The sequence below is a fragment of the Ostrea edulis genome, chromosome 7, assembly GCF_947568905.1.
Source record: "Ostrea edulis chromosome 7, xbOstEdul1.1, whole genome shotgun sequence".
Lineage (NCBI taxonomy): Eukaryota > Metazoa > Mollusca > Bivalvia > Ostreida > Ostreidae > Ostrea > Ostrea edulis.
The window spans coordinates 18,586,409-18,730,587 of record NC_079170.1 but is presented as its reverse complement, the minus strand read 5'-3'; the positions used below and the strand labels follow the sequence as shown (position 1 = coordinate 18,730,587).

General features: G+C 35.0%; 5 protein-coding genes, 3 long non-coding RNA genes and 2 pseudogenes across 12 annotated transcripts in view; 8 read left to right on the top strand and 2 right to left on the bottom strand.

Moving 5' to 3' along the window:
• The window catches only part of LOC125653823 (dystroglycan 1-like), a 47,899-nt gene extending 39,985 nt beyond the window's left edge, over positions 1–7,914 (bottom strand). Inside the window, exons 1-2 of one of the 2 annotated variants that reach the window (XM_048883468.2) lie at positions 7,718–7,914; positions 6,752–6,798 (exon numbers count right to left, since the gene is read on the bottom strand). The gene's annotated coding sequence lies outside the window, so the exon portion shown is untranslated. The remainder of the gene's footprint in view (positions 1–6,751; positions 6,799–7,717) is intronic. The other variant, XM_048883467.2, reaches the window with a different exon arrangement.
• Positions 7,915–9,759: 1,845 nt separating this feature from the next.
• On the top strand, positions 9,760–12,824 carry LOC125647726 (uncharacterized). The gene is made up of 5 exons (XR_008796705.1): positions 9,760–9,865; positions 10,424–10,521; positions 11,279–11,465; positions 11,726–11,915; positions 12,124–12,824. It is a non-coding gene; the product is annotated as an uncharacterized LOC125647726 (long non-coding RNA).
• A 1,060-nt stretch (positions 12,825–13,884) lies between these two features.
• LOC125653835 (uncharacterized) lies at positions 13,885–25,412 on the top strand. Of its 4 annotated transcripts, none has more exons than XM_056143579.1 (3): positions 13,885–13,980; positions 18,637–18,680; positions 23,354–25,412. In XM_056143579.1, exon 3 carries the CDS (start codon positions 23,367–23,369, stop codon positions 25,041–25,043), a length of 1,677 nt encoding a protein of 558 aa, XP_055999554.1. In that variant the 5' UTR covers positions 13,885–13,980; positions 18,637–18,680; positions 23,354–23,366; the 3' UTR covers positions 25,044–25,412. The 4 variants fall into 4 exon arrangements, with proteins under 4 accessions (XP_055999554.1, XP_055999556.1, XP_048739455.1 ...); XM_056143581.1 differs by having other exon boundaries at positions 13,931–13,987; positions 18,640–18,680; XM_056143580.1 differs by having other exon boundaries at positions 13,977–14,062; positions 18,570–18,680.
• A 14,420-nt stretch (positions 25,413–39,832) lies between these two features.
• On the top strand, positions 39,833–56,029 carry LOC125653837 (tripartite motif-containing protein 2-like). The gene is made up of 2 exons (XM_056143582.1): positions 39,833–39,934; positions 52,764–56,029. The coding sequence occupies exon 2, from the start codon at positions 52,780–52,782 to the stop codon at positions 54,442–54,444; it is 1,665 nt and encodes a 554-aa protein (XP_055999557.1). The 5' UTR covers positions 39,833–39,934; positions 52,764–52,779; the 3' UTR covers positions 54,445–56,029.
• A 15,385-nt stretch (positions 56,030–71,414) lies between these two features.
• LOC130046616 (uncharacterized) lies at positions 71,415–108,786 on the top strand (annotated as a pseudogene).
• LOC130047886 (uncharacterized) lies at positions 102,302–103,109 on the top strand. The gene is made up of 2 exons (XR_008796704.1): positions 102,302–102,372; positions 102,651–103,109. It is a non-coding gene; the product is annotated as an uncharacterized LOC130047886 (long non-coding RNA).
• Positions 108,787–112,623: 3,837 nt separating the features above from the next.
• LOC125654350 (uncharacterized) lies at positions 112,624–137,074 on the top strand. Its single transcript, XM_056145589.1, has 4 exons — positions 112,624–112,722; positions 120,497–122,205; positions 129,963–130,027; positions 134,818–137,074. Exons 2-4 carry the CDS (start codon positions 120,513–120,515, stop codon positions 136,489–136,491), a joined length of 3,432 nt encoding a protein of 1,143 aa, XP_056001564.1. The 5' UTR covers positions 112,624–112,722; positions 120,497–120,512; the 3' UTR covers positions 136,492–137,074.
• On the bottom strand, positions 126,899–128,853 carry LOC130047885 (uncharacterized). Its single transcript, XM_056143583.1, has 2 exons — positions 128,755–128,853; positions 126,899–127,808 (listed from the first exon to the last, which is right to left on the bottom strand). The coding sequence occupies exons 1-2, from the start codon at positions 128,837–128,839 to the stop codon at positions 127,414–127,416; spliced, it is 480 nt and encodes a 159-aa protein (XP_055999558.1). The 5' UTR covers positions 128,840–128,853; the 3' UTR covers positions 126,899–127,413.
• A 1,548-nt stretch (positions 137,075–138,622) lies between the features above and the next one.
• LOC125653887 (uncharacterized) lies at positions 138,623–139,296 on the top strand. The gene is made up of 2 exons (XR_007362091.2): positions 138,623–138,735; positions 138,991–139,296. It is a non-coding gene; the product is annotated as an uncharacterized LOC125653887 (long non-coding RNA).
• A 2,527-nt stretch (positions 139,297–141,823) lies between these two features.
• The window catches only part of LOC125653877 (uncharacterized), a 28,131-nt pseudogene continuing 25,775 nt past the window's right edge, over positions 141,824–144,179 (top strand).

Below are 144,179 nucleotides of genomic sequence, written 5' to 3'. Positions count from 1 at the left end.
ATCTAAAAAATATATTTCCATTTTTCCTTATGCTGTTTACAGTGAAAGCGAAATGTCGTCGGACCGACGGACATGTCCGGTAATTTGACTCTCGGTCCGGTAAACTTTGTTATATTTCCTGTCCGAATGTCCGGTGACTTTCTGGCAACGGTTTCAGAAACTACGTTTCGACTTCCAGTTCCGTTTACTAAAAAAAACCATACGGAAACGGCAACATGTTCCAATTAAAATGGAACAGTAATGCAGTCCCCAGTAAACCTTTAAAACGAAAATCCAATGACCAGGAGGCTCAAAGTCAAAGGGTTTTGCTTTCACGTTTTAATATAAAAATAATACTACTTTTTTCGGTCTGGTAAAATGTGATTCGGTCTGGTAATGTTCCTGTGTTTACCAGACCGAATGTCCTGTTAAACATTTCAACATTTCGCAATCACTGTACTTAATACAGTGTGATCTCAGATTTTAAAAGAACTTTTCTTAAATCATGATTATCCTACCATGGTGGAATTAATAAATTTATAGGTCTTTTTAAAAAAAGAGACGAAAAATTGAAAACCTTCTTTTATCATTGGTCAGATGCCACTTGAACAATAAAAATGCAATGTTGTTTGCATGCCTTTTGATGTAGACTTCATTCCTTTTCATCCCGAACATGTTCTGTTAGGTGATAAATCTGGTGACATCGCAAGCCACTGACCCATCTGGGTACCACCTTCACGTTAAGCTGCTGTAGATAGTCACTATTATAGCATAAATGTTTGGAAAAAGATTGTCAGAAATGTCATCACAGAACACAACCTGTACCTAGCTCAGAATGCTCGGTGGTACTTATACTCCTCTTCAAGGTGCGAACAATGTCTCCTTTTGTTCATTCAACTTCAGGCTTGTCTGCGATCTTGCAGCTCATCACAACAGTAAGGACACTGGCTCAACTGGGAGTTAGTCACAGGCTCAACTGGGAGTTAGTCACTGACTCAACTGGGAGTTAGTCACTGACTCAACTGGGAGTTAGTCACTGGCTGAGAGTTAGTCACTATCATACGGGGTCAGCTGCTTCAACACTGGCCAAACTGGGAGTTAGTCACAGGCTCAACTGGGAGTTAGTCACCGGCTCAACTGGGAGTTAGTCACTGGCTGGGAGTTAGTCACTATCATACAGGGTCAGCTACTTCAACACTGGCCAAACTGGGTGTTAGTCACTGGCTCAACTGGGAGTTAGTCACTGGCTGGGAGTTAGTCACTATCATACAGGGTCAGCTACTTCAACACTGGCCAAACTGGGAGTTAGTCACTGGCTCAACTGGGAGTTAGTCACAGGCTCAACTGGGAGTTAGACACTGGCTCAACTGGGAGTTAGTCACTGGCTCAACTGGGAGTTAGTCACTATCATAGGAGGGTCAGCTGCTTCAACACTGGCCAAACTGGGAGTTAGTCACAGGCTCAACTGGGAGTTAGTCACCGGCTCAACTGGGAGTTAGTCACTGGCTGGGAGTTAGTCACTATCATACAGGGTCAGCTACTTCAACACTGGCCAAACTGGGAGTTAGTCACTGGCTCAACTGGGAGTTAGTCACTGGCTGGGAGTTAGTCACTATCATACAGGGTCAGCTACTTCAACACTGGCCAAACTGGGAGTTAGTCACAGGCTCAACTGGGAGTTAGTCACAGGCTCAACTGGGAGTTAGTCACTGGCTCAACTGGGAGTTAGTCACAGGCTCAACTGGGAGTTAGACACTGGTTCAACTGGGAGTTAGTCACAGGCTCAACTGGGAGTTAGTCACAGGCTCAACTGGGAGTTAGTCACTGGCTGGGAGTTAGTCACTATCATACAGGGTCAGCTACTTCAACACTGGCCAAACTGGGAGTTAGTCACTGGCTCAACTGGGAGTTAGTCACAGGCTCAACTGGGAGTTAGTCACTGGCTCAACTGGGAGTTAGTCACAGGCTCAACTGGGAGTTAGACACTGGTTCAACTGGGAGTTAGTCACAGGCTCAACTGGGAGTTAGTCACAGGCTCAACTGGGAGTTAGTCACTGGCTGGGAGTTAGTCACTATCATACAGGGTCAGCTGCTTCAACACTGGCCAAACTGGGAGTTAGTCACAGGCTCAACTGGGAGTTAGTCACAGGCTCAACTGGGAGTTAGACACTGGCTCAACTGGGAGTTAGTCACAGGCTCAACTGGGAGTTAGACACTGGTTCAACTGGGAGTTAGTCACTGGCTGGGAGTTAGTCACTATCATACAGGGTCAGCTGCTTCAACACTGGCCAAACTGGGAGTTAGTCACAGGCTCAACTGGGAGTTAGTCACAGGCTCAACTGGGAGTTAGACACTGGCTCAACTGGGAGTTAGTCACAGGCTCAACTGGGAGTTAGTCACTATCATAGGAGGGTCGGCTGCTCCAATTACAATACATGTTCAACCTCCTTATTCATATTTTATTCTGTACATGCATAATTATTTGTTTTTCTTTGTAGTATTTGTTCTACACAACATGTAATTCACTTAATATTTGAGATATTTCATTATCGTTATGCATCTTGCAGAAGGAAATAAAATATTCATAATGAATAAAAAAAAGAAAGGGAGACAATTCATATTCAGATGGAAAAAAAATAACTTGCAGTCTTCAATTCCCCTCATTACACATGTGAATCTTCTACCAACCAAAGCAACAGGTCATTGTTACCCAGTTTGTTATTCCTTGTAAGGTTCAAATATCTCAACTTTCCAATAAAGACAAACTCTAAGACCTGGCATCATTCATCCAGTTAATGTTTATGACTCAATCCTTTAGATCTCCTCGCATTAGATATATCGAAGGGAAAGTTATATTGCAGGTAAAATTAAAGGTTATCACAGTGATACTGCTAAATTCACTGTTTGCATGTCAATCTTATAAACCACCTACCCCGATTTAATTAGATTTTGATCGTGGAGTTCAGTTATCTCCCCTTTCTACAGGCGTGAACATTACCTACAGATTGCTTTCTGAAGAAGTATCCAGATGACTGTATATCTGAGGAATGTTTTACATTATTGATTTTGAGGAGGAATTTCATACACAGCACTAGGACCCAGATATACATGTATTACATGCAGGTACCACTCAATGCCCTTAGTTTTACAACAGGCTGACTTAATTTGACTATAGGCCAGATAATACCGGTAGTCATATTTGACCTATAGAGATTCATGAACTTTTTAGAATTTCTCCTAAAATCAAACAATTTTGAAATAGAAACTGTCAAAAATTTAATACGTACCAAATAAAACTAATTGCTCTTCTGGAATAAGATATAAAAAAGCAAGTCATCTTTTGCATTTTCCTTGAAAATTGTCAACATTTTCATCAATCATTTAAACCGATATCATGGGTCACCCTGTGCTTCAATCAAAACTAGATTCAATTATTTGCAAAGATTTACACCTGTCAATCCTGATTAATTTATGTGGCCTATATTTTCTGAAGCTAAAATTGCAATTACAGACATTCAAAAGAGTTTGTTAGATTTGTCTGTGATGTCTAACATTGTCAATTCATAAAATTGTACTTAAATTACTTTTGTATATTTTGCCTATGTAACAACAAACTTATAAATGCGAGCAGTTTTGTGATCTGTATAGTATTAAATCACAGTTAGAATTACATGTAGAGCCAAAATCATCTTTTAATTATCCAAGAACCTTAGCAGAGAAATTAGCTTCCTCAAAACACCTGATACGAATACCAAGATCCGCCCTCTAGCAAATACGCGGCAAAAGACAGTAAATAAATCGGGGTGATTAAAAGTAAACTCACAGTCAAGCAAACTTCTGCCCGAGTTAATCTTAGCAGTGCCCTATGTGACAAAATAAATCCTTTAATTCCTGACTAAACATTGACTCTATAGCATCCAAAATTCTATCATCCAATTTCATTTGAAATTTCTTACAACAGGATTGTAGATGGTTTGTCTGGTACTTATTGGAACTGGTACCCAGCACTCATTGTACTAACACAATAAGGCATGTGATTGACTGGGGTAATTACATGTGTGATACGTACCCCTTTAATACTAACAAATGTCCAGGTCAGAAGTTTACAAAAAAAATAAGAGGCCCATGGGCCATAACAGTCACCTGTGTTTCACTCACAAAAACAAGAGGCCCATGGGCCACATCGCTCACCTGAGTCACCTTGGCCCATATCTGAAGACTTTCCATATATATTTGCATGTAAAACCTTGGTCCCTATTATGGCCCAAACTACCCTTTGCAAACTTGAATCTACACTATGTCAGAAAGCTTTCATGTAAATGTCAACTTCTTTTGCCCAATGGTTCTTGAGAAGAAGATTTTTAAAGATTTTTCCTATATTTGTATGTAAAACTTTGACACCCCCCCCCCCCCCACTTGTGGCCCCATCCTACCCCCCGGGGGCCATGATTTGAACAAACTTGAATCTGCACTATGTCAGAAAGTTTTCTTGTAAATATCAGCTTTTCTGACTCAGTGGTTATTGAGAAAAAGATTTTAACTATATATTTCTATGTAAAACTTTGATCCCCCTTGTGGACCCATCCTACCTCCGGAGCCCATGATTTGAACAAACTTGAATCTGCATTATGTCAGAAAGCTTTCATGTAAATCTCAGCTTTTCTGGCTCAGTGGTTCTTGAGTAGAAGATTTTTAAAGATTTTTCCTATATATTTGTATGTAAAACTTTGATCCCCTATTGTGGCCCCATCCAACCCCCGGCGCCCATGATTTGAACAAAATTGAATCTGCATTATGTCAGGAAGCTGTCATGTAAATCTCAGCTTTTCTGGCTCAGTGGTTCTTGAGAACAAGATTTTTAAAGTTTTTCCCTATATATTTGTGTGCAAAACTTTGATCCCCCCTTGGGGCCCCATCCTATCCCCGGGGGCCATGATTTGAACAAACTTGAATCTGCACTATGTCAGAAAGCTTTCATGTAAAAATCAGCTTTTCTGGCTCAGTGGTTCTTGAGAAGAAGATTTTTAAAGATTTTTCCTATATATTTGTATGTAAAACTTTGATCCCCTATTGTGGCCCCATCCAACCCCCGGGGTCCATGATTTGAACAAACTTGAATCTGCATTATGTCAGGAAGCTTTCATGTAAATCTCAGCTTTTCTGGCTCAGTGGTTCTTGAGAACAAGATTTTTAAAGTTTTCCCCTATATATTTGTATGTAAAACTTTGATCCCCCCTTGTGGCCCCATCCTACCACCGGGGGCCATGATTTGAACAAACTTGAATCTGCAATATGTCAGGAAGCTGTCAGGTAAATTTCAGCTCTTCTGGCCCAGTGGTTCTTGAGAAGAAGATTTTTAAATGACCCCACCCTATTTTTGCATTTTTGTGATTATCTCCCCTTTGAAAGGGACATGGCCCTTCATTTGAACACAGTCTATGCGAAAGTTTTTTGGACCACACAGGACATTCGGTCCTATGTAATCAATGAACACACCGGACCGAACCAAATTTTGTCAGACCAAAAAACCTAATGTAAAAAAGTGAAACACGTGAAAATGCAAAACCAAGGAAATCTTATTTATTATACTAGTAATACTATACCAGGGATCCCTCCCGCATAATACTTTAGACGGTCCATGCGGTTTAATCACATTCATTTACGTATTTGGATTTGTGTGATATTTTTTACTTATAACAAACATTTAAATGACTCCGCGTCAAAATAATAAAGCTTAAAACCGGACACTGAGACATCGGACATTCCGGTCCGATGTAAAAAATGACATATCGGACCTGAGGCACTGCACATCGGTCAGGTCCGACGGTCCGATGTCTTTCGCATTGACTGTGAACAAACTTGAAAGCCCTTCACCCAAGGATGCTTTTGGCTATGTTTGGTTGAAATTGGCTCAGTGGTTCATGAGAAGAAGATGAAAATGTGAAAAGTTTACAGACAGACGGACGCCGGACAAAATGTGATCAGAAAAGCTCACTTGAGCCTTTGGCTCAGGTGAGCTAAAAACTTGCATGTATAGTGGTCAAAGTGGGTTACGGTTGCCAGCGGCCAAATAGCACCTCAGTTAAGCTCAGTTGGTAAAGCACCTCAATAAAGGTTCAGGGGGCCCCAGGTTCAAATCCCAGTCTGGTCTGTTGCATTTTCGCCCTTCCTGTTACACATGAATCTGAATTCTTCAAAAATCTTTTACCAGGAGAAAAGTTTTGCAGGAACCATACATTTCTAGTAGCACCTCCCCCAAGAACCTACACAAATCATGAAGTATATCAAACAAATTGCTGAATTACATATCTTAACATCCTTATTGCTAAATTTAATATTTATATTCTCTTTTTAAAATGAGCCAAACCCAGCCTTTTCTCCACTACTTCTGGAAAGTACGCTTGGATCACATTTCTTGATATGTTCATCTCTTATTCGATTTCTTATTTCCATAATCAGAGTTTTCCCTTTTTAGCAGGGTTATAATGAACCACCCAGTGAGACATTGTTTTTGAAAACTAACAATGCATATGTATACTAAAAGTAGTCTTTAATAAACTAAAATGGATTTTCTGGAGTATATCCAGGAATGATTAAAAACTTTGGCAGACCCTAGGATACTTTGTGGATTATAAGGCATAAACTGACTCAAACCAGGTTATACTCATATAATATGCCCCTGAATTCAAGTCATTCCTTAAATATATACATTGAGAGAGAGAGAGAGAGAGAGAGAGAGAGAGAGAGAGAGAATGAATTTTTAAATACTCACTAGCCTGGTATCATTCTACTACACACTGGTGACGGCTGTTTCTAAAACTATAATGACAGGAAAACATGATGAGAGATGCAAATTATATACATACAGAGAATTCACAGGCCTATTGATTTCAGAATTTGATTAGTTGATTATTTCAATCAGAAAACAATTAAAATTTACATTATATTAGAAAATATATCACTGCAACAAACAATATTTAATTTGAAGTTTAAATATTTGTGACCTGTCCGAGTCATCTGTGTAAATATTTCCTTGGACAGAAGAAGGTAGACCAGAGATCAAAGAAGAGAATCAGGTAAAGTAGGTCAAAGGGGAATAATTTCACATAAAACTTAATTTTGAATTTATATGTTAAGAATGATTACAATTCCTTGTAATTGACATTGCTCAATAGAGGAATTTTGTGCCATCCTGCCATTGATATTAGGGGGGGGGGGGGGGGGGGGCAAAAATATGTGCTATGGATCACTGTGGCATAACAAGACTGCATTGCATGGATAACAGTTGAATTTTCTCATGATGATTTGAATTCATCTGAAGACTCTACGCAATTGTAGCGAATATGAACTCTTCATTAATAATTATATATTGCTGCTGATTAAATTATTATAGTAGATTTCTAACACAGTATGATTTAGTAATTTTTTTCAATAAGTATTGAAGAACTAACTCGTATAAAATTTGTCTAATTTGGACTCCGAATCAGAAATTCTGTAAAATGTTGAGTCAACTTTACATTCGTCATGTTTTGATATTACAACATAACTGTAGCTAGAATCTTTGCACTTTTTAGTGGAACTGTGGAAAGTCCTTTGGATGAAAACGTTGATTTAGACACTGTTAGAAATCAAAATTTTATACAATAAACTCAGTCTTTAATACGTGTTAAGTTTTATATGTAAACAATTTAAGATTATCATAAGACTGCCGAATTATTGATGTAAAATTCAAGGTTACCTTCTCGTGTTCACTGTATTAGAACACTGTTGATACATGTGCACGTGCTCTAATATTACTTTCACTTCCCATTTTGCGCACTAAGGGAAATAACTCAAAGTAGACTCTAAGCACCAACTCCGTAAAATCCAGGTTTAGGACGATCAGTATTTCATTTATCTAAAAAGGTTAAACTCTCATTGTATAACTCTTTTGTTGAAACCTGGAAAGATGAAATATATAAGTAAGTAAGTAAGTAAATTGTTTATTATAGTGACATGTGTAATGATACAGTTATGCAATTAATTTGACAATAAACGTAATTTTTTACACCCGGCCCAAAGGACCTATGTGTCACTGATTAATATTTTTACAATGTTTGTACAAACACATAAATGGAGATGGAATGATATTAGAATGTCTTTTTTTTGTGAAGTTCTGACGGATTTTAAAAGCATCAAGTATGAAGATAGCGGCTTGCCTAGGACATATACATATATAACTCACCCAAGTGTTCTAATAGGAACTTTTGGTTTGAATTTTTTTTAACTACACTACCACAAGATTTAATGTGTATTAAATAGATGCAGTAGGCATATATTGCCAATTGAATCTGTCACGTTTTAAGTAATGTTTACACAGATATCCTGTATATTTTGCAGATTAGTTAGTTTTACATATTAGCTTATCTCTGAATCAATTAGAAAAACTACTCTGCCAAATTATATTAAAGATAGGCCTAGGTCTATTTCAAAAAGAAATTTGACCCTTTTCTAACTCTGATTGAATTTAATCCAGGCGCGTAGCTGCCTATACGAAAGTACGCAACTGCGTACACATTATTTGCTAAAAAAAAAAAAAAAAAAAAAGAGAGAGAGAAATTATTTTTACATTTTTATGTCATTGCCTTAAGTGTAACTTTGCGCTATGTATTTCCGATTTATGATTAACTCCAATCATCATGTCTATTCTATTGTTTGAATTCGTTTGTTTGGAAAATTGACAGCCAAAATACCCGTTGTATACTAAAAAGAATTGGTGATTGTAATCAATAAAACCCAGGAGCTTCCGGGGGCTTCGCCCCCTGGGCCCCCACCAGGGCTTTGCCCTGGACCCACTGGGGGCCTCAAGGCGGCCCCCAGACCCCCTGCCCTACTTTGCGTACACTTCATTTTCTGTCTGGCTACGCGCCTGTAATCAATCTATATTTTGAGATAACAACGACTCTCATATGACCTCTCCATTTTCTCCCCATATTTTCTCATTTCGGCAGGATTTTCAAACACTTTCCAGCAAATAAATACAACTCTTTTTATATTTTCTAAATGGTCTTGCCCTATGCTTTATGAGAAATTTTACCGAATAAAAAAATATCAACTATAACAGGATTTATAATAAAATATTTGATACCCATTCTTCTATTACGGAACCAACTTTTTCCGATCACTGCTCATTCCGGCAGGGATTTCCAGGTCCGTAGGCAGGATTTTTCAAGGGGGGGGGGGGGTTGGTTACATAGACTCGCAACGCGAGTCTATCACCTCGCACCGCGAGGTGCCACTACGGCAGGGGGTCTGGGGTATTTGGTGCAAAATCCTGCAATCTAGCAATTTCCTGGCACTTAATTTGAATTTTGGAATCATGCCTTTTTTACTATGAATTTTCTAGATCAAAGAGCGGTTAGAAGACATTAAAATTATCAGAATTGTTCGATTGAAAAGACTTTGGGCAAAACATCGACTTTAATAGGATAGTTCTCGGAAAATGCCGACTTTAATAGTGCTTAGTAGTTTTCAAGGGGGGGGGGGGGGTACGAACCCCACCCCCCCCCCCCCCCCCCCGGCTACGGGTGTGATTTCTATTAGTTGTCATCTTAGATTTTAAAATTGTTATATATATTCTGCAAGGTGTTGCCTCGCAGATTATGTGATTTTTTACCGAATAAAAATATGATGAGTATTAGCAGAGATATCGGTACTTTTATTTAGTACCACTACCTGAATTCCGGCCTTTAGACCTGCCCCCATTTTACCAACATTCCTCTAAATCTGTCTAGCACAAAGTCTAGCCTGGTACCCGAGGCCTTCCGATGTTCAAAGAACGAAGGCCAGGCATCGGATGTCGAATGGATTCTTCCACTGATCAAAATCCAATATGGCGGACTCAATGGTAAGTAATGGGAATGTACGTAAATGAGCGTATCATGGCTTAATTAGCTGTGTCACTTTCGATTTTATGTCATTAGTTGCCAGATACAGACCTTAGGAAATGTATAATACTTGGTTTTCCATGTGACACGCTTGTTTGATATAGTCTTATCCCTTTGTATTCAAGTAAGTAGGTGATTCGCCAACTCGCATATTTTTCACGTGTGTTAAATTAAATCTAACCGTGTCACTTCGTTTTTTCTACTATTGATGGGTTACATTGGGTTGCTGGCGAAGATATATACTGAGTTTTATAGATGACACGCACCAGTTTTCCTATTTTGAACCGACAATTATTTCAGATCGAATTTCCTCGACTCATTCTTGGACAATTTTTTATTACATATAGATCTAATGACGTGCTTTACTTTGATAAAACTTTAGGCTATAGCTGAAGTTTATACGATGATTTTCTTGTGCGATGATAGGGGTGTTTTAAGCTTTTATTGGAGTTATAGTGTACAATTTTACAGATTCTCAATATTATATAATATATGTATATTAATCATTTTAATTTCAGATGAATTTCCATACATATGGAAAGAAGAAACACATGATAGTAGATGAAAAACACCCTCATATATAATGCTTCATGAATATGCAAAACCATGCCAACAGGTATAATATAAGATGTATATATTGCTTGTGTAGTAGATAATAAGGCTATTTATGCATTTTATAATTCAGTAACATGGTGTCTTGACAGTGTCAATTATTTTTATTATGTTGACCTGCCAACTTTATGCTTGATCCAATAGGCTTGATTTAAAGTTTCTGTTTTTACTTTGGTTTAATGTGAATTCCTCTCTGATTCACTTGTCCTGTTTGTCCAAAATTATATTTGTGGGTCAGTCCACAATTTTTATATATTGCCAAAAGTTATACATTGAGGTATTCTATTTTTGTGTTAGCATTATATTGCATTTATTTGTAACTCAAATTCTTTGTCTTCTTTATGAGAGAACTGAGTTCATACACTTCAATTTAAAAATCTTAGGCTGTAGTAGCCAGGAATTCTGTATCACAACAAAAACAAATTTTACATAATGTGAAGTACACAATATGGCACTATAGTAACATTTCATTGTTATGCTTTTGCACAAACTTGTTGGTACTGCTTGGATTTGATACTAAAATTCACACCTGCTAAAGTTTCAAAGAAAAAATGTAGAAGATCACAATCTGGAGAAACCCTCATTCATCCCCAAAACAAACTTTTGCATTTATATTTCTCTCACTGTATTGAAAATTTCAAGATAGTTTTCAATACATTAAAGTTGTGGTACTTGTGTACCAAATTAATGACTCTTAATATAATTTTGTGGAAAAAGGAAAGGAAAGATAACCAGATTGATCTCTTTATTTTACTATGTAGTCTACAGACTCCAGATGGAAAGATACAAAGAAAGAAATTCTAAAGGGGTATTCAAGGACTCATCCTCCTCCAAACCAATTCATATTGGAAGGAATTAACATCCAACTTGAATGAAGAATTACACACAGGCACTTAATTAGGCCCCAAGCGATATAAGTGCTTCTGGAATTACAAACTTCCATAACAGGTTAACAACTATATCAATTTGTTACAGTCTGTTATTGAAGTTTTCCACCTCTTACAGCGATAACAAAAACAATTATTTCTGGCATCTAAAGGTGTTAGAAGTTTATCATATTCTAAAATATGTTCTCTTTGTTAGTGGAAGAAATTCAATCCCAAATTGATTAAATTAGATACTGACAATTTCTGTATTGATAAAACACAATAGTGAAAAATGCTTGATTTTTTGTATGAAATGAACTGACCTACCTTGTTTTATTTCAGGTGCATCATGCAGACCCTTTTAAAAAGGAGAAGCCAGATCTTCAGAAGACTTCCTTAAAAATGAGAATTTTCTGAGTGGAAGTGAAGAATGAAAGGTGAAGATAACGAACAGTGATCAATCTCATAACTCTTATAAGAAGAATGTGGCATGCATACAAGCAGACAACAGCATTCCCTCCCTCTTGTTTGTGTAAGTAAAACCTACATGAATATAAAACTTTAGATGAAAAGGGAAATATAAATTACAGACTTGTTTCATTATTTATCTATGATAAAATAATGACATCATTAATATTTATGATGTATGTGCATTATGTATTTACTACTATTCCTGATCCATATCAATACACATCTTTACTGATTATACTGATGTTTGTGACAATGTTTTTAATTTTTAGATCAGAGGTGAGCTTTTTGAGAAAGACTCAAGGAGGGAGTTCGAGAGTGTCAGTTCTCAGATCAAGAAGTTAGCCAACAGTAGGAGGAGTAGCAATTCATTCCACATTATGACATGAGAAATACGTGACTAGAAAGACCTTAAAAAGGAGATTTGGCATTGTTTCATGTGAAAATGGAAGAATCTTTGAAATACATAACACATACATGTTTCAGTTACTTGGGGATAACACTTATGAGGAATTTTGCCATATATCAGATGGGAATGTGTTGCACAAGAAATGCTTGATCACAACCCTCTTTTATTAGAAACCTTTTCTATGCAAATAATTATTGTAAATGAAATTTAGCTATTTCATTAGACTAGTAAACATGTTTTCTGTGCAAGTGTGTGTCTTTGACATTAAATGCTATGATATTGAAGTATTCTTAAACAATAGAAGATCTCTACTAGTTCTTTCAAAGGAAGCCAACAACAGGAATCGAACCTGTTCCTCCATCGTACAGATACGAAAGTGTGCACCAGTACACCATGTTGGCATATATTAAGAACTGGTAGTCTTGGAGAGTAAATATTGTATTATTCTTGTACAGTTGATACTGGTTGGTGTGATATATATATGTATATATATATAATATACATACAAGTATATATAATGTATGCTTCATGTTTGCTAGTCGTTAATAAAGCATTTGAATTGAATATATTCCTTGTTCATGAAGAAAAGTCTAATATTCTGAAATTTAGATAAATCTAGCATTTCTGTATGTGAAATACCTTTAAATCTAGTTGAGAGAAATGTCTTTGTAACCCAGTGATTATCTGGGTCAGAATAGGTCCTCTGCACCTGATTGCATATTATGACAAAAGAGTTAACATAAGAATGATCATTGAATGAGATTATTAACTGAAATTGTGTGGCACAATTAAATAAGAACAGTCTGATCCTCACTGCTCAAAAGGCCAAAGTATCATGTATAGGTCTAAATACAGGCAATTGATGGTGACCCTTGAATATGAATGAATTTTAAACAATAGAGAATCAAATAATGACTGACATATATGATGTACATTAAAATATATTAAGAACTAAACTAGCATAAGATTGCAACATAGAAGGGCCTGAAAACCATTGGATCGAAGTTATTGGGTCCATATGAGTGAAATATTCTCGAGAGGGACGTTAAACAATATACAGTCAATCGATCTTGAGACCAAAACTTATTTCCACATTGTGTTTACATAATTAGTGCATGTAGCTTTAACTTGTATCTTTCTAGAATAAAATGTTATGCCTTGCTTAATATTGATTATTTACAAAATGCAAGGGTGGCTCATAAACAGCTAGCAGTTACAATAATATTTATACTGCTTAACAAGGATAACCAGTCAAAATGAGTCGAGGAAATTCGATCTGAAATAATTGTCGGTTCAAAATAGGAAAACTGGAGCGTGTCATCTATAAAACTCAGTATATATCTTCGCCAGCAACCCAATGCAACCCATCAATAGTAGAAAAAACGAAGTGACACGGTTAGATTTAATTTAACACACGTGAAAAATATGCGAGTTGGCGAATCACCTACTTACTTGAATACAAAGGGATAAGACTATATCAAACAAGCGTGTCACATGGAAAACCAAGTATTATACATTTCCTAAGGTCTGTATCTGGCAACTAATGACATAAAATCGAAAGTGACACAGCTAATTAAGCCATGATACGCTCATTTACGTACATTCCCATTACTTACCATTGAGTCCGCCATATTGGATTTTGATCAGTGGAAGAATCCATTCGACATCCGATGCCTGGCCTTCGTTCTTTGAACATCGGAAGGCCTCGGGTACCAGGCTAGCACAAAGTCCAACCTCCAAATCTCAAAGGCACGCCATAGAGGGAACTGTGTAATCTCAGATTAGGAACTGTGATGCTACAGGTAACGTTACCGGAAGAGTAGGCTTCAATAGCTCTTCATCAAAATGTTATTTTTATCTATGAATCTGATTATTTAGATGTAATAAGCAAACTAAGTTAAAACAAAAGTTGGAATCTGCCGACAAGCCCGATCTTGAGGGCTTGGCTAGAATAGAATAGAATAGAATATGATTTATTTCCAAATTAGGGCCCTCTCGGGCATACAGCATACATGATTGTTAACATTTCAATGTGCAATGACGATAAAAAGAAAAACAAAACAAGAGTAAAATCTGCACTATTAGTATGAGCAATGTTCATACATGAGATGTTTGAACATGATAATACTTATTTGCATTATATGTAAGTACCACCATGTAGCCTAATGTAAAACAGTCAGAAATACACATAGGGGAAAATATATATATATATATATATATATATATATATATATATAGATGTCTATATATATACATGTACATAACAACTCTACATGTAATACATGTAATAGTAAAGGTAGTAAAGTACATTATGATTAACTCCACTGTAATGCAAAAGATACCACGAGACGGTGCATTGGTACTAGATCAACATGTCATGTTTATAATGAGTGCATATGTGCAATATGGTTCACACATAATATACATTAATACTAGTAGTATATGAGCTTAGACAATGTACATAACACGAGACATTACTTGATGTAATATATGTAAGTACCACCGTGTATCATAATGCAAAACAGTCAGAAATACACACAGGAAGAAAATAATAACAATATATGCAATGACACATAATAATAGTAATAGGCACGTAGTACAAGTACATATGATTGAATGGAATGCAAAAGATACCACCAGAATAACCTAGCTGTGTCTCGGGACTTTAACTTAGCTCCTGAGCTTTTGGGTACAACCACAGGAGTTTGAAATTTTATCAATAAAGTCAATAAAATTCACTTGATTGACCAAGCCATGAGCTATGCGTTCGCTATGCTAACGCATAGCTCATGGCTTGGTCAATCAAGTGAATTTTATTGACTTTATTGATAAAATTTCAAACTCCTGTGGTACAACTGCGCAAGATGCTACAACTAAGTATTTACTGGTTCAATACTCATCCCATTGGTGCAAACATATTATGCATGTATTATTGAACAATATCCAGCTGAAAAATTTTGTGTCAATTCAAATTTTGAAAGGGTTTGACAGCGACTATATTTTGTGGCGGAAGGATTCACTAATCAAAAAGCTCTGCATGGTATTACAGTTTCTGTTTCATCCAATTTATCATCTATATTTATACCCCTATAGATCTATGTGTATTTCATTTTTTATAATTTATGATACATGGTAGTTGAGCCTTGGAACTAGTTTAAATGTTGTGATTTATTAATTTGGTTGATTTATTTTTTCAAACAACACCGATTCTTAAAAAGGTTAATTAATTTACACGAAATTTTGTATAAAAATTCAGTATTTTCGCCAATAATTCACAAATTTTTTATCTCCAACCCCCACTTTTTTAAGTTGCATTTTAAACTGGAAGACCAGACCTTGAAAATTATGTAAAATTTTAGAAATTGACATTACTCCTAATATGTTCTTTTAAACCCTCAATAATATGTTCTTTTAAACCCTCAATTTTTATATCATGAAGTTTTTCGTATATCAAGTGCAAAAAGGTCATTATTTATTTCCTTTAAATACTAGTATTAATTTTTTTTCATCTGTAGTGTTAGAGGACATGATTATATATCTATTTTATGTAATGATTGATTTGTGTTGCTTATGTTGTGTTGACACTATATATATACAGATGAAGTTTCCAATTTCAAGCTAAAACACGCTCTAAAACGGGAAGAATTTCCGGAAAAGGGCTTTTTTGGGGGGAGACCATACAATAAATGGGGCTTGGAATTTCTGGGGGGAGAATTTCAATGAATATTACATTTAATGAATGAATATAATGCCATAATTATTTGCACCCGTGCGAATAACAAGAGTATATATACAGACGAAGTTTCCATTTCCATAACGACACATTTACTTAAAACATACGTTTTTATTATGAAAGTGAAAAGGAAACAGTAGCATACAATCTGTATAATTATTCAGATTTACATTTATTTGAATAAATGTAGAGATGGCCCACATAATAAACGTTTTAAAACAAAATCTAGAAAAGTGCAAATAATTTAAACATTTACTCGGCCATCTCTACTAATTTTGCAAAGGTTTTAAATTAAATAATAAAAAATTAATGACTTTATTTCTTAAAATGTTTGATCCACGGGCCGCTCAAGGAAGATTTCCAATATACGGGACTTGAACTTTGCATGATTTTTCCCTTTCTCATGCAATCTGAAAACGCCTGTACCTCACTTGAATAGAAAGCAATTGTTGAATGCAAACAATAATGCATAGCTCTTATCCTTAGACGAATTTGACTCCACTTTTTGGCACTCTCTTTTCCCCTATAATAGCTCTAGCAAGTTTATCGTTATTTCGGATTTCAAACATTTCAGTTGAGCATCACTGAAGAGACATTATTTGTCGATATGCGCATCTGATGCATCAAAATTCGTACCGTATAAGTTTTACATTCAACACTACTCATGCAATTGTTTGTAAAGGAATAAATGTGTATTTCAATACAGTAATACAAGAAAAAGGATATTATTGAACTAAGAAAGTTTTTTTAACCCGTATTAACAAAACAAAGATGAAATTTAATGCAAGAGACGGGTACATAAGCATTCAAAATGAATGATTTTTAAAAAATGAAACAAATTATTATACGGTTTATTCCGTAACATTACTAAAGATAAATTTGGCTAGCTATCATTAATTTTGTATTCTGAATTTTTAGCTCACCTGAACCGAAGGTTCAAGTGAGCTTTTCTGATCACATTTTATCCATCGTCTGTCAGTCTGTCCGTCTGTAAACTTTTCACATTTTCGACTTCTTCTCCAGAACCACTGGGCCAATCTCAACCAAACTTGGCCAAAAGCATCCTTGGGTGAAGGGCTTTCAAGTTTGATCAAATGAAGGGCCATGTCCCTTTCAAAGGGGAGATAATCACCAAAATGCAAAAATAGGGTGGGGTCATTTAAAAATCTTCTCAAGAACCACTTGTCCAGAAGAGCTGAAAGTTTCCTGACATATTGCAGATTTAAGTTTGTTCAAATCATGGCCCCCGGGGGTAGAATGGGGCCACAACGGGGGATCAAAGTTTTACATACAAATATATAGGGAAACACTTTAAAAATCTTCTTCTCAAGAACCACTGAGCCAGAAAAGCTGAGATTTACATGAAAGCTTTCTGACATAATGGAGATTCAAGTTTGTTCAAATCATGGACCCCGGGGGTTGGATGGGGCCAGAATAGGGGATCAAAGTTTTACATACAAATGTATAGGAAAAATCTTCTTCTCAAGAACCATTGAGCCAGAAAAGCTGATTTTTACATGAAAACTTTCTGACATAGTGCAGATTCAAGTTTGTTCAAATCATGGCCCCCGGGTGTAGGATGGGGCCACAAGGGGGATCAAAGTTTTACATACAAATATATAGTTAAAATCTTCTCAATAACCACTGAGTCAGAAAAGCTGATATTTACAAAAAACTTTCTGACATAGTGCAGATTCAAGTTTGTTCAAATCATGGCCCCCGGGGGGTAGGATGGGACCACAAGGGGGGGGGGGTCAAAGTTTTACATACAAATATAGGGAAAATCTTTAAAAATCTTCTTCTCAAGAACCATTGGGCCAAAGGAGTTGACATTTACATGAAAGCTTTCTGACATAGTGTTGATTCAAGTTTGCAAAAATCGTGGCCTCCAAGGGTAGTTTGGGCCATAATAGGGACTAAGGTTTTACATGCAAAATTAATATATATGAAAAGTCTTCAAATGTGGGCCAAGGTGACTCAGGTGAGCGATGTGGCCCATGTGCCTCTTGTTTGTATATAACGGAATAAACGCTATACTCAAATTTCCAAATATTATAAAAATTGAAATACATTATGATAAGGTTTATTCAGTAATATTATTTTAGATATTTAGCAGTTTAGTTGGCCAGTTAGCATTAATTTTCTTTCGGGGGGGGGGGGGGGGGGGTAATCACGGAATAAACGCTATATGGTTTATTCCGTGACATTATTTGGAGATTAAATTGGGCAGATATAAATTTTCTATTTATTTTTTTGTAACTCACGGGGAAAAGTTATTGGGATTTAGAAGAAAAAAAACGAATTAAAGATCATTTCTTATGATAAAACTTTAATAATGCACCAATTTAGTAAGAAAACAAATTAAGAAATAACGTCAACAATAACAAGATAATGCCGACTTTATAACAATAAAACATTCTATCTCTAGGCTTTCGCGTGCATATCAATGATATATCACACAGTCAAAACATTTGTAAATGGTAACAATCAACTGATAATCAATCAAATAGTGAGTTTATAAGTAATCAAATAGTCTTGTTTTATGTTTAAATTATTTTTATCATTTTCGACATTAGTACAGAGGGGGGTGCAGTCTGTGCCAAACAAGACACGTCATTCAACATACACTGTATATCTACACGGAAGCGATACCTTGCTATGCCTCAGAGAAGTGTTTAATGCTACAGGTAATGTTTATGATAAATTCTTGGAAAAACAGCTCTTCATCAAAATGTCCTTTTTATCCATGAATCTGATTATTTAGAAATAATAAGGAAATTAAGTGAAAACAAAGGTTGGAATCTGCTGACAATCTTACCTACTCCATGGGCGTTGCCGTGCTGAAAGCTCAAGTGAGCTTTTCTCATCGCCTCTTGTCCGTCATCTGTCCCTGTGTCTGTAAACTTTTTACATTTTCGACTTCTCCAGAACCACTGGGCCAATTTCAATCAAACTTGGCACAAAGAATTCTTGGGTGAGGGGCTTTCCAGTTTGTTCAAATGAACGACCATGCTTCCTTCTAAGGGGAGATAATAACAAAAATGTAAAAATAGGGTGGGGTCATTTAAAGGGACTGGTTCATGATGTTTGATAAAAATATTTTTCATTTTAAAAATAGAGCTCATTTAATGTTGACAGTTTGACCTTCTGAATACAAGAATAAAAGCAATATTTTAGCCATAAATCTGTGTTATGTAAACAAAGACTCAAGTCTTTTATGTAAACAAACAAACAAGTGAAATGTTGATTTTGTAATGTAAAGCATCTTAAGTTTGCTTAGTCACAAATTTTAACTTTTAGATGACACATTTTACCCCCCAAAATGCTTGATATGTGAAAGATATAATAAACTTAGATCAATATCCATTTCTTTTTAATCCTCTCTACCCAAACATGCTTTGTGGCAAGTTTGATTGAAATTAATCCAGTGGTTCTGGAGAAGAAGACAAAAGTTTAAGGCCGGACCTACAGATGCCGGACAACAGGTGACCACTAAAGCTAACTTGAGCTCATAACTTAATTGAGCAAATGAGTAATAATGGTCTTGCTTTTCATGAAAAAAGTTTTTTCTCTATATATTTTGATTTAAAAAAAATGCTCTCCTACTTTGGTCAAACCCTACCCACACGGCCATGATTTGAGCAAACTTGAATCTGCATTACCTGAATATGCTGGTATATTGACATGCATAAATAAGGTTCCACTATTCTGAACGACCCAAAAATAATACCAAATGGTTTCTTCACGGATCACTGGATATGGGCCGAGCTCATAATTATATGGTCAATGTTATTTACTTGGCCAAGAGAACAGGGTGTTGTGTATACTTTTATCAAAACACCTAGCTCTCTTGGGTGGCTGCAGATGTCACTCCACCTTATCATTAATCATGATACAGGTAAAATTTGGGATATTAACTTAAAATCGGGTCTTTAATAATTTAAGAGGATTTTAAAGATTGTTTTCTACAGATATGTAGATATCCCCGTTTAAACTGTGATCCCTATTGTGACCATACCCTAGGCCTCCTCTGAGGATCATGATTGACATAATAATTTTGAATTACATTATTTAAGGAAGCTATCACATACATTTTGTCATTTCTAGTCATGTGGTTCTTCAAAAGATGCTGCCATGTTTACTATTTCTTAATTATTTCCAATTTGAACGGGGTGTTGCCCTTCATTTTAACAATTTTGATTCCCCTTTACCCAGTGATACTTCATGGCCAGTGTATTGTAATGATTGGTCCTGTGGTTCTGGAGAAGAAGTAAAAATTATGAAAAATTTACGGACAGACGGACGATGGATAACATAGAATCAGAAAAAATCTCTTGTGATTTTAGCTCAATGAGATATAAACCATGAAAAATCAATCCCAGCAGGTGAAAGGAGTTGTGCTTTTGCTGTGTTCCCGCCGGTTTCTGTATTCAAAAGTAAATATTCACATTTCCAATGTTTTAGCTCTTCATATCTTTACAAATTGTAGAGATAGTCATTTCCTCATTAATGTGTTGCATTATGAACAATATTAAACTTGACAGATGTAGTAAATCTATTATACGGCAGAGAATTGTGATAGAAGTGAAAGTAGAATGTAAATATTAAAAAATGAATTTCAGTTTTGAAAATACATGAAGGTATGCATTGCAACACTTTATGCCAGCAAACTTTTTTATGGAGGAGTGTTAATGTGATAATACACAAATTTGCACAGGAAGAATATAGAACATCCCTTAATTCCCATGACCAATTATTTTTATCCTCCAAATTTAATAACTCATATTTTATGTAGAGTAACATTCTTATAAGAAAACAGTAAGGAACAGACAATATAAATGATTATAAAAATGACGAACCAAGGAATAAAACATCTGTTTGTGAATCACTGATGGTCCCCATATGGCAGCAAAGTAATACTGGTACCAAACGACGTGTTTTGTCCAAGGGGATACACAATGGCATGTGAAACATGAAAGCAAATAATATTGCAAGTTTAAATTGTTTGAAAATTAAGTCAAATTAACCCCAAAATCAAGGTTATGAGGTAACAGATTTATTGATTGTAATATGTATAGAGTATAGCTAGAATAACTCACAGAAGTAACTTAAAATCCGGAACATTATTGCGCGGCTTCGCCCCTGCAGGCCCCTGGTTCCCCCCCCCCCCCCCCCCCCCCCCCGAGCTTTGCCCTGCGCCCACTGGGGTATTGAGGCGACTCTCAATTTGGGCCCTCGTTTAACAAATACTGGACTGCACCTGTACTCTTAAGTTTTGTTTGACAATGGTTTGTGTCTAGTAAGTAAGTTTTGTTTGACAATGGTTTGTGTCTAGTAAGTAAGTTTTGTTTGACAATGGTTTGTGTCTAGTAAGTAAGTTTTGTTTGACAATGGTTTGTGTCTAGTAAGTAAGTTTTGTTAGTTAAGAGACTCGGAATCGCAGCTACGTTACTTTCCTTTTTCTCTATCACAAAATCTAAAATACGGGAACATAAATAGATCTCAGCTAGCAGCGCGGGCAACATGTCAATCAAACTGTTAGTATATGTAGAGTTACCTCCCCGGACTATAACTATTCAGTATTCAAAGCTTGAAAGGAGAGGAAAAAAGATCTTGTGAAGGCTGTGTCTAAATAACAAACCTTGAGAAAGACTACCAAATAAACTTTACCCATTTCAAATTTAGGTTGAAATAGATCCTATCAGGGGGGGGGGGGGGGGTATTTGTCACAAATTTGCTGAAAGAAAAGGATAGAAACTACATGGGGTAACCCTTTTGTTACCTATACGCTGCAGAATAAAATTGATACAAAATCAAACGGAACCAAACAATAGGTGGCGTGGGTACCTATAATGACTATAGTACCAGGACTATCCTGAAAACCATTTTGGTTCTCTCATGAAATATCACTTCCAACATATAGTACGGCATTATTCGATGATAAAACAATGATTTTTTGGATCATGGCATTTCCCTGTTGAGCTATCCTCTTGTGTGCACACCAACTGCAATATCCAACACCTCTTTGATGTGACCCCATAATAATGTGATATTCTATATTCAATGTATTACTGTGAAATTTGTATTTAAAAAATCTGGTCAAACAAAGCAGAGTTTCCAAATGTTATCACACCTCTGGTGTGTCCAGGGGTCAGTGTTTGTCTGATCCCACCTCTGGTATATCCAGGGGTCCATGTTTGTCCAACTATTATACCCCCCGCAACAAGTTGGGGGGGGGTGTATACTGGAATCGGGTTGTCCGTCTGTCCGTCCGTCCGTCTGTAGACGCAATGGTTTCCGGGCTCTAAAGCATTATCCTTTCCACCTACCGTCACCATATCATATATATGGACTACCCATGGGATGAAGATGTTCCCTATCGATTTTGGGGTCAAAAGGTCAAAGGTCAAGTGCACTGGACATCGAAGTAGCAATATGGTTTCCGGGCTCTAAAGTGTTATCCTTTCCACCTACAGTCACCATATCATACATATGGACTACCCATGGGATGAAGATGTTCCCTATCGATTTTGGGGTCAAAAGGTCAAAGGTCACGTGCACTGGACATCGAAGTAGCAATGTGGTTTCCATTTAAATTCTTTAATGGCTTTTTTCATCGCATGGAGATGCTGTGTTCCTAGATACCTTTTGGATCATAATACTGAAGTTTTACCTATTACAAACACCCTTTGGGAGATTGGGGTGAGCGGGGGGTATTCTTAGTGAGCATTGCTCACAGTACCTCTTGTTTTGTATTGCTTATATGAGTTATGAGATTGATCACTGTTATCTTCACCTTTCATTGATATATTACTTAGTAATATATTGAGGTGTTTTATTCGTCTTCTTGGAAACGAAATTCCCACATTCTATATATTACTTAGTAATATATTGAGGTGTTTTATTCGTCTTCTTGGAAACGAAATTCCCACATTCTATAGTTAAATGAAGCTCGGAAGATTTGGTTCAGACAGTTAAGATTTTATTCTTTCATGATCTGAAAATACCTCTCAATCATAACATGCACTGGTTTCTATCTTACCCAATTTTAATTTTCAAAATCTGGCCAGGATTTCTCGAAAAGAACTTAAGTCGAAATTAGGACTTAAGTCTAAGATTTTACTCAAATCATGACTGCTCAAATAGAAGAAAACTCAAACTTAAGTTTGAGATTTGTTTTTGAGAAACCCAAGCCAGATCCTCGAGTCCCATTTTGTTAACCATACTCCTGCACAGGGTTTTGTTAATCCAAGTATTTTGATTTCCTCACCAGTCACCAAACCCTCAATAAGTAGGACTTTCTTTTATCCTTTATGAGAGATTTGCTTTACATCATTCATGTTTCTTTGAAATTTTTCAGGATTTGGAAAAGCATGATGAATCCCCGCTACTGCAGTCAAGACCTGATCCGGTGTGACCTCTGTGAGACTGCTATGGTACAAATGTATTGTGATTTCTGTAATGTCAAACTTTGCATTACATGTATCGGACAGCACATTTCTGATGCATATGACAAACATAAAGTCGTGCCATTCAAACAACGTATGTCAACCCTAATATATCCAAAGTGCGCAGTTCATGAAAATAAGAGAAACAAGTTTCAATGCTTAGAATGTGATATGTGGGTGTGCTCAATGTGCATTTCTTCTGAAACTCACAAATGGCATGCCTTTAAAGATCTCTCCGCAATCAACAAGTCTAAAAAGGAGTCAATTCGAAGAGAAGCAGATGAGTTAAATGATATTTTATCTCCAACGTATGAGGACATCGTCTCTGACATACAGTCACAAATAGCAAATTTAGATGTTGAATACGAAAATCTTTCAGTTTCAATAATGCAACGTGGAGAGGAGTGGCACAAGGAGGTCGATACTGTCATCAACGAAATGAAACACGAAATCGACGAGATGAAAGACAAACATCTCGATATTTTGAAGAAGCATTTAGAAGAAATAATTCAGATACAATCTTTGGTTCGAGAATCACTCCTTACTCTGAATAAGATTGAGAAATCGAATGATGTTTCTGTGACCTTGGCATACAATTCCAATAGTAAGGAACTCCGAAACCTTCCACCCAAAATTCAAATTTTACGTCCAAACTTCAATGCAAAAGCATTATTGAGAGAAGACATCCAAAGTCGTTTTGGATCTTTAACCCCGCTCTCCATTTCAACACAAGAAGATGGGTATTACGAAAGGAAGCAGCAACACTCTGAGAGACAATTTCTGAACGTACATGAACTGGTCAGCACAATAAATACCGGCTATCACAATCTTCAAAGCATTTGCCTTTCGGCTGAGGATGAACTTTGGACGAGCGGAAGAGTAAGTGATGTGAAATGCTTCAACACCCAAGGCTTTCTTTTGAAAACTGTTAGAACAATTTCAGGAGAGATGCCAAATGATATTGCACTCACAAGCCATGGAGATTTATTATACACTGATTGGAAATCAATGAGTGTGAATGAAGTAAAGAAGGGACAGATAGAGGAGGTGATCAGGATGCATGGATGGACACCTGTCAATCTCTGTGTCACCGCCTCTGGTGATCTCCTGGTGGCAGCATACAGTGACGATCAAACTCAGTCTAAGATTGTTCGTTATATCAACTCCACAGAGAAACAGACACTGCAATTTGATGATGACGGAAAACCATTATTTTCAGGAAACAATTTTATCAAATACATTGCTGAAAATGGAAATATGGATATTTGTGTGGCCGACAATGGCGCCCCTGCAGTAGTGGTGATCAATCAGGATGGAAAACTACGATTTCGATATGACGGGCATTGTACAACTACCAACGAAGGATTTCATCCATTCGGCATCACGACAGACAGTCGCAAACACATTCTGATTGCAGACAGTAATAATCACTGCATTCATATCCTAAATGAAGATGGCCAGTTCCAAGTTTTTATCAGTATTGATCTATGCGACCCTTGGGGATTATGTGTAGACAAAAATGACCATCTACATGTGGCTGAGTTAATCTCAGGGAATGTCAAAAAAATTAGATATTTGAAATCATCAAGTGGGTATCCATAATAGAATATCGAGTATGTTTTTCAAAATTGAATACCCATATTTCACTATTCTGTGATTTCGTCATCATTAATATCGGGCCTAAAACGTTACATCTGAATATAAGTAATGATAGATGCCTTACATGTCTCTTTGATAACAATCAATGACGTCAGAAAGAAGAATTTCTCAAAACGTGCAGCAATTTACCACGTCAACATAAATAAATTAGAAATCTATTGTTTTGTCTGTGTTTTTGGAAAAAGAATGTGTCTTTTGATTTCAAAATGTAATATCTTTTCTCATAAAATGGAATGGAGAACAACCTAGAATGCATTATACCTGTTTCTACTAAGCAAGATGTCTCTTTGCTAAATAAATAGTCCAACTTGGCTTCAGTATTTTTCTTATGCTGTATTGTAAAACTTATACGGTACCAATTTTGATGCACCAGATGCGCATTTCGACAAATCAAGTCTCTTCAGTTATGCTCAAGCCGAAATTTTGGAAATCCGAAATAACAATAAACTTGTAAGAGCTATTGAGTGCCAAAGACTGGAGTCAAATTCGTCTAAGGATCAGGACTATGCATAAGGGAGATAATCCTTAATTTTGAAATTAATTTCTTTATTTTATCACAGCAATTAAATATGCATCCGTATTTTCGGGCTAGTAATGAAGTACTAAGCTACTGGGCTGTAGGGACTAAAAGTCCACCAGCAGAGGCCTCGACCCAGGGGTCTATCCCATCACGATCCACATAGGATAGGTATAACTTTGACGTTAGATTTGCCTGTCTAATACATAGCTAGCATTGTCACGTTTTGAAGTTGAGAAAAGTGGACATCCATAAGTGTTAAGGAGGTATGCTACACCAGAAGTATTTGATGTGGATGAAAAGTGGAGGATATGTACAACAATATTTTGAAGTTGAAATATTTCAAATTTACTTCATTTTGTCAAAAAAGACAGTTTTAGTAGAAGGTAATCTGAAAAAAAAATTTAAAACCCCTGCTGAACTCGAACCTGCGACCTGCAGTTCAGCAGTCGGCATTCTAACCTACTGAGCTACTCGGCTATGTACTTAAATGGAAAAGGAAAAGTCAAATATTGCTGATATCGATTTTTTCATCCATGTTTTTAAAGGAAGTCAGCCATTATGACGATGTAGAGTACTACCTTAACGTTGTGACCACTGACCAGGCCCCAAGGCTATGAATTTAGAATACACTTAAGCCAAAATTTTGATTACTTATATCTTAAAATTTATCTAGCGCAGATGTTTAAAAAAAACTGCAGGTTTATAAAATATTCAAGTGCAAACATATATTTAAAATTTTATGTGTTTATGAAAATCATTTTAAAAGTTAGCTGGATTTGAAATTTAGAATTAATTTTATTCTCAGTTTATGGTCTTGAGGCCAGGCTTTTCTAACATTATTCAACTGACAACCATACATTCGGATTCAAAGTTTGAATCATTCATGATACTGAGATTTATGGTAGCCACAATTATGACCCCATGTAAGTCGTAAACAATATCATCCACTGCATGCCAATACAATTTCACTTAGAACAGTTGAAATGAATACAATATCACTTAACAACTTTTCGTCCCATGTAAGACATTTATGTAATGCGTATATCTGAAATATACGAAATATCAAAGCTCATACTACATGTACATGTAGTACATGATGGCCTTCATAGTTGTTGATCTTTCTTACAAGGTAGGACCAAGATGTAGGTGAAATAAGATGTTAAACAAATAAAAAACTTTTCAGTGAACATGCCGTTATGGACTACAATTGCTGATCTGCTAGCATATTCCATGAATCGCCCTATCCTAAAATACTTGAACGCATGAGGAGAAATACTGGTGTCATTTGTAATAAAAGTATGGATTACATACCTGGTCTGAAATGTTTTAAAATACTTGACTCATATAATTCGTTAAATTGGTCATGGCTTCGATGCTGTGTTGTGGCAGTGTCAAAATATTTTTAAGGTATTTCCACCCTCCTGTTACGTCATAAGATTTTGCAAAGTTCAATAAGTCATGATTTATGCATGACAGGAACATACATTTTGTTGGAATTTTTTTCAACAATTATTGTAAAAACAATCTTGTTAATCATAAAATATTTCAGAAGTATAAGTTATATATGAATAATCAATTATATGTTTTGAAATATTGAATCCAAGTGCAATAACTCTGTTTTCATTAAATCATTTATCAAGTACATTTATATGCGATATATTTCTTTTATTTTTCAGAAACATTTTGTATATTTCTTAAATAAACAGTTTCATGAAATTGTTATGAATATTATTATATCGTTACAAGCAGTTTTTGTGATATTTTGATAAAGCTGTTTAAGGAAAATTGCAATTTTCTGACGTTGATAACAGGTATATTGTGCTCATTGATAAAAAATTAATTACTACCGCAACATACTTATCATTTTTATTTGTTACTTAGGTATACTATTTGAAGAATCAACAATCAAATATAAGATTAAATCTATAATTCTAGAGGGGTGGGATTACCTTAATTAACCAGAGATAATATAGTCACGCTTTCATGAACAATTGAAATAATGAAGAGTTGTCAATCCTATAAAGTATACAAAATTGAGGGTGGAACAAACACGACACCTGGGCAAACCTAAGGTGGGATCAGTGCCTAGGAGGAGTAAACATCTATTGACCGGTCACACCCGCCGTATATGGTCTCATTTCAAATTTCCATTTTCTCTTCTCATGATGCATGAATATATTACCAAGGAAGTGGTGAGTACCTTTCTTAATTACATGCCTAAAAACATTCGCATATACCAGTAAAAGAAAACTGCGTCGTTTGTTTGAAAAGTAAATAGTAGCGGGTACGCATAAATTATACATTGTCTGTTAGGTGTCCATAAATAGCCCCACGCGGGGCAGGGGAATCCCAGCATGAAGTATATAAATCAAGCGCAATTCTAACTGACTAACTTTAAGGCTGGAAGAGCGTAAAACAACGAATTACTAAGAGATATTTGATATTTTTATTTTTCTCAAACTTATGACACGGTACATACACGGCTTCACACAGGTAAGATGACCGATGATCTAAAAGTCTGAACATGTGACTGTTACTTGAAATGGCCGAGTAACGGTTGTTTGCAAACACCGATTTAAAATCAAATAATTCTGGTTCAAACAGGTGAAATAATGTATGCCATATCTTACAGCCTCATGAATGGTGAAAATAACGAACCGTGATCAATATCATAACTCCTATAAGCAATACAAAATACAAAACCAGAGGTGAGATCAGGTGCCTAGGAGGATTAGGCATCCCCTGTCGTCAATACGTACGTGCGATGATTTAACAGCGTTTTTACAGGGTGCAAAAAATGTCAAAATTCGGACCCTAAAACTTAAATGTTATAGAGAGATGAAATAGAAAACGAATATGATCTGCATGTATGACATCACTGTCATGATTTCAATATATGTTTACTTTTCTGTTTGGATTAAGGATATATTATTTAACACTCCATAGCATAACCAAAGTACGGCTAGATATTCATTCCATATACATTGATTATTTATAAACGGGGAGTAAATCCCGAAAACGAAATTTTGGGGTATGCAGGAATTACTTTTTCCATCTTAATGTTGCAGGGGTGGTGGTTTGTAAATGTAGAAATAACCAACTCCTGCCCAGGGTTCACAATGCAGTCATTTATTGCATGGTAAAACGAATAAGGATGATAACGATGATTACAAATTGTCCATTACAAAAAGAAATGGCCCTAAAAGACAAAATAGTAACAATGAATATCACAGCGATTTACAATCAATAGAGAGTACATTTCAACCTTAAGAGTTATCTCCCTTAATTCAAATATTGTAAACTATACTTTACTCAAATATTTACAGTTGCATTACAAATAATGTAACACTATGAAATTACAGGTCTTAAATATAATAAAAGGTAATATCTTATAATTACCTATCTATGGGACAAGGCCCAATGCATGCAAACATCAAAATGCTGCCTGGATGCTTCTAATCTATTTATAACAAATATATCATTACAGTACTATATACACTATAATAACTATAGATATAATATAAGCATATACTGAGATGAAATAACTTTAAATTGATATTTACTGTTCTTCATAATATTTAAACTTTCACTCTTCTCTCAAACAGTGATATTAGTTATATATACAAATTATGAAGATAAATGTTAATAAAATTAGTACTTACTGTCAGGTCTGGATTTGAAGGTCTAATAATGTCTTTGTCAAAACCAAAATGTCAAATCAGCACAAAGATAACAAAACTGCTTAAAAGCAAGCCACGACCAACCTGACCAAAAACTCTCTAGATTCTAACTGAATAAAACTCAGTTCTACAGCCAATGAAATAGCAAGACCTGTGAACCTTTTCACTCACCTATTACACTAAGTAAATAAAGGGGTGGATCTGGGAATTTGACTTAAATCATAAAATGCGCTTTTAATTCCATATGCACTATTCATGTTTATTAAAATATGGTATCATATAATATATACAAGGTAAAACACACTGCTACATTAAATAGAAGTGGTCTGCAGACAGTATCAAGAGCATTTGACCGGTCGCGGTAGCTCAGTGGTATAGAACGGTCTCTTGGAAGGTCGTGATTTTGAGCCCCGTTTGTGCCACCTAAGACGTAAGCATAGGTAGTCAATGCTTCTTCGCCAAACGCTCGGTACTTAGAAGCCAGAATCACGCGTCTTTCTAATATATTAAACGGAGGCCCCGTGTCGTGGCAGACACATTAAAGAACCCTCATCGCTACGTCCCTGAGTGCTAAGCGTGGGTCTAACTTTGTTGTATTTCGCATACAGCTGGTGACGTCTCAATATCAGTGAAAAACTCTCTACAGGACGCTAAACAAACAACTAAACAAAAGTTTTTGTTTAAAATCAACAACAAATAGAAAAAGTTCCTTCTTTTCTTTAAAAAGGTATTTATTACTTAATGTTTAAAATGAAAATGTTATCTGTTACACGGTATCCTTATCCTTACGGTTCTAAATAATTATCGAGACGTGTTGTGGGTAAGCTACATGTATATTAAGGTCAATCATCTTTTTAATATGGAAGTAGACAGACACCATAACTTAACCAGATCTAACGGAATATGTACATGGTGTAACCTTCATGATATTAAGGATGATTTCCATTTTATATTTTAAAATATCCACTGTATAAGGCCTAAGGATCTGAGGGGGTGCATATTATTCTGGGCCGAGTGTGTTTAATTTTATTCAAATATTAAGTACTGATGATGTCAACGATCTTTTTAAAGTAGGAAAGAAAGTCTCTCTCTCTCTCTCGCTCTCTCTCTCTCTCTCTCTCTCTCTCTCTCTCTCTCTCTCTTGTGATACACACATCAACACTTCACGCAAATTTAGTCCCTTGTCCGCCATTTTGCGGTGAAAAAGTCTTATTTCTCTATGCTGGCCTTTGTCATTTTCTGATCTGTGACTTTGACCTTTGTCATTTTCTGATCTGTAACTTTGACCTTTGTCATTTTCTGATCTGTAACTTTGACCTTTGTCATTTTCTGATCTGTAACTTTGACCTTTGTCATTTTCTGATCTGTAACTTTCATCTTTGTCATTTTCTGATCTTTATCTTTGATATTTGTTAATTATTTTTTCATCAACTGAAGTCAACTACAATATGTATAATGTCCCAGGGTGGTGCAACTCATAAACTTCTATGAAAACTTAATATTAGCTATGATTCACATTGATAACCAGTCTGATTAAAACCACCCCTTTCTCCTCACACTGTCCTGAACAGTACAAGGAGAAAGGGAGGAGCGGTAATCAGAATGATAAGTTACGAAAGCCGGATAGTCTCATATTTGAAAAAGTAAAAAAAAAATTAACTCCCTATAACGAGTTAGTATCCCGTAATAACGATTTAATATCTCATTATAACGAGTTAATTATCTCGTTATCACGAGATATTAAATCGTTATTACGAGATACTAACTTGTTATAACGAGTTAAGTATCTCGTTATAACGAATTAGTATCTCGTTATAACGAATTTATTATCTCGTTATAACGAGTTAGTTATCTCGTTATAACGAGTTAGTTATCTCGTTATAACGAGTTAGTTATCTCGTTATAACGAGTTAAGTATCTCGTTTTAACGAATTAGTATTTATGGAGGGCCTGTACTTTCCAAAATTTCGACAAACTGATTAGAAATTATTTGAATTGTACGAAAGCCGGCTAGTACGAAAGCCTATTAGTATCATATAAAAAATAAATTTACATTCCCATATCTCGTAATTACGAGAAAAGATCTCGTTATTACGAGGTAGTTATCTCGTAATTACGAGAAAAGATCTCGTAATTACGAGATAATTATCTCGTTATTACGAGAAAAGATATCGTTATTACGAGAAAAGATCTCGAAATTACGAGAAAAAATCTCGAAATTACGATATAATTATCTCGAAATTACGAGAAAAGATCTCGTAATTACGAGATAATTATCTCGAAATTACGAGAAAAATATGTAAATATTGGTCACATGATATTTTTCTTTATATGAGCTCTCCTCTCGTCATTCCGTCAGTGTGTTTTGGATGCTGTTTTAAATATAAGAAATCACTTTCCATTCAAAGCATGCCAAGTTGACCGATAGAATTTTTAGGAAGTTAATTTACCGAACGAAAGTTTATTCATACATTTAAGGTACACTGGAAAGAAAACGACGATTTATTATTGTAGGTTTCTGCACTATCAATTAATTAAATCAATTAAATTTTACGATGATATAAGCTAATAATAAAGTTAAACTATCATAATGCTTAGTGTAACTGTGTATAAATTTGAAAGTTCAAAATTCTTGTAATTCCACCGTTAAGTACACACTATGATGGTACACATTGTCGTTTGAAACATATCATCCTCGTCGACGATATGCACGTACCCTCACGGTACATATTGTCCATTGGTACATATACTACATATTGTCACTGACGATAATATGCGCTGAGACAAGGCATATTTTTTGCATCACGGTACATACTGTCGTCGGAGACAATAAACATTGGAATATATTGTCGCCGGCCGCGATAGATGGGAAGGGGGGGGGGGGTAGTGGTAAGATAACTATAGGTATCTCTGTAGAGAATATTTAGCTGTGGTTAAAGGCTGAATTGTTTAATGCGAATGAATATTTGGAATTCTTGTACGATTCCAATACCATTTTCAATGGAGGCCGTGATCGCCTTTTTGTTAATCTCATTAAATGATTACATGTTTGACTTGTTTCATTTTATATATTGATAAATTTCAATTTAAAATATCTATAATATGAAAATATCATTATTTCAACAAACCACTATCTAGCGCTTTAAGTGTATGCATCTTTTGTTTTTACTTTCTTAGTAACATGCATGTACGGGGACTAGTGCCATCTCTCTCTCTCTCTCTCTCTCTCTCTCTCTCTCTCTCTCTCTCTCTCTCTCTCTCACGCGTACTCAATATCTTAAGTAACCAGTACGAAATTATTTGATCATTAAAGATATATGTTGGCATTGATCAATAAAAATGAAAAATATTGCATACATTTGAGTATATAATCTAGATTTGTAAAAATATAATAGATAAATAAAAATCCAAACTTAGTTCAAGAAATCTCAGTCCTACATGTAGATCAGTACCTGATGCTACATGTACATCTAATAATGGTGAGGGTTTGTGTCGGTACATATTGTAGAAGGAGTCATGTAACAACTTTATCTAAATATATACAGGTTTCACACCTCCAGTTTACAATCCTTTGAATTGGAGATCAAACCTCCGTAATAAAACAAAAATGAACACCTGTTGATCTGACAAATTTTGAAAACACAATAATAGGCGTACAAATATTCCGGTTCTAATGATATTAGTCTTTGATTATTGTATAACCCGATGAACGAAATAAAACCCACAAAAAATGTGCGTAAACATATGTATTTCGCGTTTCTAAAAGTGTGATTATGACCGCAACTAAACTTACGCGGACCGGAACATAAATGATAAGCCGGAACGAAAATTATAGGTAAATACCTATAAAATGTACCTAATAAAAAATAGCGTTGCTAAATCATGCGACACCGGACGACAATATGTACCGTCACACACACTTTGAATGAGATCATTTCGATTTCCTGACCAATCAACAAAGAGGGAAATAATATCAAACGTTTCCAAGATTATCCATAAGTTGTGCAACTCGGCTTTATATCAATATTTTCTCGTAATTACGAGATCTTGTAAAAAAATTTAATTCACATTCCATTATCTCGTAATTACGAGATCTTTTCTCGTAATTACGAGATTATTATCTCGTAATTACGAGATCTTTTCTCGTAATAACGAGATCTTTTCTCGTAATTACAAGATGATTATCTAGTAATTACGAGATCTTTTCTCGTAATTACGAGTCGATTATCTCGTAATTACGAGATGATTATCTCGTAATTACGAGATCTTTTCTCGTAATTACGATATCTTTTCTCGTAATAACGAGATCTTTTCTCGTAATAACGAGATCTTTTCTCGTAATTACGAGATGATTATCTCGTAATTACGAGATCTTTTCTCGTAATAACGAGATCTTTTCTCGTAATTACGAGATAATGGAATGTGAATTAATTTTTTTACATGATACTAATAGGCTTTCGTAGGCTAGGCTCATTTTGAAAGAGTAAAGAAATATTTTAACTCGTTATAACGAGTTAATTATCTCGTTATAACGAGTTAGTATCTCGTTATAACGAGTTAATTATCTCGTTATAACGAGTTAATTATCTCGTTATAACGAGTTAGTATCTCGTTATAACGAGTTAGTATCTCGTTATAACGAGTTAATATCTCGTTATAACGAGTTAATTATCTCGTTATAACGAGTTAGTATCTCGTTATAACGAGATAATTATCTCGTTATAACGAGTTAGTATCTCGTTATAACGAGTTAATTATTATAGGATTAAACATTCTTTTTGAAGAATTTATCGATGTGTAAACTCCGGACATTTTACTCACAAACTGAATAAAAGTGCAAAGCACTTTTATGTTAAGTTTGTGAGTAAAATGTCCGGAGTTTACACATCGATAAATTCTTCAAAAAGAATGTTTAATTCTTATAATTCCAATTCATTCACTTTATTTACAATTGCAAAAATTTGAATAGTTTCCCCGCACTATGTTATTTGTTTTCAGGCGTGTATGAATACATCGCGTTTTCGGATTTATTGATTATAAACTCTTGTTCAGTTTTATTTTTGTCCAATCAAAACAATTGTAATAAATAACATTGGAATTATCTCGTTATAACGAGTTAGTATCTCGTTATAACGAGATAATTATCTCGTTATAACGAGTTAGTATCTCGTTATAACGAGTTAGTATCTCGTAATAACGAGTTAATTATCTCGTTATAACGAGTTAATTATATCGTTATAACGAGTTAATTATCTCGTTATAACGAGTTAATTATCTCGTTATAACGAGTTAGTATCTCGTTATAACGAGTTAGTATCTCGTTATAACGAGTTAGTATCTCGTTATAACGAGTTAGTATCTCGTTATAATGAGATAATTATCTCGTTATAACGAGTTAGTATCTCGTTATAACGAGTTAATTATCTCGTTATAACGAGTTAGTACCTATGGAAATGTTATGGGCCTTTTCAAAATTTAATCATAACGATTATGAATTAACAAAATCCGCAAAATTGAATATATCATTGTATGATAACTACATGTATTACATAACAATTTTATTCGTCGTGAAGATGACAAGAAAATGTTTATTTCTAGTTGCAAACAAATGAATAGGTGACGATATATTTTCTATTCAACAAAAATACTTATTTTCCATTGTCATGAATAAATTTAGATTTTATTGTTTTAATATACCACAATGGTTTGACAACATGTTCGAGCTAACTCGATATTTGAGCAACAAATCAATCAGCCTAGATGTAGATTATTTTATTGAGAATATAGACAGGCCCCTTAAAGGGGGAGTAATCACGATAATAAAAATTTAATGAATCTAAAAACCTCTCAAGAACCAGTTGGCCTGAAACTTTGAATCTAAATGAAGCTTTCTGACATAGTACAGATTCACGTTTGCTTAAATTATGGCCCCCAGAAGTAAGGTGGGGGTCACAACAGGGAATCAAAGTTTTACATGCGAATATAAAGGGATAATCTTTTAAAATATTCTTTCCAAAGAACCACTGCGTCAGAAAAGTTGAAACTTGAAAGTTCCCTGATATAGCGTAGATTCTAATTTGTTCAAATCATGGTCCCCGGGGTTAGGGTGGGGCCACACTAAGGGATCAAAGTTTACATTTAGATGTATAGGGAAAATTTGGAATAATCTTCTCAAGAACCACTGGGTCAAAAAAGTGGTAATTTACATGAAAGCTTCCTTACATAGAATAGAGTCCAGATTGTTCAATCCATGGTCCCCGGGGTTTAGGATGGGGGTCACAATAGGGGGATCAAAGTTTTGTATGCTGATATATTTAGGAAAAATCATTACAACTCTCTTGAACTACATGTATTAATTTAAGCTAGGTCTTTTATATTTTGTATATACATTCTTTACAGAAAGACCTTTCATGTGATTTCATAGTGTGTGATCTTATGACATTGAAATGGAAGTCTGACTTACTTTTAATAAAATTCTGACCTATACAATATGTCCTGAACTATTCAAGATTGATCTTTCATATCTTATATACACATTTCTTATGGCAAGACCTTTCGTTTCATATCATGTCCTTTGATCCTGTGACATTGAACTCTTAGTTTGACCTACTTTTTAGAAAACATATTTTGTGTATATATTCTTTGACAAGATTTTGTGACACAATGGTGTTTGATCTTTTGACCTTGGAGTTTGACCTATGTTTGAAAAAACTATTTAATATCTCCTGAACTATTTAAGATAGGGCTTTCACATTTTGTATGTATACCTTGTTATACTTTGTTGTTTGACCTAATGACCTTGAACAACGGCAGGGCTAAGATGGCTTCTAGGTGAGCGATGTGGCCCATTGGCCTCGTGTTTGACAGCGTACATTTCCCGTTAATTTTTACACTAAAAAACTATCTTTACAATTCTAAGTAAAATATATTGGGTTATAATCCCCCTCTTTTCAAAGTAGTATCGACTGTTAAGGATGTAAGCTTGTGGCGTGCATTGACAGTCGCAACCCACGGTAAGCCCGTGTCTTGATCAGCCAATCGGAGTAATCCGTAGTCAAAAATAGTATATAAAGAACGTCCTTACAATTGGCATGCACTGTAACTCGTCAGATAGCATTTTACTCTATTACTTGAACCCGAGTAGAGGAGGACGAACACTTGCTACCCATCCCCGACCCTTTACGATTTAAGATTGTGAAGTATGAGTTTTGAGTAAAAATCGTTGTTTACTTGGTGTGTGCGTGCGGGCTTTTCCTTGCCCCTCCCTCCCCCCTCCAGGATTTTGAAGGTTGGGTTTATTTAGATTTTTAAATTTTTAAGGATTTTTATTTATTTATCTATTTTTTTTTTCTTTTTTGCTTGTAAAGAATTATAGACAATTGTGAAGTCAACTTCTCATAACACTGTCCTCTCCATTACTTTAAAAAACAGGGTTACGAGCCTGTAATGCCAATGCACCAATAAAGTAAACTATCACTGAAAAATATCATTCAGTGTACTTCATTTCTTTTATATAATAAATGTAAACACAGGCTGACCAAGCTAACAGCAGCTTGAATTTATTTCTGTTGTTAAATATCACGGAAAAATATTCAAATATTACCGGTAAGATATATAAACTTACAAACATCTGCAAATTTGATATACTTTGATGATTTAATTTATAAGATATGCATTTTTACAAACACTTACGAAGTTGACGTGGGTTTTTTTTTTAATCTTAGAAAATTCTAGATTAAGAAAACATTTTGTTTATTTGTTTAAGTACATGGAAATGTATCAATGCTACTACTTGAATTGTTTTCAAACTAATCTTAGATTTCGGGAATAAGAGAAGGTCTTACAACGTTTCCGTAAGATATATCATTTTAACGATTTAGCTATCTCGTTATAACGAGATAGCTAATTCATTATAACGAGATAATCAATTCGTTATAACGAGTTAATTATCTCGTTATAACGAAATGATTAACTCGTTATAACGAGATACTAATTCGTTATAACGAGATAATTAACTCGTTATAACGAGATACTAACTCGTTATAACGAGATAATTAAGTCGTTATAACGAGATACTAACTCGTTATAACGAGATACTAATTCGTTATAACGAGATAATTAACTCGTTATAACGAGATAATTAACTCGTTATAACGAGATAATTTAGTCGTTATAACGAGATACTAACTCGTTATAACGATATACTAATTCGTTATAACGAGATACTAATTCGTTATAACGAGATAATTAACTCGTTATAACGAGATACTAACTTGTTATAACGAGATAATTAAGTCGTTATAACGAGATACATGTAACTAACTCGTTATAACGAGATAATTAACCCGTTATAACGAGATAACTAACTCGTTATAACGAGATACTAACTCGTTATAACGAGTTAGATATTTTTTTCACTTTTCAAAAATAAGCCTATCCGGCTTTCGTAGAATTGCATATGATTATTTCATAATGACTATTGTGCAAGATTTTATTTGTCGTAAAGATGACAAGAAAATGTTAATTATTGCTTCAAACAAATTAACATGTGATGATTCATTTTTTTTCTATTCAACAAAAATACCTACTTTTTCAGTCAAGAATAAATGTAAATTCTGTTGTTTTGTAAGTCGAGTAAATACAACAATGCTTTGGCAAAATGTTTGAGCTAATTTCATATTTGAGCAAAAATCAGCCAGCCTAGATGCTGATGATTCTTTTGAGAATGTAGATATATTTATACATCTTATGCAAGCTTGTTAGTACAAGAACTAAAGTCCCCTTCCCCCTTTTAAAAGCGTTGATTTACCGTTATTTTCTACATTAAAAACTTTCTTTGCAATCCAAAGTAAGATAGGTAATGGTTATCTTCTAGCATCCGAGTAATATTCACATTATCAAATAGATGGGCGGTCTTCTGTCACGAGTGAGCGGAACGCACGAGTGAGAGAAGGACCGCCCATCTCTTTGGTAATGTGAATTTTACGAGGATGCTAGAAGATGACCGACTTGTCACATGTTTCAAAAGTTTCTCATTTTACATTTATTGAACCATACATTCAGTACAATGGTAGATTTCCATAGATGCATGTGTATATAAAATTTAATACGATTTACCCGTAAAACAGCAAACCTAACTTAACGAAAATTGATTATCCCTGTTAGTATCAATCACATATTGGTGGCTTCATAAATAATTTTTCAGGAATTTAATTCTATACATGTATTTTGTACAAATGTTTTAAGAAAACATGTATAACACAAATATTTAAGTAGGAAAAGGATTAAAGACTTGCATTAGCAAACTCTTTATAAAATGAGAGAGAGAGAGAGAGAGAGAGAGAGAGAGAGAGAGAGAGAGAGAACTATTTAACATCACTGACTGCAAAAACGGTCACAGGTCACAGGGGCTCGGTTGTCAGATATTGAAGTTTTGCATGATTTGTGTCCGAATAATAGATTATATAAATAAAATCCACCACCAAAATCCGCCTTTTTCGAGGTTTTAATGTGACCAGGGACAACCCAGCATGACTAGTAAGTGCCACATCCTGATAATGGCTGATGTAGTCCTGTTTGCTTATCTGCTTACAGCTAAGGGATTAATATATTTTCATTGACCTTTACTGTTGTTTTTTACAGCCAATATAATGCAGAATTTCTAAATATTTTTTCTTATGTAAATTTTCACCGTTAAATATTTTATTTTAGATATTTTTTAAGAAACTTTACCATATTTGGGGTTAACTTTTCAAAAATATCTTAAGAATATATATCTACATTATTGATCAAAGATGTTATCCTAATTAAGTATACAATATATAAAAATAATTGGTAAGAAATATATTGCAGAATATGTCATATGTGAGCATTTCAAAATGGTGTATTGTGTGTCTCATGCTTATTCCATCCTCTGTTTTAGGAGATCCAGCTCATCACTTCAAAGGGCCATAACTCTGCTGTTGAGAGTACCAATCCAATGAAACTTCATAGGGATGTTCAGTATGACTGCAGGAGTTTCTGTGCCGAGTTTCATGAAAATCAAAGAAGGTTTGTGTCTTTATTAGGTTACAGACTACTAACGCAAGTAGTGCCTGTTTATAAATAGAGGTTTTTTCTTAAAAATTCTTGGGGATGTATGTGGGGTGGATTTGTGTTATTATAGGGCATAGATGGAAAGAAGAGGGTCTGAAAAAAATTAAAAACTTATAATAATGGGAAATTCTGCTCTTAAGTGTGTAGTAGGAAGGGTGTAAATAGGCCATTGTTTACCTGCTTCTCAAAGGGAAAGGGAAATATGCAGGCTAGGGGTTACTTGCGATGTCATAACAGGACTTGTGTGCGGTGGATTTTCCTGAGATTCACAAATATTTTTGGACTTGAATTGCTCTAAGTCTGTACCAAGTTTCAGGTAAGTTGAGGCGGTGGAATTTTTTTAATTAATTTCTATGTTTTTAAGGAATGTACTGAGACAAGAGAGATAACTCTAAATTTCTTAATGATCTTGGGGGGGGGGGGGGGTCTTTCCGGTGGGCAAGCGCAGAGTAATGATACAAAAATACCACCGAGACGGCAGTCTGTTGAACACACAGAGAAATGTAATCACAGTAATACTACAGCATCTCTGGCTACAGGTAACGTTATGATAAATCATAGGAATAATACATCGTCCTCAAAATGTGGGTTTTATTTATGCATTGGATTACTTAGTAGAAGCAATATTTGAACAAAATTAAAACGAAAGTTGTAACCCAATCACAGGGGCTCGTCACGAATTTTTTTTCATTTAATGGAGGAAGGGAAATGTATACATTTGCTGACTAGGCTAGATGCCAATTCTCTTCAGTAGGCCTAGAAGGGGACATTTCCCCCTGAAATATATGGGTAGAAGGTATAGAAAAGTCAGATTGACAGATTTATCATTAATGAAAAATCATTCTTCCCTTTCATCTCATTACTTTGTAGATAATTCACGACTCTAGTTAACGTGTAATCCACTGGTGATAGTACTTCCGGTACCCTCCCTCTCTTGTCTTTGTGAATGTTAAATTCCTTGGCTATTTCGGGTGTATTTTAATAAAACATTTATTGCAGTAGATATACACCCGAAATACCCAAGGAAAATACAATGAAAGAGGAAATATTGTCTACAAGCACCTGTGACTGGTGATGGTGCACAAAACTGAGCAGGTGCCCCTTTCTCGCTTTGATTTAGCTGTGTGTCTGGTCAATGAACTGAGATTTGAAATCAGTGTGACACAGCTAGGTTACTGTTATACATCACAGGGTGTAGAATGAAGAAAATGAACAAGAGGAGAACCTTAACGTAGGTAGCGGGTTTGCTTACGTCATCGTTTTCGGGTACGCAAATCCTACGACTCAACGTCTTTTTTACGTGCACATTCAATTGTGACGTAACAGTTGTCTGAATAAAGTATACATGGGTCATTGACTGAATATAAAGAACGTAATATTTTACTGATATTATATAAATATTACCAACAGTTATTATCGAAGTAGAAACATGCTTCGTATAATTTTGTTAAGTCTTCCTTTCGTTTCAGGTGCAAAATTTCGGCTAGTAATGTTTTATCCTGTTACTGTATAAAGTTTTGCAACGGACAACTTGTAGGGGTAAGCGTTTTTTGAGCAACCCTGAAAAAATCAGACGGTGTTCCCCAGTTCATGAAAGTTTTATTCAGAGATTTGACACGTTTTTGACGAACATTTAAGAATGGGGAGTTCATAATTTTATTCCTACCCCATCATAGAAATTTCGTGAAGATCGGACAACATTAAATAATTAAAAGCGTTGGACAGGGATTTCCTATAAAAAAAAGTTTCGATATAGCCTGCTGGAAATGTATCTGAAAACATTTCCAGTACCTCGTGGAAAAAAATTGAGCAGGAATTGCCTATACTTTACACCCCCCCCCCCCCCCCCCCCCCCCCCCCTTTAAAGGGACGTGGACACAATTTGAGCTGGAAAATATTGAATTTTATTTTCTTTATTTTTAACGTCTAGAATGTTTAACTAAGGTATGACTAATAATCAGCAAAAATTTGAATGTCAGTAGTCAAGGTACATGGGAGAAATATAGGTGACAAGTCGTTGTTATGTAAACAAAGCTCGTGCCATGGTTTTGTTTACATAGGTTAAATAAACTAGTCAAAGTTTCATTTACAGCAGATTTTTTCAATATATAAGGAAATTCGTAACACAATTAAATATTTTCCGGTGTTTGGTACATCTCATTTTGTTTTAAACAGGCTATTTTCTATCAAACAATCTATTGTAAACAAAAACATGGCATGAGCCTTGCTTATATAACAAAGAATTGCGAGTGCTGTATCTCTAAATATCTGTATCTGTATATCTATTTGCTTGATTGACACCAAACATGGTACACTGGTACAGCATAAGGAGTAGATGACCCCTATTGATTTTTAGGTCACATGGTCAATTCACTCTTGACATAGGAAGATATTGTCTGCTCAATATTTTGAATTGATGATACTACTATCAATTAAATGCTGTGTGTGTATAACCCTTTTCAATTTTGCATCATGGGGGGCATATGTGTTTTACAAACATCTCTTGTTGTAACGTTATTTCTTCAAAACTGCTGCTTTGATGGTTTTATTCAAACTCTGACATCTTTTTCTTTAACAAAAACGAACTCGATTACCCCATAATTTTTTTCATAAGTATTTTTCAAATTATTTTTGTTTCGCTTTGATGTCAATATTATCAAGTTGAACAGCACCAAATTCTGTCTATTTTGATTTGAATCATTCAATGAATAAAGTAAATCACTATTATTTTCTATATAATTCAATGGCAAACATTGTCGATACCGTTCAAACAATTATATGTTGAAGACGTAATTACAAGAAAACTGCTGTTGTATTAAAAATAATTTTCACAGAGTAGTATATACTTTGTCAAGATACATTGGTGAAATTTTCAGGTGGGGTTTTCGAGTGAGAAAAAAGTCTGTAAACCTGTGACCTACGTTAAATTATGATGATACAATCATCTGACAAGTGATGGCAGAAATATATGCCAGGCCCCCCCCCCCCCCCCCCCTCCTTGATATTTTATTCTGATGGTCAATAAATGTAGTGCTCATATTTAAATGATATAAGTTAAAAAGGTTTTAGCTGTTTTTACAGAACAAGTCTTAGCTCTATATTGAGACTCAGTTTTTCCTTGTATCATAAAAACAATGGTATAGCATCCCTCTAAACATATACATGTTTAGCGAAATATACCAGCCCACCATACTACACTTTGCTGAACCGGTAGATTCTCTCCCTGACCATTAAGGTCATTCATGTTTAGAGGGATGCCATTATAGTATACCAATATTTCTTTAATGCAAGGTGAAGATAATGAACAGTGATCAATCTCATAACTCCTATAAGCAATACAAAATAGATAGTTGGGCAAACACGGACCCCTGGACACACCAGAGGTGGGATCAGGTGCCTAGGAGGAGTATGCATTTCCTGTTGATATAAATAAATAATTAGCCTTGGTTGCCTCAGTTTAGAATTAAGAAACAGTTAAACACTGATTTTCACATAACCGTGATATTCAATGACATCAGGTTTTAAGGTCTAACATGATCCGAATGGTGTTTTCCTTTTGCATTGAAATAGGTTATTTGTCTCTAATAGGCATGCAACAAATAAAAAATGACACGTATATTACAATTTTTTATCCGGTATATTACTAGAACTTGCGTATTTAACACCGAGTTTATTTAATTGTATTATGATAATTTCAATGAATAAGCTTACTTTTTAGCTCACCTGAGCCAAAAAAGCTTTTCTGATCAAAATTTGTCCGTTGTCTGTCGTCGTCGATATAAACTTTTCATATTTTCGACTTCTTCTCAAGAACCACTGGGCCAATTTCAACCAAACTTACCACTAGATATCGTTGGGTGAATGGTGTTCAGGTTTGTTCAAATGAAGGGCCATATCCCTTTCAAGGGGGAAATAATCACAAAAATGCAAAAATAGGATGGGGTCATTTAAAAATCTTCTTTTCAAGAACCACTGGGCCAGAAAAGCTGAGATTTACATGAAAGCTTCCAGACATAGTGCAGATTCAAGTTTGTTCAAATCATGGCCCCCGGGGGTTGAATGGGGCCACAATAGGGGATCAAAGTTTTACATACAAATATATAGGAAAAATATTTAAAAATCTTCCCAAGAACCACTTAGCCAGAGAAGCTGAGATTTACCTGAAACCTTCCTGACATATTTGTCGAAATGTGCATCTGGTGCATCAAAATTGGTACCGTATAACTTTTACATAATGCAAATTCAAGTTTGTTCAAATCATCACCCCCAGGGGTTGGATGGGGCCACAATAGGGGATCAAAGTTTTGCATACAAATACATAAAGAAAATCTTCTCAAGAACCACTGAGCCAGGAAAGCGGATATTTACATGAAAGCTTTCTGACAGGGATGGGGTCACAAGGGGGATCAAAGTTTTGCATACAAATAGATAGGGAAAATCTTTAAATATGAGCCAAGGTGACTCAGGTGAGGGATGTGGCCCTTGGGCCTCTCGTTTTAAAAAGATGTTTTAGTAGCTAATTCAATTGTATTATTGTTCCATATAGTTTTATACTTCATGTACATGTGTCACAGGCATTGGGTTTGAATTCAAAACAAGAGTATTTATAAAGCAATGCTGCAGAAAACTTGGGACTATATTCCTTAGATATGACTATATCCATCCAATGGATGATCAGTTATGTTTCTTTTCGTCTGACGGTTGTAGCCCATTTTTAATGAGGAAATCTCACGCTTATGTGAAAATCAGTGTAAACCTTTCAACTTAGAGATTATTATGAGCAACACATTTATTGACCATCAGAATAAATATGTATCATTATATATGACATGTACGTATGTAACATATAAATACATATACATACAACTTTTGACTGAAATGTAAACAGCTGACCATTTTTATCTGCAAATTCCTAGAAATGTTTGTATCTATATCATTGTCTGTGTATGGTAGTGAAATATGGGATTGAATCTGATAAAAAGCATGTGTTCCAGAGATAAACTTCATTTACCTGATCAAGACACAGGGCTCATGGAGGGTGTGACTGGTCGACAGAGGATGCTTACTCCTCCTAGACACCTGATCCCACCTCTGGTATATCCAGGGGTCCGTGTTTGCCCAACTCTCTATCTTGTATTGCTTGTGGGAGTTATGAGATTGATCATTGTTCGTTATCTTCGCCTTTCATACAAGTACATCATGAATCTTCAATGAGCTTACACTACTATCATTATCAAAACAAACAATATTTACATTTAGTTTGTTGGATCTCATAGTTAAGCATTGTCAGCAGTCATTATTCTAATATGAGGCCGTACTTTCGAGTTTTCTATTTCTCTCAGAGCCAAATTACATTTACTCATCATGTTCATATAAAGCTTATCTATAGAACATGACTAAACAATGTTTGACTCCCAATATTTTTAGTTTCTAAAGTTCAAATGAATTAGCTCATTGTGGCAAAATTGCAATATGTATTAATGTTGATGTTCTTCAATTAAAGGATAATTAATTGTAATACAGTGGAACCCTGTTATTACATTCCCCCTTTAATACGTTAGTCCGCATATTACGTTGGAATTTCAAAGCACAAAACCATTTCTTAACAAACCTATATAAAATAGGCCTCGTTATTACGTTGTCCTAAGATGCCAGGACTCAGTATTACGTTGTAAAAATTCCAACGAAAACGTAATAAACCCCTAATTATTCAATAGTGATTCTCAAAATGATAAGCCATTCACACCTTGACTGCCTGAGGCAGTCACCACATAAATTTCCTGGTCTGTTTGGGGATTAGAGACGCTTGACTGATCACGCTTCAATAGATCTAGTGACATCAATACAGGTGAATGCCCTGTATCGAAGCCAGTGATAAACAATTAAATAATGTTTATTTAGAAATTGTACTCTATGAAATTTACTTCATTTTTCATATTTTGATAATCAAAGAAATAATTCCTCAACCACCTGCGTGTTCAGCATAGTGTGATTACCTTCGCTATTAAAACGCTACTTACTGACAGCTTTAGTACCAAACATGAAAGACAAGATCTATCGTAGCAATGTTAAAACCGCTTGGGTAACTTCTTGGACATAGGTGACTAAAGGTGTTCAATTAAAAAAATGTCCGTTGTTTGGACATGCAGCTTGGGTTTTCGTAAATGTCGTCCATACATACAGCAATCAAACTGTCCCGTGTTATCGGCCGATTCGTGCACGGCATTTACCTCAGTGAATATTTATAAGTTATAGACTTTGTATGGGAAAATATGACGACCGAGTTTTTTGGCGCGTAGACGGACCGAGCTTGCGAGGTCCGTCCGCGACAAAAAACGAGGTCGTCATATTTCCCATACAAAGTCTATAACCTTTTTATTATATACTTTCAATTTCATTTAGAAACTAACAATAATTTTATTTTTAACAATAACTTTATCGGGTTAACTGAGTAAAAGATGAAAAACACGAAAAATTTGAAAATTAACGGCGTAGAAATTTGATTGTGACGTAATGTTTGCGGGCCGGAATGTTTCCGGGCATATATCGTGTGATATATGCCCGCAAACTTTTACAGAAAAAAGAAGAGATGAAATTGAAAGTATATAATAATCTAAAATCCATTGATGCGCACGTGATTTTAGTGCCATCATTTAGCGTTGTAAATGAAATCTTCGTGCATCATTATATTTTTTATGTGGATTGCACTTAAATTGTTCTCCGTGTTTATCGTTGGTGAGAAAAGTGTGCAAGTGTTGGGTATCGTGTGCGTTTTGTGTCTATAGTTTGTTGTTTTTTGGGTGGGATTTTTTTTTATTGCATTGTGTTTTGTGTAATTAGAGAACTTAATAAAAACGATGTTTTGTTATTTTTTTTTAATACGAATGTTGAATACGAACCGGAACGAGTTATTGAGAGAAATTTACATGAACGCATTGTTTTAAAGTTGAACAAAATGGCGGTCCAAACGAATGCCAAAAAAAAAATAAAACAACGTTTGTCAAAACATCCTGATGTATCCTATACCAGAAATAAAGAAAAGGGATAAGAACATGAAGAATTACGGACATTAAAGATAAGATGTAAATAAAACAAAGTATCATAGTCTTTTAAACAAAGAAATAGTAAAGATATATATTCATACACCCCTTCACGGAGTACCAACGGACGATATACAATTTCCAAATGATATTTTTAACGGGTTTCACTGGGAACGTTTATTACGTTGACCCCGGTATTACGTTATTTTGACAAAATGGAAAACGCACAGGGGCTAAGCCTGTTTTGGGCCCGAACTCTGTGATACCATAAATATAGAAAGGGGTCTAACTCTGACACAGATAAAAAAAACTAACCACTCGCTTCAAATGCCTAAAAATTCTTAAACTAGGTAAGCTATGCGTAATTTGTCGTTTTCCTTGCATAGGTTAATGTTTTAACTACTTGCATGCCAAATTTCAAGTCACTGGTTCTTAAAATAACAAAGATATACGTCATCGTTCTCTCGATTTCACTTGTTTATTTTTACTAGGACATTTACGGGTCCAGGTCACGGAGTCGTTTCTCGCCTATGACAGCAGAGAAATTCAGACTAGTATGGAAGATTTCGGACCTGTCAGTTAAAATTTCACATCAATTATACGCTACTTACTTCCTCATATTTTAAGAATGTTCTTCGTGTAGACGTTACACGACTTATTTTTCCTCAGCAGCATCAACTGTTGACAAGAGCTGCCGTTATAATGAACGCACTAAATACCCGATATACTTAAAATCTCAAAAACCTTAAAACTGATCAAAACTACGGAAACCCATTAGTGCAAACCAAAACTAAATAATAAACGAAATTATTATATAAAAAACGAAATTATTGAATAAAAAACGAAATTATTATATAAAAAACGAAAACTAAATAAAAAACGAAATTATTATATAAAAAACGAAAGTATTATATAAAAAACGAAATTATTAAATAAAAAACGAAATTATTATATAAAAAACAAAAACAAAATAAAAAACGAAATTATTATATAAAAAACGAAATTATTCTATAAAAAACGAAATTATTATACAAAAAACGAAATTATTAAATAAAGAACGAAATTAATAAATAAAAACGAAAATATTACATAAAAAACGAAATCAAGAACAGTTTTTGAGAATATAATGTGTGTGTGTCAGTGGAGCTTAACAAGGAAGGAAACATGGCTCCTAATTCTTTAATTTACTGCGATTTCATCATCGCCAATGGAGTTTTACAGAAATCTAATGACATTACAAATTACCCAACTTATCCATTTACTACACGTTTATCTACAATGTTCGCTGAAAGGTCCCAAACCTCGTGTATCGGATTACAGGATTTCTCCAAAATTACTTCAACACTAGCCCCCATAAATCTAAGAATATATATGGCTCCCATCAGCCACATACCTCAACAATCACTTTACTCTACACTAATTAAGTGTTTCGGCGGTGTGAAAATTGAGCAAATTGATTGGATTGATCGATAGATTGAAGTTTAGCTGCATGCAGATCCGCCTCATCAGAAGTCTATTTGCACTTCACAATTATCATGCACGTTGATTATTCTGAAATGAAGGTGTGAGCATACCCCTTAAATTTTTATTGCGTTGGTACATGCATGTATGAACCACACTATAGGTACAATGTAGAACAGAGAAAACGTCTTTGTCTCTCTGGAGGGTGTGCCGTTAATTTAAAAGCTTTTGCTTTTTGGTGGGTTTTATTTGGTGATAAAAACAAGGGGTATACCCGGTTTTTTGCTTTTATTTACACCCGATAACAGAGGTGGCTCGATCGTAGTTATCAAGTACCACTTGTACTTTTTTTATTGATTTAATTATCACTATAGCCCCTCTTTAGATGGTTTGTTTTGAAATCTTTAAAAATTTCTTCAATCATTTCAATTAATTTATTCACTCAAATCATTCATACAATGGTACACGAGGTACACAAATATATAAGTTAGTATTTAAACAACATTGGCAAGGGTACAAGTATATAATTAATACATACACATGTATGTGCATTAGCACAAAATAAAGGTGGAGGACATCATGCATATAATTTAATATATATACATCTTAGGAAGGACAGCAGACTAACTTATGGATATACATAGTTGTTTTTTTAAAAACTGTTTTAGGTTTCATGTTGTCTCTCTACATTTCAGTGTATTTGGTACATGACAATATCTAGGAACCCAAAATTCTTTCCGTAGAGTGGATAGTACTTTACATTCTAAGATAAAGTGGTATATTCGTCGGCTAATTTACCAGTAAATATGGCAAATAGTTTCACCTTTTATAAATCCCTTTTAAACTGAAGGATTATGTGCACTTTTTCGTTCCAATTTGTAGGTTTGATGTACGTTTTCAAATCTAGAATGCGAGTTGCCTCAAATCACTTTCCTTTATACATCGTACTGCCCAAGAAATGCATTTTATTTACAGATATTTCACACTTGAATTTAAGCAGTTGATGAGCAGAATTAACTATAGCGAATAAATCATGGCCGGATTTCTTTTTCTTCACCATGAACATAATAAAATAAAGCCATCGTCGTGATAACGCACTTGGTACGTTATGCGATGTTTACCTGGAAATCCTTGGTTATCTGATGTAGTCGGATATCGCATACAGATGGGGAGCATTTAGACCCTTATAACACATCCAAATATCTGTTTATAAACTTTTGAATTAAATTTGAAAGTATTATTTCCCAAAATTAATCTGAAGAGAAGGCTCAGATCGCCAGTGAATGATGTATTTATTGTATAGACAGATTTGTCCAATTTACTGTAGTATGTTTCTACTGCAGTCATTAATTCCTCAAATTGCATGTTTGTGTAGAGTGGTGTGATATCATAGGCTAGCTGAGCGTGTATAAGTAAGAAAATCTATGGCTCCCATCAGTCGGGTACCTCAACAATCACTTGATTTTACACTAATTAAGTTTCGATGGTGTGATACGGTGTGTACCAGTGTGGCTGCTAAAACTGGTGCCAGGTGGCCTTCGTTTATGCCAAGTACTGAATACTTTGCCGTGTCATGCAGAATTAATGACTTACATGTATCAGTTCACATCAGTACAGTACGTTCCTTTTCTTATTTAATAATTTCGTTTTTTATATGATAATTTCGTTTTTTATATAATAATTTCGTTTTTTATTTAGTTTTTGGTTTTTTATTTAATATTTTCGTTTTTTATATAATAACTTCGTTTTTTATTTAGCTTTCGTTTTTTATATAATAATTTCGTTTTTTATTTAATAATTTCGTTTTTTATATAATAATTTCGTTTTTTATTTAGTTTTCGTTTTTTATATAATAATTTCGTTTTGTATTTAGTTTTGGTTTGCACTAACGGGCTTCCGTACAAAACATTATTCTTGTGATATTGCACTTAGAGAAGGAAATTGAACATTATTTCTTGGCTTTTTTAATTTTTTGTTTATTCTATTTCATTTAGATTATTATTACCCATTTCCCCCTTCTTTAAAGTTTTAGGGATTTCGGGTATTTAGTGTATTCATTAAAATGGCAGCTCTTGTCAACAGCTGATGCTGCTGAGGAAAAATAAGTCGTATAACGTCTACACGAAGAACATTATTAAAATATGAGGAAGTAAGTAGCGTATAATTGATGTGAACTTTTAACTGACAGGTCCGAAATCTTCCATACTAGTCTGAATTTCTCTGCTGTCATAGGCGAGAAACGACTCCGTGACCTGGACCGGTAAATGTCCTAGTAAAAATAAACAAGTGAAATCGAGAGAACGATGACGTATATCTTTGTTATTTTAAGAACCAGTGACTTGAAATTTGGCATGCAAGTAGTTAAAACATTAATTTATGCAAGGAAAATGACAAATTACGCATAGCTTACCTAGTTTAAGAATTTTTAAGCATTTGAAGCGAGTGGTTAGTTTTTAGCTCTTCTGAGCCGAAGGCTCAAAGAGCTAATGCTATGGCCATTTGTGCGGTGTGCGTAAACTTTTTAGAAAAAGGGCTATAACTCAAGAACCCCTTGGCCAATTTTTTTCAAATTTGTTACAGGGTATCATTGACCCAAGGGCTTTCATACATACTAAATAGATGGATGTGACCCTTTAACAAGGGGAGATAATCAGGAAAATACAAACAAAAGTAGTGGTTGCTAACAAATCTTCTTCTCAAGAACCACTGGGCAGATTATCACCAAACTTACACATAAGGATGAGGATATGTTGTAAATTAAAAATTGTTCAAGGCATTACCCTGGGGCAAAGGGCGTGGTCTCAAGGTCACTTCAAAGTTGACCTAAATTTATATTTCCTTAAATCTTTGATATTTTAGTCATTATAAGGACTATGATCATCAAATTTTGACAGTTGATGCATCTTAGGACCTTGTGTCAAGTTGTCTCAAAAGTAGGTCACGGTGACCTACTTTTTGAATTTTGCAGGTATTTATTTTAAAATTAATTTTGATGCATATCTTGGACACTTTGAAGCCTATGATCATCAAAACTTGTCAGTTGGTGGATCATGGGACCTTGAAATGCGTCAACTGAAAAATAGGTCACCGTGACCTACTTTCTGAATTTTATGGCTTATCATTTATAGATATATTTTAAGTTGTTATTTCAAATACCGAGAGGTTTAGAATCATCAAATCTTGTAAGTTGATGCATCTTGAGGCCTTGAAACATATTTATAAAAAAGTAGGTCACAGTGACCTACTTTTTGAATTTTGCAGATATTCAAATTTCACATTTTCAATTTTAGATGCATATTTTGGGCACTGTAAAACCTAGGATCATCAAACTTTGTCAGTTGATGTGTCTTCAGTCTTCGGTTTGTGTCGACCAAAAAGTAGGTCACCGTGACCTACTTTTGGTATTTGACAGCTAAATTACTATATTTCAGACACTATTTGACCTACAATCATCAAACTTTGTCAGTTGATGCATCTTGAGTCTTCGGAGTGTATCGACCAAAAATTAGGTCACTGTGACCTACTTTTGGCATTTGACAGTTATATTTATATATTTCAGTCACTAATTGACCTACAATCATCAAACTTTGACAGTTGATGCATCTTGAGTCTACGGAGTGTGTCGACCAAAAAGTAGGTCACCTTGACCTACTTTTGGAATTTGACGGCTATATTTATATATTTCAGATACTATTTGACCTACAGTCATCAAATTTTGTCAGTTGTTGGGTCTTGCATGTTCGAAGGGTTTCGACCAAAAAGTAGGTCAACTTGACCTACTTTTGGAATTGGACGGCTATATTTATATATTTCAGATACTATTTGACCTACAGTCATCAAACTTTGTCAGTTGATGGGTCTTGCATGTTCGGAGTTCGCTGACCAAAAAGTAGGTCACCATGACCTACAATTGGAATTTGACAGCTATATTTCAATATTCAGATACTAATTGGCTTGAAATCATCAAACTTTGTCAGTTGATATTTCTTGGGTTCTCAAAATGTGTAAACCAAAAAGTAGACCTACTTTTTTGAATTCTTAGGATTTAACTAAAGATTTAGAATACTAAGAGGCTAAGAATAGAAATGGTGGGGTTGTACAATTTATCAGAAGAGCGATTCTAGGCCCTTGGGCCTCTTGTTTATCTGTGTCAGAGTTAGACCCCTTTCTATATTTATGGTATCACAGAGTTCAGGCCCAAAACGGGCTTAGCCCCTGTGGGAAAACGTAATAATGGGGTTCCACTGATGTAATGCATGTTAAACAGATAATTAATTGTAATACATGTTATGTAATTAATGTTAAACGGAAAATTAATTGTAATACTGGTTATGTAATGCATGTTAAACAGATAATTGATTGTAATACCTGTTATGATCATTAATTTTCTGCGATATAAAAATATTAACAAAGATAGTGTTACATCTTTTCAGTGAGTGAGATAAGAATACATATTGCTATGTATATTTCACAAAACTGCGCAAGAAGAAATCTCAGGCCGATACAACTTAATTCAGTGAGCTTTGGCTGTTGACACCTGTTCTATCAGATGAACTGTCAGAGTTTTTCCCAACCTTTTAAATCGATTTTAGTTGTTGCAAAGAATTGAAAAAGTCAGATCAAAGTCAATGATAGGGAATAAGAAATACAAATATCAATTATGAAATGTTTGTAACGTTTACCGAGTATGAAACATAGTGTGGGAGATGTTTGTTCTATATATACAATTTATCACGTCTTTGAATATTTTTTATTGTTACAGGGATGAATTTTCTCACTTTTAAATATAACACTCTAACTAGTATACGCTTATTTTATCTAAATTGTCATATTATGATTAATTAATTTCATATTCTTCAAATTGTAGCATATATAGAGTAGCCATGGACCCCCGCCACAGTGCCCAAGATGTCGTCCGATGTGACATTTGTGAGACAGCTATAGTACAGATGTACTGTGATTTCTGCCACATCAACCTGTGCGTCACCTGTATAGGAAAACACATTGCTGATGACTATCAAAAACACATAGTGGTACCATTCCAAAAGCGAAAATCTACCTTGATCTATCCAAAATGTAGTACACATCAAAAGAAAGTCTGTGAATTACTTTGTAAGGAATGTGACATGTCTGTCTGTTCCTTGTGTACTACTATATCTACAGATAAACATAACGGTCATACATTTTTAAGTCTTTCTGAAATCTACAATGAAAGAAAAGCAGACATTACAAAAGATTCAGAGGAGATAGAAAACGTTATTTCTCCAACATATGAAGAAATGTCCACGGATTTAGAAACTCAAATAACCAACTTGGATGGAGAATACGTGAAATTCACAACAGTAGTCACAAAACATGGAGAGGAATGGCACAAAGAAATTGACAATGTCATAAAAAAAATGAAAAATGAAATAGAAGAGATGAAAACCAAACACCTGGAAATTCTGAAGAAACATTTGGATGAAATTATGCAGATACAGTCCCTTATTGAGCAATCCCTGATTACTCTGAAGGAAATGGAGGAATCCAATGAAGTGTCTGTGACCATGGAATACCGATCCAAAAACAAAGAATTCAGAAAACTTCCTCCCAAAGTCCGAGTCTCACTGCCTACATTTAGTCCAAACACGATAGACAGTGAACAGCTTTACAAGTCACTGGGATCTTTGATACCATTATCATTCACGACAGATGAAAATGGCGGTACACTGAAGAAAACAGAAATCTTGCCCAAAAAACCGATGGACGATCCAGAGCTTGTCACTGCCATAAATACTGGGTATAAAAAACTTTACAATGTTGCCTGCCTTATTGAAGAAGAATTCTGGACAAGTACAGCAGTCAGTGATATGAAATGCTTTAATGTTCAAGGTACAGTTATCAATACACTCAAAACAAAATCAGGGGATTGTCCACGTGATATAGCAGTGACAAGTGATGGTGATCTAGTGTACACTGACTGGGCAACAAAGACTGTGAATAAAGTGAAGAGTGGACAGACAGAGGAGGTGATCAGACTACAGGGCTGGAAACCTGTTAATCTCTGTGTCACCTCCTCTAGTGATCTCCTGGTTGCCATGTACAGTGATGATAAAACACAATCCAAAGTTGTCCGTTACTCAGGTTCCACAGAGAAACAAACAATCCAGTATGATGATGAGGGTAAGCCTCTATATTCAGGAAATACTAAAATGAAATACGTCAGTGAGAACAGAAACCTGGATATCTGTGTGGCTGACTTAGAAGTTGGTGCAGTAGTGGTGGTCAGTCAGGCTGGAAAACTTCGATTTAGATACACTGGTCATTCTTCTACCAAAAACAAAGCATTTAGACCCTTTGGAATCACAACGGACAGTCAGAGTCAGATCCTGACAGCAGACTTTGATAACCACTGTATCCACATCCTGGACCAGAATGGACAGTTCCTCCGCTATATAGATAACTGTGATCTGAAGGGACCATACGGTTTATGTGTGGACAAAAGTGACAATTTGTTTGTTGCTGAGTTTCATAGTGGAAATGTGAAGAAAATCAAATATCTACAATGAATAATGTTGTATTTCCATGTACAGTGATGAAGAAAGGTGTATTCCAAACGCATCAGATCCAGGGAATCTTATATACCTTGGGATTGTTACAAGGACTTCGAACTGCACATAATCTCAAAAATTAACCAACATCATATGACATTGATAGACTGTCTGACTCATTGATTGATATTTTCCGCCACACTCAACAATTTTTCAGTTATATGGTGGCGCCCAGTTTTTATTGGTGGAAGAGAGAACCCACATACAATGTACCTGGGAAGAGACCACTGACCTTCCGAAAGTAAACTGGGAAACTTTCTCACTTACTGGCGCGAGCGGGATTCGAACCCGTGCCGACAGGGGTGAAAGGCCGTGTGATTTTGAGCGCTATGCTCTAACCACTTGGCCACGGAGGCCCCTTGACTCATTGAAGTAGGTACCTCGGCAGCTGAGTGAAAATCAACACTTGATTGAAAGACTCCAAACAAAAAGCGATTAGTCCAGGAATGATAATAAATGATGAACAGTTCAATGTGATTCTGTCACTCAAATCGCAACTCTCCAGTATGTTTCTTACCAAATCTACAAATTTTGAAATCTCCAATATTGATAAGGTAGTCTCCGAAGAAAAATTCAATGTGGTCAAGCAGAAACCAAAAGCTCTCCTAATTAAATCCCAACAACAAGTTGTGGGGGGGGGGGGGGGGGGGATACTGGAATCGGGTTGTCCGTCTGTCTGTCCGTCCGTCTGTAGATGCAATGGTTTCCGGGCTCTAAAGCATTATCCTTTCCACCTACCGTCACCATATCATATATATGGACTACCCATGGGATGAAGATGTTCCCTATCGATTTTGGGGTCCAAAGGTCAAGCGCACTGGACATCGAAGTAGCAATATGGTTTCCGGGCTCTAAAGCGTTATCCTTTCCACCTACAGTCACCATATCATATATATGGACTACCCATGGGATGAAGATGTTCCCTATCGATTTTGGGGTCAAAAGGTCAAAGGTCACGCGCACTGGACATCGAAGTAGCAATATGGTTTGGTTTGTCATGCCATTTGTTTTTTACACTCAGAAAAGAGGTAGTTTATAAACCTATTACCAACACCCTTTGGGAGATTGGGGTAAGCGGGGGGTATTCTTAGTGAGCATTGCTCACAGTACCTCTTGTTAGTACATGAAACATTGGTAAAATCAAGGTAAACAAACTTACCTCAGAAATGAATATCACGAAAACAATTGCTTTCCAAGATGTGGTTATTCTACATTCTCTTGACTAACGATATTAAAAACAACAGTCCAGTGAAGAGCGCAGAGAAGTTGCATCACTGAGAAATGGAAATGAACCAAAACCATTGTAGTCGGGTTGGGTATTCCGATTAGTCACAGTTCACTTCCGGTAACCTATGACGTGGATAACCATATATATATATGTGGGAATTCGGAACCATACCTTAGAACTATAAACACCTGCTTGTTGTCTTGTGTCATTGTGCCCATTGGTAACTATGTACATGTATTTGCTCTGTTGTATGCTTTAGATGTGATAAGTATGTTTTAATGCTATGCATTGAGTAATAAATATTGTAGGATAGGTTTTAGTATACCTGACTTGTGTTTACACTATTGTCAAACTAACACAGCCAGTTTGACAACACCATTATTTCCGTAACAACGCCTAGAGAAAAAAACTCTCTTCACAAAGTGAACAGCGTTATATTCCCCGCGTTAAATGACGAGGTGGACAAAATGTTTACAAGTCTTCGCTTTGCTTCGCTCCAAACTTCCGCCAGAGTTCGTTTGCTTACAAACCAATTCTATTAGTAGGTGACGTAATGAGGCCTCGACGGGGAGTTTGGGCTTCGCTCGTCTCAACGGTCACATGGTACAACATAACTGCAATAATGTAGCCCTATCCAATTTTTTTAAATTCTGACGTTTTCGGGATAGGGCTACAATTCCATAGGATCTCCGTAATGGTGCAAAATAATTTTATGAATAACCGATAATAAACTCTGTGTATTAGTCCCAAATGTTGTTTACACCAAAAGGAGTACCAACTTTGTGCTCGGGCATGTCTAATAAAGGTGTTTTTCATTAAATACAATGTACAGCATGCAAAATTCTTCGTCTGCTCCGCCATGCTTGTTATCGCGAGATCTCGTAGGTGGATCTAATGAAAAACCTAAGCATTGACAATCAGCGCGAAAATGTAATTACTCGAGCCACTTCGACAAAGAAAGGAAAATCATATTGTTGCAGAAAGAATTTACACTCTGCTGTTCGGTTTTTAACTTGATATTAAATTCAAACCTTTTCAATACCGACGAAATAGCTTTCGCCTCCATACGTTTCCATCGATGTAAATACTACCTTATATGGCATATGCAAATAACTTGACAATCGGAAGTTTATACTTCAGTACATCAAACATGGCGCACAAATATGAATCGAGAAATTGGAATTTATCGAAATTGTTGCAAACGGTAGAATAGAGCCTCACAAATCTTAAGTTGCAGGTTGTAAATTTATATATTGACTAAGAAACATAGAATATCATTTTATTTACGTAAAGAAAGTCAGGAAATGTTTAGAATGAGCGCAAATGTTGCGGGAGTGAATCACTCCCGCATTTGCACCATTACGGAGATCCTAAGGAGTTGTAGCCCTCTCTAAAAAAAAAAAAAAAAAAAAAAAAAAAAAATCAGAGAGGGCTACATTATTGCAGCTAGGTACAACATATTAGCAAGCGAAGCTCGCGTCGCGAGGGGACGCGACGAGTTCGCTCGAATTATTACGCAAGTGAGTCACGTGACTTGCTTGCTCTTCATCTCTGAATGAAAATCACAACATTGTAACAAACGATATGGATTTAATAGCGAGCGAAGCGACGCGACGAGTTCGCTCCAATGATTACGCAAGTGAGTCACGTGACTTGCTTGCTCTTCATCTCTGAATGAAAATCACAACATTGTAACAAACGATATGGATTTAATAGCGAGCGAAGCGACGCGACGAGTTCGCTCCAATGATTACGCAATTGAGTCACGTGGTTTGCTCTTCATCAGCTGAAAAATGATGGGGACTATCCATAATGCCTCCGGTTAAATGTCGCCGTCACTGCGGTATACCTCATTGACAACCCCGTAGATAAAACAAATACATTTGTAGTTTGGAAAGTGCCACAAATGATTTTAAATTCCAAACAAGCTTTCCCATACCTTCGTACGTTTTGTTGTGGATAATTGATTGGCTTGAAAGAAAAAAAATATCGCAGCTAATGATGACGTCACAATGCACTGTTTACATCAACCGCGTACGTTATATGCCCCGCCTTAAATGAAATGCCTGAAGTCGTGTTGTAAGATGCCATGGGTCTTCGCTCGATTCGTGTGCAATTTTGTACCCAGGTATAAAACATGTATTGAAACAAGGCATGAAAATTGTGACCGTCTCGGTCAATCAGAAATGGGATAGGCTGGTTACTAATTGACTCGCTCTCGTAAGTTGTACTCATCACAGTTGAGTTCATAACCCAGTAGCTAAATTGTCTTTAAATAGTATTTTATAGCACCTGAGATGAAAGCTCAAGGGAGCTATTCTGATCACCCTTTGTTTGTAAATTTTTCACCTCCAGGAACGCTGGACTAATTTGAAACAAACTTGCTAAAGATCATTCATGGGTGAAGGGGATTCAAGTTTGCTCAAATGAAGGGTCATACCCCCTTCCAAAATGCAAAAATAGGGTGGGATCATTTAAGAATGCTCTCCTCAAGAAACACTGGGGTAGAAAAATTGAAATTTACATGAAAGCTTCCTGAAATAGTGCAGCTTCAAGTTTATTCAAATCATGCCCCTGGGTTGAGCCATAACTGGGGACTAACGTTTTGCATGCAAAGATATAGGGAAAATCTTCTCAAGAACCAAGAAAAGTGGAAATTTACATGAAAGCTTCCTGACATAGTGTAGATTCGAGTTTCCTCAAATCATGGTTCCCGGAGGGTAAATAAACAATGTCTAACAATGAACAATCTAGGTCAATTTAGTGCAATTTTTTTTCTCGTTGATACCTGTGACCTAGATTGTTCTAAACCTCATGTCATTTTTAGTAGAAAGATGGTGTAATGGCTGCATCATTGTCGCTCAAGATTGTACTAGAAATTCCTATTATATATACACTGAAACTTTTATGATCAAAAAGCTCTGGTTAGACACTTTAATATGCGTTTGGATTTTATTATACTGGGAACTAGGATTTTGGAATTATTTTTGTGTGTAGATTCTGTTTGGATTTATTGTTCAAATACCGTAAGTTAGTATTTTGCCATTGTTACGATTTTCTTTCAATTATAAATTGTGAATAAATATCTATTGTTTAGTTGCCTTTTTAGCCGAGTTGCAACGAAGTTGAGCTCGGCTATTGGTTTGTTGATGCGGGCGGGCGGGCGGTTGGGCGTCAACAATTGGTTTCCGGATGATAACTCGAAAAGTTTGCAATCTAATCAAATGAAACTTTGATATATTGTTGGGTACCAGGTAAGGAAGACCCCTATTGATTTTGGACAAAAATGATCAAAGTTCAAGGTCACAGTGACCGAAAATAGAATGAAAATTTCAGGAAAATTTGGTTTCCGGATGACAACTCCGAAAATTTAAATCCAAATCAAATGAAACTTTGATATATTGTTGGGTACCAGGTAAGGAAGACCCCTATTGATTTTGGAGAAAAAAGGTCAAGGTCACAGTGACCGAATATAAAATGAAAATTTCAGAAATATTTGGTTTCCGGATGATAACTCAGAAAGTTTAAATCTGAATCAAATGATACTTGACGATATTGTTATGTACCAGGTAAGGAAGACCCCTATTGACTTTGGAGAAAATAGGTCAAAGGTCAAGGTCACAGTGACTGAAATTAGATTTAAAATTCCAAAAGGATTTTGGTTTCCGGAGGATAACTCGAAATTTTTTAATTTGAATCAAATGAAACTTGGATATATTGTTGGATACCAGCAAAGCAAGGCCCCTATTGATTTTGGAGAACAAAGGTCAAGGTCACAGTGATCGAATATAGATTGAAAACTTCAGACAAATATGGTTTCTGGACAGTAACTCGAAAAGTTTAAAACTGAAATTAGTTCTTCACAATTATAAATATACCACGTCACTCCTGGCTTTACAATGTATCCCATGCAACTCGGCTCATGCACCCCTGGGTGCATATACTGATTTTGTTTTTATTATTCTGGGAACTAGGATTTTGGAATTACTATTTTTGTGTGTGTGTGATTCTATGTAAAGGATGTAAGCCTCAAACTGTCCATTCTGTGAGAGAAAGAACTGATCGAGGCCCGTAGGGCCGAGATCAGTTCTTTCTCTCACAGAATAGACAGTTGAGGCTTATATCCTACTTAAAACATTACATCTTTTGTTCTAAGAATGGACAGTCTCGGGTAAATCCATTGAAAATGGTAATTATGAATAAAGCTATTTTGAATAGTATGACATAACCAGTCTTGCGTAGAAGTCTGTTTCTTTTGTTCACTTATTGGACAGTGTCAGGTAAGTAGTCTTCTACTGCAGGTTTTATATTCACTCTTTCTATAGTACTGAGCCATATCAACATGTCTTCCTCTGATGGGGAGAGCATTTTCATTGCACAGTCAAAATTTAAGGATTTTAGTGAAAGTATTGCAAATATTCTGGATATGGAGGGTGAAAAAGTTATGAAGCTAAAGTTTGATCTGAAAAGCATTGTGTTTTCGAATATTTGGATGAGGAAATAACTAACACCAGCCAAAAGAACCCAATACATCTACCTCCTGAAATGAAATTATTGATTGATTGATTTTTGATGTTTTCCGCCACACTCAATAATTTTTCAGTTATATGGTGGCGCCCAGTTTTAGTTGGTGGAAGAGAGAACCCAGATACAATGCACCTGGGAAGAGACCACCGACCTTCCGAAACTAAACTGGGAAACTTTCTCACTTACCAGCGCGAGCAGGATTCGAACCCGCGCCGACAGAGGTGAGAGGCCGTGTGATTTTGAGCGCGATGCTCTAACCGCTCGGCCACGGAGGCCCCTTGACTCAATGAAATTATTGATGAAAGCGAAAATAACAATTCAGAATTAGGATATGCTAATAAAGAAAGCATAAAAAAGCGTTGTGAAGAAGTTTCGGTATGTGCCTCTGAATCCAGCGAAATTCAAATACAGTATGGAAATATGTCTTTCAAATTTAAGTTTTGATGCGATATAGTAATGGCCAATGGGTCTAAAAAAAAATTGTGAATCTTACGAGTTGAAGCAGAGAATACTACTAAAGGGAAATATCATTTTTAACTGTTTCAGTGATTTTTCCGATATCTGTGTTGATTCTTACTTTGTAAAGAATTTAAAATTAAATTTGTATCTCTTTGACAAATGTATTGTATTTCTCTTATTTTCAGCCTACCTGTAGATGTCTAATGAGTTATTGGTCTTACCTGTAGGTGTCCAATAAGTTGACAATTACTGTCCATTATTTTTAAGAACGGACAGTATCTGTCCATTCTTAAAAATAATGTACAGCAATTGTCAACTTATTGGACACCTACAGGTAACCTTTTCACTACAAGTGGACTTTAGCCTAAAAAGACAAAGGATTGCGTAACAAAAATGTTTTAATTAGCTCTATCATTCAACTACCGTAAGTTAGTATTTTGCTGTTGTTACAATTTTCATTCAATTATTAATTATAAGGAAATATCATCAATTGTTTAATTGTCTTTTGTTAGTAAATTCTGCTGTGGTATTAAGGGTTTGTTCTGACCCATAACTGTACACACTTCGGATTAAATCTGCAATGCGTAAACAAGATAGCAAAGTTACGTCGCATGAAATAGAAAAAAAATTGTAGAAAAAAATTGAATTAGATATATATGATTTTCCAAAACAAACAGTTGAGCATGTGAAAATGACGTAATTTGAATTTCAATCAGAATTAGAAAAATTAAAATCTCAAAGAGGAAGTGACAAAATGCAGATTGAAAAAAATGAAACTAGAAAATGAAAGAAGAAAATGAAACAGCTGCTACAGAGAGAGAAAAAGAAATTGAAAGGGCGGAGAGACAAAAAGAAAAGGAAAGAGCTGAGAGAGAGAAAGAGAAAGACAATTTGAATTAGAAAAATTAAAATTAAGCACATATCGGAAACCTTACCTGTCAGAATTGAAATTGATGCAGCTAAAAATATCAGGTTCTGAAATTTCAAGAAACAAATCAGTTGATCAATATTTTCTTCAATTTGAAAAAGTTGCAAAAAAAATTGAAATGGCCACAGCAGGTTTGGTCCACTTTGTTACAAAGTGTTTTGATGGGTAAAGTGGCCGGTGTTTACTCTGCGCTGGTCATAGCTGAGAGTTCAGATTATGACAAGGTCACGGCTGCGATCGTAAAAGCTTATGAATTAGTACCTGAAGCGTACAGACAAAATTTCAGAAAATACAGAAAATTTGACAACCAAACATGTTGAATTTGCAAGAGAGAAAAAAAAAACCCGATTTACTTGATCAATGGTTGAGATCTAATAGAATTAATCACAATTTCAACCGCTTTCGTCAACTCGTCTTAGTAGAAGACTTTAAGGAGTGTGTTCATCAAAATTTGAGAACCCATTTAGAGGATAAGAATGTGAGAACTCTTGAGGAAGCTGCAGTTATTTCAGATACTTATACTGTCTCTCAATAAAAGAATTTTGTAGCAAAATATCCAGCTAATAGTTCATCCAAAAGTGTAGACTCAGATAAAAAAGATTGCTTCAGAGTATGATACTGAGATTTTTGGTAGTCACAATTATGATTCCATGCAAGTGGTAAGCAAGATCATTCACTGCATGCCAATACAACTTCGCTTTGAAAAGAATACAATACACTCAAAGTCAATAAAAGCGTGCAATCGATGTCGCCGGCACTTTATTAGAAAATAAGCTTTATCAAATCATATATTTTGTGTGCTATACATTCATGGACCCATAGCCTCCCTAGGCATGGTATATTTTTAATTTCCCCTTTACTTATAAACTTGGTAGGAAGCGTAGATACCCTAATTTTGTAACATACGTGACTGTCGCCGACTCAATTTTTAAAATTGAACAAGAAAATATAAAAATCTGAGAGCGTGTTTTTTTAATTTTCTTTGCGTTTATATCATTTGTATTTCCTAAATTTTCATTCAATAAAAGTTTAACACCTTTTGCGTATGATTTTAAGCAGTGGTGTATATATTACTCCATGTCGCCAGATTATATTATGTGATCATAGGGTCAATTAAACATCCAATGTGTGAACAAAGATTTCATATTATCTTTATGTTTTTGATCTATTTTGGCGCTAAAATATTCAAAAACTTTGGGAAAATATTCATCAAGCGATATTTGGATGTGGTATTGAGAAGAAGTCATCATTATTCTCAAAATTTTGCATTCTGATTTTAGAAATGTAACATACGATACAATAATTTTTTTTATGAAAACGTATTTGCAGAGCAAATGTTACCCCTTTTATGAAAATCTCGTGGTGTACAGAGAATGAAAATATAAACATTTCTTTTGCAGAAGTCATTGGTTGGTCTGAAATTTGACAAACGTGTCAAGATGTAACATTCGTTACCGAGAAATTAATTAAAAGGAATGATATCACAATTTCCCGCGTATTTTTGCTCTCTGTCTGCATGATGTGGTATACGACATGAATGTCTACTATGAACATTTGAGTTTGAAAGTCAATACGTGTTAAACTTTGAGAATTAGGATTAATTTCTCTTACGTTAAGTACTGTTACAACAACTGCAATGTTTGATATACAATATTGATTAAGCAGATGGAATGTTTTGGTCTGAATTTGTTCTTCTGATATCAAAGAATGTATATCGTATTCCAAATATCTCGAAATTCCTCTGGTGTAAGAATTACATTGAGTAGAACACTGGTAACATACGTTTTTCAAAGTAACGTATGCTACTTAATGAAATGCTTGATTAGACATCAAATATTGAACTACATATTGACAAAATATCATCATTAACGATATGTTTGTTGAATATCAACTATGTTATGAAGAAACAAATGTGTTATTGTTCCCGTATTCACCAGCATATACAGATATCCTCTGCAAGAAATACAGACAATGTTTTTCTCTGCTACTTTCCTATTTATGATACATGTAACTATGCAACTCTACATTTATCAATTTGCTAGAATTCAGCATCTTTTCTTTTCATAATATACCTTAGAAATGAAGGGATTAATCTCTGATGATTGTTCTATGCAATCTTATAGAGAAATCATTAAAAAATATTTTATCTGAGTGTAACGTATGTTACCAGGAATTCCGTTACGTAATATTATTCTACTTGTTCTTAATTTTTTATTTATTTTTTCAGAAATGGCGCTTGTGAGAGCAGAAGTACAGAATAACTACCATGGAAAAAAAATGCATTAAAACATAAGAACAACCATGAAAAAATGTTTTAGAAATAATATTATATGCTCCCCTTGTGGCAATACTGAAAAGGTAGAATGTCTGTATAGACAGTGAAAATAAAGGTTTAACTACTGGTCAAAGGCTACCATAATGATACATGTAAGTTTTGTCTCTCAAAATACTTATAAGCAACTGGTCATTTGAGTAATTTTGTATGACCTTTGACCTTGTGACTTGAAATCCAATGGGGGTCATCTATTCATAAGGGGGCACCAGTGTTTCAAGTTTGATGTCTATCAAGGAAAGACTTCTCAACGGACAATAGCGTATGTCCAGAGTAGTTTAACCGTTGTCCTTTTGACCTCAAAATCAATAGGGGACATCTATGTCTTAAGGTTCACGTTAAATATTCATTCATAACACCACGTGGTGGATTATACTGACAGTTTCTATGGAAAGGTATTCCAAAATAACCAACAAAAACATAAGATTCGGTATACATTTAATCAAAATGTTGGGAAATTAAATATTTTCTTTATATTATTATTGTAAACAGATTGTTAGAAATGGGTAAATATGTTTCTTTCCATTTTTTGAATTGAAATGATGTGTTTACAGTAATGAAAGGGAAAATAAGAAACATACGTTACTTTCATTGTTTATTATAACAAAGAGCAATCCAGGTTTCAAAACATGTGTCTGTTATTTCTATAAGAATCATGAGCATTTGAATAGCGAAACATCAATCTTTTACTTTTGTTTTAATAGCATATTTATTGCAAATTAACAAATTCAGAAGAAAAGACACATTTGGTAAATTTTTTTGCTTGTCTACGTTATATTACTATTAAAATTGGTATTTCCATTGAATTAAGTGATGTCGTTATGATTTTGCAACATCAATCGTAAAGAATAACTGATGATGACATCGTTTTGGCATAATATTTTCATGGATGTACTGTTGTGTAAGTGTTGAAACATACGTTACATAATTATAGGGCTACTTCATTTACATAAAAAAAGCTATCGTTCTATATTTATTGCTAGTCTTTTGTTTTCATGTTTCATACATATTGAACTGTTCGAGAATATTTGTTAATCAATTTTATTTTCTGCCATTTCAAAGATATTGAAAGTGATATCTAGTCGTTTATTTTGCGCTCTTAAAATCTTATTGCTGACTTTTACAGCAGATAATTTCTTGTTGTGTTGATTAAATATTTTTTTTTGAAAACCTGTATTTATTGTCTTTCGCAAATTAGAAAAATATATGCTCAGTCAATTCCAATACAAGTTATGGAATAATACATGGAAAATTAATGTTTATCTTACATATTATCATGTCAAGGACTCGGTAACGATGGTTACATGTGAGAAAAATCTCGAAAAATATACCATACTTTGACCTACTGTAAAAAAAAATCTGTAATACTTAACTTGAAACAATTTGAGGTGAGTGTTCAACAGATATTTACCATTAATAAAGGCATGTTACCATATATATTTTGAATGGTCGATAAACCATGATTTTGAAACCCTCAATTGCACGCTTTTATTGACTTTGGGTGAATATCACTTAACAATATTTCGTCTCATGTAAGACATGTATCTATGTTTAACGTAATATTTATCTGAAATATGCGAAATAGATCGCCTTACTGGTTGTTGTCTCTTTACAAGAAGGTAAGACCTACAGATAGATGATTGAGATGTTAGATACATGCATGTACAGATTAGAAAACGTGTTTTGTTTTCAGTGAACATGCCATTATGAACTGCAATTACTGATCTGTTAGCATATTCCATGAATAGCCCACTCATAAAATACTAGAATTCGTAAGAGAAAATATTGGTGCCATTTGTAATAAAAGTACCGATTGCATACCTGCAAGCATGTTCACGAAACTTTACTAGGATGTGTCGTAAGATATGTCCTAAAATATAACTTGGGGAAAAAAAGTTAGGAACATCCTAAGATGAACTTAGGACACGTCTTAGGATATGTATATCAGCGATATCTTGAGAACATCTTTAGCCAGGACGTCTTAACTACTTATAGGAACATTCTTGTTCCATTATATTTATTTATATACACGATATTCGTGATGTATTTCCGAGTAAACTATTACAATCTAAACACACACAGCTTGAGAAATGAAAAACATTAATTTATATAAATATTCTTTCTCTTTTTCATTTCATTGTACTTAGATATAAAATATCACAGAATGTCATGATTATAAATTTAAAATAACAAATTGAAACCTGGCATAATCTGTAGCACTATGTATAGTTATAATAGTTAAAGAATAAGTAACAGTATGAATAACATGACAGATGATGATATAATAACCTATGGATAACCCATGCCAAAAAAAAGAAGTTTAAATAAGCTTATTTCCAATGGGATTCTTATATTTATATAATAGATATGATCAACAGACAAAAAGAATAAAATAGATACCAAATATTGAATATCATTATGTTATAAACAAAAAGAAATCGTAAGATTATTTACTACTCTAAATAAAATAAATAAATAAACGTAATTTCAGGGACAGAAACAATCTATTAGACTATATGGAGGATGTGCATTGATTTATTGTATTGTTTAACATTCCGCTCAAAACTTAGGCTATGCTCGCCGCTTACGGCCTCTGAGCAGGGAGGGATTTTTATCGTGCCACACCTGCTGTGACACGGGGCCTCGGTTTTTGCAGAATCATCCGAAGGACCACCCCATTTAGTCGCCTCTTAAGACAAACAAAGGGTACTGAGGACCTATTTTAACCCGGACCCCCAGGGTGGGGTACTGAGGACCTATTCTGACCCGGATTCCCGGGGATGGGGTACTGAGGACCTATTCTAGCCCGGACCCCCACGAGACTGGGGGATGTGTATATCATTGATAAGCTTCGCATACCACGACATGTGATATCTTTATGGTGAAGTCTACCACGGTTGTTGCAAAGATCAAAGGAATGCAGTCAGTATTTTACGATATACCTTCATACGTGTTAACTGATTATAGAAATTTGATACACATCTCCCTTGCACTTCGAGTTTTGATCATGCAACAATATAGTTGATGACTGATAATTCAATTTTATGATCGTAAAAATCACTCAATATATGTTGTAAAAGAAATGTATAAATGGTTGTATAACATTTAATTGTCATTCAGTATAAATCAATCGTCTGCACTCCAAGAGCGATACATATGTATACATGACGATGCACAGACAAGTTTTTCTTGAACTGCATTCAACACAATTGGTTTAATCCGTTAACATCAAACTAAATACATAAAAAAATTCAAAGTTGATTTAGAATATCCCTGCCATTTCGAGAACCTTTTTCGTCAGCAAAAAAAAAAAAAAAAGTACGCCGTTTCGGAAACTGCCATGACGTCACAGTGACCTAATTCGTAGTTATACTTGGGGAAAACTGTAATCGAGTAGAAATAGAGTCCTTGTTTACGTGTATGTTGCAGGATAACCTCCTTGGCCTCGGCTTTAATATTTCAAAACAACATTTCTCAACTTCGGTGGTTCTCCTGCAACATACAAGAAAACGCGATCATTATTTCTTTTAAAGGCAGTGTTGGGTAAAACTATCCCCCCCCCCTTTTTTTTGGGGGGGGGGGGGTAGATTTCGTACTATTTCATTTCATTCAGTTATTGGCATTTTCACAAATGAAAGCTTTTGCTCTCAGTATACATGTATAGTCGAACACACGTGCGCGTTTTCTTCGTTATAAATTTGCTTTTAATTTAGCAGCCATAGATGGTCTCATTTCATTTCCATTTTCTCTTTTCATGCTGCATGAATATCATGCCAAGGAAGTGGAAAGTTTAATGTTTTAGCGAGATGCAGAAGAACAAGAATTACTTTTCCCATCTTTGTCACAAGGAAAAGAATTAATGGGGAAATAGTGCATTTTCACAATATGGATATTTCATAAAAAAGTGGAAATAACGAAGAGTAATCAATCCTACAAAGAGCAAAACAACCACGAGCCCCTGGACACACAAGAGGTGGGATCAGGTGTCTAGGGGGAGTAAGCATCCCCTGTTGGTTGGTCACACCCGCCGTGAGCCCTCCTTATTAACCAGGTAAACAGAGCAATGCGTAGTCAAAATCAGTATGTAAAGAACGGCCCAACAGTTTCAAATTTTTAACTACTATGTAATTGTAAAATATGGCAAGATATTTGTGCTTCTCAATGATATCTAAAATGGCATTGTTATAAATAAAATCCATATCTATTCTTCATCTTCTTTGTTGAACAAACCATAACTTGTTTTAATAAGTTTACATGCAACGTCCATTTCATGTAATATTTTGATAGAATGTACACAATTTTGGATGCATTCAGTAAATTCTGATAATAAAACAAGGTGATCAACTAAAAGAGATGATTACAAGCTTTAATTTTTCACCTAAAGAAACAGGATCAGTAATTACCTTCTCGAAGAGTTTGAAATTCATCAGCAAAAATGATAAATACAGGGGTGCTTAAAACCTGTCCTTGTAAAACTACTGAAGATGTATTTAAAAACTTACTATATACATATCGCTGTCTTATAGCGCATTTTGTGGTAGAATGCAATTCATATGTTATATGATATTGAAAAAGTAACACTGATTGAAAAAAAAAATCTTAAATAGAAGTGGTGGTCTGCAGACAGTATCAATAGCATTTGACCGGTCGCGGTAGCACAGTGGTATAGAGGGTTCTCTCTGTAATCGAGAGATCGTGAATTTGAGCCCGACATTTGGAAGCCAGAATCCCGCGTCTTTCGAATATATAAAACGGAGGCCCCGTATAGTGTCAGGCACGTTAAAGAACCCTCATCGCTACGCCCCTGAGCGCTAAGCATGGGTCTAACTTTGTTGTATTTCGCATACAGCTGGTGACGTCTCAATATCAGTGAAAAACTCTCTACAGGACGCTAAACAAACAACTAAACAAAAGCTTTTGTTTAAAATCAACAAAACATACAAAAAGTCCCTTCTTATCTTTAAAAAGATATTTATTACTCATAATGTTTTAAATGAAACTGTTATCTGTTACACGGTATCCTTATCCTTACGGTTCTAAATAATTATCAAGACGTGTTGTGAGTAAGCTAGATCTATATTAAGGTCAACCATCTTTTTAATATGGAAGTAGGCAGACACCATAACTTAACCAGATCTAACGGAATATGTACATGGTGTAACCTTCATGATATATGATTTTCATTTTATATTTTAAAATGTCCACTGTATAAGGCCTAAGGATCTGAGGGGGGTGCTTTTTATTCAGGACCGAGTGTTTTTAATTTTATTGAAATATTAAGTACTAATAATGTCAACGATCCTTTGAAAGTAGAAATCTCTCTCTCTCTCTCTCTCTCTCTCTCTCTCTCTCTCTCTCTCTCTCTCTCTCTCTCTGAATTTTCTGTAATAATTATTGTACTAGGCGTTACTACAGCTTCGTATGACACTTTAGTTGACACTAGTTATTGAGAGAAATCGTGCTGTCAATTGTCCATATACCAGTTGCATTGTTTACAAAAGAAGTACAATATCTGATCCAGGTGCTAGGTAATTAAAGTTTTATATTAACCGAAAACATGTCAATGATACACACATCAACACTTCACGCAAATTAAGTCCCTTGTCCGCCATTTTGCGGTAAAAAAAAAAGAAAAAAAAAAGTCTTATTTCCTTACACTGGCCTTTGTCATTTTCTTATCTGTAACTTCGACATTTGTCGTTTTCGGATCTGCAACTTTGACCTTTGTCATTTTCTGATCTGTAACTGTGACCTTTGTTCATTTTCTGATTTGTAACTGTGACCTTTGTCATTTTCTGATCTGTAACTGAGTTTTGTCATTTTCTGATCTGTAACTTTGACCTTCGGACTTTTCTGCTCCTTAGCTTTGATATATATATTTTTTTTATCAATTGAAGTCAACTACAATATGTATAATGTCCCAGGGTGGCTCAACTCACAAACTTCTAAGAAAACTTAATATTAGCTATGATTCACATTGATAACCAGTCTGATTAAAACCACCCCTTTCTCCTCACACTGTCCTGAACAGTACAAGGAGAAAGGGAGGAGCGGTAATCAGAATGATAAGTTACGAAAGCCGGATAGTCTCATATTTGAAAAAGTAAAAAAAAAATTAACTCCTTATAACGAGTTAGTATCCCGTAATAACGATTTAATATCTCATTATAACGAGTTAATTATCTCGTTATCACGAGATATTAAATCGTTATTACGAGATACTAACTTGTTATAACGAGTTAAGTATCTCGTTATAACGAGTTAGTATCTCGTTATAACGAATTTATTATCTCGTTATAACGAGTTAGTTATCTCGTTATAACGAGTTAGTTATCTCGTTATAACGAGTTAAGTATCTCGTTTTAACGAATTAGTATTTATGGAGTCTCTCTCTCTCTCTCTCTCTCTCTCTCTCTCTCTCTCTCTCTCTCTCTCTTGTGGTACACACATCAACACTTCACGCAAATTTAGTCCCTTGTCCGCCATTTTGCGGTGAAAAAGTCTTATTTCTCTACGCTAGCCTTTGTCATTTTCTGATCTGTGACTTTGACCTTTGTCATTTTCTGATCTGTAACTTTCATCTTTGTCATTTTCTGATCTTTATCTTTGATATTTGTTAATTATTTTTCATCAACTGAAGTCAACTACAATATGTATAATGTCCCAGGGTGGTGCAACTCATAAACTTCTATGAAAACTTGATATTAGCTATGATTCACATTGATAACCAGTCTGATTAAAACCACCCCTTTCTCCTCACACTGTCCTGAACAGTACAAGGAGAAAGGGAGGAGCGGTAATCAGAATGATAAGTTACGAAAGCCGGATAGTCTCATATTTGAAAAAGTAAAAAATGGAATGTTATGTCCTAGGATGGTACAACTCATAAACTTCTATGAAAACTTGATATTAGCTATGATTCACATTGATAACCAGTCTGATTAAAACCACCCCTTTCTCCTCACACTGTCCTGAACAGTACAAGGAGAAAGGGGGAGGGATAATCAGAATGGTAAATAACCTCTTAGATTTGATACAGTAAAGGGAAAAAACTTGCAATTGGTTTTCACCGCTTGACAATATGAAGGCAAAGCCCCAGGAAGCTCCTGGATTTTATAAGACTTGAAATATGTCACATATGCGTCGTTTGTACTATTTTCGTCATTTCTAATGAGGTAAAATTAATAGAGTAACACGAATTTTCAAGAATTCCCTAGAATGAAATATAATTTCTCCTAATAAAAGTAACAACAAATCAAAAGATTTCTGAGAGTGGAAAAAATTATTGCTTTTTTATCGTTTATTTTTTGTTTTTTGTTTTCCTAGACAAGATGAAATTAGAATATTTTAGGGGTGTGCCTCACCCCTTAAATCCGCCACCGACAACATTCTACTAGATTACTGCAGTATACTAAGACAAGAGAGATAACTCTAAATTTCTTAATGATCTTGGTGATCTTTCCGGTGGGCAAGCGCAGATACCAATGGAGACGGCAGTCCGGTCAACACACAGAGAAATGTAATCACAGTAATACTACAGCATCTCTGGCGACAGGTAACGTTATGATAAATCATGGGAACAATACATCGTCCTCAAAATGTCGGTTTTATTTATGCATCAGATTACTTAGTAGAAGCAATATTTAAATAAAATTAAAACGAAAGTTGTAGCCCAATCACAGGGGCTCGTCACGAAATTTTTGTCATTTAATGGAGGAAGGGAAATGTATCTATTTGCTGACTAGGTTAGATGCCAATTATCTTCAGTAGGCCTAGAACGGGGCATTTTCCCCCTTGATATATAGCCCTATGTGTAGAAGGTATATAAAAGTCAGATTATGTGACAGATTAATGAAAAATCATTCTCCCCTTTTATCTCAATACTTTGTAGAAAATTCATGACTCTAGTTAACGTGTAATCCACTGGTGACAGGCCATTCGCCCCCCCCCCCCCCCCCCCCCCCCCCCCCCCCCCCCCTCTTGGCTTTGTGAATGTTTAATTCCTTGGGTATCTCGGGTGTATTTTAATAAAACATTGAAGTAAAAATACACCCAAAATACCCAAGGAAAATACAATGAAAGAGGAAATCTTGTCTACAAGCACCTGTGACTGGTGATGGTGCACAAAACTGAGCAGGTGCCCCTTTCTCACTTTGTTTTAGCTGAGTGTCTGGTCATTGAACTGAGATTTGAAATCACTGTGACACAGCTAGGTTACCATTACAGGGATTTATCTAGGTTGTTTTTACTACCGGTAAAAGGTACCTTTCCCCTTTGACAGCAAATGAATATTTCCCCTTCCACAGATTATGAATACCCTTTATTTGTAGAAATTTTTCAAAATTGTATGAGAATTTTCAACAAAATCATTTTTTATATATTCAAAGTCATTTTTTTATAATTGTCAGACTTACAATATAGATAGAATGAGAAATCAATCAATTTTTATTCCATGGATGTCCCCCACCACCATCCCCTGGAAGGTCATGACCGCATTCTCAAAAATTCCCCTTAAATATAAAATGGGTAGTAACATCTAAATGCTGAATAAAACCCTGCGTTATACCATCACAGGGTGTAGAATTGAAGAAAATGAACAATGGGAGAACCTTAACATAGGTAGCAGGTTTGCTTACGTCATCGTTTTCGGGTATGCAAATCCTACGACTCAACGTCTATTTACTTGCACATTCAATTGTGACGTAACAGTTGTCTGAGTAAAGTATACATGGGTCATTGACTGGATATAAAGAACGTAATATTTTACTGATATCACATATATTATATATTACCAACAGTTATTATTGAAGTAGAACATGCTTCGTATAATTTTATTAAGTCTTCCTTTCGTTTCCAGTGCAAAATTTCGGCTAGTAATATGATTTTTCCTGTTATTGTATAAAGTTTAGCAGCGGACAACTTGGGGAGGTGAGACATCTGTTGATGTTGGGAATGCCTTTAAGTATAAGCGTTTTTAGAACAACCCTGAAAAAATCGGACTGTGTTCCCCCGTGATGAAAGATTTATTCAGAGATTTGACATGTTTTTGACGAACATTTGAGAATGGCGAGTTCATAATTTTATTCCTACCCCCATCATAGAAATTTCGCGCAGATCGGACAACATTAAATAATTAAAAGCATTGGACAGGGATTTCCTATAAAGAAAAGTTTTGATGTAGCCTGCTGGAAATGTCTCTGAAAACATTTCCAGAACCTCCTGGAAAAAAATTGAGCAGGAGTTGCCTATACTTTAAAGGGACAGAGACACGATTTCAGCTGAAAATTTTTTTAATTTAATTTTTTTAATTTTTAGTGTCTAGAATGCTTAACTAAGGTATTACTAATAATCAGAAAAAATTTGAATGTCAGTAGTCAAGGTACATGGGAGATACAGAGGTGACAAGTCTTTGTTATGTAAACAAAGCTCGTGCCATGTGTTTGTTTACATAGGTTAAATAAACTAGTCAAAGTTTCGTTTAAAGCAGATTTTTTTCAATACATAAGGGAATTCGTAACACAATTAAATATTTTCTGGTGTTTGGTACATCTCATTTTGTTTTAAACAGGCTATTTTCTATCAAATAGTCTAATGTAAACAAAAACATGGCGTGAACCTTGTTGACATAACAAAGAATTACGAGTGCTGTATCTCACTTGAAACTCAACAACTGATATTCTTTTTTGGTTGACCATTAGAAATAGTTTAATTAATCATTGAAAACAATAAAAATGGAAAAATAAGAGAGAGTATCATCTTTACAAATGAATGCTGGTATTGGGGAACAGCAAGTAAACAATACATGTATTCTAGTAAAGTTGAACCTTTCAACTGCCCACCTCAAGCAGTGTTTGAAACTCGCTGTAAAATTAGCTAGACATGCAGGGCACACTGCTTGTAAAAGTTGTTAGCCCTGCCAAAGACCTACTAGCCCTCAAAAAATAATTAACTTGATTTTTTAGAATTACTTTTACATATATTACTGCATGTATCTATCTTCTAATGAAGTACAACAGACCTAATTCGTTTCTAGTACATTATATTTTATTGAAATATCTATATACGGTAGAATACACAGTAAAATGTACACAATTGATGAGGTCTGTCCACTTTGTTACAGGTACATATATGAAGATGATTCATCCAAATTTTATTTAGCTGAAATATTATTATGTCTTGTGACTCTGGTCGGGCGTTCATACCAAGACATTTATTCGCATGTGGTAAAATTTATGCATCTCGGGCGGTCGGGTGCACGGTTATTTCAAATACGGCAACAGGCTTAAGATTTTAAATGTAAATAGTACAAGAGAGTGAAGCTGGTCGAAAATTAGAAAAAGTAGCAGATGTTTCAAGTGAATCTGCAATTCAAGTTAAAAGTGATTATAGTTTTAAATCGTGTTTATATTTTTGAGGGGTTGCTTGGCTTGGGAAAGTGAGCATTACTGTGTGTTTATGAGGGGTGTGTGTTAAATTAACATAAAAATATTGTAAAATAGAAACAACTTTATTTGTATTTCTGGTTACAACATTAAGGTAAATGAAATTAAACATTTAACGTTAAAGGGATTCAAAAATAAAATCATACTATTATATTAGTTTATTCATATTGTAACTGTGATTATGCGACCGCAAAAGAAGAAAATAATTTCAATTATTAGCCGCGCAAGGTGATTAAGATATGTAGTGCAATAAATGTACACATTATATATATATTAAGAAATTTTGCGATATATATTTTGTGAATAATTGATTATTTTGTCCAAACATATTTGATTTCCCTTCAAAACCAGGAATCAATAACAACGTGTTGAGTTCTCGATTATCCCATAATTTTTTTCATAAATATTTTTATGCCCCCCTTCAAAGAAGAGGGGCATATTGGTTTGCACCTGTCGGTCGGTCGGTAGACCACATGTTGTCCGCTCAATATCTTGAGAACCATTCACTTGATGATAATGATATTTCATATGTGGGTTGGTTATGAGTTGAAGAGGACCCCTATTGTTTTTTAGGTCAAAAGTTCAAATGTCAAGGGTCAATTTACTCTGGACATAGAAATATAATGCTCACTCAATCTCTTGAGAATCCTTTGCTTGACAGTCATCAAACTTGGTACACTGGTACATCCGAGAGAGTAGATGACCCCTATTGATTTTGAGGTCACATGATCAAATGTCAAGGGTCAAACTGGACATAGGAATATACTGACCACTCAATCTCTTGAGAATCCTTTGCTTGACAGTCATCAAACTTGGTACACTGGTACATCCGAAAGAGTAGATGACCCCTATTGATTTTGAGGTCACATGGTCAAAGGTCAAGGGTCAAACTGGACATAGGAATATACTGTCCGTTCAATATCTTGAGAACCCTTTGTTTGACAGACATCAAACTTGATACACTGGTACATCTTCATGAGCATATTACCCTTATTGATTTTGAGGTCACATCCTCAAATGTCAAGGGTCAAACTGGACATGGGAATATACTGTCTGTTCAATATCTGGAGAACCCTGTGCTTGACAAACATCAAACTTGGTATACTGGCACAGCTTTAGGAGGAGATGACCCCTATTGATTTTTAGGTCAAGGGTCAAACTGGACATAGGAATATACTGTAAATTCAATATCTTGAGAACCCTTTGCTTGACAGATATCAAACTTGATACACTGGTATATCTTCAGAAGAAGATTACCCTTATTGATTTCGATGTCACATGCTCAAATGTCAAGGGTCAAACTGGACGTTGGAATATACTATCAGCTCAATATCTTGAGAACCCTTTGTTTGACAGACATCAAACATAATACACTGGTACATCTTCAGGAGAAGATGACCCCTATTAATTTGAGGTCACATAGTCAAAGGTCAAGGGTCAAACTGGACATAGTAATATACTATCCACTCAATATCTTGTTAACCCTTTGCTCGACAGATTTTAAACTTAGTACACTGGTACATCTTCAGGAGAAGAGGACCCCTATTGATTTTGAGGTGTCAAAGGTCAATGGTTGAACTGGACATAGTAGTACATTGTCTCCTATATTTTAACAATTATTTGCTTGATAGACACCAAACCTGGTACACTGGTACAGCATAAGGAGTAGATGACCCCTATTGATTTTTTTGGTCACATGGTCAATCCAATCTTGACATAGGAAGATATTGTCTGCTCAGAATTTTGAATTGATGATACTACTCTCAATTAAATGATGTGTGTGTATAACTCTTTTCAATTTTGCACCATGGGGGGCATATGTGTTTTACAAACATCTCTTGTTCAAATTGTTTTTGTTTCGCTTTGATATCAATATTATCAAGTTGAACAGCACCAAATTCTGTCTATTTAGATTTGAATCATTCAATGAATAAAGTAAATCACTATTATTTTCGATATAATTCAATGGAAAACAGTGTTGATACTGTTCAAACAATTGTGTATTGAAGACGTAATTACTAAAAAAAAAAAAAAAAAACTGCTGTTGAATGAAAAATAATTTTCACAGAGTAGTATATACATTGTCAAGGTACATTGATCAAATTTTCAGGTGGGGTTTTCGAGTGAGAAAAAAAGTCTGTAAACCCGCGACCTACGTTAAATTATGATGATACAATCATCTGACAAGTGATGGCAGAAATATATGCCAGCAGCCCCCCCCCCCCCCCTTGATATTTTATTCTGATGGTCAATAAATGTAGTGCTCATAATGATATAAGTTTTAACTGTTTTTATAGAACAAATCTTAGCTCTATATTGAGACTCAGTTTTTCCTTGTATCATTAAAACGTTAGTATAGCATCCCTCTAAACATATACATGTTTAGAGAAATATGCCAGCCCACCATTACTACACATTGTTGAACCGGTAGATTCACCCCCTGACCATTAAGGTAATTCATGTTTAGAGGGATGCTTTTAAAGTATACCAATATTTCTTTAATATAAAGAAATAATTAGCCCTGGTTACCTCGGTTTAGAATTAAGAAACAGTTAAACACTGATTTTCACATAACCGTGATATTCAATGTCATCAAGTTTTAAGGTCTAACATGATCCGAATGGTGTTTTCCTTTTGCATTGAAATAGGTTATTTGTCTCTAATAGGCATGCAACAAATAAAAAATGACACATATATTACAATGTTTTATCCGGTAGATTACTAGAACTTACGTATTTAACACCAAGTTTATTTAATTGTACTATGATAAATTCAATGAATAAACTTACTTTTTAGCTCACCTGAGCCAAAAGAGCTTTTCTGATCAAAAATTGTCTGTTGTGTGTCGTCGTCGTAAACTTTTCACATTTTCGACTTCTTCTCAAGAACCACTGGGCCAATTTAAACTAAACTTGCCACAAAACATCCTTGGGTGAAGGGCTTTCAGGTTTGTTCAAATAAAGTGCCATGTTTCTTTCAAAGGGGAGATAATCACAAAAATGCAAAAATAGGATGGGGTCATTTAAAAATGTTCATGTCAAGAACCACTGGGCCAGAAAAGCTGAGATTTACATGAAAGCTTCCAGACATAGTGCAGATTCAAGTTTGATCAAATCATGGCCCCCGGGGGTTAGATGGGGTTACAATAGGGGATCAAAGTTTTACATACAAATATATAGGAAAAATCTTTAAAAATCTTCTTCTCAAGAACCACTTAGCCAGAAAAGCTTAGATTTACATGATAGCTTCCTGACAGGGGTAGAATGGGGTCAAAAGGGGGGATCAAAGTTTTGCATACAAATATTGTAATAGACAGGTCTTTCTTAACAATTTTTCTTGTGTGTTTGGGAAGGGGAGTGGCTTTTAGATACATATTTTGTGCATTAGATCTATAGTTGCACTAGCATGTACCCAACATGGCTACGTCAACAAACGAAATCATTTGAAGCTTGGAGTTTTCAGGTCGTATGGGGCTTTAATGAATATTTGAAGGTATGTTTAGACACAAGTATAGTAGGAAAATATGTTAAGAATTTTTGGGAGTTGAACTATGTTCAATCTCCCTGGGTCATCACGCACTTTTCTGCGCAGTAATTTGTATTGATTTGTATAGTGGTCGTCAGCGGGGGTTCTGTGTCAGCTGATTTACTCCTAGGTAAATCAACATTAACTTTTATAAACATCCGCCATTAAATAATCCATGTAACTTTTCTGAATTAATCTAATTTTGATAATTGACATGTAAATAAATGCAATGATATTTTATTCAAATCAATTTGAATACAAGATTTTGATCAAATTGATACTGATATACATAGAAAAATAAAAGATAAGGTTGAAAATTGTCGTTTGTAGCGCAGTGTCACCTATAAACATTGATAGGGAAACGAACGACAACTGCACACAAGCCCTATTGACACCGTGGCGCGAAATATCGAATATGGTGCGAAACCTCAGAAAATTTACAAGAAATAACTCTACAACATTGTGTATGTGTATATATTTGGTTTTTTTTAATGTGATATAAAAAATGCTTGATGTTACATGTAGATTGAATTAAAACACGTCATTCCCAGTCAACAACTTTCGATTGGGATCGGAATACGAAATAAAATTTCTTATATCCGGTGGCAAAGTGAAACTGCTTCATGCTTCAAGTTATTGAATTACGTAGTAATTGCACGTTGCACATTAGAGAACTGTTCCTTTTAATAAAGAAAGTCACAAAATAGATACAAAATGAGTGTACCTTATTCATTACTGTTACCGAGCTTTCGTCGACTATAATCTCGAAATGGCGTGTTTCGCTGCGTTTGATGACGGTAAGGTCCACATTTTCTACGTGAGTAGTGTGATATTTGTTTATGAATTTTTTGCGCATACATGGTATGTCTCGGCTAGGAATAATGGAAACTTTCTCACCTATGTATGTAAAGACATATTCATCTCTATTTTTAAAAATGTAGAACACTTTTATCAAATGACAATGTTTGAAAACGCTTAGAGCCCCGATGTCAGAATTTCCTTTTCCAAGACATCAATATGTCAAATTCAGTATCCTTTTTTAATAGTATGTACCATATTTTGTACCAGTTATCCATTTTGAATCCCCTATTACAATGGAATTTTGCTGCACTCTGTAATGTTTGAGTGGATGTCATGAGTGTGTGTCAAACAGAAATTTTAAGAGCATGGGATAAGGTGCTGCCATGTATTACTTCACTATCAAAGTTTAACCCAGTTGCCACAATGTTGAATTTATGCTGCAAAAAGGATTGGAAATTGCTCTGGTCAAAACACATTGTTTATTTGTCTACAGATGAAAGAGACATGAGGATTCTCCCTCACAAACTGAAAAAAAAAAATAGTTATGGATCTTGTACATGTATAGTTTATTAATCACTATAGATTTCCAGCATCACAAGTCTGATTCCACTATATGCTTTCCATACTGTCAGGTTCATTCACCCCCTGTTTGAGCCACAGTATAATATCCCAAATACCTTGGCAATAAATAACATTATTTGACTAGTGTTTCATTTTTAGCGGAGTTGCGATGAAGTCGAACTCGGCGTATGATCTGATTAAGTGTCTTTGGGCGTGCAGGCGGGCACGCATCAACATTTCATTTCCGCACCATAGCTCTTGAGCAAATTATAGGATCTCATTCAAACTTAGATGGATTGTCACCGTCAGTAAGATGAGGAAGCCTATCAATTCTGGGGTCACTAGGTCAAAGGTCAAGGTCACTGGCTATAAATAGACTGGAATTTGGAGAACATTTTGTTTTCCGTACCATAGCTCTTGAACGAATTATAGGATCTCAATCAAACTTAGATCGATTAAGTAAGACAAGAAGCCTATCGATTCCGGGGTCACAAGGTCAAAGTCACAGTGGCTATAAATAGACTGAAATTTGGAGAAAATTTTGTTTTCTGCACTATAATTTTTTAACAAATTATAGGATCTCAATTAAACTTAGATGGATTATCGCCCTTGATGAGACAAAGAAGCCTATTGATTTTGGTCAAGGGTTAAAGGTCAAGGTCACAAAGGATTTAAGTCGGCTGAAATTTATGTACGCAAAATTTTGCTCCCTGCTTGATAATTCTTGAAAACTTTTCTGCCGGTTCCCTCTATGCCCATTCCTTGTGCAACTCGGCTTGTGCATTTCCGATGCCCGACAATTTTTAATTTTTTTGCATTTCGTTTATTTTGAGTTATTATACAACTATTTACCATTCCATTGATCCTCTACAGGACTGTAGTATACTCAGGTGACAGTTTAGCATATTGGACTATCTTTTCAAGTAATGAATCCTTGGAATTAGCTATAACTAGGATTAAACTTGAATGTATATATACAGGGGAAACACTTCTTCATAACTGCAAGGCATTGATAACCATATTGATTTGAATGTTTGGGCCATAATATGTGGTCACATTTTTCATGAGAATATAAAGGGGTGAAATTCTAGAAAACAACAACACGACTTCAGTTACTCGAGGAGCGTTGTGGCCCATGGGCCTTCCATTATCCATGTTTGCTGTTGTAACGCTTTGAAAAACAACAACAGTTGATTTGTATCTAAAATCATGATAATATTCAGTCATTTATCCCCCTACCCTTCCAGTACTATCTTTTCTAACTGAATTTCCACAATGTTCAACTCCCACGAGTACTTTAAGTACTTTGATTTGATATTAAATTTATAAGACAGCAACTCAAGAATACAACGATATAACGCCTCAACCGTGCGCAGCTTTTTGTGCGCTGTAAATCGAAGGTTTTTATAAGGGGTGGCTCTGTAACTCTCTGTTATGTCAAAATATTTTTTCAGAGAGCTACAGTTCTGCAGCTATAGTTGCACAACAGAATGTGAAATTCCAATTAAAGGGAAAACTGTACATTTACTGTATATAGTGGAAAGCTATAATGCCATTCTTGAATTGTCATGGTTTAATTTATTATTGTTCCTTGACTGCGTTGGTTCAGAGATGGTTTTTAGCTCACCTCAGCTGAAAGCTCAAGTGCGCTTTTCTGATCACCCGTATTCCGGCGTCCGTCCGTCTGTCCGTCTGTAAACTTTTAACATTTTTAACTTCTTCTCAAAAACCACGGGGCCAATTTCAACCAAAGTTGGCACAAAGCATCCTTAGGTAAAGGGAATTCCAAATTGTTAAAATAAAGGGCCAGGCCACCTTCCAAGGGGAGATAATCAAGAAAAGGTAAAAATAGGGTAGGGTCATTAAAAATCTTCTTCTCAAGAGCCACTGGGCTAGAAAAGATGAAATTTATAGATAAGCTTTATTAGGTAGTGCAGATTCTAAATTGTTAAAAGCATGGCCCCCGGGGGTCGGATGGGGCCACAATAGGGGATCAAAGTTTTACATACAAATATATAGGAAAAATCTTTAAAAATCTTTTTCTCAAGAACCACTGAGCCAGAAAAGCTGAGATTTATATGAAAGCGTCCTGATATAGTGCAGATTATAAATTGTTAAAATCCTGGCCCCCGGTGGTCAGATGGGGCCACAATAGGGGATCAAAATTTTACATACAAATATATAGGAAAACTCTTTTAAAATATTCTTCTCAAGAACCACTGTGCCAGAAAAGCTGAGATTTATATGAAAGCTTCCTGATATAGTGTGTGCAGATTCTAAATTGTTAAAATCCTGACCCCCGGGGGTCGGATTGGGCCACAATAGGGGATCAAAGTTTTACATACAAATATATAGGAAAAATCTTTAAAATCTTCTCAAGAACCACTGTGCCAGAAAAGCTGAGATTTATATGAAAGCTTCCTGATATAGTACATATTCTAAATTGTTAAAATCCTGGCCCCCGGGGGTTGGATGGGGCCACAATAGGGGATCAAAGTTTTACATACAAATATATAGGAAAAATCTTTAAAAATCTTCTCAAGAACCACTAAGCCAGAAAAGCTGATATTTACATGAAAGCTTTCTGACATAGTGCAGATTCAAGTTTGTTCAAATCATGGCCCCTGGGGGTTGGATGGGGCTACAAGGGGGGATCAAAGTTTTACATACAAATATATAGGGACATTCTTTAAGAATCTCTTCTCAAGAACCACTGAGCCAGAAAAGCTGACATTCACATGAACAGCTTCCTAACATAGAGCAGAGTTAAGTTTGTTCAAATCATGGCCCCCTGTTGTAGGATGGGGCCACAATAGGGGATAAAAGTTTTACATACAAATATATAGGAATTTTTTTTTTAAAATCTTCTCAAGAACCACTGAGCCAGAAAAGCTGATATTTACATGAAAGCTTTCTGATATAGTGCAGATTCAGGTTTCTTCAAATCATGGCCCCTGGTGGTAGGATGGGGCCACAAGGGGGGATCAAAGTTTTACATACAAATATATAGGAAAAATCTTCAAATATCTTCTTCTCGTGAACCATTGGTTTGGACCAAAGAAGTTCACATTTACATGAAAGCTTTCTGACATAGTGTAGATTCGAGTTTGCAAAAACTATGGCCTCCAGGGGTAGATTGGGGCCATAATAAGGACTAAGGTTTTACATGCAAAGATATATAGAAAGTCTTCTGATATGGACCAAGGTGACTCAGGTGAGCGATGTGGCCCAATTGGCCTCTTGTTTTTATTGTTGTACATATAAACATGAGGTCCAGCTGTATTTTATTCTCCACATGTTTTCTATGAATGAGATGCATCCTACAGTTCACAATCAATGACTATTAATTATGTAGCAGGTCTGGCGTTCGTATAGTCTGTACTTCGCGTTGTGTTTGTTTTATTCTATATTCGAAACGACCCAACTACCCCATGATTTTTAAACTTGAAAATAAATTCAATAGAAATGAAAATAAGAGAAATAACACTTTACGAATTTATTACCAGTATGAATGTGACAAATACACACTCCTAAAGCCTAGAACTTGGCCTATAAAATCAAGAAATCTCCCTATCCAAAGGTAATAATAATAATTTAGTAAGTAAAAAGGGGCAAAGTAGACGAAAACGTAATTCCAAAATAGGAATAATGGAAGGAGAAGAGAAGCTAGTAAGGCCAGCTGTCTCGCTTCTCCGAATAGTAAGCTGCATGGCTTTATATAGCAAATTAGACAATAGAAACTGTCATTAAAGTTATTGGCTAAAAGATAAAGTTGGCGTGGTCAAATACAACGGGTGAATAATTTACATCGGGATCGAAATCCAGAAATAAAACTAAAAGTTAAACCCAAACTACCACAATTAGTACACTTACCTGTGTGAAATATCACATAGATTGCTTGGTCTATCCTGCAGTTTAATTCATATATCCTACACATGTTTATCTTAAGTGCACACAGAGTTAAGTACATGATGCCATTGTATGACATCATCAACAGTGAAGTTGGCGCATTAATTCAAAGTGATACCTTATAGCTACTATGTGTTGTTGTTTCATTTATAATTCACATAGATGATAAGATTTAGTCAATATAATTCAGTCTTTAATTGTTGTTAGCATTACAGTCCCATTTTATTGTTACTTAATTTGGAACTATTTTGTGCATGCCCAAGGATACATTTTCTACCTTGTTGGTAGTGAAGTCACAAAATATAGTGCAGTGAATTCAGCATATATTTGAATCAATTAACTAGGCAAGTTATTCAATTATTTTTATTGCATCAATTAATATTACTTGTATATCATTTTTGTATAAAGATGACAGTGTTTATTGCATGATTTAAGATAAGTTTTTCTGTCAGGAATTGTCAGGAAAATCAAGTAATTTGATTGACTAATTCCTAGCTGCTGAAACTATATAAGGGACGAAGAGCTCATTTTAGCTAGATAGCTGTCTCAAGCATATCAGTGTCAGGACAAAATTTGAGAGAAACTTAGGTACAAAAATGAATTTGTTGACCTTGAGATCATAATCATTATAAAGAAACTTTTCAATACTTCTTTCCTATCTAATATTTAGATAAATTATAATTACCTGACACCTGACAAGTAAAATCCTGACAACTGCAAAATCCTGACATCTGCAAAATCCTGACATCTTATTTTCTTACAATTTAGTTCCTGACAATCCAAAGTTATTGAACATTATTATTATAGTAATAATTCCTGACAGCAAGTATCCTTTATGTAGATTCTCTTTGCCAGAGTTATCCCCCTTTTACTCCCCTCTACTATACAATGCTATTCTCATACTTCTGAAACCTTGAGCTATCTCCCACCACTCATAAGACCCTGTGAAAGGTTATGATTATATACGGGTTGCGATTCACAGGTGACATCGTTTAATGATGGACCAACGCAGTTTTGTGTATCTTTATGCATTGTTGATGTGAAGAAAATAAACATTTGATCTGTAAAGAAGTTGTGATTATATGTGATGACGATTACTAGAGGCCAGCCTGTTACAATATATAGGGAAAAGCTTTAAATATGAGCCAAGGTGACTCAGGTTTGCGATGTGGCCCTTGGGCCTCTTGTTTTAAAAAGAGGTTCTTGTAGCTAATTCAATTGTATTATTGTTCCATATAGTTTTATACTTCATGTACATGTGTCACAGGCATTGGGTTTGAATTGAAAACGAGTATTTTTAAAGCAATGCTGCAGAAAACTTGGGACTTTATTCCTTAGATATGACTATATCCATCCAATCGATGATCAATTATGTTTCTTTTCGTCTGACGGTTGTAGCCCATTTTTAATGAAGATATCTCACGCTTATGTGAAAATCAGTGTAAACCTTTCAACTTAGATTATTATGAGCAACACATTTATTGACCATCAGAATAAATATGTATCATTAAATGACATGTACGTATGTAACATATAAATACATATACATACAACTTTTGGCTGAAATGTAAACAGCTGACCATTTTTACCTGCAAATTCCTAGAAATGTTTGTATCTATATCATTGTCTGTGTATGGTAGTGAAATATGGGATTGAATCTTATAAAAAGCATGTGTTCCAGAGATAAGCTTCGTTTACCTGATCAAGATATAGGGCTCATGGGGAGTGCGACTGGTCGACAGAGGATGCTTACTCCTCCTAGGCACCTGATCCCACCCCTCATATATCCAGAGGTCCGTGTTTGCCCAACTCTCTATTTTGTATTGCTTGTCGGAGTTATGAGATTGATCATTGTTCGTTATCTTAGCCTTTCATACAAGTACATCGTGAATCTTCAATGAACTTACACTACTATCATTATCAAAACAAACAATATTTACATTTAGTTTGTTGTATCTCATAGTTAAGCATTGTCAACAATCATTATTCTAATATGAGGCCGTACTTTTGAGTTTTCTATTTCTCTCAGAGCCAAATTACATTTGCTCATCATGTTCATATAAAGCTTATCTATAGAACATGACTAAACAATGTTTGACTCCCAATATTTTTAGTTTAGTTCAAATGAATTAGCTCATTGTGGAAAAATTGCAATATGTATTAATGTTGATGTTCTTCAATTAAAGGATAATTAATTGTAATACCTGTTATGTAATGCATGTTAAACAGATAATTAATTGTAATACTGGTTATGTAATGCATGTTAAACAGATGATTAATTGTAATACATGTTATGTAATTCATGTTAAACAGATAATTAATTGTAATACTGGTTATGTAATGCGTGTTAAACGGATAATTAATTGTAATACCTGTCATGTAATGCATGTTAAACAGATAATTAATTGTAATACCTGATATGATCATTAATATTCTGCGATATAGAAATATTAACTTGGATTCACAAAGACAGTGTTACATCTTTTCAGTGAGTGAGATAAGAATACATATTACTATGTACATTTCACAAAACTGTAAGAAGAAATCTCAGGCTGATACAACTTAATTCAGTGAGCTTTGGCTGTTGCCACCTGTTCTATCAGATGAACTGTCAGAATTTTTCCAACCTTTTAAATCGATTTTAGTTGTTGCAAAGTATTGAAAACCTCAGATCAAAGTCAGTGATAGGGAATGAGAAATACAAATATTGATTATGAATTGTTTGTAACATTTACCGAGTATGAAACAGAGTGTGGGAGATGTTTGTTATATATATATGAATTATCATGTCTTTGAATATTCATTATTGTAACAGGTAGGAATTTTCTCACCCTTAAATAAAACACTCTGACACTAGTATAGACTTATTTTATTTAAATTATTATAATATAATTGATTAACTTCATATTCTTCAAATTGTAGAACATATAGAGTAGCCATGGACCCCCGCCGCAGTGCCCAAGATGTCGTCCGATGTGACCTTTGCGAGACAGCTATAGTACAGATGTACTGTGATTTCTGCCACATCAACCTATGCATTGCCTGTATAGGAAAACATATTGCTGATGACTATGAAAAACACAAAGTGGTCCCATTCCAAAATCGAAAATCAACCTTGATTTATCCAAAGTGTAGTACACATCAAAACAAAGTCTGTGAATTACTTTGTAAGGAATGCGACATGTCTGTCTGTTCCTTGTGTACTTCTATATCTACAGATAAACACAAGGGTCATACATTTTCAATTCTTTCTGAAATCTACAACGAAAGAAAAGTAGACATTACAAAAGATTCAGAGGAGATAGAAAACATTATTTCTCCAACATATGAAGAAATGGCCACTGATTTAGAAACTCAAATGACCAACTTGGATGGAGAATACGTGAAATTCACAACAGTAGTTACAAAACATGGAGAGGAATGGCACAAAGAAATTGACAATGTCATCAACAAAATGAAAAATGAAATAAAAGAGATGAAAATCAAACACCTGGAAATTCTGAAGAAACATTTGGATGAAATTAAGCAGATACAGTCCCTTATTGAGCAATCACTGATTACTCTAAAGAAAATGGAGGAATCCAATGAAGTGTCTGTGACCATGGAATACAGATCCAAGATCAAAGAATTCAGAAAACTTCCTCCCAAAGTCCGAGTCTCACTGCCTACATTTAGTCCAAACACGATAGACAGTGAACAGCTTTACAAGTCACTGGGATTTTTGATACCATTATCATTCACGACAGATGAAGATGGCTACACACTGAAGAAAACAGAAACCTCACCCAAAGAACTGATGGATGAACCAGAGCTTGTCACTACAATGAATACAGGGTACGAGAATCTCCGCAATGTTACCTGTCTGAGTGAAGAAGAATTCTGGACAAGTGCAGAAGTCAGTGATATGAAATGCTTTAATGTTCAAGGTACAGTTATTGATACAATTAAAACAAAATCAGGGGATTGGCCACGTGATATAGCAGTGACAAGTGATGGGGATCTAGTGTACTCTGACCGGAAAACAAAGACTGTGAATAGAGTGAAGAGTGGACAGACTGAGGAGATGATCAGACTAAAGGACTGGAATCCCGGCAACCTCTGTGTCACCTCCTCTGGTGATCTCCTTGTTACCATGTTCAGTGATGATAAAACACAATCCAAAGTTGTCCGTTACTCAGGTTCCACAGAGAAACAAACAATCCAGTATGATGATGAGGGTAAGCCACTATATTCAGGAATTAATAGAATTAAATACATCAGTGAGAACAGAAACCTGGATATCTGTGTGGCTGACTTAGAAGCTGGTGTAGTAGTGGTGGTCAATCAGGCTGGAAAATTCCGATTTAGATACACTGGTCATTTTTCTACCAAAAACAAAGCATTCGAACCTCGTGGAATCACAACAGACAGTCAGAGTCACATCCTGATTGTAGACTGGGATAACCACTGTATCCACATCCTGGACCAGAATGGACAGTTCCTCCACTATATAGATAACTGTGATCTGAAGGGACCATACGGTTTATGTGTGGACAAAAGTGACAACTTGTTTGTTGCTGAGTTTTATAGTGGAAATGTGAAGAAAATTAAATATCTACAATAAATATTATTGTTTATAGCCAAGCTAGATACTTCAACGTATCGAGGTAAATCGATAAAAGTTATTTCATCTGCCAGGATGGATGGAAAATGAAACAAGGATTGGGAAATTTCAATAAATTCAGACAATCAACTCCAGACTTAACTTTCTGTTCCATCTCTAGAAATTATCTCGATGACACTAATTAATTCTGTAATTGATGTTTAATTTGTATAAAAGCACAACCAATCAGAAACTTCAGTGATAGGAGATCTTAATTTGGTATACTTTATATACTTGTTAACCCCCTCCCCCCACACACACATTATTTCACTCATATGGAGACGTCACCATTGCCGGTGAAGGGCTGCAAAATTTAGGCCTATGCTCGGTGCTTATGGCCAATGAGCAGGGAGGGATCTTTAGCGTGCCACACTTGCTTTGACACGAGACCACAGTTTTTACGGTCGCATCCGAAGGACCGCCACATTTAGTCGCCTTTTAGGATGTAAAACTTATACGGTACCAACTTTGATGCACCAGATGTGCATATCGACAAATAATGTCTCTTCAGTGATGCTCAACCGAAATGTTTGAAATCCGAAATAACTATGAAGTTTTAGAGCTAAATATAGCCAAAAATAGCGTGCCAAAAAAGTGGAGCCAAGATAAGCAAGGGGTACTGAGGACCTATTCTAACCCAGATTCCCACGGGACTTGATGGCATGAAAATGCCTCCTATTGATTTTGGGGTCAAAAGGTCAAGTAAAGTGGACATACATATAAGAAATTGGTTGAACAGTTTGAAAGGTTACAAAATTTGCATTTCATTTTATATTGAAATACATGTACATAACATCTTCAATCTTGCATCAATATTGGGCACATGGGACAATAATCCTCTCTAATGATTTGAGGATCATAAGGTCAAGGGAACTGGAAACATGTTATTGTATGCAAGGTGAAGATAACGAACAGTGATCAATCTCAACTCCTATAAGCAATACAAAATAGATAGTTAGGCAAACACGGACCCCTGGACACGCCAGAGGTGGGATCAGGTGCCTAGGAGGAGTAAGCATCCCCTGTTGACCGGTCACACCCGCCGTGAGCCCTATATCCTGATCAAGTAAACGGAGTTATCTGCAGTCAAAATCAGTGTATATAGGAAAACAGTTTCCAACTCCTTGAGTCCCCATATTTAATAAAAACGTTTGTCATAAGATGTGGATTATTGTTATCAAATTTGGGGTCAATAGGTCAAGCAAAATGGAGTGTTGAAATTAAAAGTTTCCACGCCAAAACTGATTGCCCTTATTAGCTCACCTGGGCTCAACTGAGCTTTTCTGATTGTCCATTGTCTAACCTTTTCATGCTTTCAACTTCTTGACCAGAACCACTAGACCAATTTCAACCACATTTGGTATAAATCATCTTTAGGTGAAGGGGATTAAAGTTTGTTCAAAAGAAGAACCATGTCCTGTTCAAAGGGGAGATAATAAAAAACTTCAAAAAAGGCGAGGGGTTATTTAAAAATCTTCTCAAGAGCACTGAGCCAGAAAAGCTGAAATTTACATGAAAGCTTCTTGACATAGTGAAAATTAAAGTTTGTTAAAATCATGACCCAGGGGTAGAATGGTGCCACAATAGGGGATCATTTTTTTTACATGCAAAGATATAGGAAAAATATAAGTCTTCTTCTCAAGAACCACTGGGCCATAAGAGTTAAGATTTACCCGAAAGCTTCCTCGTATAAAGCAGGTTCAAATTCGTTCAGATCATGGTTCCCGGGGGTAGTTTGGGCTACAATAGGGGATCAAACTTTCACATGCTGATATATAGGAAAATCATCTTCTCCAGAACTAATGGGCCATTTCAAATCAAACTTTGTACAAATCACCCTTCATGCTCCTAGGTGAATGGGATTCATATTTGTTCAAATGAAGGGCCAATCCCCCTTTAAAGGGGAGATAATCACAAAAATGTTAAAACAGGTTGGGGTCTGCCATTTAAAAATCTCGAGAAACACTAGGCCAGAAATTGACATAGTACAGATTCAAGTTTGTTAAAATCATGACCCCTGGGGGTATGGTGAGGCCACAATAGGGGATCAATGTTTTACATGGGAAAATATAGGGAAAATCTGTAAAAGTCTTCTTCTCAAGAACCACTGGACCATAAGAGTGGAGATTTACCTGACAGCTTACTAGTATAAAGTATTTTCAAATTTGTTCAGATCATGGACCCCGAGGGTAGGATGGGGCCACAATAGGGGATCAAAGTTTTACATACAAATATATCAGGAAAATCTTTAAAAATCTTCTCAAGAACCACCGAGCCAGAAAGGTTTACATTTACAAGAAAGCTTTCTGACATAGTGCTGATTCAAGTTTGTAAAAAGCATGGCCCCGGGGATAGGTTGGGGCCACAATAAGGATCTAAGTTTCCTATGTGAATATACAATTGTATATAAATCCATACCAAAAATCCTAACCCTGTCCCCAAACAGTTTTAGTATATAGGTCTACCCTAGCACCAGAACTCGTGGAGATCTACAAAATAAAATCTACACTCTATTCAGAACCCCTGACCATCTAAAATCTACATCCTATGATATGTTTTGTCTCTGCTTGTATCCTTTCTACTAAACATCTAATCAATTGTTATTCAAGTGTTTTTACACAATTCATGAATTTAATCTTTTGACAGAATTCATGTAAGCATTTCTATGTAAACATTCTCATCTCACCTCGGACCCTAGCTGCAGGTCTGTAGCTCTCATGGAAAACATTTATTGGGACAGACCAGAGTCTGTATAGTTTTAGTTATACCCCAAAATTTCTCAGACAGCTCCAGATCTGTAGCTAGTCAGACTCTATCTGGTCTCAGAGTCCACCATCTATAATACAAACTTAAATCTATGCTATACAGTTTTGTCATTTCTGAACCCATCCTATCTCCACTAATTCCTTATTATATCCCTTTAGGAAAACTCATAACTACTTCATTTAATAATTTGATTCCTCTGAAATTTGAAGAGTTTGCAAAAAGTTTTTAGTTAAATAGATTTGTGCCCAACAACCAATGCACATGTACTTTAGTCAGAAAGCTCTCTTGCACCTAGTCTCAGGTGGGGTTAAAATATTGAATTACAAAGAAAGTGATTATTGTTGGACTAAATGCAGGGCCACATTAACAACCCTCAAGCAAACAGGAGTGTGTATCTAAAACTTCCATTAATGAGACGCTAAAACCAGGTCACAGCTACAAATACATATCTAAAAATATCTCCTTTCATTTTAATCGTATTTTCTTCATTTTATTTACAGTCATAGATTAATGTAAAATAAATTGGTTTACAAAATGGAAATAAAAAATATCCACTGTCCAGAAATATCAACAGTTTCCATCCTATTGTATATAACAATGTTAATATGAGTCACATTTACATACTGAGAGAAGCTCTGTAATTTCAAACAATATACAGAGTCTATTGTTTTCTCAAAGAAAATACCAACTAGTGTTTTACCAATGTGAAGTGTACAAGCCAATGACGGGATGAAAGCCTTGAGAATGCGAGATGACTTCAATATCTCATTGTATCTATAAAGCAGTGTTATACACTCTCTTAAATCCACCTCTGAAGTTGTAATTCAAACACATCACTAAATCTCCTCTGACTCTTTAGATCCTCCTCAAGTTGTACAAACTGTTCTGAGATCTGAGGCTGATTGAGAGTCTTGTCCAGCTGCATCGTCAATATCTCCACACACATTGACCTCGGGGTCACACATCGAGTCCCACAAGGAATTCTGGGACACCACACTCACTTCCTCCCTTTGTTTGGACATGCTCAGTGGAGGCAGATTAGTGATATCTGCGATGTCTGTCTGATCCATGTCTGTTCCATTTACCAAACTTTCTAGGTACTTTTCAAACTTTCTGGATTGAAACTGTTCTTCCTCAATACTTGACAGCAGAACAATACGCCAGTTTCGAGATTAGAGCTCTCCTATGTAGGAGGTGCATTTAGTGGAACTTTGAATGCTTAGGTGGGACAGAGTGGTACTTGAAGACAACTAAATGTTCATCAAAAAATGTCAAATCTGCACAGCAGGTGCCCGTTTCATTCATCAATAGTATACCCCATGCACACAGCGATCGGAGCAAGATAACTGACGTAACTGGTGATTTACTTCCCCTGGGGACTATCGTGATTTCTGCCTGTTTCATCAGTGAAATATGAGTCGCGTGTGGTACTTTTTAAATTGAAATAACTTTGTATAAAATCAAGATATTTCCGCAAAAATGGTTTCATTGGAAAGAAGAATGATGGAATTTGCTATTTCAATCACTTATTAATCCTAAATTTATTTATACATTTTTTTAAAATTGCTAATTATTTCAAATTTCATATGAGTGAGATCTTTGGTTTTGTGAAAATATTCAATCTTCGGTACTATAATGGAATCTGCATCTGTTCAATTTGGTATCCTAGAAGAGCCCATTAATTACGCTTAACAGATTAAACCAAGTTGATACTCACGGGTGATTAGTGTTTCAGATAATGACCCCCTAATCTGGCAGGGGTTGTGCGTATTTAGCCTTTCTTCAAAGCAGGGGTAACACATTAAGAAGACTAAATACTGATTAAAACAAATAAATAAGACTAAAGTCTGACTGGATAATATGACGTTTTTAAACGTGTACACAAATCATACAGAATCATCCATGTAACTGTTCATTACAAAAAATTTAAGCTAAAACATTTCCTAAATTTTGGTTCTAAAGAAGATGTAGGTCAAATATCAAGGGCGCTAGGTATAGTGACGTTGAATTGCAAGTGTTCAAAATGCTCAAAACGGTAAGAATATCTAGTGACGAACTTGATATGCAGGACAGAACACAAATTTTTGGTCAACGCTTTAGAAGCCGGCAATAGAATTATGGCCTACGTCGTCAGAGTCTTGATATCCTGCTACGGAGGGGACTGTCGTAAATCGTGCCAGAAATATTACCTCGCGTGTTAGGCCCTTAAAACGAATAATTTGATATCTTCTGTGTTAAGGAGACATTTTGATGTTCATATGAGTGACCTTGACGGGCATTTACCATGAATTATCTGAATTTCTCTTTATGACATAAAATTAAAAATAAAATAAAATTTCTAAACTCTACGCAGAAATACGAAATCTCTTAATTGGGTTAATTTACAATAAGGACATTGAATCAAGAAGTCATAGAGTTATGTATGATGCTTATGAATGTCAAGGAAAGTCCATCTAACAGTTGCGCAAGGCAGGAGGAGGGGGTGGGGTTATTGTGCAATATGCGTATTGTAAAATCGATGTGAAATTTTGATACGTCTTTTGGATGTGTTAAGTGTTAAAACCGCCGGTGTATGCTATGAAGATGGGTGTTTATACAAATATTTACGATTTTCTAGCTGTATAAGACAAAAAATACGTTGTTGATACGTATTTAGATGTAATTGAAATTTCGCATTGTGTATTGCGTCATGTTTCTTGAATGACTTATCAAAACACCGTTTTGTTTTTCAAACCTCTTGTTTTGATATCCAGTGCTGATTTTGAGCCGATGAAAAGGGAAAGGACTGAGAAAAACGGGAAATTCTGAAATTCACGACTTCCTTCAAGGTATCACACCGGTAATTATTTTCACTATATATTACTATAGAGGGGAAAAAATCATTAAAAATCAGTTTACAAAATTGATGCCGAATAACGCAGTCAGACACGTTCTATTTTACCTATCTCGTCTGCCGACACCAGAAAAACAACACCCTACGCGGCATTTTCGAAAAAAAATTACCCGCAAACAAGACTACCCTCAAATCCACGTGTTTTTCACATGTGTGTAAACAGCCGGAGTGCACCTCAGGAAGTAGCCTCAGCTACCAACAGCAAATAGTTCCTTTGTATACACTTGATTATTTCTACAAACTACACAAAATTTCCTAATCAGGGGTACAAAAATTAAGAGAAAAGAAGAAGAGGAAATGAGAAAAATCGCGCAAGGAAAAAAAAATTCTTTAAATATATGGAACTACAATTGACTAAGTAAATTTTCATTGGACAATTACCGGTGTGATACCTACAGTCAACGAGAAAGATGATAAAATTTATAATGACCGACTTCTTTTTAAATACTTGACGTAGGAAATATAAAATACCATCAAAAGAAATGTTTTACTAAAGTGGAAACATAAATACAATTACAATGCCATATTTCCAAACAATGTCCTGGATATGATAGGTAGGAGCAACAAAATAACGTGATATAATAAGAATTCCAAGTATTTAATTACTTCTTGAATACTTATCATTTACTTAAGTTGTGTACCAGTCGAAATTAGGTGATGAAACTGCGTATGATAAACTTACTGAGCACATTCACTTATGCAGTGATGAATATAGGTATCACACCGGTAATTGTCCAATTAAAATGAACTTAGTCAATTGTAGTTCCATATATTTAAAGAAATATTTTTTTCCTTGCGCGATTTTTCTCATTTCCTCTTCTTCTTTTCTCTTAATTTTTGTACCCCTGATTAGGAAATGTGTAGTTTGTAGAAATAATCAAGTGTATACAAAGGAACTATTTGCTGTTGGTAGCTGAGGCTACTTCCTGAGGTACACTCCGGCTGTTTACACACATGTGAAAAACACGTGGATTTGAGGGTAGTCTTGTTTGCGGGTAATTTTTTCCCGAAAATGCCGCGTAGGGTGTTGTTTTTCTGGTGTCGGCAGACGAGATAGGTAACATAGAACGTGTCTGACTGCGTTATTCGGCATCAATTTTGTAAACTGATTTTTAATGATTTTTCCCCTCTATAGTAATATATAGTGAAAATAATTACCGGTGTGATACCTATATGTCCCACGCCCGCGTGTAAACAAGTTGTTTTGCACCTAACTAAGTACGAGAGTTCTCCAAAGGGAAATAACTCGGACTACTCTCGAAACCGGCGTATTGTCTGATTGGTCTAATGTACTATCCTAGAAAGCGGGTCCACGGTATTCGGCCTTCCTTTATGGTGGGCGTTGAATGTCTCAGTTTTAATATTCCCAAGATTTTTCTCTGACTCCACTCCTTGACGGCTCTTCTCCAGTCAAGTTAACCATACAATGCACATGCATAACCAACATAGTTCAATATCTAAGTAACTGATGCTATTGAATTACATTTCAAAATATCACAAATACCAAGTATGTACCTGTTTATACATATATGATCTCCGCCTCTGCGATTTTAGAAATCGATGAGAGGGCCAAAAAATCAGGTAAATTTATATGCTCTAACTACCACCCCCCCCCACCCCCCCAATTTTGAAGTTTTGTAAAAAGAAGGCGTAGGTTGTTTTGTTTTTTGTCTCTTTCTTTTTCTGTTTCTATTTTACTTTCTTCTTTATGTTTGTCAAGAACTTTGAATAGACAAGTTATTTTTTCCCCTTCTTCTGCCCCTCCCCCTTGAAAAACGATGCTACACGCCTGCTCTAGAATTATAATTAGATGATTTGTTTGTTGTTAAAATTATTCAAAAGTCAGCTCCAAAGTTACCAAGCCTTCTTGGATGCCATATAAGGAGGATCCAGAAAATTTCCCCACAGAGATGTGAGTGTATTTTGTGTGCGTGTCTGTGTGTGTTTTGTGTGCGTGTGTGCGTGCGTGCGTGTTTGTGTGTGTTATCCAGTAACCTTCCCTTTTATATCAGCCACTGACTTTGTCTTTATAAAATAAATTCAATCAAATCGTATCATTATCAGATGCCTTAATCGGTCACCGAATACAGCAGGTTTTCAAATGTTTTGCATATAACAGAAAAACAATCCCTTTTCCCCCTTGAGTTTGATACAAAATTCGTTATGGTGAAACAATTATCGATCTTTCTTTACAGTTTGAAAGAAAAGAAATAAAAATTATTCAAAAATTGATTCCAATGACCTTAAACCTTTTCAATTTTGAATAACAAGGATAAATCTGATAAAACAATGATTTTATTGAGCTTTTGCTGTGTTCACGATGGTTTCTCAACCTAGGCAAGTTCTGATATTAAAGTAATGATATTACGTAAACGTTTCACTGGGTCAAAAACCCTAACCCTCTTTTTAGTTTTTTATGTTTTGAAATTCAACGACTTGATTAACCTATACTTTGTGTAAGGTAACATTCTGAAAACGAATGGATCGGCAATGTGAATAATATTACAAAAACCAGGAACCAAAGAATAACAAAGAATGATAGCTAATTTGAAGATGCTACCTCTGCTTTGCAATATAGTGCAAAAAATTGTTTTTAAAAAAGGATACAGGGTAACAATAATCTCGGCTAAGATTCTCCTCGGCGGAATGTTTGAACTGATGACGTCACAGGTGAAGGTGTCGGTCCAAATATCTCAGCCGAGATTAGGGTAACACATATCCATCAATAGATTTTAAAATAGGCCTATCACCGTAGTTACAGTATTGAAATACATGAGAGGACTTGTAAAATTATCAAATCCAATATCAGGTGTAAACAGAGACACGTGATAAGATTAAGTAGTACCAAACACCTGTAAATTCAGTTTTCACTTACATTTTTTTAAATTAATTGATCTAATAAATGAAATCTCCATAATACTATTACCCAATGTTGTCCTAAACAAATTTATATAATCCATGGCATATATTTAGCATATTCTAAAAAATATGGGAGACATCCAGTATATTGAAGGTCTGGGAGTCTAAACCTTGAATGCATTTATTTCATGTTTCTGAGATTTAACTGTCTATTATAAAGTAGCTTTTGTTGTGTAGCTAGCAGACCTGGGGTAATGGTAATGTATAATGGTAATGCATTGTAATCATTACATTTTTTTTAAGTAATGGGATGTAATGTGTAATGCACCCATTTTTGAATTACAAGTAATTGTAATGTAATGCATTACTTTCATAAAAATGCCAGTAATGACCATTACTTTTCAATTACATTTGAATTACATATCAACATCATATATTTCCAAAGAGGTCTAAATTAGGGGGTTAATAACCCCATAATTTAGACCTCTTTGGAAATAAAATATGCGATATTACTACTTGTATTTGAATAAACAGCAAAGTATTTCTTTAGAACAGATCTTGTTACATAGTCATAGTGTAATTGACAATTACTCTGATTTAAAAGTTAACTTCAAATAAATTTTGTTCATAAATTTTCTTTGTATTTTTTTCCCATGGTAATGTGTAATGTAATTCATTACTTTAGCATAGTAATTATAATCTAATTAATTACTTATATGAATGAAAGTAATGGTAATTGTAATTGTAATGGTGAAAATTCCAAAGTAATTGTAATTTAATGCATTACATTTTAATGTAATTGACCCCAGGTTTGATAGCTAATAGAAACCTGATATTTTGACAAATGTTTAAGCAATATGTTGTCTTAAAATATAACGAAGGTCATATCTTAAGGTTGAAGGTCAAATACGATGATATCATTTGCCGAATGTGTCAATTTTGTTTGATAACATTTTCTAAAAAGTCCAAAATATCCGAAATCATAGGTTACATTTTCTTTATTTTAAAATATATCAATTTTTTTATCATTTTGTTCCTAATGTTGATTTCTTTTTTTTTCAAAATATGAACTATACATTCCCCTGGAAGAGATTTTGATATGTAGCAATATTATGTTTATGATTTGCTATTGACGAGTCCTGCATGTTACATTGTATATTGTACATCGTGGTGTACACAAATGCATCAAATACAATCTATTTTGTTAAGATTTAGTAACAAATAGGTCAGCTTAATAAAAAGTATTAATTACATTCTTTTAACTGGGGTCTGATACCCTATATTTGAAACTATGTGAATAAACACAATGATAGGATATATTTCTTTTATACCATGCACAGTAAAAGGTTTTGTTCCTTAGAGCAAAATATCAAAGTTTCCAAAAAAATGAACTTGAGGAAATTTTTTACCCATATGTTTGCTACTACCTTTAGCTGTACAACTCTTTGGTCTATTAATTTCATGGGTATCCATGACAAGAGAGATAACTCAAAATTTCAGAATGAGATCTGTCTGGGACAGTCCACATGCCTTCAGTTGTCATGTGACACACAAAATAAGACATCCCATTCAATATACAAGTAAGTTTAAGGATACCTTGCTGCGCCAAAGATAAGTGTAATTCTACTATTATCAATTATAGGAAGAATCTCTCGTCATTGAAATGTCGTTTTATACCTCAATCTGATTATTCAAAAGTAGTAAGTAAGTAAAACCAGGTAAAACGAAAGGTGGAATCTGATTATCAACTTTATGTATAAACCCTCTCTTGGCGTCACAGGTACTTGAAGTTAATCTAAATTTCATATATCAAAAAGTACTTTCTATATACATAGTGATTTTCATTAACTTCCTGGACCACTGGACAGCGCCATGGTGTGAATATCGCTCGATCAAAACATTTTCAAATCGCAATAATAAACAAATAATCAATTAAATGATGATTTTATAATTAACAGAATAGTCTTGTTTTAAGTTTAGATAATTTCTATTATTGTCGACATTACTAATGGAGGAGGGGACTGGACTTCCTATGTCTGTGTTTGTAAACTATTGTTATTCGCATTGTCTTCTAAATGTTGGGTGACAATGGCTGTGTATCTAGTCAGTGATGTGCTTTGTTAACTGATTCGAAATTGCAGCAAGACTACCTTTGAGTGCTATTTAAAATTTAAGATACGCTGGGAACATGAACAACGGAAGGGATATAATATCCCAGCTAGTATTCGCAAAACCAACCAATCAAACTAGAAGTACATGCCTCGCTATTTTAATACTTGAAAGGATAAAAAGAAATTAAATCCAGTAAAGGTGTCGCTAAATAACAAGGTGTTGTCCCGCGCTATTCTTTTAAGCTTTAAAGGAGATCAAAATCTTGTCAATATGTGCCAAAACTTGTACAAGACAAACTCCATTCAGGATCGTAGTGAAGATACCTCAGATTAAGAATTTTGGAATCTGTTTTGGGAACTATCTATTGCCACCTTGTTAAAAAAAAAACCAAAAATAACTTTAAAAAGAAAACAACCTTCCGGGGCTGGACTTTTCCATGAGAAAAACTTTTTTTTCTTTAACTGTCGGCAAGTTTAATGACTTTTTGGTCTGTCATATCGAAGAGATGGACCAACCGCAGTAATTGGGCCTCACTGTCTCTGATTGATAAAGTTTGATTTTCTTTCATATGTGGCGCCCAGACGGGTTTAATCGCAGATAGTCATATATCTCAAGTGGTAAAGCACCTGGCTAGATATTCAGGGGCACGGGTTTGATCGCCCGGTCGTGTCCATTGCATTTCCTATTAAACATGAAAATCTTAAATTGCACAAATTTCCAGGAGATTTACTCTCTGATTATCACTGTCATAAGAATTTCTACTCTTTTCTTTGATATCAAGGGAGAACAAGGATGACAATGTCCTTAAGAATATAGCTTGGTGACTTGGATTAAATTCTGTGAGCTTTAACTGAGCTGATACCTGTTCAATCAGATGAACAATCAAGGGTGACTTCTGAACATGTTTAAGTTGATTTCAGCTGTTACAAGGAATTGGAAACATAACATCAAAGTTGATTATAGGGAGTAAGAAAATCATTTAATTAAATAGTTTGAAACATTTACCGAGTATGTGACACAGTATGGAAGATTTGGTGGTATATATGACTTATAATGTTTTAAAAATATTTTTAAATCTAAATATAATCTTTTGACAAGTATATACTTATCTAATCAAAACGGTTGTAATACAATTAATAAACTTCGTATCCGTCAAATTGTATAATATTAGAATAGCCATGGACCCTCGCAACAGTGGCCAATATGTCGTACGATGAGACCTTTGTGAGACAGCTATAGTACAGATGTACTGCGATTTCTGCCATGTCAAACTGTGCATTGCCTGCATCGGAAAACACATTGTTGATGACTACGACAAACATAAAGTGGTCCCATTCCAAAATCGAAACTCTACCTTGATTTATCCAAATTGTAGTACACATCAAACTGAAAAATGTCAATTTCATTGTTAGGAATGTGACAAGTTTGTCTGTTCTTTTTCTACTGCATCTGCAGATAAACATAAGGGTCATACATTTTCAATTTATTCTGAAATTTACAATGAAAGAAAAAGGGACATTACAAAAGATTCAGAGGAGATAGAAAACATTATTTCTCCAACATATGAAGAAATGGCCACTGATTTAGAAATTCAAATAACTAACTTGGATGGAGAATATGTGAAATTCACAACAGTAGTTACAAAACATGGAGACGAATGACACAAAGAAATTGACAATGTCATCAACAAAATGAAAAATGAAATAGAAGAGATGAAAATCACACATCTGGGGATTCTGAAGAAACATTTGGATGAAATTAAACAAATACAGTCCCTCACTGATTACCCTGAAGAACATGAAGAAATCCAATGAAGTGTCTGTGACCATGGAATACAGATCCAAAAACAAAGGATTCAGAAATCTTCCCCCTAAAGTCCGCATCTCACTGCCTACATTTAGCCCAAACACGATAGACAGTGAACAGCTTTACAAGTCACTGGGATCTCTGATACTATTATCATTCATGACAGATGAAAATGGCTACACACTGAAGAAAACAGAAACCTCACCCAAAGAACTAATGGAAGAACCAGAACTTGTCACTACAATAAATACTGGGTATGAAAACCTCCACAGTGTTACCTGCCTCGGTGAAGAAGAATTCTGGACAAGTGCAGAAGTCAGTGGTATGAAATGCTTTAATGTTCAAAGTACAGTTATCAATACAATCAAAACAAAATCAGGGAAGTGGCCAAATGATATAACAGTGACAAATGATGGGGATCTAGTGTGCTCTGACTGGAAAACAAATACTGTGAATAAAATGAATAGTGGTCAGACAGATGAAGTGATCAGACTACAGGGCTGGAAACCTGGCAATCTCTGATTCACCTCCTGTGGTGACCTCCTGGTTACCATGTTCAGTGATGATAAAACACAATCAAAAGTTGTCCGTTACTCAGGTTCCATAGAGAAACAAACAATCCAGTATGATGATCAGGGTAAGCCTTTATTTTCAGGAAATATTAAGATTAAATACATCAGTGAGAACAGAAACTTGGATATCTGTGTGGTTGACTTAGAAGCTGGTGCAGTAGTGGTTGCAAATCAGACTGGAAAACTCCGATTTAGATACACTGGTCATTTAAAGAAAAACAAAGTATTCAAACCCTGGGGAATCACAACGGACAGCGGGAACCATATCCTGACAGCAGACTGTAATAATCACTGTATCCACATCTTGGACCAGAATGGACAGTTCCTCCACTATATTGATAACTGTGATCTGAAGGACCCATACGGTTTATCTGTGGACAAAAGTGGCAACTTGTTAATTGCTGAGTTTTATACTGGAAATGTGAAGAAAATCAAATATCTACAATAAATACTATCGTTCATAGCCAAGTTAGAGACTTCAAAGTATAGCGGAAAATGGTTAATTCACCCCAGACTTAACTTGTTTTCCCATCTCTAGAAATTATTTCGGTGGCACTAGTTAATTCTTTGATGAATGTCCAACTTCCAAAACACAACAAATAACAAACCTTATTGATAGCAGATCTTATTGTATGCTGTATATATTTGTTAGACCCCTTCCACAAATGCAGTTGGAAGTAGATTGGTATCATCCTTTTGTAGACATTTTAAAAAAATCCTTCAGTAATCTTGTTTGATTGTATTGTGATATTTAATTATTCTCAGAGTTTTAGAAAATGTTGTATTATTCCATGTAAACCTGTTCACTGTTTTCAGATCGACTTGTTTTATTTTTGATGAGACAAGTCTCTTTTCAATTTTCATAAACTTTATTTTCTGTACATTCTGTCAATACTATCCTGTGTATGTAACAGAGGGGGATAAAATGCTTGTACTTGATTCTGAGGTTGTGGAGGACAATCAGATATTGCAAGCATAGATAATATATTTGAAAATCAAGATGTTTATGACAATAAAGTTATGAAATTACATTGCATATTGCAGTAAAGCTTTCTATCACCTGAAATAATATAAAAGAGGTGAAGACAATTTATATTAAAAAAAAATCTTGTAAAATTATATATCTTGATTTCCTATTTTGGCTCAGAAAATCAAAATGTTTTATTTGTTGATGAATAAAAGAAGAAGAAAATAAAGTTTTTGGGCTTTAATTGATTTCCTTTTTTGCTAGGTTAAATTTGATGACGGGGCTCACGACGGGTGTGACCGGTCAACAGGGGATGCTTACTCCTCCTAGGCACCTGATCCCACCTCTGCTGTGTCCAGGGGTCCGTGTTTGCCCACCTATCTATTTTGTATTGCTTGTAGGAGTTATGAGATTGATCACTGTTCGTTATCTTCACCTTGCATCTGCACCGGAAGTTTATTGTGCTAAGCGATCTCGTAATGCGAGATCCGAGGGACTTGCGATTATGTCAATTTGAGGATCATACGACGCTTCATAATGTCGGAATAACATAATTAGTGGGTTATTTTCAAGAATACGTTTTTGGGAATATCAAAGATTGACACATTAACAGGCACTGTTAATGTGTCAATCTTTGATATGAAAGACTTTGTTATCTCTACGTCCCCAACCAATGGAGGAAACTCGGGATGACAAACCATGTCGATAGTAACATGTAAAATTGAATAGATATCAAGATCGTAACAGAACTTAGAAGCGAATGTTTCAACAAAACCTAAACGATGACCCTACCGGGATCTGCTGAAAGTAATTTTGTTTTGTTTTGTTTTGTTAGCAATGTGATGAGCCAATACTTGGACTGTTGGATACCAAGTCCCGTGTGATGTTGAATGGAAGGAAAAGCACCTGTCAGGATACATATGGAGATTGGATAGAACAATGAACCAATTCAAGTGCTTTAAACTTTTCAGTAGAAAAATTACTGTCACTGCATAGTTTAGAAATGTTGACTCATAATCTTTAATTAATATTAATGTATATTTTATCAGAAATTTTGAGAGTAGGTAAGAAATAACCAAACTGTTCAATATTATGTACATTGTTTTAAGTACTGAATTTCAAAGACCATCTTTATTGAAAACACTTCAAAACGCATCCTAATCTTATTAATAATCAACCTTGATGAAAAGACTAATACGGACATGATATTTGAAGAATAAATCCCACCAATGGACTGTTCTCAGTTTGACTAAAGCCAACCCTACTAATTGTTGACGACCAATATGCTTTTACATGGTTCAACTATAGAATCATTCATAGAATATTGGGTACTAACAAACTCCTACATATATCAAAAATTAAAAACTCTCCACTTTGTTCAATATGTGCACTAGAACCCGAAACAATTAAGCATATCTTTTTTTATTGTGCCTCTGTCTCTACACTATGGACAAAATTATCAGATTGGATTTTTCAAAAATCTGGTAAAAGAATGGGATTTAGTGTACAAACTGTTATTTTTGGTTTTTCAGAAAAAGAACACATGGTTTTAAACTTTATAATCCTCTTAGTAAAGAGATACATATTCCAATATTCAAGAAAGAATGTCAATATTGTTTTTGATGATGTTTTGAAATGTTTATATGATTACTACATTTTGGAAGAAAAACTTACAGAACAAATGTTTTACAAAAAGAAATGGTCTAAATGGAAATGTCTTTTCAATTAATGATAACAGCATTTCTTCTTCTTTTTTTAACAATAAGTATTAGAATATACATGTAATTGTCTATATCGCTTTCTTTAATCTGTATGAGAGTGTGAGTAAAAGGTGTATATGTATTTGTTGAAAATGATAAAAACAATATAAAAAATAATAATAAAAAAAAAATATGCTTTTACAATAAAATGTTTTTGTGAGGAAATGTTGTTTGTAATGTTTATTGGCATTTATTGGGTTACGATTTTAGAAACCCCTACATTCCAATCTAAACCAGTGGATTGATGGGTTATTATATAGGTATGTAAATTTAACAGTATCCATACAACAATAACTCACAAATAAAAGAAAAAAGGTAGGACAAGACATTAAGACAAAAATTGGCCACAATACCCTGGCTACATATCCTTATAGTATTATAGAAGTCTAGTTTCGCAGCAAATATACAAGTGACAGTAGTAGATCAAGTTTAAGCATTTTAATATCATCAAGATTTGAATCAGGAATTTTATATGAATTAATGTAAAATTTCTTAACACCTTTCATCTCGAAGGTTCGAAATCATTAATGATTGTGATCATCCTATTGCTTCATGTATTTTATCAATATAAACGGAATTGCTAGTGAATGACATTGGTGTTTATTTATGATTCAATTTGTGAACATAAATGAATTAACGGAGAATTTCGTAACACCTTTCATCTCGAAGATTCAAAATCATTAATGATTGTGATCATCCATTGTTATATGTATTCTATTAAAATAAACGGAATTGCTAGGCGCCACCAGATAACTGAAAAAGTGTTGAGTGTGGCGGAAAACATCAATCAATCAATCACATGTGAAATAACATTAATTGGTCCCCCACCCCACTCTTTTGGTGGTAGTAATGAATGGCAAAAATGTAATAATGAATGAACTGAAATATTGAAGGATGAACGGAGACCCCTCCCTCCAATTTAGGAGTACGAAGTTTGGGCAAAAGAGGCATTTAGGTTCCTTTTCTGCTTGTCAACAATTGTAGAAGACAATTTCTCCTCCGACTGTCCCAACACTTTGAAAAACGATGATACGTGTTTGCGTAATATTCTAAAGCTTTCCAAGATATGATTAAATTGTTTTGGCAATTGTCAGCCGCCATGTATACATTAATTAAACCATATATTTTAATAAGTTAACATGAAACTTCAAGTCCATGTGATAATTTGAATGTCTATACAATTTTACAGGCCTTCGGTTGATTCTGATAATAAAACAAGATGAGCATCACTAAAAATTGTCTCAAGATACAGGATTATCAGTAGCGGAATTAAGGGTGCGCAGCTGTAAATCATGGTCTTTTGTTTAGAAAAATGTAAACGATCAAAGAAGCAATAATTTCTTCCACTCTCAGAGCAATAAATGATAAAAAAAAATTGATATATTGAATTACCTTGATCGGGAAGACATATTTTCCCAAATACTCATACGATTTGCGTCATTTTATTGATTTCCCTCTATCAAAAATGAAAAAAAATTTTAGAAAAAATTACTATAGAGGAGACAGATTTGAAACCCTGTAAATTCGAGGTGCTTCGCCCTGGACCCACTGCGACCCCCTGCCTCAGTAAGTTTCGACACCCTAACCACAATTCCTGGTCCGCTCCTGAATCATTAACCACCTTATTGGTGTTTCAAATTCATCAGCAAAAATGAATAACGTGGTACTTAAACATGCATGTTAAAATGTGTCCTTGTTAAACCCCCTGAAGATGTTTGTATAAAGTCACTATATACATCTTATTTTATAGCACAGCGGTGAACCAAACAATGAAAACAATAATCAATAGGCAATCTTTCCAATACATTGTAAAAACAATATTCATTCAACATACGAGGAAGTGTTTTGTAATCTCGTATACCGTGCTACGCCATAGGATTATTATCTCAGACCCTCTGTCTTTAAATTAATTGAACTTTTATCGACACAGAATGTAAAGGAATTATGTAACTTGGGTAAATTTATTAAGAATTCCTTTGAAATTAGAAATACCAATGTATAACCACAATTTCTGATCTTTCTTGACCTTTATATGATTTTAGATTTATTACATTGTATACTATGTCTATAAGCTGTATTTGCTTTTGACTAATAAACAACAACAACAACATACATAGACTGATAGAGAGGTGTAATGCATGTAACATGATAATAAATTATAGGGAAAATAGCTTGTTATCGAAATGTCTTTTTATCAATGAATATAATTATTTAGAAGTAATATAAGCAAATTTAAGTTAACCGACAATTGGAATCTGATGACCAACTTTATCTGCAGGGCGTATAGACCTAATCCATTGATATTGACGTGCATATTGCTCGGTCAAAACATTTTCAAATGGTAAATAATCAATGAAATGTTGACTGTATACTAAACGAAATAGTTTTGTTTATATCTAAGGATTTTATTATCTTTTATACATTACCAGTGGAGGATCAAGGATTTCTGGCCTAAAATGAGGGGAGGGGGGGGGGGGCACATTTCAAAGTCAAACCACTCAGCCACTTTCTGAGGCCAAATGTAGAGTTTTCATCTATATATGCAAGTAATGTCTAGCAAATTTGTGGCAATAACGTCCCCTCTAAAACCGTAATTGATTAGTGCATTTTAAAGAGGGGCTGGGTGCTATATATTTCCATGTTGCAAGATACTGTGTCTTTTGCTTTCACTCGTAAGTTTTGTGTGACAATGATTATGTTTCTAGTCAGTAATAATGCTTTTATAAGAGGGGTTAACAACTGCCACAAGACTACATTATGTGATGTTACAAACTCCAAAATACAGGAACATGAAAGAGGAATGTCTTTGTTAGCTGCCCTTTATTAATATTCCCATGAAGCAGAATTCATTAAAAAAAACTTCTACGCGAGAAGAAAAACTCTCTTGCTGACAAACAAGTTGATGGTGTAGGGGTTTCAACATTCTCCTTTAAAGTCAACATTTCGCAAATTCCATTGTCGTTATAACAATATTTAATCTAGTTTGCCAATACAACCTATGAAATGCTGTCTTGACACACTGATTTTGACTGTGGTTAACTCCGTTTACCTGATCAAGATATAGGGCTCACGGCGGGTGTGACTGGTCGACAGGATATTCTTACTCCTCCTAGGCACCTGATCCCACCTCTGGTATATCCAGGGGTCCGTGTTTGCCCAACTCTCTATTTTGTATGTGAGATTGATCATTGTTCGTTATCTTCGCCTTTGATAATAATTATTGTGAATAAAACGAATAATAATAATAATAATAAAAAGATAAAACAATACACCCCGTCGATGGGTCCTACAAAAAGGTCCTACATCGGCGTAAACACTTCCATTCTACCTATTGCACCACGGAAGGCTCGATACATTTGACATTAAATTTGGGACTCGGGAACGTTTTTCGACATTTTCACCCCCACGGCAGTGATGTCCATGAAACTTCCATTGTGATATTGAATCTGCAATTCACAACAAATCTGAAAATGTTTAATTTGTCCATAGGCATAACTGTCATCATGCTGTTTAAAGGCAATTGACCACAAAAATGTGTTATTTGCCAAATAGATAATCTAATTGAAAAAAAATATATAACCCCCAGTGTCAGTGAAATTCAGAAACGTTATTTGGAGATATTTGAGTGCATATAGACAAAAAGGTGACCTCAAATTGATAACTTTATTGCCGGGATTCTCAATCTTGTTGTGGGTCGATTCCTCGAGGAAATCAATATCATCCTTTAACGACGTTATTGGTCAATCATACAGATTCATTTCACCAATGGTAGTAAATGGGCTTCCATTGCCTCAGTCTTATCAAGTTTAATTTTTTTTTTTACATGAAAATCCTCAACAGCAGAAGTTTTCAGGAGTTTTACCCACTGATCATCATTGTCATTATAGGCTGGTGTACACCTTTGATGTCAGGGGACAACAGTAATTACATTGTCCTTAAGCAAATAGTCAGGTGGCTGAGTTACATTCAGCGAGCTTTAGCTGAGTTACATTCAGCGAGCTTTAGCTGAGTTAAATTCAGCGAGCTTTAGCTGAGTTACATTCAGCGAGCTTTAGCTGAGTTACATTCAGTGAGCTTTAGCTGATTTTATACCTGTTTAACTGTTAAATGTTTAAGTTGATTTCATTTTTACGAAGAATTGAAAACATTACATCAAAGTATTTAGGAAACAAGAAAAGCAAATATCAATTTATCAAATAGTTTGAAATATTGACATTGACACAAATCAAATTTATTATAATACAATTGATGAATTTTAAATTTTTAAAATTATAGAATATTTAGAGTAGCCATGGACCCCCGCCACAGTCCCCAAGTCCCCAAGCTATCGTCCGATGTGACCTTTGTGAGACAGCTATAGTACATATGTACTGCGATTTCTGCCACGTCAATTTATGCATTGCCTGTATAGGAAAACTCGTTGCTAATGATTATGACAATCACAAATGGGTATCATTCCAAAAACGAAAATCGACCACGATTTATCCAAAGTGTAGTACACATCAAACTGAAAAATGTCAATTTCATTGCAAGGAATGTGACAAGTTTGTCTGTTCCTTTTGTACTGTATCTGCAGATAAACATAAGGGTCATACATTTTCAATTCTTTCTGAAATCTACAACAAAAGAAAAGCAGACATTACAAAAGATTCAGAGGAGATAGAAAACATTATTTCTCCAACATATGAAGAAATGGCCACTGATTTAGAAACTCTCCTGGTTACCATGCGCACAAACACAATCCAAAGTTGTCCGTTACTCAGGTTCCACAGAGGAACAAACAATCCAGTATGATGATGAGGGTAAGCCTCTATATTCAAGAAATACTTTTATTAAATACATCAGTGAGAACAGAAATCTGGATATCTGTGTGGCTGACTTAGGAGCCGGTGCAGTGGTGGTGGTCAACCAGGCTGGAAAACTCCGATTTAGATACACTGGTCATTCTTCTATCAAAAACAATCCATTCAAACACTGGGGAATCTCAACAGACAGCCAAAGTCAGATCCTGACAGCAGACTGTGATAACCACTGTATCCACATTATGGACCAGAATGGACAGTTCCTCCGCTATATAGATAAATGTGATCTGAAACATCCATGCGGCTTATGTGTGGACAAAAGTGACAACTTGTTTGTCGCTAAGTATTATAGCGGAAGTGTGAAGAAAATCAAATATCTACAATAAATACAACTGTTTATCTATAGCCAAGTTAGAGACTTCAAAGAATCGAGATAAATATTTAAAACGTTTTTGCCCGGATGCATAAAAAATGATACGGAGATTACATAATTTCAATTTTAAACAATTCACTCCAGTCTCAACTTCCTTTCCCATCTATACAAATGAGCTGAGTGACTCTAATTAATTCATTGATGGATGTCCAACTTATAAGCACAACAAATAACAAACCTTATTAATAACAGAGTTTATCATATTATTCACATATTTGTTACAAATGATGTTGAATGTATATTGGCATTACCTTCTCAGGCCTTTTTCATACAATAATTTTATGTGATTGAATTATTATATTAATCCCAAGATATCAGGAGCCAGACTTGATATTTATAGTGTATATGTGTAAACCATTTGAATAATATATTTTTAGCTCACCTCAGCTGAAAGCTCAAGTGAGTTTTTCTGATCACCCGTTGTCCGTCGTCCGTCCGTCTCACCGTCTGTATGTCTGTCTGTCCGTCCGTCTGTATACTTTTCACATATTTGACTTCTTCTCCAGATCCACTGGGTCAATTTTAAGCAAATTGAGCAAAATGCACTCATGTGTAAAGGGCGTTCAAGTAAGGGCTATGTCCCTTTCAAAGGGGAGATAATCACAAAAATGCAAAAATAGGGTGGGGTCATTTAAAAATCTTCTAAAAAACACTGGGCCAGAAGAACTGAGATTTACATGAAAGCGTCCTGATAAAGTGCAGATTCAAGTTTGTTAAAATCATGGCCCCCAGGAGTATGATGGAGCCACAATAAGGGATCAAAGTTTTACATACAAATACATAAAGAAAATATTTAAAAATCCTCTCATGAATCGTAAGATCAGAAAAATGTATATTTACATGAAACTTTTTTACCATAGTGCAGATTAAAGTTTTTAAAAATCATTTTCCTCGGGGGTAAGGTTAAGCCACAATAGGGGATCAAAGTTTTACATACAAATACCCGGTATATATGGAAAATATTTCCAAATCTTCTCAAGAACCACTGGGTCAGTAAAGCTTATATTTAAAGGAAAACTTCCTGTTTTAGTGCAGAATCAAGTTTGTTAAAATCATGGCCCCCGGGGGTAGGGTGGGGTCACATTAATGGATCGAGATTTTACAAACAAATATATAAGGGAAATCTTTTAAAATCTTCTAATGAACCATTCGACCAGAGAAGTTTAAATTTACAAAAGGTTTCCTGCCATAGTGCAGATTCAATTTTGTTAAGATCACGGCCTCCCGAAGGTAGGACGGGACCACAATAGGGGATCAAAGTTTTACATACAAATATATAGGGAAAACCTTTAAAAATCCGGGCCAGATAAGTTTACATTTACACGAAAGCTTCCTAACATAGTGTAGACTCAAGTTTGTAAAAATTATGGCCCCCAGGAGGTAGTTTTGGACCATCATCTGGATCAAAGTTTTACATGTGAATATACATAGGGAAAATCTTTAAATATAGGTCAAGGTGATTCAGATGAGTCCATAGGTCACATGTTTATTGCTACTGATACTAAAATTAAAACTAAGGCGATATTTAGAAGGAGTGGGTAGTCCTTTACGAAAATTTTAAATTTCGTGATCCTTAGGATAAAGGTTTTATTTCCAGAATACGACTAAACTATAGTAATCATTGTCTTTCTCACTACAGAGACTTCTTAAGGTTTGTTACTATGTCGTAAAAATTGAATGCATATAAAAAAAATTGAATACCAATACTTTATTACTCTGTGATTTCGTCATCAGTAATATCGGGTCTAAAACATTACATCTGAATAGAAGTAATGATAGATGCCTTACATGTCTCTTTGATAACAATCAATGACGTCAGAAAGAAGAATTTCTCAAACAGTGCAGCATTTTACCACGTCAACATAAATAAGTTATAAATCTATTGTTTTGTATGTGTTTTCGGAAAAAAGAATCTGCCCTTTCTTGTAAGGTGAAGATAACGAACAGTGATCAAGCTCATGACTCCTACAAGCAATACAAAATAGATAGTTGGGCAAACACGGAACCCTGGACACACCAGAGATGGGATCAGGTGCCTAGGAGGAGTAAGCATCCCCTGTTGACCGGTCACACCCGCCGTGAGCCCCATATCCTGATCAGATAAACGGAGTTATCCGCAGTCAAATCAGTGTGGCAAGAACGGCTTAACAATCGGTATGAAACACGTCAGACAGCATTTGACCCAATGCGAGTTGTATTGACGAACTAGATCGTTATAACGACCATAAAATTTGCGAAATGCTGACTTCAATCGAGACTGTTGAAATCCCTGTACCATCAACTTGTTTGTCAGTAGCTTACCTCGATTTAAAAACTGACTATACGCAGAACAATATCTTGCATATCGAATCACTCGAGATTAATAGAATCCTTCATTAGTACGAGTGTGGGATAGGGAAATTCCACCGAGGGGATAAGATTCGCAGTCTAAGACGAGGCTTTGCCGAGTCCTAGACAGCGAATCTTGTTCCAGAGGTGGAATTTCCCTATCCCACACGAGTAAATAATGAAGGATTGTTTTTCTCACATTTTACCTACATTTTAGTGTATAAATTTGGGAGCTTTGAGAAAATTCTAAATTATCACAATCCGCATTTCAACTTCGATGCAAAAATTAATTAGATAGACAGAAAGAGCATACCCGAAAATGGTTTACACTTTAAGTGTAAACTAAAAAATCCAAGGTTGTCCAACAGAAAGCTATACACATTAAAATTTAAAGATAACAAAGCAAAATAATTTTACTTCACCGTGTAACGTAAATCTTCACCGTGTAACGTAAATCATAGAAAATATATGACGTCACAATCAAATGACGTCGCAGCAGTGAGACAAAAATCTCACATGGCTGTCTCACATGGGTAAAGTCGATCTCACACTGGTGATAATGTGAGAAATATAAACATATGCAGGTGATAATGGAATATTGCTACATAAATGTGGGAAGTTGACGATGGAGAAGCTGAAATCATCCCTTTTGTCATACAGTTGAGTTGTCAGTTTGCCGTTAATGTCTACTTTCAATAAAATATCTAAGTATGAAGCAGAAGTGGACGACTCTGTGGTGTCCTTTATTTGGAGCTCAAAGGGATATATCAAATCGACATATGAATGAAAGCTATCATTGTTAATAGACAAAACATCATCGATATATCTAAAAGTCGAATTATGTAAAATCATTTCTCATAAAATGGAATGCAATGTCCTAGGGTGGTACAACTCATAAACTTCTATGAAAACTTAATATTAGCTATGATTCACATTGATAACCAGTCTGATTAAAACCACCCCTTTCTCGTCACACTGTCCTGAACAGTACAAGGAGAAGCTAAGGGTGTGTGTGTGTGTGTGTGGGGGGGGGTAATCAGAATGATAAGTAACCCCTTAGATTTGATACAGTAAAGAAAGAAAACTTGGTTTTCACCGCTTGACAATATGAAGGCAAAGCCCCAGGAAGCTCCTAGATTTTATAGGACTTGAAATATGTCACCTATGCGTCGTTTGTACTATTTTCGTCATTTCTAATGAGGTAAAATTAATAGAGTAACACGAATTTTCAAGAATTTCCTAGAATGAAATAAAATTTCTCCCAATAAAAGTAACAACAAATCAAAAGATCTCTGAGAGTGTAAAAAAATATTGCTTTTTTATCGTTTATTTTTTGTTTTCCTAGACAAGATGAAATTAGAATATTTAGGGGTGCGCCTCACCCCTTAAATCCGCCACCGACAGTATTCTAATAGATTACTGCATTATACTGAGACAAGAGAGATAACTCTAAATGTCTTAATGATCTCGGGTCTTTCCGGTGGGCAAGCGCAGAGTAATGATACAGATAGCAATGGAGACGGCAGTCCGTTCAACTTACAGAGAAATGTAATCACAGTAATACTACAGCATCTCTGGCTACAGGTAACGTTATGATAAATCATAGGAATAATACATCGTCCTCAAAATGTCGCTTTTATTTATGCATCGGATTTTAGTAGAAGCAATATAAACAAAATTAAAACGAAAGTTGGGGCCCAATCACAGGGGCTCGTCACGACATTTTTATCATTCAATGGAGGAAGGGAAATTAATCTATTTACTGACTAGCCTAGATGTCAATTATCTTTAGTAGGCATAGAAGGGGACATTTCCCCCGGAGATAAATGGGTAGAAGGTATATAAAAGTCAGATTATGACAGATTAATGAAAAGTCATTCTTTCCTTTTATCTCAATACTTTGTAGATAATTCATGACTGTAGTTAAAGGTCACATGACACAAAAAATTATTTGTCTGTAATCATTGTCTTTATAATCCTTAAGTCAGATTCTCACACTGAATCTGTTAAACAAGCATCTGATAACAAGGCACAGCTGGAAATAGTAATCTGTAAACACCAGCCAAAGCAGTTCTCCGAGCAATGCCGACAGTTAATGAGATAAGAGTCACGTGTGTGTTATATACGTCAGAGGTGAGCTTCTTGCAAATTCTCACCGTAACGTATTCAATACAATGGCTGAAGACTTATCAGAACTCTGATTTATTTAAGAATTAACAAATTTCAATTCCAGTAAAATATTATTGGAAATCATGTAATAAACTTAAACTTTGATATTCACATTTGCAGCAGATTTAGGTTGTTGATCCTCCTTCCCTCCAAGCTCTAAATTGCTAAACATATATAAATATGTACCAGTATGTATATCATGTATATATTGAAAAAAAAAATCAACAAAAATTCCGTATATGTCTAATGAATTGACATCATGGCATTCTGAACCTCTTATCTATAAAAATGTATGTCACATATAAATAATGTAAGAAACCTACCATAAAACGAATGTAGGAAAAAAAGTCACGGAAAAAAAGTCACGGATGAAAAATCACAGGAAAATGAGTCACAGGAAAAAAAGTCACAATATATATTTTGTATAAAAATCACATAGATGTATGAAAAAAAGTCACAATATATATTATATTACATGTATAGGGGAAAATTCATAGTATATATTTTGATAGAAAATGGTCGCATATACAAAAGGGGAGAAAGTCACAGTATATATATTTTGAAAGAAAACTACATATATATATATGTGTATATATATATATATATATATATATATATATATATATATGTGTGTGTGTGTGTGTGTGTGTGTGTGTGTGTGTGTGTGTGTGTAATTGGGTTAACTCGTTCCACTTGAGATTAAATAAGTTTATTGTTTTTCTATTCGGACATTTTGGATCAGCTCTTTGGACGAATAAGGCATGTCCTAATTCGCTCCACTTTTAACATTGATTGACAAGCCTAAAGACCAAAAACATGTAGTCTGCGTTGTAAATACGTTTGTAGATTAGTGTAGTTGTAGTGCTAGATGTATTTATATGTAGTTTTTGTTATTGTGCTCTGTTGATATTGACCACATTATGTAATTGTTTTCGTTTGTCCTGAAGAAGGGACGGGTCGTCCCGAAAATTTGACAATCTCGTTGTTCGTGTCGTTGGTCATTTTAGTGCTTTGTATAATTTTTTGTACTTGACCTTGTATCCATGTTGTGGATCCGACACTTTGAGGTATCGGGTGTTGTTGGAACTTTAGTGCTTATATATATATATATGTATATATATATATATATATATATATATATATATATATATATATATATATATATCGAAAAAAGTCAATTATTAAATAAGGAGAAAAATTTTACTTAAATTTGATTCAAAGTTAGAAGATTCCATGTTTTTTTTAATCATTTGCAACAAACAAATAACCCCAATAAAAATTAACTTTTAAGTATTTATAACAGTTGTTGACAGGGACTGTTGAGATTAATTAGTGGCTTCACAAGGCACCTTTCCCCTTTTCTAGACAGTGTATTCCCTGTATAAGTAGACAAAATGGCATCAGTTTACAATCTTTGAAGCCATACATAGGATGAAGGAAAAAATGTTTTGTTTTGTTTTTAGCAAATGTTAACTATTCATCGGTGCTATATTTTTCCTACGTATGGTCAAAGTCACTCTTTATAAATATTGTGACTTTTTTTCCTTGGTATAGGCAAAAACAATCAAAAATTTTGAACAAAAGAAATTGTGACTTTTTTTGATAGGTGCGGTCATAGACACTCTTTATACATATTGTGACTTTTTTTCCTGTGACTTACTTTCCTGTGACTTTTTTTCCTACCCAGATTGTGACCTTTTTTTCCTGTGACTTTTTCCCCGTTTACCCATAAGACAGGGATTATAAAAATTGATCTTTGTTTTCTTTTGGTAACAATTTTCTCTAGCAAATTGTACCCCCTCCCCAAATTTAAATTTGAATCCTGATACAAAATACGAATAGTAAAAAGCAGTTAACTTGCAGCACATATGTAATCATATTGTAAAAAAAAAATTAGTTTTTTTTTTACCTGAAGTATTTGTAAAGGACACATGACACAAAAAATTATTTATCTGCAATCATTGTCTTTATAATCCTTAAGTCAGATTCTCACACTGAATCTGTTAAACACTCATCCGTTTCACAGCTAAAGCTGTAACACTGTACTGATAAGCAGCCTGACCTCAATATGCATATTCTAAACCCCAGAGATCGGAAACAGTCGAGTATTTTGTATCAGGATTCAAATTTAAATTTGGGGAGGGGGTGCAATTTGCTAGAGAAAATTGTTACCAAAAGAAAACAAAGATCATTTTTTATAATCCCTGTCTTATGGGTAAACGGGAAAATTGTCACAAGGAAAAAAAATACCCAAAGAAAATACAATTATGAATGAAAAAGGAAATCTTGTCTACAAGCACATATGACTGGTGATGGTGCACAAAACTGAGCAGGTGTCCCTTTCTCGCTTTGATTTAGCTGTGTGTCTGGTCATTGAACTGAGATTTGAAATCACTGTTTCACAGCTAGGTTACCGTTATACCATCACAGAGTGTAGAATTGAAGAAAATGAACAAGAGGAGAACCTTAACGTAGGTAGCGGGTTTGCTTATTCATCGTTTTCGGGTAGTTTATTCATCGTTACTGTGATCATGCGATCGCAAAAGAAGAAAATGATTTCAATTATTAGCTGCGCAAGATGATTAAGATATGTAGTGCAATAAATGTACACATTATATATATATATATATATTAAGAAATGTTCCGATATATATTTTGTGAATAATCGATTAGTTTGTCCATACATATTTGATTTCCCTTCAAAACCAGGAATCAATAAGGATGTTTTGAGTTCTCGATTACCCCGTAGTTTTTTTCATAAATATTTTTATGCCCCCCTTCAAAGAAGAGGAGCATATTGGTTTGCACCTATCGGTCGGTCGGTCGATAGACCACATGTTGTCTGCTCAATATCTTGTGTACCATTCACTTGATGATAATGATATTTCATATGTGGGTTGGTTAGGAGTAGAAGAGGACCCCTGTTGTTTTACAGGTCAAAAGGTCAAAGGTTAATTTACTCTGGACATAGAAATATAATGTCCACTCAATATCTTGAGAACCCTTTGCTTCACAGTCATCAAACTTGGTACACTGGTACATCCTAAAGAGTAGATGACCCCTCTTGATTTTGAGGTCGCATGGTCAAACGTCAAGGGTCAAACTGGACATAGGAATATACTGACCACTCAATGTCTAGAGAACCCTTTGCTTGACAGACATCAAACTTGGTACACTGGTACATCTTCAGGAGCAGAAGACCCCTATTGATTTTGAGGCCACATGGTCAAAGGTCAAGGGTCAAACTGGACATAGGAATATACTGTCCGTTCAATATCTTGAGAACCTTTTGCTTGACAGATATCAAACTTGGTACACTGTTACATCTTCAGGAGAAGATGACCCCTATTGATGTTGAGGTCACATGGTCAAATGTCAAGAGTCAAACTGAACATAGTGATATACTGTCCACTAAATATCTTGATAACCCTTTGCTTGACAGACTTCAAACTTAGTACACTGGTACATCTTCAGGAGGAGATGGCCCCTATTGATTTTGAGGTCACATGGTCAAAGGTCAATGGTTGAACTGGACATAGTAGTATATTGTCTCCTATATTTTAAGAGTAATTTGCTTGATAGACACCAAACTTAGTACACTGGTACAGTATAAGAAGTAGATGGCCCCTATTGATTTTTTGGTCACATGTTCAATCCACTCTTGACATAGGAAGATATTGTTTGCTCAATGTTTTGAATTGATGATTCTACTATCAATTAAATGATGTGTGTATAACCCTTTTCAATTTCGCACAATGTGGGGCATATGTGTTTTACAAACATCTCTTGTTCAAATTGTTTTTATTTCGCTTTGATATCAATATTATCAAGTTGAACAGCACCAAATTCTGTCTATTTTGATTTGAATCATTCAATGAATAAAGTAAATCACTATTATTTTCGATATAATTCAATGGAAAACAGTGTCGATACCGTTCAAACAATTGTACATGTATATTGAAGACGTATATACTGAAAAAAAAACCTGCTGTTGAATAAAAAATAATTTTCACAGAGTAGTATATACTTTGTCAAGATACATCGGTCAAATTTCGAGTGAGAAAATAAGTCTGTAAACCCGCGACCTACGTTAAATTATGATGATACATGTACAATCATCGGACAAGTGATGGCAGAAATATATGCCAGCAGCCCCCCTCCCCACCCCACCCATTGATATTTTATTCTGATGGTCAATAAATGTAGTGCTCATAATGATATAAGTTAAAAGGTTTTAACTGTTTTTGCAGAGCAAATCTTAGCTCTATATTGAGACTCAGTTTCTCCTTGTATCCTTAAAACGTTGGTATAGCATCCCTCTAAACATACACATGAACATGTTTAGAGAAATATGCCACCCACCATACTACACATAGCTGAACCGGTAGATTCACCCCTGACCATTAAGGTCATTCATGTTTAGAGGGATGCTATTAAAGTATACCAATATTTCTTTAATATAAAGAAATAATTAGCCCTGGTTGCCTCGGTTTAGAATTAAGAAACAGTTAAACACTGATTTTCACATAACCGTGATATTCAATGTCATCAAGTTTTAAGGTCTAAAAAGATCCGAATGGTGTTTTCCTTTTGCATTGAAATAGGTTATTTGTCTCTAATAGGCATGCAACAAATAAAAAATGACACATATATTACAATGTTTTATCCGGTAGATTACTATAACTTACGTATTTAACACCGAGTTTATTTAATTGTACTATGATAAATTCAATGAATAAGCTTACTTTTAGCTCACCTGAGCCAATAGAGCTTTTCTGATCAAAATTTGTCCGTTGTCTGTCGTCGTCGTAAACTTTTCACATTTTCAACTTCTCAAAAACCACTTGGCCAATTTCAACCAAACTTAACACAAAACATCCTTGGGTGAAGGGCTTTCAAGTTTGTTCAAATGAAAGGCCATGTCCCTTTCAAAGGGGAGATAATCACAAAAATGCAAAAATAGGATGGGGTCATTTAAAAAGCTTCAAATCATGGCCCCCAGAGATTGGATGGGGCCACAATAGGGGATCAAAGTTTTACATACAAATATATAGGAAAAATCTTTAAAAATCCTCTTCTCAAGAACCACTTAGCCAGAAAAGCTGAGATTTACATGAAAGCTTCCTGACATAATGCAGATTCAAGTTTGTTCAAATCATGACCCCCGGGGGTTGGATGGGGCCAGAATAGGGGATCAAAGTTTTGCATACAAATACATAAGGAAAATCTTTAAAAATCTTCTCAAGAACCACTGAGCCAAGAAAGCCGATATTTACGTGAAACCTTTCTGACAGGGGTAGGATGGGGTCACAAGGGGGGACCAAAGTTTTGCATACAAATATATAGGGAAAAGCTTTAAATATGGGCCAAGGTGACTCAGGTTTGCGATGTGGCCCTTGGGCCTCTCGTTTTAAAAAGAGGTTCTAGTAGCTAATTCAATTGTGTTATTGTTCCATATAGTTTTATACTTCATGTACATGTGTCACAGGCATTGGGTTTGAATTCAAAACAAGAGTATTTATAAAGCAAGGATGCAGAAAACTTGGGACCATGTTCCTTAGATATGACTCTATCCATCCAATGGATGATCAGTTATGTTTCTTTTCGTCTGACGGTTGTATCCCATTTTTAATGAGGAAATCTCACGCTTATGTGAAAATCAGTCTAAACCTTTCAACTTAGATTATTATGAGCAACACATTTATTGACCATCAGAATAAATATGTATCATTATATGACATGTACGTATGTAACATATAAATACATATACATACAACTTTTGACTGAAGTGTAAACAGCTGACCATATTTATCTGCAAATTCCTAGAAATGTTTGTATCTATAGCATTGTCTGTGTGTGGTAGTGAAATATGGGATTGAATCTTATAAAAAGCATGTGTTCCAGAGATAAGCTTCGTTTACCTGGTCAAGAGATAGGGCTCATGGGGAGTGTGACTGGTCGACAGAGGATGATTGCTCCTCCTAGGCACCTGATCCCACCTCTGGTATATCTAGGGGTCCGTGTTTGCCTAACTCTCTATTTTGCATTGCTTGTGGGAGTTATGAGATTGATCATTGTTCGTTATCTTCGCCTTTCATACAAGTACATCGTGAATCTTCAATGAGCTTACACTACTATCATTATCAAAACAAACAATATTTACATTTAGTTTGTTGTATCTCATAGTTAAGCATTGTCAACAATCATTATTCTAATATAAGGCCATACTTTTGAGTTTTCTATTTCTCTCAGAGCCAAATTACATTTGCTCATCATGTTCATATAAAGCTTGTCTATAGAACATGACTAAACACTGTCGGACTCCAATATTTTTAGTTAAGTTCAAATGAATTAGCTCATTGTGGAAAAATTGCAATATGTATTAATGTTGATGTTCTTCAATTAAAGGATAATTAATTGTAATACTGGATATGTAATGCACGTTAAACAGATAAATAATTGTAATACATGTTATGTAATTCATGTTAAACAGATAATTAATTGTAATACCTGTTATGTAATGCATGTTAAACAGATAATTAATTGTAATACTGGATATGTAATGCATGTTAAACAGATAATTAATTGTAATACTGGTTAATATGTAATGCATGTTAAACAGGTAATTAATTGCAATACCTGTCATGTAATGCATGTTAAACATAAAATTAATTGTAATACCTGATATGATCATTAATATTCTGCGATATAGAAATAGTAACTTGGATTCACAAAGACAGTGTTACATCTTTTCAGTGAGTGAGATAAGAATACATATTACTATGTACATTTCACAAAACTGTAAGAAGAAATCTCAGGCTGATACAACTTAATTCAGTGAGCTTTGGCTGTTGCCACCTGTTCTATGAGATGAACTGTCAGAATTTTTCCAACCTTTTAAATCGATTTTAGTTGTTGCAAAGTATTGAAAACCTCAGATCAAAGTCAATGATAGGGAATAAGAAATACAAATATTGATTATGAATTGTTTGTAACATTTACCGAGTATGAAACAGAGTGTGGGGGATGTTTGTTATATACGTACGATTTATCATATCTTTGAATATTCATTATTGTAACAGGTAGGAATTTTCTCACCCTTAAATAAAACACTCTGACAATAGTATAGACTTATTCTATTTAAATTATTATAATATAATTGATTAACTTCATATTCTTCAAATTGTAGAACATATAGAGTAGCCATGGACCTCCGCCGCAGTGCCCAAGATGTCGTCCGATGTGACCTTTGCGAGACAGCTATAGTACAGATGTACTGTGATTTCTGCCACATCAACCTATGCATTGCCTGTATAGGAAAACATATTGCTGATGACTATGAAAAACACAAAGTGGTCCCATTCCAAAATCGAAAATCAACCTTGATTTATCCAAAATGTTGTACACATCAAACCGAAAAATGTCAATTTCATTGCAAGGAATGTGACAAGTCTGTCTGTTCATTGTGTAATGATAATATGCTGTCCTCTGATAAACATAAGGGCCATACATTTTCAATTCTTTCTGAAATCTACAATAAAAGAAAAGTAGACATTACAAAAGATTCAGAGGAGATAGAAAACATCATTTCTCCAACATATGAAGAAATGGCCACCGATTTAGAAACCCAGATAACCAACTTGGATGGAGAATACGTGAAATTCACAACAGTAGTTACAAAACATGGAGAGGAATGGCACAAAGAAATTGCCAATGTCATCAACAAAATGAAAAATGAAATAGAAGAGATGAAAACCAAACACCTGGAAATTCTGAAGAAACATTTGGATGAAATTAAGCAGATACAGTCCCTTATTGAGCAATCACTGATTACTCTGAAGGAAATGGAGGAATCCAATGAAGTGTCTGTGACCATGGAATACAGATCCAAAAACAAAGAATTCAGAAAACTTCCTCCTAAAGTCCGAGTCTCACTGCCTACATTTAGTCCAAACACGATAGACAATAAACAGCTTTACAAGTCACTGGGATCTTTGATACCATTATCATTTACGATAGATGAAAATGGCTCCACACTGAAGAAAGCAGAAACTTCACCCAAAGAACTGATGGACGAACCAGAGCTTGTCACTACAATAAATACTGGGTATGAAAATGTCCGCAATGTTACATGTCTGAGTGAAAAAGAATTCTGGACAGGTGCGGAAGTCAATGATATGAAATGCTTTAATATTCAAGGTACAGTTATCAATACAATCAAAACAAAATCAGGGGAATGGCCACGTGATATAGCAGTGACAAGTGATGGGGATCTAGTGTACTCTGATATGACAACAAAGTCTCTGAATAAAGTGAAGAGTGGACGGACAGAGGAGGTGATCAGACTACAGGGCTGGATATCCAAACAATTCTGTTTTACCCCCTCTGGTGATCTCCTGGTTGCCATGTACAGTGATGATCTAACAGAATCCAAAGTTGTCCGTTACTCAGGTTCCACAGAGAAACAAACAATCCAGTATGATGATGAGGATAAGCCTCTATATTCAGGAAATATTAAGATTAAATACATCTGTGAGAACAGAAACCTGGATATATGTGTGGCTGACTGGAAAGCTGGTGCAGTAGTGGTGGTCAATCAGGCTGGAAAATTCCGATTTAGATACACTGGTCATTCTTCTTCTACCAAAAACAACGCATTCCTTCCCTGGGCATTCAATTGCTGGACATTCAAACCCTGGGGAATCACAACAGACAGTCAGAGTCAAATCCTGACAGCAGACTGTGATAACCACTGTATACACATCCTGGACCAGGATGGACAGTTACTCCGCTATATAGATAAATGTGACCTGAAACATCCATTTGGCTTATGTGTGGACAAAAGTGACAATTTGTTTGTTGCTGAGTATAATAGTGGAAATGTGAAGAAAATCAAATATATACAATAAATATTATTGTTAATAGCCAAGTTAGATACTTCAAACTATCGAGCTAAATCTATAACAGTTATGTCCTCTGCCAGGATGCATAAAACAAAGATTGCGAAATCTCAATAAATTCAGACAATCAGCTCCAGACTTAACTTCCTGTTCCATCTCTAGAAATTATCTCGATGACACCAATTAATTCTGTAATGGATGTCGAATTTGTATAAAAGCACAACAAATCAGAAACTTCAGTGATAGCAGATCTTATTCTGTTATACTTTATATACTTGGTACACCCACACACACACACCACTGAAGTTAAAGGTATATCATCCTGTCCATCCTTTGGTAGACATTTTAAAAAAAAAATCTCGTCCATTAATCTTGTTAAATGGTATTCTATTTTTCTCCAGATTTTCAGGAATTGTATTATTCCATGTAAACCTGTTCACTTATTTTAAGGTTTCCTTGTTTTAGTTTTATTAGACATGTCGAGTTTGAATTTTTATGAAATATTTTTGTGTGTGTATTCTATCAGTACTATCGTGTATAATGTAACACAGAAAGATAAGATGTTTGTACTAGATACTGAGGATTCTAAGGACATTGACATCTACTGACTCCATGAGAAACATACCATGTGTTTCAATTATATTAGATGAATGAAAGTGTATATTGCAGGGGAGATCGCTTGAAATATTATAAAAGAGGTGAATACAATTTACATGAAATAAATCTTGTTCTCTCATTCCTTAGTTTTGTTCAGATAATCAAAATCTTTTAAGTGATTATGAAGGGAAAATAAATGGCTTTTTGGTTTAACTGATTTTCTTTATTACATAGAATAATTTTGATGCCATGAAAATGCCTCGTATTGATTTTGGGGTCAAGTAAAGTGGACATATATAAGAAATTGGTTCAACAGTTTGAAAGGTTACAACATTTGCATTTCATTTCATTTTATATTGAAATACATGTACTTGACATGATTAATATTGGACACATGAGAGAATAATCCTCGTTATTATGATTTCGGGATCATAAGGTTAAGGGAACTGGAAACATGTTAATGTATATAGGAAAACATTTTCCAACTCCCTGAGTCACCATATTTAATAAAAACACTTGTCATAAGATGTGGATTATTGCTATCAAATTTGGGGTCAATAGGTCAAGCAAAATGGACTGTTGAAGTTAAAAGTTTCCACACCAAACCTTATTGCCCTTTTTAGCTCACCTGGACTGAAAGCTCAACTGAACTTTTCTGATTCTCCGTTGCTTAAACTTTTCATGCTTTCAACTTCTTGTCCAGAACCACTAGGCCAATTTCAACCACATTGGTACAAATCATCTTTAGGTGAAGGGGATTCAAGTTTGTTCAAACGAAGAACCATGCCTTCAAAGGGGAGATAATAAATTGGCAAAAATAGGGAGGGGTCATTTAAAAATCTTCCAAGAACCACTGAGCCAGAGAAGCTGAAATTTACCTGAAAGCTTCCTGACATAATGAAAATTCAAGTTTGTTAAAATCATGACCCCGGGGGTAGGATGGTGCCACAATAGGGTATCATTTTTTTTAACATGCGAATATGTAGGAGAAAATCTTTAAAAATCTTTTCAAGAACCACTGGACCATAAGAATGAAGATTTAACGGAAAGCTTTCTGGTATAAATCGTTAAGATCATGGCCCCGTGGTGTAGGGTTGGTCTACAATAGGGGATCAAAGTTTTACATGCTGATATATATATAGGAAAATCTTCTCCAGAACTTATAGGCCAATTCCAATTAAACTTGGTACATATCATTCTTAGGTGAAGTGGATTCAAGTTTGTTCAAATGACGGGCTGATCCCCATTCAAGGGGGAGATAATCACAAAAATAGGTTGTGGCCAGAAATTCACATAGTACAGAGTCAGGTTTGTTAAAATCATGACCCCTAGGGGTAGGGTGAGGCCACGATAGGGAATCAAAGTTTTACATGGAAATATATAGGGAAAATCTGTAAAAGTCTTCTTCTCAAGAACCACTCGGCCAAAAGTGGAGATTTACCTGAAAGCTTACTAGTATAAAGTATTTTGAAGTTTGTTTAGATCATGGCCTCCAGGTAGGATGGGGCACATTAGGGAATCAAAGATTTTCATACAAATACATAAGGGGAATCTTTAAAAATCTTCTCAAGAACCACCTGATATAGTGCTGATTCAAAGTTTGTTAAAACCATGGTCCCCGAGGGTAGGTTGGGGCCACAATATGGGATCGAAGTTTTACATACAAATATATCGGGGAAAATCTTTCAAAATCTTCTGAAGAACCACTGGGCCACAAAAGTTTACATTTACAAGAAATCTTTCTCACATAGTGCTGATTCAAGATTGTAACAAGAGGCAAAAGGGCCACATCATTCACCTGAGTTACCTTGGCCCATATCTAAAGACTTTCCATATATATTTGCATGCAAAACATTAGTCTGTATTGTGTCCCCAACCTACCTCTGGAGGCCATGATTTTTACAAACTTGAATCTGCACTAAATCAGGAAGCTTTCATGTAAATATCGGCTCTTCTGGCTCATTGGTTCTTGAGAAGATGATTTTAAAAGATTTCCTATTTATTCTCATGTAAAACTTTGATCCCCTATTGTGGCCCCAATCTACCCCCCCCCCCTGGGGGGGGCATGATTTGTTCAAACTTGAATCTACACTATGTCAGAAAGCTTTCATGTAAATCTCGGCTCTTATGGCTCTTGAGAAGATTTTTGAAAGATTTTCCCTATATATTTCTATGTAAAACTTTGATTCCCGGTTGTGGCCCCAATCTACCCCCAGGGGCCATGATTTGAACACACCTGAATCTGCACTATGTCAGGAAGCTTTCATATAAATTTCAGCTCTTCTGACTCATTGGTTCTTGAGAAGAAGATTTTTAAAGATTTTCCTTATATATTTCTATGTAAAACTTTGATCGCCTATTGTGGCCCCAATCTACCCCCGGGGACCATGATTTGAACACACTTGAATCTACACTATGTCAGAAAGCATTCATATAAATTTCAGCTCTTCTGGCTCATTGGCTCTTGAGAAGAAGATTTTTAAAGATGTTCCCTATGTATTTCTATGTAAAACTTTGATCACCTATTGTGGCACCAATTTAACCCCGGGGGTCATGATTTGAATAAACTTGAATCTGCACTATGTCAGGAAGCTTTCATATAAATTTTAGCTCTTCTGGCTCATTGGTTCTTGAGAAGATGATTTTTAAATGACCCCACCTTATATTTGCGTTTTTGTGATTATCTCCCCTTTGACGGTTGCATGGCCCTTTATTTGAATAAACTTGAAGCCCTTTACCCAAGGATACTTTTGGCCAAATTTGGTTATAATTGGCCCAGTGGTTCTTGAGAAGAAAATGAAAATGTGAAAAGTTTACAACGACGCCGCGGACAGACACATTTTGATCAGAATAGCATGGTCCCTGGGATAGGTTGGGTCCACAATAGGGATCAAAGTTTTCCATGTGAATATATATCTATATGGAAAATCCTAACCCTGTCCTTCAACAGTTTCAGTATATAGTTCTACTCTAGCACCAGAACCCATGGAGATCTGAAAAATAAAATCTACATTCTATTGAGAAACCCTGACCATCTAAAGTCTACATTCTATGATGCTTTGTCACTGCTTGTATCCTTTCTACTAAACATCTAATCAATTGTTATTCAAGTGTTTTTACGCAATTCATGTATTAAATACTTTGACAGAATTCATGTAAACATTTCTATGTAAACATTTTCATCTCACCTCGGATCCTAGCTGCAGATCTGTAGCTCTCTGGGAAAATGTTAATTGGAACAGACCAGAGTCTGTATAGTTTTAGTTGTACCCCAATATTTTCTCAGACAGCTCCAGATCTGTAGCTACTCAGACTCTATCTGGTCTCAGAGTCCACCATCTATAATACAAACCTTAATTTATGCTATACAGTTGGGTTTTTTTTCATTTCTGATCCCTTCCTATTTCCACTACTTCCTTATTATCTCCCTTAAAGAAGACTCATAACCACTCTTTTGAATAATTTGTTTCCTTTGAAGTTTGGAGAGTTTGTAAAAAGTTTTAGTGAAATTGATTTGTGCCCAACAACCAATGCACATGCACTTTAATCAGAAAGCTCTCTTATACCTTGCCTCAGGTGGGGTTAAACTATTGAATTACAAAAAAATTGATTATTGTTGGACTAAATGCAGGGCCACAGTAACAACCCCCAAACAAACATAGGAGTGTGTATCTAAAACTTCCATTAATGAGACACTAAAACCAGGTCACAGCTACAAACAAATACATCTCTAAAATATTTTTCATTTTAATCGTACTTTCTTCATTTCATGTACAAATATAGGTTAATGTAAAAACAAGATACGTTTATGAAACACTGATGCCCCCATATCGAAGCAACCTATTTACGGTACCCAAAGATAGGTCTTGTTACAAGGAATACAGATATGAAAACTCCTATCCTTAATCATTTAAAAGTTATGAACTAGATTAGAGTTTGTCAAAAGTAGGTCAAATTCCCTGGTCAAGGTAAAAAAGTCAACAAATTTGGTATCAAAAGGTCATGTCAAAAGAATACACATGTGAAATATGAAAGCCCTATCAATCACCACTCGAAAGTTATGGCCAAGGTGAAATTTTTCAAAAGTTAGTCAAACTCCACAGGTGAAGTCAGTAGGTCAAAAATTTTATTACCAAACTAAAGGTCTTGTCTCAAGCAATATACATATGAAATATGAAAGCCCTATCAACATCCATTCAGAAGTTATGGTTAAGGTTAAATTTTCGTGGACAAACAGACAACCATAAACTATATGTCCCCAAATCTCAGATTACAGGGATATAAAAATGGAGATTATCCACACATCTTCATTTACACATTGACAACTGCTCTGTAAATTCAAACAATATATACAGAACCCATTTATTTCTTAAAGAAAATACTGCTGTTTTACAAATATGAAGTGTAAATGAAAGCCTTAAGAATGTGAGATGACCTCAATCTCTCTCAATGTGTCTTGAGAGCAGTGTTATACACCCTCCTGGATCCACCTCTGAAGTTGTAATTCAAACACATCACTAAATCTCCTCTGACTCTTTAGATCCTCCTCAAGTTGTACAAACTGTTCTGAGATCTAAGGCTGATTGAGAGTCTTGTCCAGGCTGCATCGTCAATATCTCCACACACTGACCTCGGGGTCAGACACAGAGTCCCACAAGGAATTCTGGGACACCACACTCACTTCCTCCCTTTGTTCGGACATGCTCAGTGGAGGCAGATTTGTGATATTTGCGATGTCTATCTGATCCATGTCTGTTCCATCTACCAAACTTTCTAGGTACTTTTCAAACTTTCTGGATTGGAGCTTTTCTTCCTCAATACTTGTCGACAGTAGAGCAATCGTCTGATTGGTTTCATGCACTGTTCTGGGAAACGGGTCCACGGTATTCGGCCTTCTTTTGTGGTGGGTGGTGAATGACTCAGTTTTAATATTCCCAAGACTTTTTCCCTGGGTCCACTCCTTGACGGCTGCTCTGTAAAATGTCTTCTCCAGAGAAACAGTCTCTGTAAAGTTAACCAATACACATATATAGCTAACATAATTCAATATTCAAGTAAATGAGGTTATCAGATTTCGTTTTAAAATACCACAAGTACAAGTAATATATGCAGAGACATCATTCAATCTAATTTAAATTAGATCCTATGACTCGCTCATCTACTAAATGGAATACAAAATGGGGGCGTCAAAATAATGCAATGTAAGATTTGAGCGACGCTGGGTGGAATTACGCCATATTATGTAAATGAGTGGTCATCGGAATGAGGGCTCAGTCCGTAGTTATTCAAGGGAGCCTGGAGGGCACACATTATTAAAAACTCGCGATCAGCAAAACTTTGTCTAATATAGCCCTGGCTAATAATAATGACAATCTATCCAGTGATAGTGAGAAATTGAGCGTAGCCACAATTAAGTGTGTCAGGAACCGACACTTTGAATTTGTTTACGTTCAATCAACAGACGGCAAGCTTTTCTTCAGCCCTGATTCAGTCTGATTAACAATTCTGTTTTATCAAAACTGTTAATATATAAATGTCCTCAACCTAGTACCTTGCAGTGAATCAGAGAAAACTGCAATTTCTGTTAATTTCTTTCAGTGGCAGACATGCGTGTAGTTTACTCCAAGGATCTGCAGCTGTTTGAAAATGTTTATTTCTATTTCGACAGTGTTGTTGATACATTTCATGGAAATTGACAGTTTGTAAGTTAGTAATTGAATTATAAGCATTAAATACGTAAATAATTTTGTTCATGGAGAAATGAATATAAAAACCTAATCGCAAACTTTTTTATGAAAGCTTTTGACTTTCATTTTTCCAATTCAGTTTTTAAAATAATTTCTCCATGAACGCAATAATTCATATATCCAATCCTATAGTGTACACAACTACTATTATGATGTACAGTTTATGTACAATGATGTACAGTTGATGTACAACTTGAGCTGACCTTCTCTGTCCTGGTCATTCTCTAGATAACGCCAATTAGTAGGAGGGCTGAAGTTAGAGAGGACGTCCTGATCACACACAACCATCAACTTCTCCACTCCAGTCTGAAAAATAATGCTGCTGGTTTTAATTCTGTTTGATCATTAATTAATTCTTAAAACATGTATAGATTAATGAAAACTTCTGATTCCTTTTTCAGTATTTTAAGTGTATCAGCCTTTTATTGTCATGTAAGTGACCAAGAGACATTACCATTATTTTTTATATATCCAATAGTTGATTTCTAACGTTAAGACAAATGTAAATAGGACTTAGTAATAGATGTTTCTATGTAGACAAGGATACAAAACCTCAGAATTAGGGTAGGTGAAGTCTACTCCAGTGACCTTGAACTCAACACAGGTCATGATGACGTCAGTCCAGGACATGTTGATATATCTTGGGTTACACTGACTGACCCCAGTACAAAGGTCACAGGTGTCTTCAAATTCCCGACGTGTTTAACGCAGAAGTATCCTTATCCTGAAACTGTAATCTGGTCACTCGTATGAAAATATGCACATCTGAACATGAAAGGAAAAGATAACAAACATTGATCAATCTCACAACTCCTGTAAGCAATACAAAATACATAGTTGGACAAACACGGACCCCTGGATATACCAGAAGTCGGATCAGGTGCCTATTAAATGGTCAAATAGTTATCTATAAGAACAAACAAATTTAGCAAATATTACATCACATATATACACATATTTTCTTCTTTTTCTTGCAAATAAACACTACCATACATATATCGATGTATCATTAAAACAAATTAGAGCCGTGTACAGCTAAATATTTCTTAGAAATGGATTGCTGTTGTTCATCGATGCTGCTGATGACAATGACATCAACAAAAACACTCCAGAAACATTAATTTTCATCTCGGCTAGCTAAATATTGTTATTAGACATAAAACCCAATGTGGTTGTACTTTAACTTTTTCTAAATCTCAGATCATTTCATAAAGCAGTGACTGAATTGATATCAAAGAGGACAGATATTTTGCTGATTATATGCACAACCCTCTTACTTAGATGTGAAGTCCACACAATGAGACGTCAGAAATCCATCAATGACTCTCTGGACAAAAGCCCATACATCACGACACACTGTCGACCAATCATCTTCCTCCTCTCTACACGCACTGTATATAAAATTCGGCAGTTGAAGGTGACCCAGGTGTTCAGAGATCACTGCCATGTGTTTGTCTGTGTTCCAATGTGGTGGAGGTAAGTCTGATAGATATATAAAGAGACATATTATACCTATAGCTATAAAAAGACAGATTAGAACTAGAGATATTTCAGTGTGGTAAAGGTAAGTCTGATAGATATAGAGAGACAGATTAGAACTAGAGCTATTTCAGTATGGTGGTGGTAAGTCTGATAGATATAGAGAGACCGATTAGAACTAGAGCTCTCCTAACGGGAAACATTGCCTTTGAATTCAGTAGCTTCTGTCAACATACTCTGGCCTTGAAAATAAGTAGAACAATATTTATATACACTTGATTTTTGGAATTTCCTACATCGTTACAATATCCTTGTTACACATCAGTGATTGTGATTGTTTTAGATGCTGACTAAATCAAGTGACCATGAAATCAACGGAAACTGCACGCTGTACCAATTCCACACTAATCAAGACAGATTGTAACTGCTTACAACTCCACACTAATCTAGACATAGATTGTAACTGTTTACAATTCCACACTAATCTAGACATAGATTGTAACTGCTTACAACTCCTCACTAATCTACACATAGATTGTAACTGCTTATAACTTCACACTAATCTAGACATAGATTGTAACTGCTTACAACTCCTCACTAATCTAGACATAGATTGTAACTGCTTATAACTTCACCAAACACCTGTAAATTCAGTTTTCACTTACATCTTTTTAAATTAATTGATCTAATAAATGAAATCTCCATAATACTATTACCCAATGTTGTCCTAAACAAACTTATATAATCCATGGCATATATTTAGCATATTCTGAAAAATATGGGAGACATCTAGTATATTAAAGGTCTGGGAGTCTAAATCTTGAATACATTTATTTCATGTTCTTGACATTTAATTGTCTATTATAAATTAACTTTTGTTGTATAGCTAGCAGACCTGAGGTAATGGTAATGTGTAATGGTAATGCATTGTAATAATTACATTTCTTAAAGTAATGGGGTGTAATGTGTAATGCACCCATTTTTAAATTACAAGTAATTGTAATGTAATGCATTACTTTCATAAAAATGTCAGTAATGACCATTACTTTTCAATTACATTTGAATTACATATCAACATCATATATTTCCAAAGAGGTCTAAATTAGGGGGTTAATAACCCCCTAATTTAGACGTTTTTGGAAATAAAATATGCGATATTACTACTTGTATTTGAATAAACAGCAAAACATTTGTTTAGAACAGATCTTGTTACATAGTCATAGTGTAATTGACAATCACTCTGATTTAGAAGTTAATTTGAAATAAATTGTGGTCATAAATTTTCTTTGTATTTTATTTTCCATTGTAATGTGTAATGTAATTCATTACTTTACCACAGTAATTATAATTTAATTAATTACTTATATGAATGAAAGTAATGGTAATTGTAATGGTGAAAATTCCAATGTAATTGTAATTTAATGCATTACATTTTAAAGTAATTGACCCCAGTTCTGATAGCTAGTAGAGACCTGATATTTTGACAAATGTTTAAGCAATATGTTGTCTTAAAGTATAACGAAGGTCATATCTTAAGGTTGAAGGTCAAATACGATGATATCATTTGTCGAATGTGTCCATTTTTTCTTAATAACATTTTCTAAAAAGTCCAAAATACAATGTATCCGAAATCATAGGTTGCATTTTCTTTATTTTAAAATATCTCAATTTCTTTATCATTTTTTTCCTTATGTTGATTTCTTTTTTTCAAAATATGAACTATACATTCCCCTTGAAGAAACCTTTATATGTAGCAATATTACGTTTATGATTTGCTATTGACGAGTCCTGCATGTTACATGTATATTGTACATCGTGGTGTACACAAATGCATCAAATACAATATATTTTGTTAAGATTTAGTAACATATAGGTCAGCTTAATAAAAAGGATTTATTTTTGTAAAATCTCTACAGTGGAGCCTCGGTAATCCGGACGCCATTAATCCGGACGCTTCACCTTCCGAACGATTTTTCTAAGGAACGGAATTTTTATACGTTATTTTGCATCATTAATCCGGAAATTCGTGTTCCGGATCCGGACGGTCATTTTTTTTTTTACTACAAATCTTTAAAGTGTATTGAAAATTGTACCGTTAATCCGGACGGTAATTCTTTTTGAGGGAAAGTCTGTGTCAGACAATTTTAGCAAGGCGTAAATTATAAAGAAAACAAGCCAAACTGGCTAATTGAAGCGATTACCTTTACCCCGTCAACACCTTCCTTTAATTAGATATTGTGTGATGTGTGTCACGCCGTACCCGTGAATCGTGACAGATGAAAATGGCCGGTCTCTTTAAGAAGTAAAAGTGTGATGAAATGTTTGAAGTGTAAATGATTATGTTAGTTACTAATGATTTATTTATTTACAGTTACATATAATGCTTCATTATTTGTTTTAGTGCATACGGTACACACTTTTGTATATTTATTTGTAGTGCTAATATACATGTACAATGTAAGCATAGGCAAATGAACTGCACACGTATATTTCAATTTTAGAGCTTTGGAATGTAATTTTCATATGATCGCTGTTCGTTATCTTCACCTTTCATGTAAATGTTAACATTATTATGATTTATTTACTAATGCAAATGGTTAAATCCAATGATAGAATGTGTTTAATTCACTATGCATCAATAAAGTAAAAATATGTGATTCATTTATCTGGACGATTTTGCTGGAAACCAAAGTGTCCGGATTAACGAGGCTCCACTGTATACATATTTTTACATAGGGCACGTTATATTCTTTTAACTGGGGTCTGATACCCTATATTTGAAACTATATGAATAAACAAAATGATACGATATATTTCTTTTATACTATGGACAGTAAAATGTTTTGCTTCTTAGAACAAAATATCAAAGTTTCAAAAATATTGAACTTGAGGAAAAATTTTACGCATCTGTTTGGTACTACCTTGAGCTGTACAACTGATTAATCTATCAATTTCATGGGTATCCTACGACAAGAGAGATAACTCAGAATTTCAGAATGAGATCTGCGTGGGACAGTCCTTATGCCTTCAGTTGTCATGTGACATACCAATTAAGACATCCCATTCAATATACAAGGAAGTTTAAGGATACCTTGCTGTGCCAAAGATAAGTGTAATGCTACTATTATCAATTATAAGAAGAATCTCTCGTCATTGAAATGTCGTTTTATACCTCAATCTGATTATTCAAAAGTAGTAAGTAAGTAAAACCAGGTAAAACGAAAGGTGGAATCTGATTATCAACTTTATGTATAAACCCTCTCTTGGCGTCACAGGTACTTGAAGTTAATCTAAATTTCATATATCAAAAAGTACTTTCTATCTACATAGTGATTTTCATTAACTTCCGGGACTACTGGACAGCGCCATGGTGTGAATATCGCTCGCTCAAAACATTTTCAAATCGCAATAATAAACAAATAATCAATTAAATGATGATTTTATAATTAACAGAATAGTCTTGTTTTAAGTTTAGATAATTTCTATTATTGTCGACATTACTAATGGAGGAGGGGACTGAACTTCCTATGTCTGTGTTTGTAAACTATTGTTATTCGCAGTGTCTTCTAAATGTTGGGTGACAATGGCTGTGTATCTAGTCAGTGATGTGCTTTGTTAACTGATTCGAAATTGCAGCAAGACTACCTTTTAGTGGTATTTAAAATTTAAAATACGCTGGGAACATGAACAACGCAAGGGGTATTATATCGCAGCTAGTATTCGCAAAACCAACCAATCAAACTAGGAGTACACGCCTAGCTATTTTAATACTTGAAAGGATAAAAAGAAATTAAATCCTGTAAAGGTGTCCCTAAATAACAAGGCGTTGTCCCTCGCTATTGTTTTAAGCTTCAAAGGAGATCAAAATCTTGTGAATATGTGCCAAAACTTGTACAAGACAAACTCCATTCAGGATCGTAGTGAAGATACCTCATATTAAGAATTTTGGAATCTGTTTTGGGAACTATCTATTGCCACCTTGTTAAAAAAAACAAAAATAACTTTAAAAAGAAAACAACCTTCCGGGGCTGGACTTTTCCATGAGAAAAACATTTTTTTTTCTTTAACTTTCGGCAAGTTTAATGACTTTTTGGTCAGTCATATCGAAGAGATGGACCAACAGCAGTAATTGGGCCTCACTGTCTCTGATAAAGTTTGATTTTCTTTCATGTGTGGCGCCCAGACGGATTTCATCGCAGATAGCCATATAGCTCAAGTGGTAAAGCACCTGACTAGATATTCAGGGGGCACGGGTTCGAATCCCGGTTGGGTCTATTGCATTTGCCCTTCCTATTAAACATGAAAATCTTAAACTGCACAAATTTCCAGGATTTTTACTCTCTGACTATCACTGTCATAAGAATTTCTACTCTTTTCTTTGATATCAAGGGAGAACAAGGATGACAATATCCTCAAGAATATAGCTTGGTGCCCTGGGTTAAATTCTGTGAGCTTTAATTGAGCTGATACCTGTTCAATCAGATGAACAATCAAGGGTGACTTCTTAACATGTTTAAGTTGATTTCAGCTGTTACAAGGGATTGGAAACATAACATCAAAGTTGATTATAGGGAGTAAAAAAAGCAAATATCATTTAATTAAATAGCTTGAAACATTTACCGTGTAAGTGACACAGTATGGAAGATTTGGTGGTAAATATGACTTATAATGTGTTTTAAAAATATTTTTATGTAACATTTCTAAATATAACTTTTTGACAAGTATATACTTATCTAATCAAAATTGTTGTAATACAATTAATAAACTTCATATCTTTCAAATTGTAGAATAATAGAATAGCCATGGACCCTTGCAACAGTGGCCAAGATGTCGTACGATGTGACCTTTGTGAGACAGCTATAGTACAGATGTACTGCGATTTCTGCCATGTCAAACTATGCATTGCCTGTATAGGAAAACACATTGTTGATGACTACGACAAACACAAAGTGGTCCCATTCCAAAATCGAAAATCTACCTTGATCTATCCAAAGTGTAGTACACATCAAACCAGAAAATGTCAATTTCATTGCAAGGAATGTGACAAGTTTGTCTGTTCTTTTTGTACTGCATATGCAGATAAACATAAGGGTCATACATTTTCAATTCTTTCTGAAATCTACAACGAAAGAAAAGTAGACATTACAAAAGATTCAGAGGAGATAGAAAACATTATTTCTCCAACATATGAAGAAATGGTCACTGATTTAGAAACTCAAATAACCAACTTGGATGGAGAATATGTGAAATTCACAACAGTAATTACAAAACATAGAGAGGACTGGCACAAAGAAATTGACAATGCCATCAACAAAATGAGAAATGAAATGGAAGAGATGAAAATCAAACACCTGGGGATTCTGAAGAAACATTTGGATGAAATTAAACAGATACAGTCCCTTATTGAGCAATCACTGATTACTCTGAAGGAAATGGAGGAATCCAATGAAATGTCTGTGACCATGGAATACAGATCCCAAAACAAAGAATTCAGAAAACTTCCTCCCAAAGTCCGAGTTTCACTGCCTACATTTAGTCCAAACACGATAGACAGTGAACAGCTTTACAAGTCACTGGGATCTCTGATACCATTATCATTCACGACAGATGAAAATGGCTACACACTGAAGAAAACAGAAACCTCACCCAAAGAACTGATGGAAGAACCAGAGCTTGTCACTACAATAAATACTGGGTATGAAAACCTCCACAGCGTTACCTGCCTGAGTGAAGAAGAATTCTGGACAAGTGCAGAAGTCAGTGATATGAAATGGTTTAATGTTCAAAGTACAGTTATCAATACAATTAAAACAAAATCAGGGAAGTGGCCAAATGATATAGCAGTGACAAGTGATGGGGATCTAGTGTACTCTGACTGGAAAACAAATACTGTGAATAAAGTGAAGAGTGATCAGAAAGATGAGGTGATCATACTACAAGGCTGGAAACCCGGCAATCTCTGTGTCACCTCCTGTGGTGACCTCCTGGTTACCATGTTCAGTGATGATAAAACACAATCCAAAGTTGTCCGTTACTCAGGTTTCACAGAGAAACAAACAATTCAGTATGATGATGAGGGTAAGCCTCTATATTCAGGAAATATTAAGATTAAATACATCAGTGAGAACAGAAATCTGGATATTTGTGTGGCTGACTTAGAAGCTGGTGCAGTAGTGGTTGCAAATCAGACTGGAAAACTCCGATTTAGATACACTGGTCATTTAAAGAAAAACAAAGTATTCAAACCCTGGGGAATCACAACAGACAGCGAGAGCCATATCCTGACAGCAGACTGTAATAACCACTGTATCCACATCCTGGACCAGAATGGACATTTTCTCCACTATATTGATAACTGTGATCTGAAGGACCCATACGGTTTATGTGTGGACAAAAGTGGCAACTTGTTTGTTGCTGAGTTTTTTACTGGAAATGTGAAGAAAATCAAATATCTACAATAAATACTATCGTTCATAGCCAAGTTAGAGACTTGAAAGTATGGCGGAAAATTGTTAATTCATCCCAAACTTAACTTGTTTTCCCATCTCTAGAAATTATCTAGGTGACACTAGTTAATTCTTTAATGAATGTCCAACTTCCAAAACACAACAAATAACAAACCTTATTGATAGCAGATCTTATTTTATGCTTGATATATTTGTTAGATCCCTTCCACTAATGCAGTTGGAAGTAGATTGGTGTCATCCTTTTGTAGACATTTAAAACAAATCAATCAGTAATTTTGTTTGATTGTATTGTGATATTTAATTATTCTCAGAGTTTTAAGAAAAGTTGTATTATTCCATGTAAACCTGTTCACTGTTTTCAGATTGACTTCTTTTATTTTTTATGAGACAAGTCTCTTTTCAATTTTCATAAAATCTATTTTCTTTACATTCTGTCAATACTATCCTGTGTATGTAACAGAGGAGGATAAAATGCTTGTACTTGATTTTGAGGTTGTGGAGGACAATCAGATATTGCCAGCATAGATAATGTATTTGAAAATCAAGATGTTTATGACAATAAAGTTATGAAATGACATTGCATATTGCAGTAAAGCTTTAGATCACCTGAAATATTATAAAAGAGGTGAAGACAATTTATATTAAAAAAATCTTGTAAAATTGTATAGCTTGATTTCCTATTTTGGCTCAGAAAATCAAAATGTTTTATTAGTGGATGAATAAAAGAAGGAGAAATTAAAGTCTTTGGGCTTTAATTGATTTTCGTTTTTGCTAGGTTAAATTTGATGGTAATGCATGAAAATGGCCCCAACTGATTTAAGGGTTAAAAGGTCATGAAAAGTTAACGTATGTGTAAAACTTACACGGTACCAATTTTTAGATGCGAATTTCGACAAATAATGTATCTTCAGTGATGTTCAACTGAAATGTTTGAAATCCGAAATAACAATAATATCTTAGATCTATTATAGGGGAAAACAGTGTGCCAAAAAAGTGGAGTCAATTTCGTCTAAGGATAAGAACTATGCTATATAAGAATGTGGTTGGGCAGTTTTAAAATTTACAATATTTGCATTTCATTTTATATTGAAATTAATATTTTGTAGTAATTTTGGGATAACAAGATCTAGGGAACTGGATACAGATACTGGAAAACAGATTAGTAGCTTAGAGTAATTTACCTTAACACCTTGAAGCACACGTTTTAGCTCACTTAAGCTGAAAACTCCTGAAAGTGAGCTTCTCAGAGACCCACTGGGCCAATTTCAACCAAATAAGACAAAAAAAAAACGTTCTTGGGTGAAGGAGATTAAAGTTTGTTCAAATAAAGAGCCATGTCCCTTTCGAAGGGGAAATATTCCGAAAATGCAAAAAATAGATTGGGGTCATTCAAAAATGTTCTTCCCAAAAACCACTGCGAAAAGAAGAAAACTGTCATTGTAAGGGAAAAAGGGGTCGATACGTTGTCACACTACACTGCACATGCATGTTTGCAAAGTTGTAAAACACATGAACTAAAATCCAGTGTTTACAGATCGTACTGCGCTTGTTAGCCATGGATTACATGTAAACTGATGACATTGATAATTAATGCATAAATTTGTAGAAATGTATCAGTTAAACTGTTACGTTTCACCCTTTTTATGGTAAATTCAGTGATCGTAACTTGTGGGTCTCCCAAGTCTGTATATCAGATAGAAATACAATATTTAATACATTTTTACATAGACTTTTATTTAATCAATTGTCAAAGATGGATTACTGAGCGGTAATGAATTATAAAAGTAGACAATTCTCATAAGTCAATAAGAATGGGATTTTAATATCCCATATAAAATTTTTCCCAAATGTGGGAATACCCTAACATATTTTCTGTAGTTGAACTAATAAAATAAATAAATTTTATTAACAGGCATCAGTTCCCAATACTAAAATATTAATTAGGATCAATTAATTAATTACCCATCTGCTTTGGTTTTCCATTTTTTTTCTCTGTCCTCGTCAGTTGAGGCCTTGAGCGAAATGTTCCTGATGAACAGCCGATCGCTGTTTATATCGTATTTCGTTGCTAGAGAATGACGTACGATCCGATCCCCTTTCTCGCAATTAGATCTGCACCGGAAGTATATTGTGCTAAGCGATCTCGTTATAGTCAAAACAATGAAAGATCCGCAGGAATTGGGATTATGTCAGTTGGAGGATCATACGACGCTTCATAATGTCGGAATAACATAATTAGTAGGTTATTTTCAAGAATACGTTAATGGGAAGTGCCTGTTAATGTGTCAATCTTTGATATGAAAGACTTTGTTATCTCTACGTCCCCAACCAATGGAGGAAACTCGGGATGACAAACCATGTCGATAGTAACATGTAAAATTGAATAAATATCAAGATCGTAACAAAACTTAGAAGCGAATGTTTCAACAAAACCTAAACGATGACCCTACCGGGATCTGCTGAAAGTAATTTTGTTTTGTTTTGTTTTCTTAGCATACTTGGACTGTTGGATACCAAGTCCCGTGTGATGTTAAATAGAAGGAAAAACAACTGTCATGATACAAATGGAGATCGGATAGAACAATAAACCAATTCAAGTGCTTTAAACATTTCAGTAGAAAAAATACTGTCACTGCATAGTTTAGAAATGTTGACTCATAAGCTTTAATTAATATTAATGTATATTTTATCAGAAATTTTGAGATTAGGTAAGAAATAACCAAACTGTTCAATATTATGTACATTTTTTTAATTACTGAATTTAAAAGACCATATTTATTGAAGACACTTCAAAACGCATCCTAATCTTATTAATAATCAACCTTGATGAAAAGACTATTACGGACATGATATTTGAAGAATGTAAAACTTATACGGTACCAATTTTGATGCACCAGATGCGCATTTCGACAAATAATGTCTCTTTAGCTATGCTCAACCGAATTGTTTGAAATCCGAAATAACTATGAAGTTTTAGATCTAAATATAGCCAAAAACAGCGTGCCAAACAAGTGGAGCCAAATTCGTCCAAGGATAAGAGCTGTGCATGAGGGAGATAATCCTTAATTTTGAAATGAATTTCTAAATTTTATAACAGCAATTAAATATACATCCGTATTTTCAAGCTAGTAACGAAGTACTTAGCTACTGGGCTGTAGAGACCCTCGGGGACTAACAGTCCACCAGCAGACGCCTCGACCCAGGGGTCATAATGTAAAACTTATACGGTAACAATTTTGTTGCACCAGATGCGCATTTCGACAAATAATGTCTCTTCAGTGATGCTCAACCGAAATGTTTGAAATCCGAAATAACTATGAAGTTTTAGATCTAAATATAGCCAAAAACAGCGTGCCAAACAAGTGGAGCCACCAATCCCACCAATGGACTGTTGTCAGTTTGACTAAAGCCACCCTACTAATTGTTGACGACCAATATGCTATTGCAATAAAATATTTTTGTGAGTAAATGTTGTTTGTAATGTTTATTGACATTTATTGGGTTACGATTTTAGAAACCCCTACATTCCAATCTAAACCAGTGGATTGATGGGTTATTATATAGGTATGTAAATTTAGCAGTATCCATACAACAAGAACTCACAAATAAAAGAAAAAAAGGAGGACAAGACATTAAGACAAAAATTGGCCACAATACCCTGGCTACATATCCTTATAGTATTATAGAAGTCTAGTTTCACAGCAAATATACAAGTGGCAGTAGTAGATCAAGTTTAAGCATTTTAATATCATAAAGATTTGCATCAGGAATTTTATATGAATTAAAGGTTCGAAATCATTAATGATTGTGATCATCCTATTGCTTCATGTATTTTATCAATATAAACGGAATTGCTAGTGAATGACATTGGTGTTTATTTATGATTCAATTTGTGAACATAAATGAATTAACGGAGAATTTCGTAACACCTTTCATCTCGAAGATTCAAAATTATTAATGATTGTGATCATCCATTGTTACATGTATTCTATAAAGATAAATGGAATTGCTAGGCGCCAATAGATAACTGAAAAAGTGTTGAGTGTGGCGAAAAACATCAATCAATCAATCAATCACATGTGAAATAACATTAATTGGCCCCCACCCCACTCTTTTGGTGGTAGTAATGAATGGCAAAAATGTAATAATGAATGAACTGGAATATTGAAGGATGAACGGAGACCCCTCCCTCCAATTTATGAGTACGAAGTTTGGGCAAAAGGGACATTTAGGTTCCTTTTCTGCTTGTCAACAATTGTAGAAGACAATTTCTCCTGCGACTGTCCAAACACTTTGAAAAACGATGATACGTGTTTGCGTAATATTCTAAAGCTTTCCAAGATATGATTAAATTGTTTTGGCAATTGTCAGCCGCCATGTATACATTAATTAAACCATATATTTTCATAAATTAACATGCAACTTCAAGTCCGTGTGATATTTTGAATGTCTATACAATTTTACAGTCCTTCGGTCGATTCTGATAATAAAACAAGATGAGCATCAAAAATAGATCACTAAAAATTGTCTCAAGATACAAGATTATCAGTAGCGGAATTAAGGGTGCGCAGCTGTAAATCATGGTCTTTTGTTTAGAAAAATGTAAACGATCAAAGAAGCAATAATTTCTTCCACTCTCAGAGCAATAAAGATAAAAAAAAATTGATATATTGAATTACCTTTATCGGGAAGATATGTTTTTTCCAAATACTCATACGATTTGCGTCATTGTATTGATTTCCCTCTATCAAAAATGAAAAAAAAAAAATAGAAAAAATTACTATAGAGGAGAAACCCTGTAAATTCCAGCGGCTTCGCCCTGGACCCACTACGACCCCCTGCCTCAGCAAGTTGCGACCCCCTAACCACAATTCCTGGATCCGCTCCTGAATCATTAACCACCCTATTGGTGTTTCAAATTCATCAGCAAAAATGAATAACGTGGTACTTAAACATGCATGTTAAAATGTGTCCTTGTTAAATCCCCTGAAGATGTTTGTATAAAGTCACTATATACATCTTATTTTATAGCACAGCGGTGAACCAAACAATGAAAATAATAATCAATAGGCAATCTTTCCAATACATTGTAAGAACAATATGGGGATTTTGATTTAAACTCATAATATATACTAGAATGCAAAAAAAAAAAAACAACAACAACAAAAAACACACCAAATCCATATACCAAGTGTAAGTTTATAGAGACATATATGTTATGAGCTGTACAACGCAGTCTTCTTTGTGTGAATAAATTCACGGGTATCCTATGACAATAGAGTTTGCTCTAAAGTTCAGAATAACACCACACCGTGCATGCCTGGCCAATGAAGATACGCCATTCAACATACGAGGAAGTGTAATCCCGTATACCGTGTCACGACAATGACTGATTTAGAAGTGTAATGCAGGTAACATGATGATAAATTATAGGGAAAATAGCTTGTTATCGAAATGTCTTTTTATCAATGAATATAATTATTTAGAATTAATATAAGCAAATTTAAATTAACCGACAATTGGAATCTGATGACCAGCTTTATCTGCAGGGCGTATAGACCTAATCCATTGACATTGGCGTGCATATCGCTCGGTCAAAACATTTTCAAATGGTAAATAATCAATAAAATGTTGACTGTATACTAAACGAAATGGTTTTGTTTATATCTAAGTATTTTATTATCTTTTACATTACCAATGGTGGATCAAGGATTTCCGGCGGAAATTGGGGAAGGGGGGGGGTCATTTGAAAATCAAACCACTCAGCCACTTTTTGAGGCCAAATGTAGAGTTTTCATCTATATATGCTAGTAATGTCTAGCGCATTTGTGGCAATAACTTCCCCTCTAAAACTGTCACTGATTATTGCATTTTAAAGAGGGGCGGGAGTGTTGTTTTATTATTTCCTTGTTGCAAGATACTGTGTCTTTTGCCTTCACCCGTAAGATTTGTGTGACAGTGACTATGTTTCTAGTCAGTAATAATGTTTTGATAAGAGGGTTTACAATTGCAACAAGACTACCTTTTGTGATGTTACAAACTCCAAAATACAGGAACATGAAAGAGGAATGTCTTTGTTAGCTGACCTGTATTAATATTCCTATGAAGCAGAATTCATTTAAAAAAACTTCTACGCGAGAAGAAAAACTCTCTTGCTGCGGCCTTCAATTCGACATTTAGATATATCGACGATATATTATCTATTAACAATAAGAATTTTCGATACGATATATCCCTGTGAACTCGAAATAAAACACACCACAGAGTCGTCCACTTCTTCCTCACATTTAGATATTTTATTGAAAATCGATATTAACGGCAAACTTACAACTAAACTTTATGACAAACAGGATGATTGCAGCTTCCCCAACTTCAAGTTCCCATATTTATGTAGCAATATTCCATTATTACCTGCATATGGTGTTTACATCTCTCAATTGATTCGATACACAAGAGCTTGTTCTGCTGATGGTCTGTTTTAAATTGAAGCAGGCCACTGACAAACAGGTTGATGGTGCAGGGGTTTCAACATTCTCCTTTAAAGTCAACATTTCGCAAATTCCATTGTCATTATAACAATATTTAATCTAGTTTGCCAATACAACCTATCAAATGCTGTCTTGACACACTGATTTTGACTATGGATAACTCCGTTTACCTGATCAAGATATAGGGATCACGACTGGTCGACAGGATATTCTTACTCCTCCTAGGCACCTGATCCCACCTCTGGTATATCCAGGAGTCCGTGTTTGCCCAACTCTCTATTTTGTATATGAGATTGATCATTGTTCGTTATCTTCGCCTTTGATAATAATTATTGTGAATAAAACGAATAATAATAATATTGCACCACGGGAGGCTCGATACTTTTGACATTAAATTTGGGACTCGGGAAAGTTTTTCGACATTTTCACCTTCACGACAGTGATGTCCATGAAACTTTCATTGTAATATTGAATCTGCAATTCACAACAAATCTGAAAATGTTTAATTTGTCCATGTGCATAACTGTTATCATGCTATTTAAAGGAAATTTACCACATAAATGTGTTTTTGCCAAATAGATCATCTAATTGAGAAAAAAACTATAACCCCGGTGTCAGTGAAATTCAGAAACGTTATTTGGAGATATTTGAGTGCATATAGACAAAAAGGTGACCTCAAAATGATAACTTTATTGCCGGGATTCTGAATCTCGCTGTGGGTCGATTCCTCGAGCAAATCGATATCATTTTTTAACGACGTTATTGGTCAATTATACAGAATCATTTCACCAATGGTAGTAATTGGGCTTCCATTGCCTCAGTTTTATCAAATTTAATTTTCTTTCATGAAAATCCTTAACAGCAGAAGTTTCCAGGAGTTTTACCCCCTGGTCATCATTGTCATTATCAGTATAGGGTGGTGTACACCTTTGATAGCAGGGGACAACAACGATTACATTATCCTTAAGCAAATAGCCAGGTGGCTGAGTTACATTCAGCGAGCTTTAGCTGAGTTACATTCAGCGAGCTTGAGCTGAGTTACATTCACCGAGCTTTAGCTGAGTTGATACCTGTTTAATCAGGGAGACAGTCAAAGTTAAACTGTTAAATGTTGAAGTTGATTTCATTTTTACGAAGAATTAAAAACATTACATCAAAGTTTTTAGAAGACAAGAAAAGCAAATATCAATTTCT

What these genes read in the sequence shown, in the direction of transcription:
- LOC125654350 (XM_056145589.1), top strand. Translation starts at nt 120,513, where the DNA reads ATGGACCTCCGCCGCAGTGCCCAAGATGTCGTCCGATGTGACCTTTGC. An exon ending in AAATGTGAAGAAAATCAAAT is followed by an intron (nt 122,206 to 129,962) that starts ATATACAATAAA and finishes AAAATTCGGCAG; the next exon opens with TTGAAGGTGACCCAGGTGTT. An exon ending in TGTGTTCCAATGTGGTGGAG is followed by an intron (nt 130,028 to 134,817) that starts GTAAGTCTGATA and finishes TTCAAATTGTAG; the next exon opens with AATAATAGAATAGCCATGGA.
- LOC125653837 (XM_056143582.1), top strand. Translation starts at nt 52,780, where the DNA reads ATGGACCCCCGCCACAGTGCCCAAGATGTCGTCCGATGTGACATTTGT.
- LOC130047885 (XM_056143583.1), bottom strand. Translation starts at nt 128,839, where the DNA reads ATGGTTGTGTGTGATCAGGACGTCCTCTCTAACTTCAGCCCTCCTACT. An exon ending in GAATGACCAGGACAGAGAAG is followed by an intron (nt 127,809 to 128,754) that starts GTCAGCTCAAGT and finishes TTAACTTTACAG; the next exon opens with AGACTGTTTCTCTGGAGAAG.
- LOC125653835 (XM_056143579.1), top strand. Translation starts at nt 23,367, where the DNA reads ATGATGAATCCCCGCTACTGCAGTCAAGACCTGATCCGGTGTGACCTC.